This window comes from Geotrypetes seraphini, chromosome 3, assembly GCF_902459505.1.
Source record: "Geotrypetes seraphini chromosome 3, aGeoSer1.1, whole genome shotgun sequence".
Taxonomy (NCBI): domain Eukaryota; kingdom Metazoa; phylum Chordata; class Amphibia; order Gymnophiona; family Dermophiidae; genus Geotrypetes; species Geotrypetes seraphini.
The window spans coordinates 11694095-11838273 of NC_047086.1; the positions used below are offsets into that span (position 1 = coordinate 11694095).

The 144179-nt window shown below is 44.0% G+C and overlaps 1 long non-coding RNA gene and 1 other non-coding gene across 2 annotated transcripts; one reads left to right on the forward strand and one right to left on the reverse strand.

The window, feature by feature from the left end:
* Positions 1-565: 565 nt before the first annotated feature.
* On the reverse strand, positions 566-638 carry TRNAR-CCG. Its single transcript has one exon. It is a non-coding gene; the product is annotated as a tRNA-Arg (tRNA).
* Positions 639-24425: 23787 nt separating this feature from the next.
* Positions 24426-52384, forward strand: LOC117357832. The gene is made up of 2 exons (XR_004538868.1): positions 24426-24550; positions 50102-52384. It is a non-coding gene; the product is annotated as an uncharacterized LOC117357832 (long non-coding RNA).
* Positions 52385-144179: the final 91795 nt, after the last annotated feature.

Here is a 144179-nt window from a genome sequence, read left to right on the forward strand (position 1 = left end):
TAGTCTTTGTAATTTTTGACAGAGTGAAAAAATCGATCCACTACTCCACTCAGGATTTTGTAGACTTCAATCATATCTCCCCACGGCCGTCTCTTTTCCAAGCTGATGAGCCCTAACCTCTTTACTCTCTCCTCATATGAGAGGAGTTGGGGTGGGAAGGAGATAGGAATTAAGCCAGTGCCTATTAGCTGTACTTTATAATTCTAGGCTATGCACTCTAAAAGAGACTATCTATGCTAACAAAACACGATCCCTTACTAAGTGAGCAGAGTGCTTTCATTAAAATAAGGTCTTTGAGCTTACCTATTTAGCTTTAGGTTTCTCTTTTCCCAGGTTTGTAAGCAATTTCCCAGCAAGTCTTACCAGCAAAGATCTCTCTGTCTCTGGAAGTTCTCTACTATTTAGGATTCTGTCTATGGGGTCTCCTTTGTCCATCCATTTGTTAATTCCTTCGAAGAAGTGCAATAAGTTCGTTAGGCACGATCTCCCCTTGCAGAAACCATGTTGGCTGGTTATCAGAAGTTCGTTTCAGGCTGAATAGCAAAATGCCAACATGACCATACAGCACCCCAGGTGGGACTTGAACCCACAATCTCTGGCTCCGGAGGCCAGTGCCTTGTCCATTAGGCCACTGGGGCTAGCTTGTTTGCTTTTAACTCTATAGTCAATTGTCCTGGGAAGTACTAGAAGGCATTATCTCAGAAACCGAGTGCTGCCTTCTGCTTTTACTGCTACATCACTGGGCACTTTGGTCCCCCTCCCTCTAGAGAAGGGTTTAGTTGAAGGGCATCCAGATATACTATGTAATGAGTATAATGTATTATGTATTAGTTTTCCACCCAATATTATTATTTAAAGTTTGTATTGTATTGTCCCTATTTGACTATATTTTAATATGTTTATCGCTTAGAATTTGATTAAGCGATCAATCAAGAAAAATAATAAACTTGAAACTTGATATAAATAGTGAAAATTTACTTTATGAGTCCAGGACCAATATCAGAAAATGTTCCTTCACTAAGAGGGATGTGAATAGATGGATGGTCTCAGGTGGTGGTAAAGAGGAAGACTGATGATAGAATTCAAGAAACCATGGCATGATAGAGATCAGATCCCTTGAAGGACTCCTGAAGTTTTGGAAAGCAATAAAAGCATACCTCTTCACCTGCCTACAGCCGGTGGATTACAAAGAAATATATATTGGTACTAGATCCTCAGTATGTATCATGTTAGGATAAAATCTTGTATTAAAAAATCTTGCACTGTAGCTATGGCAAATTGTAACCAGTTAACTGTATCACGTATGTTAACCTGTAACACGTTCTCAGCTCATTGGGGAGAATGGGATAGAAAACGAATTAAAGAAATCAAAATCAAATGGGGTGTAAAGAAAGACGCCAGAAGTTAGCTTAGCAGGTTTTTAAAAAGTTTGGATAATTTTCTAAAAGGAAAGTCCATAAGCCATTATTAAGATGGACTTGGGAAAATCCACTGCTTATTTCTAGGATAAACAGAATAAAATCTGTTTTACTCTTTTGGGATCTGATCTTTGATTTTTTTATACCGATTCATCCCATCAGGAGGGCTTGACTCGGTTAACAAAATATGAATAAAATTAGACAAGAGATTAGAACAGAAACTATCCCCCTCTTCTACAAAACCGCACTAGAGCTTTTAGCGTGGGGAGCTGCGCTGAACGGCCCGTGCTGCTCCCGATGCTCATAGAGTTCTTATGTCTATTAATAAATGCCGGCTCATTGGACTTCAGAGATTTGAAAGTAAGTGTAGGAATGCCCCACAATAAACACACACACAATTTTAGAGTCAGGAGGAGGCGCTCCAAATGAATGGTCTCTCCCTCTTTTTATTGAGAATCATATCTCCATTAATTACTTAGTTAATGCTCTACAAGGTTATAATTTCATAATGCATTTACAGTGAGGATTAAACTAAGGCAATATATTGTTTATCTATATCATGTCTGTCTCAAGGCTACTATCTCACATGACATATGAATACATAATAACAGTTATAATAAAGTGATTCCCAATGTGTACCTTTCTGATATGTCTCAAATCTTACTATGGCTTCTTAAGCTCTCTTGATTAGCCTTGCTCAGGCAAAGTCTGATTGTTGCCCATATAAGGGATGCTTAAACAAGATAAGAGAAAAAGGGTAAATGTATGGTCAGGTTAATATGTAGCAAGAGTCAGGGAGGGGGGGAATGCCTCAACCTTCTGCTCAAGGTGCAACCCTTGTCCTTGCTAGAATGTATACGTGGCAGGAGGGAGAGGGAGAGAGGGAGGAAATGAGAAACAGGGCCTCAGAACCAAACCCAGGCCTAGATCCACACACAGGCCTCGATCCGCACACAGGGCCTAGGTCGGTGTGCTGACTTGGCCTGCGTTCAGAACCACCTGCATGTTAACCTTGCCTGTGTTCTGATACCCTGGATCAGAACTTATCAGATCTCCATCCCTACAAGTAAGAGCAATTTTGTACGTAATTCGATGAGCGACAGGAAGCCAATGCACCTTCTTGAGCAAGGGAGAGACGTGATTGTTTTTCTTGAATTCGTGATAATTTTAACAGCTGTATTCTGGATCAATTGGAGACGTCTAATATCCTTTTGACTTAACCCTTTATATAGCGAATTACAATAATCAATTTTAGAAATAAGAAAGTGGATCAGAATGTTGAGACTAGGATTATCTTGGAGAGGGACTAAAGATCTTATCATTTTCAGTTTATAAAAGCAGTTTTTAACGAGAGCACTAATTTGGGGTTGATAGGTTAGTTTGTTGTTGATGATGACACCTAAAATTTTAATTGATGAAACGACTTTGATTGGGATATTTTGGATAGATATTGGAACTGAAAGTTGAGGATTATCCTTCCATGGGAAGAGGACACTGCTGGATTTTGTGATACTAAGAGATAGCATATGTGTTGGAAACCTGTTCTTAGGCAGATAAATTGCTGCCTGTTCTCTATAGCAGTGGTTCCCAACCCTGTCCTGGAGGACCACCAGCCAGTCAGGTTTTCAGGATAGCCCTAATGAATATACATGAAAGAGATTTGCATGTAATGAAGATCTGCCCCATGCATATTCATTAGGGCTATCCCGAAAACCCAACTGGCTAGTGGTACTCCAGGACAGAGTTGCGGACCGCTGCTCTGTAGTAAGCAAATGTATCTTTTGTGGTTGTTTTTTCATCCAACAGCCTGGTCTTCAGAGAAGAGGTCGTTAAGCTCTTGGAATACTGTAGTATAAGCTTGGTGCTTCAGAAAAGATATCCTTTGAAGAGATATCTACCCGAGGTGGGACTTGAACCCACAATCCCAGGTTTAGAAGGCCTATGCCTTATCTTATCCATTAGGCCACTGAGGTTACATAAAGAGCCTTCCTTGTGTCTATTAAGGATCTCAACAAAGGTGAAGCATCTCTCTCCTGGGACTATTGTATGTTCTTATTCTCTCATTCTTTCACCCACCATGGGTCTTGAAGCTCAAGAATGTTGTCTTCCTCTTTCTGAGCAATCTGTCCTAGACTGTGGATGCTGTGTAGCAGATAAGTGAAGCAGTTGATCTTCTCTCTGTATAGCTCCTGAACCATGCAGAACTTGATACAAGATATAACGTGTTTGGGTCTTCTGGAAAACAGTGATCATAATATGATCAAATTTGACTTAATAACTGGAAAAATAATTAAAAGGGTCAACTGCTAAGGTTAGAATTTCAAAACAGGCATGGACATTGTTTAAAAATACCATCTTGGAAGCCCCAATCACATATTTTCCATGTATTAATAAATGTGGAAAGAAGAGCAAACAATAGCCAGACTGCTTTGGTTTCAGCTCTCTTGAAATGGGACTGCAGGACACAGTTTATCTATTTATTAAGATTTATTAACTGCCTTTATAAAGAGATTCACTCAAGGCAGTATACAGCAGGTACAATTCAACATAAAACTTACAATTTTGTTAACAGCATAACAGTAGTAAAAAGACCAAATATAAACTTAAATACAATGAATGAAGTAAAGTAAAAATCAGTGAAATTGAAACAATATTTACTGATTCCATATTGCCATGTCCCAGATGTAAGGATATACTTATCAGAAAGCTAAACCTTTAGCATACTAACACACACGCAGGAAATCCTTATACTTTTCTGAATCATGCTTTATTGAGTAAATATAGTATATGTACTCACAATTAGCAGATTTTCTCAGCGATTGGCAGCCTCGGCACAGGCTTCTTGGTTTCAATTTGATGTAGAAATAGGTGAAGGTTTGAATAGCAGAAATGAGGAAAGGACAGAGCAATTAAGTAGATTAAGGTATTCCAAGGTAGTCCAAGTCTCAGAGGTGAGAGGCTAAATCCTTCATGTGTTTGATCAGATAGCTTCAGGTAAAAAAGACTAGTTCTGTTTGGAAGGGGTGAGAATCATGTGGGCTTCCTAGACAAGAAAAAGCACTACTGATGCGTAGGGACAAAAGGTCCAAAAGAAACACCCACAAGGCTAGGAGAGCGAGAAGAAGAGACTAATAGGAACAGAGCTTGATAACAGGTTACAGAGAGAGGTCATATTCTTGCTGATCCATCAGAAAAAAGGTTGTAGAGGTGACCAGGAAATACAGCAGGAGACAAAGGATCCATGCCCAGAGAGAGAGGTGGTCTTAGAGAATGACATGGGGACAAATTTGTCCCTGTCCCCAGAGGAACTCAATTTCCCTGTCCTGTCCCCATTAGTTTTGTCATTATCCCTTTCCCTGCCCCATTCCTATAAGCTCTGCCTTAACTGTGCAAGCCTCAGACACTTATGATTTTAAGTGTTTGAGGCTTGTTCAGATGAGGATGGAGCTTGCAGGAATGGGGCAGGGATCAGAAAAGAACTCATGGGGATGGGACGGGAAAATGAGTTCCTGTAGGGACGGGGAAAAATTTGACCCTGTGTCATTCTCTACGTGGTCTTATAGGAGAAAATAATAATAATAATAATAACTTTATTTTTGTTTACCGCATTACCATGGAAGTTCTATGCGGTTAACAGATGAAGAGACTGTATATTACAGCGAAGTTACACATTTTTTTTTTGGCATAGCTACATTTACATTTTTGGCGACGCTACATTTGCGGTGAAGTTATTTTTCAGGTCGGTTACTATTGCAGAGAAGTTACATTTGTTGTAAGTTGCATATATATAGCGGAGTTCATACAGTAGTGTTACATACAGCGGTGATATATACTGCGGCGTTCGATAAAGCCGAGCAGAGGCATTAAGTAAGGGGGGTAAAGAAGAAGGAGTGATTAGTTGGATAGGGTGATCCATTTTGTTAAGCCGTTTGTGGCAGACAGAATTGGAAGAGTCGAGAGACTGAGGTAAGTCAAGGTCCGAGGAGGAGGCAAGGAAGAGGAGGGGAGAAGTTAGAGGAATTTATCAAAAAGGTAGGTTTTGATTGTCTTTCTGAACATTTGGTAGGGGGGGAATTGGAGATGAGTGCTGTGAGGCATTTGTTCCATTTGCCCGCTTGGAATGCGAGGGATCTGTTGAGAAATTTCTTGTAGAGGCAGCCTTTCAGGGAAGGAAAGGAGAACAGGTAGGTGTTTCGTGTACGAGAGGGGCCAGCGATTTCAAGGTGCTCGGATAGGTAGATTGGGGAAGAGCCTGCTAGGGTTTTGAAGCAGAGGCAGGCAAATTTGAAGATGATCCTTGCCTCCACCGGCAGCCAGTGGAGTTTAGCGTAATAGGGGCTAACGTGGTCATATTTTTTGAGGCCGAAGATGAGGCAGACAGCAGCATTTTGAACTATTCTTAAGCGTTTGATGGTGTTTTTATAGGATCCCAGGTATATGATGTTACAATAGTCCAGTATACTTAAGATTAGTGACTGGACCAGAAGACGGAAGGAGAGGTGGTCGAAATAGCATTTAATTGTGCAAAGTTTCCAGAGGGAGTAGAAGCATTTTTTTGACCTGGGCACTGGTATGATCTTCGAAGGTCAAGCATCTGTCTAGGAGGATTCCAAGGATTTTTATGGTGGGATTGATAGGATAGTCTAGGCCGTTCAATTTCAGGGAGGTGTTTGTAAGTTTATGGTTAGGACTTGCCAGGAAAATTTTGGTTTTTTCGGTGTTCAGTTTTAATTTGAATTGTGAGGTCCATAGTTCTAGTTTGGTGAGGACGGAGGAGGTGAGTTGTTCCGTCTGTTGTGTGAATGAAGTAAGGGGAATGATAATGGTGATGTCATCTGCGTATATGAATGATTCTAGGTTTAAGTCAGCGAGTGTCCGTGCCAGGGGGGCCAAGTAAATGTTAAAAAGGGAGGGGGATAGAGGGGAGCCTTGTGGGACTCCGCAGGGGTTGCGCCAGTGATGGGAGAAGGTTCCATTGCTGTGGACCTGGTAAGTACGGTTGGTTAGGAAGCTTGAGAACCAGTTTAGTACTTGGCCGGTAATGCCGATCGAGTCAAGGCAGTTGAGAAGGATATTGTGGTCGACCAGATCGAAGGCGCTGCTTAAGTCGAATTGGAGTACTAGGGCGCTTTTGCCCAGTGAGAACAGGTGGAGGAGGTAGTTGGTCAGAGCAACTAGGACAGTTTCTGTGCTGTGGTTTGTGCGGAAGCCGGATTGGGAGTCGTGAAGTATATGGAACTTTTCTAAGTAGTTCATGAGGTTGTGGTTAATAAGGCCTTCCATGAGTTTTTGGAAAAGTGGGATGTTGGCGATGGGTCTGTAGTTGGCGGTGGAGGAGATAGGTTCCTTGTTGTTTTTGAGGAGGGGGGAGACAAGGATGTGGCCAAGTTCAGTCGGGAAGTGACCTGTTGTCAGGCATAGTGAGATCCAATTGAAGAGGTCGGTTTTGAATGAGGGGGGAGCGGATTTCATGATAGTGGGTGGGCAGTTGTCTAATAGGCAATTGGAGTTAGCGTATTTTGAGTAGAGATTGAGAAAGAGGTTCCAGTCTGGGCTTTCGAAGGAGCTCCAGGTCATGTCTGTAATTGAACCTATTGTGTCTGTTGCAGGAAGGTTGAATATTGGCTCAGGACTGGGGGCTATAAGAGACGATTTTAAGGTGTGAATTTTGTTGGCAAAATAGTCTGCTAGGGTTGTAGCAGGGGGTGGGAGGTCAGAGCAGGAGCGTTTGTGTGAATCTATGTCTAGGAGGGAGTTAACTATTCTAAAGAGCGCTTTACTATTTAGAGTAGGGGAATTAATTAGTTGGGAGTAATGTTTACTGCGTTTTTCGTTGATCAGTCTTTTGTATTCGTTGACTTTCAGTCGCCAGTTGAATCTATCGTTGTCAGTCCCTGATTTACGCCATGTTCTTTCAAGTTTCCGTACTTCACGTTTTATGGCTAAGAGATCCACGTCAAACCAGTTGTTTGAGGGCCGAGGGGTTTTCTTGCGAAGTCTCAGGGGTGCGATGGTATTTAGGACTTGGTTGCTGAAGTTTTTCCAGTCTAGGTAGAAGTTGGGGTCTGGGTCGGAGTTAGAAATGCGGGTGTAATGTGACCAGAAATCTGCTGGATTAATTTTTTCTCTTGTCCAGATTATTGTCTTTGTATGGTTAGGCTTGGGTTTCCTGTCTGGTGGTTTTTTGAGCCAGGCTAGTTCGAACTGACACAGGAGGTGGTCTGACCAAGGGGTGTTAGACCAATTTTGTTCAGTGAGGCTTATGTTAGGATTAGTGGGGGTGTTGGAAAGGAAAGTGATCAGATCTAATTGGTGACCTTTATTGTGTGTTGTGGTTTGGGGGGGCTTGGTAAAGCCAATCGATGTAAGGAAGGAGAATAAGTCCACAACATTGGGGTTCTCTTCTTGCTCGAGGTGTAGGTTGATGTCTCCTGCTAAGAGGTTGTGGGTACCAGCTGCCGAGTTCGTGAGAAGGTATTCATAGTAGTCTTCTTTTGCTAGGTTCCATTTATTGGGGGGTATGTAGAATAGTGTAATGATAAGGTTGTCAATGTAGTCAGTTTTGGAGATTTTGCAGGTGAGGATTTCCAGGTTATTAATTGATTTGGAATCTAGGATTTGGAAGTGAAAGTGGTCACGGAGAATGATGGCCAGACCACCTCCCCTTTTAGAGTTTCTTGAGAGGGGGATGATTTTGTAATGTGGTGGTAGAATATCCGCTATGATTACATCCTGGTTGGAAATGAGCCAAGTTTCGGTTAGAAGTACGATTTCTAGCTGGATTTCTTCCAGCCAATCTTTGAAGAGTTGGGCCTTATTTCTAATTGAGCGAATGTTCAGGTAGGCGCCAGGAAGTGTGGATTGTTCTGGGATGAGCGAAGGTTCCGTACGTTGTAGATTTTTGAGAAAAAGCAGTGAAGATTATATAGGTAAGGAAGAGTGGCTGTAGTATGTATGAGTCTACATTACATACAATACATTGCTTGCACATTATGGCAGTAAATGACTGCAGCTTTGGTATGTATCCATTGTAAGAGGAGAGCGCGGAATATGGTACTGGAGAATTTTAGTAGGTATGGAGGACAGTGGTTGAGGTCGCAGCTTGCGTGGCTGTATTTTTTTGTAGAGTTTGTTATGATCGGACCATTGTATATTGGGGAAGTGGGACCAAGTTCTGTCTGCCGCAGCTGATTCTTTTTCTGTGGGGGGCATTGTGATCTCTTCTAGGTGGGTTGGGGTTCCAGTGAGGGTAGTCCTGGCAGTTGTGATTTTGTTTTTAAAGTATTCAGCTAGAAGGGTGGCTGAGGGGGGAGGGGTGTCATTATTGGCCAGGTAGGGTTTGGTGTCTGTGAGTTTTTTTAGTATTTGGAATAGTTTTATTGTGTCGGGTTTCTTTGCCTATTAGGTTGGTGTAGTGTGTCTTTCTTTTTTCTTTTAGTTTTATCTTGTATTGTCGGTTTAGTTTTCTCCATGCTGTTTTTGTGGTTTCTTGTTTGTTCTTTCTCCATATTCTTTCTAGTCGTCTGCATTGTCTTTTGAGTAGGAGTAGTTCGTTATCGAACCATTTATTTGAACCTCTCCAATGTAGAGAGAACGAGAGGGCACTCTCTAAAGTTGAAAGGGGATAGATTCTGTACAAATGTAAGGAAGTTCTTCTTCACCCAGAGAGTGGTAGAAAACTGGAACGCTCTTCTGGAGTCTGTTATAGGGAAATACACCCTCCAGGAATTCAAAACAAAGTTGGACAAGTTCCTGCGAAATTGGGATGTACGCAGGTGAGGCTGGACTCATTTAGAGCACTAGTCTTTGACCTAAGGGCCGCCGTGTGAGTGGACTGCTGGGCAGAATGGACCACTGGTCTGACCCAGCAGCAGCAATTCTTATGTTCATGTTATCTGAACAATAGCAACACAAAGCTCTCCACTACCAGGCTCATTGTGAAATACAAAACCTGAAAAGGGGCTCCATATTTTGTACTGAATAAAGACATCTGCAATTAATATTTCACAAAGCTAACATATTTCAATTAATAAATTCCAAATAAAACACTTTATTCTACCCTAATATTGTGCAAAATATAAAGATAGCAGATGTAAATTTGAAATAACTGAGAAATAGCAATCATCACTTCACAATTTAACAAACAGAAATGAAACAAATAATGGAAAATAAGACAATATCATTTTATTGGACTAATCCATTGTTTCAATTAGTTTTCAGAGGCCAAATCCTTCTTCTTCAGGTCAGTACAGTATACTGCTGTTATTGTATCTTATCCTGACCTGAGGAAGAGGATTTAGTCCAAGAAAAAGATTGCTTTATAAAATTTCATGGAGAACCCATCAGATCCTGGGGCTGTACAGGATTTCAATGCCTGTATCGCTTTTGTTATTTCTTTGCCATGGAGTGACCTATTTATTAATGTACATTAGGTGTCAGTAAGTTTGGGCATACCTGTGTCTTCCAAATAATCTGTAATATCTGGCCCACTATATGGGCCCGGGCTCACATAAAAAGCCTCAAAGTAGCGGTAGAATCGATCTGAAATTTCTATTGGTTGTGTCAGAGTGTTACCCTGAGTGTTCTTTAAGTGAGATATATATCCTAACCCCTGCCAGTTCTTAGTGATGGTAGCCAGGAGCTTCCTTGTTTTATTTCCATATCTGTAATATTTATATTTGCAAAATAATAGGGACTTTTTTTTAGTGAATAAGCAATTTCAGGGCTATCTGTGCCGCCAGATGTCCCTCATGGTAACGACTTTTTAGGAGAATATAATATCTTGAGCTATCCTTTTCCTATGGGTTGATAAATACACAATAATGTCACCACGGAGGCCATTAGCGGTCTCCCAAAACAATATTGGGTCATGAAGGTGTTGGGAGTTAAATTGCAGATATTCTTCCTATTTTGTCTGTAAATAAGCTACAAAGTTGGTGTCTCCACTTAAATAAGCGGGGAATCTCCACCCAGTCCCACAAAAGAAATATCCACCCATATTAAGCTGTGATCAGATACCTCCATATGGCCAATCCTCACATCCTCAACATGAGAAAAGAGAGACTCCAAGAACAATATACGATATAGTTTATTCTGGAAAATGTACTGTGTGTTCTAGATTGGTGCGTGTAATCATGTTCCGTTGGATGGAGGAGTCTCCAAGGGCCAACCAAATTCAGGGAGCAACACAAGTATGGGATACCTCGAGTTGTTGTGCCTGTGTTTCTTCAGTTAGGTATAGACCTGTCTAGAGCTGGGTGGAGTACCTGGTTAAAGTCTCTGGCCACAATAAGGGGCAATGTTGATTCCTGAAGGCCCAAATTCACCAAATGTTGAAAAAATATGTGAGAATAAACATTAGGACCATAAATTATCCAGAACCTGAAAGTCTATCCTTGTAGGAAGAAATGGGCCAAGTGAAACCTGCCTTGTATATGCTATTGTACTATCGACACTGCACTTTGCAGACCTTTACAGATTAATAGGGTGACCCCAGCCTTTTTGTTTGGAAAAGAAGCGTATTACAAGTCCCCAACCCATCTCCGATATAATTTTTTATGCTCTTCGTCAGTCAATTTTGTTTCCTGTAAACAAGCTATGTCTACCCAGTGGTGTTTCAATTGTGTGAGAATATTTGTCCTCTTTACAGATGATATAATACCTGACATATTCCAGGAGAATAATTGTACTATTTGGTCACCCAGATTGTACTCAGGTAAATGTGTTCAGGACATATAATTCATGAAAATGGCCCTGGTTGTCCAGCCCCACCCAAGGATGCAAGAGGTGCTTTCTGAGTACACTCCTCACCCCCAATACTCAATATCATCAAATTCCCAATAGTGAAATCTATGATCAGTTTGTTGGTGTTGTTCCAAAAAACACTATCCCCTCACCCCACCCAACCCAATTTGCTACCAAGTTAAAAAAAAAAAACGGTTCCATAATTTCCTAAAAGTCCATACGCCATTATTAAGATGGACTTAGGAAAATCCACTGTTTGTTTCTAGGATAAGCAGCATAAAATCTGATTTCTCTTTTGGGATCTTTTCAGCTACTTGAAATCTGGATTGGCCTTTATTAGAAACTTTTTTAGCTCCAGCACACTAAACGGAGCAAATGTTCTTGGCAGCACGCCAAACGCAGCAAATTTTTTTGGGGCGGCACATTATAATTGAAATGATAGAACTATAAAACCAACAAAAAATTAAAAATTTGAGTTATTTATTTATTTAAAGTTCTTTAACGCTATGAACGTAGGAGCTGTTACCACTGCCGCCAGCGCTAAAAACTGTGCTACGCTTTTGTAAAAGGGGGGTAAGCTATATATGGGTTGTAATAACGGCAAAACTAAAGTAGATAGAATAGAATTGATAATGCGATGGATGTGCTTGTTTTTGAGTGCAAATTAACTCAAAACACGGCTCGATAGTTGACAAGCAAACACGCATTTCATCATTCACCATCTACAGTCATTCTCTGTTTTTCAATTTCATTTCTATTACAGCTGAAAATCCAAGTTCGCAAAGATAAGGAGATCCAAACAGTAACAAAAGCCTTGATTGCTTTGTTGCTCAAGTTAGGGTAACTACTGCATAAAAATTAAAAATAAAATTACTTGCAGTTAGTTTCAAGGACCAATCACGTCAAAGAATGATGCTTGTCTGGGCGGTCGTATCCTTACACACACAGACACTTAAAAACATTGACAGACTCTTGTGTACACGATGTACTGTACTTGTCATCTGTTCTAGTGGTGGAAACAAAGTCTGTCAAAATTCAAGAAAGTGTGGGATAGGCACGTGGGATCTCTTAGAGCAGGGGTGTCAAAGTCCCTCCTCGAGGGCCACAATCCATTTGTGTTTTCAGGATTTCCCCAATGAATGTGCATGAGATCTGTTTGCATGCACTGCTTTCATTGTATGCTAATAGAACTCATGCATATTCATTGCGGAAATCTTGAAAACCCAAATGGATTGCGGCCCTTGAGGAGGGACTTTGACACCCCTGTCTTAGAGAGAGGAAGAGATCGTGGTTACTGCGGATGGGCAAACTGGATGGGTCATTTGGCCTTTATCTGCCATCATGTCTCTATAAGCATAAAGCTCTATGACATCACAATGCAGGTGTAAAGAGCCTTAGCCAATAGGGAGAGGAGGAGATAGTGGATGCTGCGGATGGGTCATTTGGCCTTTATCTGCCATCATGTTTCTATGTTTCCATACTTATGAAGGAAATTTTTAAAAATAAAGTAAAATTCTGGAATCTCTTCAGGGCACACCATTGTGCCATGGAACACAGTTTGAGATACTGCTGTACGGTATGTTTTTATCATCACTAGGTGGCAGCATTTGACCACTCAGATGCTAAAAGTCCTCTGAATTCTCAAAGCAGGTACTAACATTACTACTGTTATTAAACAATTATATATTCAGCACTGTACATAATCCCTATTCCTTAGATCTTACTGTGTAGTTGACAAATTTTGAGGGAAGGGATCCTTGTATTCTATAAAATCTAGGGTGGGTGTGGGTCAGTAGTGAAGTAAAGGTAAGTAGCCACCCCTTGCCCTCCTCTCCACGCACCCACTCCTTCTGTGCCCCCCCCCCCCACTCCATCAAAAATGACAAAGACTAGGGGGCACTCGATGAAGTTACAGGGAAATACTTTTAAAACCAATAGGAGGAAATATTTTTTCACTCAGAGAAAAGCTCTGAAATGCATTGCCAGAGGTTATGGTAAAAGTGGATAGTGTAGCTGGTTTTAGGTTTGGACAAGTTCTTGGAGGAAAAGTCCATAGTCTGTTATTGAGAAAGATATGAGACAAGTCACTGCTTGCCCTGGATCGGTAGCATGGAATGTTGCTACTCTGGGGATTCCGCATGGAATGTTGCTACTCTTTGGGATTCTAGAATCTTGTTACTCTCTGGGATTCCGGAATCTTGCTATTCTTTGAGATTCTGTATGGAATGTTGCTACTCTTTGGGTTTTGGCCAGGTTCTAGGGACCTGGATTAGCCACTGTGAGAACGGGTTACTGGGCTTGATGGACCCAGTAAGGCTATTCTTATGTTCTTATGAATGACCTGTTCTTTGATTTCGGTGCAACACCTAGGGGTCCTTTTATCAAGCTGCGGTAGGGAGTTTAACGTGTGTTAAACCACCTGCTGCGCTAGCCGCTAACGCCTGCATTGAGCAGGCGTTAGTTTTTTAGCCGGCCGCGGGGGTTAGCGCACGATGAAATGTCCAACACACTAACCCCGCTAGCGCGGCTTGATAAAAGGACGCCCTAGTCTTGGCTTCCTGTGGCCTGGATATTTTTCATAGTTCCATTTATTTCTGGATTATTCAGGACTGACACAGACCATTTAACTTTGTTCAGGAACGCTAGCTTCATGGCTCAGTCAGCACTAAGGCTTTTCTAAATGGTTCTCTGAAGAAGTACAAACGAAACGGATCCGTCAGAGTCAGTTATGTTTAAAACAGTTTTATTAGGTTTTATATATAAACAGAAACAAGATCAGCCAGATCATCAAGCAAGTTACCTAATCATCACTACTGTACCCAATTTATCCACCCTCCAACCCCCATCCCCCCCCATCATTATGTTAGTACTTTGTCAGGCACGGCCTTGACTGGAACTATCCGGGACAGATTGTCGGAAGCCTTTTGCCTAACTGCTCAGGAACCCATACCACTACGTTTCCACCACAGATTTCTACAGGAATTGGCTGGAGAAGTGGACTATGCTTTATTGGCCTCTAAATGGACACAAGATTTGCAGATTACTATTTCGGTGGACATGCTAAAACGGAGTTTTTCAATGGGCATGAAACTACAGCTATCAGTAGCAGAAAAAGAACGATACTACAAGTTCCTAGTCCGGGCTTATTTTGCTCCTGTCCGGGCGTTTCGGGCACATGTCAGTCCTACTGATTGTTGCTTGAAGTGTGCGGCCCCGAGAGCCTCTTTGGGTCATATGTTTTGGCACTGTCCGGGCATACAGGCTTACTGGAAACGTATCTGCTTGCATGTACAATCCATCTGGAACTGCACTTGGATGCCTACTAATACATACTTATTCACGTTAAAACTTACCATGAAGCCCATCCGTCCAGGTGCTGCGGCGTTTGCTAGAAAGACCATCTTCGTAGGACTTAAAACTATACTCCAATGCTGGTTGTCTCCACACACGCCAACGGTTTCCCAGTGGCGCACGCAAATGATCCAGTTGGCAGGTTATGAACGATTATCCATTGCAGATATGAACTCTAAGGCTGGTTTATTGTACCTACGCTGCTGGGTACCATTCTGTTCCACACTAACACCGGTTGTACGCAGTAGATTGTTGAATTGACCTAACTGTAATAGAGGCTGTCAGAGTCAGTTATTGTGCCAATAAGATAAGTGGTTTCTATGAATTTTTTGATATTACAAACAGAGTCAGTTTCATCAATGACCTAGAAGAAGGAACGTCAGTGAGATCATCAAATTTGCAGATGACACAAAACTATGCCGGGCAATCAGATCGCAGAAGGATAGCGAGGAGCTCCAGAGTGACTTGTGTCAGTTAGAGAAATGGGTGAAGAAATGGCAGATGAAGTTTAATGTGGAAAAGAGCAAAGTAATGCATTTAGGCAGAAAGAACAAGGAACACGAGTATAGAATGTCAGGTGCAACTCTGGGTAAGAGCGAACAAGAAAAGGACCTGGGTGGACTGATAGATAGGACCCTGAAACCATCGGCACAATGCGTGGCAGCGGCAAAGAAAGCAAACAGAATGTTAGGCATGATAAAGAAAGGAATCACAAGTAGATCGGAGAAAGTTATAATGCCGCTTTATAGGGCAATGGTCAGACCACACTTGGAATACTTCGTCCAACATTGGTCTCCCTACCTATAGAAGGATATAAAACTGCTGGAGAGGGTGCAGAGAAGAGCAACGAAGCTAATAAAAGAGATGGAGAACTTGGAATACGAGGAAAGACTTAAGAGACTGGGATTGTTCTCCCTTGAGAAAATGAGACTGCGAGGGGATATGATTGAGAATTTCAAAATGCTGAAAGGAATCGACAAAATAGAGCAGGAAAAAAAATTTATTTACAATGTCCAACGTGACACGGACAAGAGGACATGGACTGAAGCTAAGGGGGGACAAGTCCAGGACAAATATCAGGAAGTTCTGCTTCGCGCAACGAGTGGTGGACACCTGGAATGCTCTCCAAGAGGAGGTTATTGTGGAATCCACCGTTCTAGGATTTAAAAGCAAACTAGATGCACATCTCCTTACAAGAGACATAGAGGGATATGGGTGACTAAAATTATGCCAGGTGTACACCTGGCTGGGCCACTGCATGTGTGGATCGCTGTACTTGGTGGACCGAAGGTCTAATCCAGAGATGGCGGTTCTTATGTTCTTATGAATAGCAAGATTCCGGAATCCCAGAGAGTAGCAACATTCCAGAGCTGAGATTGTGACATGGACAAGAGGACATGGACTGAAGCTAAGGGGGGACAAGTCCAGGACAAATATCAGGAAGTTCTGCTTCACGCAACGAGTGGTGGACACCTGGAATGCTCTCCCAGAGGAGGTTATTGCGGAATCCACCGTTCTAGGATTTAAAAGCAAACTAGATGCACATCTCCTTACAAGAGACATAGAGGGATATGGGTGACTAAAATTATGCCAGGTGTACACCTGGCTGGGCCACTGCATGTGTGGATCGCTGTACTTGGTGGACCGAAGGTCTAATCCAGAGATGGCGGTTCTTATGTTCTTATGAATAGCAAGATTCCGGAATCCCAGAGAGTAGCAACATTCCAGAGCTGAGATTGTGACATGGACAAGAGGACATGGACTGAAGCTAAGGGGGGACAAGTCCAGGACAAATATCAGGAAGTTCTGCTTCACGCAACGAGTGGTGGACACCTGGAATGCTCTCCCAGAGGAGGTTATTGCGGAATCCACCGTTCTAGGATTTAAAAGCAAACTAGATGCACATCTCCTTACAAGAGACATAGAGGGATATGGGTGACTAAAATTATGCCAGGTGTACACCTGGCTGGGCCACTGCATGTGTGGATCGCTGTACTTGGTGGACCGAAGGTCTAATCCAGAGATGGCGGTTCTTATGTTCTTATGAATAGCAAGATTCCGGAATCCCAGAGAGTAGCAACATTCCAGAGCTGAGATTGTGACATGGACAAGAGGACATGGACTGAAGCTAAGGGGGGACAAGTCCAGGACAAATATCAGGAAGTTCTGCTTCACGCAACGAGTGGTGGACACCTGGAATGCTCTCCCAGAGGAGGTTATTGCGGAATCCACCGTTCTAGGATTTAAAAGCAAACTAGATGCACATCTCCTTACAAGAGACATAGAGGGATATGGGTGACTAAAATTATGCCAGGTGTACACCTGGCTGGGCCACTGCATGTGTGGATCGCTGTACTTGGTGGACCGAAGGTCTAATCCAGAGATGGCGGTTCTTATGTTCTTATGAATAGCAAGATTCCGGAATCCCAGAGAGTAGCAACATTCCAGAGCTGAGATTGTGACATGGACAAGAGGACATGGACTGAAGCTAAGGGGGGACAAGTCCAGGACAAATATCAGGAAGTTCTGCTTCACGCAACGAGTGGTGGACACCTGGAATGCTCTCCCAGAGGAGGTTATTGCGGAATCCACCGTTCTAGGATTTAAAAGCAAACTAGATGCACATCTCCTTACGAGAGGCATAGAGGGATATGGGTAACTAGAATTCCGCCTCGCCGGACTTGATGGACCGAAGGTCTGATCCGGAAACGGCGCTTCTTATGTTCTTATGATAAACTGAAATCTTTATTTATGATAAAATTGCCATTTTGCACAGAACTTTTTATATGACCTCATACAACTTTATTATTAACTTTGACAATCGGAATAACTTTATTTATAGAAAATGATAAAATTTACTGAAAATTTTTTTAAAATATCAATTATAGCAGTTAATGAATTATTGCATTCACATGAAAAGGATGGAGGAGGACCAATGATTGAAAGCATAACATTGCATTTGTTGGCTGTTTTGCGACGTAGCAATACGGTCTGAGGTTTTGCCGCCTTCCATTTATGATCTATCAGTGCAATTGAATTAACAAAGTTACGTTTTCTTTCATTCCACTTTCTTTGGGTATAAGTCGAAGTCTTCTCCAGGTTCTGCACTAGGAATAACTCCTGTTTTCCTGTTGGGTGTCCCTAATATCTGAGTCCCATAGAGTAAAAATGAGAAAGAAAAGCAGAGCAAGTGCCCCCATTACTTGCAGGTAGGGCTGTTCCAACTATTAGACATGATGAGGCAGTTGCCTAGGGCAGCAAACAATAGGTCCTGATAGCCAATGAAAAAACACAAGGTTACTAGCATGGAGAATGGACAATTTCAAATAAGCCGGGAGAGGTAATTTTGGGGTTATCAAGATTTTTTGTTTGTTTGTGGGGAGGGGGGAGACAAAGAGCTTCAAAGTATATTGGAGGCAGAGGAGAACAATGTTGACAATTTGCCTAGGGATAGAGCTACCATTATGTATTTATTCAGTTTTCTCTACTGTTCTCCCAGGGAAACTCAGAACAGTTCATATGAATCTATTCAGATACTCAAGCATTTTCCCTGTCTGTCCTGGCGGACTCACAATCTATCTAAAGTACTTGGGACAATGGGGGGATTAAGTGACTCGCCCAGGGTCACAAGGAACAGCAGGGTGGGCTTGAACCCACAACCTCAGGATGCTGAGGCTGTAGCTTTAACCACTCTAGAAATCAGGCTATAGGAAAAATGAGCCAAGTAAAGGACAGTCAAGCTATTGTGACATCACTGATGAAGTTGGCTCTTAGGCATTGGTGGAATGAGGCATTATGATGTCACAATGCCAGCTCTGGTTATCACATTATTTGTTTATTCAATTTTCTTTGCTGTTCTCCCAGAGGTCACAATGGTTCACATGAATTGATGCAGGTATTCGAGCATTTTTCTCTGTCTATCCTGATGGGTTCACAATCTATGGGGGGATTAAGTGACTTGCCCAGGGTCACAAGGAGCAGTGTGGGTCTGAAATTAAAATGTAGAGAAAGTGAGCCAAGTAAAGGACAATCCAGCCATTTTGACATCACTGATGAGGTTGGCTCTTATTGGTGGAAGGAGGCATTATGACATCACAATATCAGCTTTGGTTATCAGAGACTGAAACTTTTCTATACTGTTCTCCCAGGGGGGCTCAGAATGGTTCACATGAATTTATTCAGGTATTCGAGCATTTTACCCTGTCTGTCCCGGTGGGCTCTCACTCTTTCTAATGTACCTGGGGCAATGGGGGGTTTAAGTGATTTGCTCAGGGTCACAAGGAGCAACATGGGCTTGAACCCACAACCTCAGGGTGCTGAGACTATAGCTTTTTACCACTGCGTCACATGGTCCCCACGGCCACGCCCTGTTCTGGCACAACCCTGCCCAGTCCCGTCTTGGCTCTGCCCCTCCCAATTCTGCCTCAAGCCCCATCACATTCCACCCCCTGCCCCGCCCCCACAAACCTCTTCTCTTCTTCCTCAACAATCGCTGGCCGCATCTGGAGCATGCGCAGCTGTGTGTGATATCATCTGCACATGCTCAGAGACCCTACAGATGTGTCGGGGCTTTCCAAAACCCGGACAAACTGCCAGGTTTCGTAAAGTCCTTCCGGGCACCTGGACGGTCCTCTAATAAGAGAACACGTCCGGGTTTCCCTGGACATCTGGTTCTGATTCTCTATTGCATTCAGTTGTGTGTTTGCCCTCACTGTTCCCTCTAAAACAGTGGTCTCCAACTCCAACCCTTTGCAGGGCCACATTTGGGATTTGTAGGTACTTGGAGGGCGTCAGAAAAAAGAGTGAATGTCTTATTAAAGAAATGACAAATTTGCAGGAGGTAAAACTCTTTATAGTTTATAAATCTTTCCTTTTGGCTAAGTCTTAATAATAATATTGTCATTTATAGCTAAAGAGACATATGATCAAGAAACTCTTTTATTTTACTTTTGCGATTATGATAAACATACCGAGGGCCTCAAAATAGGACCTGGCGGGCCGCGAGTTTGAGACCATTGAGTTAAGGGGAACAGTTAATCTGCTGGCTGGGTTGGAGGGCAGAGGGGAGAACAGGACAATCAAGCCATTGTGACATCACTGATGAGGCTGGCTCTTATTGGTGGAATGAGGCATTATGACATCACAATCTCAGCTCTGCTTCTCAAAGGCAAACAGGATGTCATGGTTACAGTTTAGCCAGTGGGCTCCAACTCCAACCCTTTGCAGGGCCACATTTGGGATTTGTAGGTACTTGGAGGGCCTCAGAAAATATAGTTAATATTTTATTTAAAAAAATGACAATTTTGCATGAGGTAAAACTCTTTATAGTTTATCAATCTTTCCTTTTGGCTAAGTCTTAATAATAATATTGTCATTTATAGCTAAAGAGACATATGATCCAGAAACGGTTTTATTTTACTTTTATGACTATGATAAACATACTGAGGGCCTCACGGGGGCTGATGCTTCAATATTGCATTTTCACTTGTTAGGAAGTCCTGCACTACTAAAATTGTGATAGTGTCCTAAGACCAAGATGGCGTCGAAGAGAGACAGACGCGAGTGCCTTTTTGGGATGATCTTTTGACAATCGCTGAACTTACCTCAAAAGTTCTTTTTCTTCCTTGAGGTATGGGGAGGCATAAAGGAAGTTCCCGGCCTGGTCCTCCAGTGGCCGGGAACTTGTGGTGACTAGTTCAAGTGACTATCTCCGGATCAGCCCTGCGCCAAGCGACGGGGATAACGCTGGCTTCGGCTAAAACTTAGGGGAGGAAGTTTTCATGGGGACACCAGGAAATACTTCTTCACCGAGAGGGTGATCGATAGATGGAATGGACTTCCACGTCAGGTGGTCGAGGCCAGTAGCACGCTAGACTTCAAAGGACGATGGGACAGGCAGATGGAGTCGCTACAAAGGTATAGCAGAAGATAGTTTCTCGAGGGAGGGAGGGATCCTGATTGGGCAGACTTGTTGGGCCGCTGGCCCTTTTCTGCCGTCGTGTTCTATGTTTCTATGAACGCTTGAACCAGTCTCGGATCTTAGTATGGAATAAACCCATTCCAAACTAAGGTCCGGACCTGGGGCAGGCTCCTCTCCAACCCGGAAGAACCCAGCAGGAGTAGAGGCAGCTCCCCTCCCTCCTCCCTCTGAGAGGAAGAGTTGGTGTTGAGTTCTGGAGGAGTAACGGGAGGGAAGTCAGTGGCTGAGGATTGCCACGTTGAAGCCCAGACATCGGCATCCTGCGTGGGAGCTACTGGAGTGTTGCCCTTCCAGAGAGAAGACATTCAATTTGGAGATGCGCTTTGGAAGGATATCGAGATCATAGATTCTAATTTGAGGAAAGCAGTAACTGCACTACGATATGATAATGTCTCTGTCAACTCCATGGTGAATACTCAAGGTGAACTGTTGAGAGAACATGGCGACGGTATCCAAAAGCATGAAGAACAGATTAACCAAATGAAGACTTTAGAAATGGAGATTATTAACGAGAGATCGTATATCCAGAAAAAGTTAGAATTTGTGGAAAATAGGCAAAGGAAAAATAACTTGAGGATGTTAAATTTTCCCAAAACTCCAGTCGTGTCAGTGGTTGAAAAGGGTCCCACGACAACAAGAGGGCATCCGTTGAAAATCAGGGGCGGGAAACTACGAGGTGACACCAGGAAATTCTTTTTCACTGAAAGAGTGGTTGATCGCTGGAATAGTCTTCCACTACAGGTGATTGAGGCCAGCAGCGTGCCTGATTTTAAGGCCAAATGGGATCGGCACATGGGATCTCTTCACAGGGCAAAGGTAGGGGAGGGACATTAAGGTGGGCAGACTAGATGGGCCGTGGGCCCTTATCTGCCGTCTATTTCTATGTTTCTATGTTTCTACATGAGAGAGATAGTGTAAATTTCAACTGAAAATCGACCTCCAATATTAAGAGCTCAATATCTCTCGCTGGGTAACAAATTAGGAAGTTCTACTCCCACTGACACGGCTGGAGCGGTTGGTGTAGGGATACCAAATGCATGGATTTCCCCGGACATGCACTCCTTTTGAAGACATGTCCCCGGGGTCTGGACGGCTTTTCAAAAACCCGTCTCTTTGTCCGGGATATGAAAAGAAATCACGTCGGGAGGGGGCATCCGCCTATATGCGGATGCAATGTGGTGATGTCAGGTGCACGAACGCATGCGTGTGATGTCATCACATCCGTGCATGTGTGGATGCCTTCCTGCCCGATGAGCAGGCAGCGGAGGGGCGGGGCTGGGGGGAAAAGCTGAGGGCGGAGCTGGGGCGTAATGGGATGGGAATGAGTGGAACTGGGTAGGCCGGGGGGGGGGGGCCCGAGTCTAGGGGTCAGGATTTTACTGACATAAAATGTGGCAACTCTCAAGGTTGGTGGTAAGATGAATTTAACACATTTTCTGGAAAATTCTTTGGACGTAATTACGGAGAGGGCTACTCTCATTGTGACCTTTGCTTTGGAATTGGATAGGGACTTAATTCTTTGGGCTTATTTCAGACGTACGAATGAGCAATTTCTAGGTTCAATCGTGCGTTTGTTTCCTGATTTATCTCAAGTGACACAGTACAGAAGGAAGGACTTTTTGGCATAGAGGTCTTGAGTCCTGGCTTTGGGAACATCCTTTCTATTAACATTAGGTAGTAAAAGTGTCTTATTCTTTGAACCAAAGCAATTGCTGGACTTCATTGTGGCTAAGGAAGAGTAGATTAGATAACTGCGGGGAAAATGCCCCCCGCAGGATTGTAGGATATGCGGAATAGAAATTATTTTAAAAATTTTTAAAAAGAAAGGGGAGGAGTAATGATAAGGCCGATAGTCTCTTCCATAGCTGCCAACTTGTTCTCCTGTATTGTCCTTTTTGAAATAAAGTGGTACCTCAGAATCCAAACGCCCCAGAATTCGAATGACTTGGAATCCAAACTTTTTTTTGTAGTAAATTTTGTCTTGGAATCCGAACGCCCTGCACATTGTATGTGTGTGCTTGTGCCCCAGAATCTGAATGCTGCTTTGGAATATTTGTTAATATTTTACCGTAAAATCCAGTGTATTTTCCTAGAAAAGCGGAGACTTAGAGGGGACATGAGGGAGATTTACAAGATCATGAAGGGCATAGAGAAAGTGGAGAGGGACAGATTCTTCAATCTTTCGAAAACTACAAGAACGAGGGGGCATTCGGAAAAATTGAGAGGGGACAGATTCAGAACCAATGCTAGGAAGTTTTTCTTCACCCAAAGGGTGGTGGACACCTGGAATACGCTTCCAGAGGGTGTGATAGGACAGAGTACAGTATTGGGGTTCAAGAAGGGATTAGATAATTTCTTGAAGGAAAAGGGGATAGAAGGGTCTAGATAGAGGATGACTATACAGGTCCTGGACCTGATGGGCCGCCGTGTGAGCGGACTGCACTGCTGGGCATGATGGACCTCTGGTCTGACCCAGCAGAGGCACTTCTTATGTTCTTTTGTTCAAATTTGAGCATGTGGGACCCAGGAATGGATTAATCCAGTTTCTATTCTTTTCAATGAGAAAAATTGTCTTGGAACTCGAACGGGGTTCTGGAACGGATTAAGTTTGGATTCCAAGGTATCACTGTATATGATTTTTTCCTTTCTTGGTCTCTTAATTGTGGACTAAATAATGATATATATTTTCCTATCTTGTGATTTAGTGACTTTATTATTATAGATCTGTATTCAAGTATTGTATGCTTGTCTTTAAGATTGTAAAATAGCAAAAATATTTTTTAAAAAAGAAATATTGATAGTGAAACAGCAGCTCCCTAGGGTGACAAGATTTCATCAGTAAAAAAGGAGGACCCGTGGCCCTGCCTCCGCCCACTACACCCAGCCCTGCCCCCAGTCCCACCCCCACACAAACTTTGTCTCTTTATTCTCGAATTCACATCACCTTGCATCTGCTATGCTCAGAGGCCCTCCAGACGTGGCCCTGAGCTAAGGGCCTTCCAAAATCCAGGCAAACTGGATAGCAAGATTCCGGAATCCCAGAGAGTAACAAGATTCTAGAATCCCAAAGAGTAGCAACATTCCATACAGAATCTCAAAGAATAGCAAGATTCCGGAATCCCAGAGAGTAACAAGATTCTAGAATCCCAAAGAGTAGCAACATTCCATACAGAATCTCAAAGAATAGCAAGATTCCAGAATCCCAGAGAGTAGCAATATTCCATACAGAATCTCAAAGAATAGCAAGATTCCAGAATCCCAAAGAGTTGCAACATTCCATGCTACCGATCCAGGGCAAGCAGTGGCTTCCCCCATGTCTTTCTCAATGACAGACTATGGACTTTTCCTCCAGGAATTTATCCAAACCTTTTTTAAAACCAGCTACCACAACCTCTGGCAATGTGTTCCAGAGCTTAACTGCTAGTGCCCTTCAAATGTAATAAATTGATATAAAAGAAAAGAAAAGAAAGGAAAACTCTTGGACTACCTTAATACATTTTATTGACAAAGCTGGCATAAAATAGAAATTTCTGTTTTCAAAAGCTTGTCAGAAATGTAGTTACTCCAATGAAAATGGCATTACCTGTATTTTATTTCCAGGCTGAATTCTGTAAGAATAGAGCACCGAATGCAGAGAAATAAAACCCAAAGTGGATCACCAAGTTCTGAGAAACGGACCTGAGTGTGTATGTATTATGTATATGTACGAGGGGGTACTGAAAAGTTCTCAGTCCAAACAACCGGCTTCCAAAATTCTGAGCCTTATTTTGCCCCACGTCATTTTGGTCTCTGTTGGGCTGAGAACTTTTCAGCCCCTGTGTGTGAGGTGGGAGGGCAGAGGGATTCAGCCACAAGAGGGAGGGACAGAGAGAAGAGGAGGGAGGGAGGGAGGGAGGGAGGAGTGCTCACATCATGGGCTCCCATAAAAGCCCCCAGGCAGCCTCCTGGCTTTCCATGTGAAGAGGAGGAGGGGGAAGGATCAGAAGCCACCATGAGCCACCTCACTGCAAGTCTGTGCCTGGGCTACCTGCTGATGGCTGTTCTTCTCCTGGGACAGGTGAGTGCCACATCTGGGCAGATGCAAGTCGAGGCGCCCCTCCATTCATGAAAGCTCTGGGACCAAAGATCAGACTGGCTGCTTCGGGGCATCTACCTGTCTGGCTGGGTATCCTTCTGCGCTCTCCATCAAAAGTTGAAGCTGGTTTGTATGTTTGGAGGGACCTGGGCTTCTTTCGCTGATCTCTTTGTTTTGTTCATCTGGGAAGGACCAGTTCCATTCCGTTAAGTTTTCTTTTTCACCGGCCTAAGGTTTCCAAGAGCAAAATCTTTTGATCTGTAAATGATATTTAAGGACTTGTTTCATTGAAGACTTCTGTTTGTCTCAGAGCTTTCTGTGCTCGGATGCTGGGTGGTCCCCCTCCCCCCTCCCCCGTCCCCCCCCCCCCCCCTCTCTCTCTCTCTCTGAAAAAAACATTCTCTTCCTCTCAAATGCACTCACCCTCTCTGTCTCTCACGCATTACACCTTTTCTCTCTCTTCCTCTCATAATAATAATAACAGTTTATATACCGCAGGACCATGAAGTTCTATGCGGTTTACAATGAGTAGTACTAACAGAGTTAAGATTTTAGCGGTCAGTTATTGTGCGGAAAGATACAGAGCACTCTCTCTCAGAGACACCTTTTCTCTCTCTTCTCGGTCTGTCTCTCTCACACATACATTTTTTTCTCTTCTTTTGACTCACTCTTTCTTTCTCACGCCACATACACACTTCCCTGCTCGTTTTCTCTCACACACACACACACTCTCTTCCTCTCCTATATAGTTTCAAGTTTATTAAATTTTGATTTTACGCAATATCCAATATTTCAATGCGTATTACATAATTGTAATCTACAATAAAAGCCAGGGACGACAAATACAAATGAGACCAAATTATACAGACTAATCATTATGTTCTATTAATACAAACTGGAACAAGTAGGTAAAGGGTAGAAATACATATATTTTCTTTCCGTCCTTTAAGATTCATTCTCTCAATATGCACCTTTTCTCGCTCTCTCTCTCCCTCTCACATGCACTCACACACACACATCTGCACTTTTTTTTTTCTGTCACACACCCTCTCCCTCTGTCTCTTTCTCACATACATACACACACACACAATTCAAATATTTACAGCCTGCATATTCAAGAATTCTAGGTGGATAACAGCATGACATACCCTCAGATATACAAAACAAATCAAGAAAAAATCTTCTCAAAACATACCCACCAACCCTTTTGACTAAAAGCACACAAAACAAACAGTCATAGCCCTCTTCCCCGCCCTTGCTTCTCACTTGACAAAGCAACATAGTAACATAGTAGATGACGGCAGATAAAGACCCGAATGTCCATCTAGTCTGCCCGCCCAACCTGATTCAATCTAAAAGTTTGTTGGGTATTTTTTTTTTTTCTTCTTAGCTATTTCTGGGCAAGAACAGAACTGTTCTTAGGTTCCAACTCCTGAAGTCTCCGTCAAAGCTCACTCCAGCCCATCTACACCCTCCCAGCCACTGAAGCCCTCCCCAGCCCATCCTCAACCAAACGGCCACACACAGACACAGACCGTGCAAGTCTGCCCAGTCCTGGCCTTAGTTCTTCAATATTTGCTATTATTTTCTGATTCTAGATCCTCTGTGTTTATCCCACACTTTTTTGAACTCCTTCACCGTTTTCCTCTCCACCACCACATTCTTGGCATCCACCACCCTTTCCGTAAAGAAGAATTTCCTTACATTGCTCTTGAGTCTTCCACCCCTCAACCTCAAATTTTACCATTTTCTTTTCTCAACTAAGGTCATTTTCAGACCTTTTCTAAAGTGCAGAAAGGTAGAAACCTTTTTTAATTCCAAAGGTGGGGCATTCCAACACAGGTAGCATAGTTTCACGATTCACTGAGAGCTTCACGACGCTCAACGAAGGCACTGCCAAACACATCCTATCTGAAGAGCGTAGCGCACGCGCAGGCTGATAAAACGGCAAAACAGAACGCAAAACAGACGGAGAGTTGTCCTGTAACCCTCCGAAAATTATGCACACGCCCTTCAGTTCGATCGGCGCACCAACTTGGCGACCGGTGTAAATCTCGAAGAGTTGGTGCGACACGATCGAATTTCGAGGCACGAACAATGAGACGTGCGGCAGCATCCTGCGCCAGTTGCAACGCTTGCGACTACCCACTTAGGTAACCCTAAGTAGAGTGAATTATAGCAACCGAACAACGGAGTTATCGACATCAGAATAACCATTCCAAAATTGCCGCTCAACAAGTAATCTCTCAATCTACACAACAGTCGTAATTTAAAAAAAACCCAAACAGACGAGATATGACAGCCTTGATCTGCGGTTTAAAAGATAGCGAAGAGTCTAACGGAACCCCCGGATAACTGCATTGCTGTAGGATTGGAACAGCCGCACGATCACGCACTACCTCAGGACGAGACAATAGATTCTTCCCACGTTTAATTTTAGCTGATTTTGACATGGGAACAGTAAGGGCAGCAGAAATTAAGCATGGAAAAGTGAACCCCAGCCCCCAACTGATCGATCTACAGGGGGAGAAAGAACAGCAGAGCCTCTGTGAAAAGAACCCCACGTAGGATTAAAGATGCAGGAAGGAGAGGGGAGATATAGGTTGCAAGTTTGTCTTTCTGTCTTGATTATTTTTGCCTTAACCCAGTAGTTCTTAAACCTATCGGGGGGGGGGGGAGGGAGGGGGAGGTTGTCAAGATATCCCTAATAAATAATGCAGTCACCTCTATTAGCGTGTTTCCCTGAAAATAAGACAAGTGTCATATTAATTTTGGACCTAAAAAACGCAGTAGGGCTTACTTTTGGAGATGTCTTATTTTTTTTTCATTTACAACAATCATCTTTCCCTTCATCTCCTCCCCCCCATGTGCAGCATCTTTCTATCCCTCCCATCCCCCTGTGCAGCAGAACCCCACCGACCCTCCCACCGTGAGACTGACATACCTCCGCTCCGAGGCCTCCTAAAGCAGCGGGGGTGGGGGTTGCTGAATCGACGAGTCTGATTTTTTTTCAGCAAATCAGGCAGCACTAGTGTCAGGGGTGGAGTCAGGAAGTGTCGGGGACATTTGGGGAGGGGGGCTTCGGGGGGTCGATCTTAATTAGGGCTTATTTGGGGGGTAGGGCTTATATTAGGAGCATCTTTAAAAATCATGCTAGGGCTTATTTTCGGGATAGGCCTTATTTTCAGGGAAACAGGGGCTATAGAGATCTGCCTCATGCATATTCATTAGGGATATGTTGACAACCCGACTAACTCGGACAGGTTTAAGAACCACTGCCTTAGCCTATAAGGGGTTAATATCATATGAGGATATTGGCTTCCATATCCAGTGGCATAGCGAGGGTGGGAAGTGCCCCCTCCCTGCCGTACATTCTCCCTAATGTGAGCAGCATCTCTAACTTGCTGCCCGCACCAGGGTGGGGGTCTCCCTCTGAAGTCACGTCCTAGTTGCGGGATCTGGAGGTAACGTTAGAGGGTGATGAGCACCCGGCGCAAGCAGCAGGGTGGTGGGGAATTGAAGGCGCATGCGCTGTGGGGGAGGAGTGGAAAGGAACAGGAGGAGAGGTGCCAGCTCCCCCACCATGACAGCACCCGGGGCAGTCCGCCCCCCCACCCCCTGACTAAGCCACTGCCTATATCCAGCCCCCAGTAGCACAAAAATGCCGATGCTCCCATTTTCACCCGTCTGTTTTATACAGTACGTGTTTCTATTGGCATTCTACCCAAACGGTGCCCCTGGGACTGCCAACGTAGGATGGCAGAAGAGGTGCGCTGCTTCCGTCTGTCTGCATTTTAGTCACATCTGCAATCGCGCAGTTATATAAAAGTCCTTTTCTGCCCGTACATGCGGATAACGCTTCAGAAACCCTGGTGAAGGGTAAATCTGATCACTTTTGCCTGTATATGCTAATATCCGCATGCATAACGCGACTTTTTAAAAAATTTAAAACAGATAAAAAAAGGGGGAAAAGGAGAGTGCACGCTTACCCAAAGAAAACTGCGCAAAAAACCCCGAAAGGGTGAGGTGAAACGTGGCAACCAAAATATCATCAAAATCAGAAACCAGCTCTTAAGGAAGAGAAAAATGACGTCAGAAACTGTTCAAGCAGAGCCATGTCACATCCAGACCTTCATGTGCGTTTCAAGCCCCGGTTCTTCGGAATGATCTGCCGCCTTATTTGCGGGGACAGCGTCTTTTAACTTGTTTTTAGAAATACCTTAAGGCCCATTTGTTTCATGGTTCACCCTTGGAATTGGTCCTTTAGAGTTTTAGGGGTCTTTTTATTAAGGTACGCTAAATTAAGGGAGTAAATTCAGGGGAGGGGATACTTGGAATGGGCAGACTTGGTGGGCTATAGCCCTTTTCTGCCGCTTTTTTCTATGTTTCTATGTTTCTAAAGCTTGGCGTGAGCTAAATGCTAAGACATCCTGCGGGCATCTTCGCATTTTGCGCTATATTGGTTAGCGAACCTTAATAAAAGGAACCCTTATTTATTAATTTTTAAAAAAAATGTCTATACCGCCTAAAAATCTAGGCAGTTTTGTTTTGGTCTTTAAAAAATGATACTTTGGGTTTTTGTGTACAGTCTAATCTCGTTATAACAGACTTCAAGGGACCTGGAAAAACAGTCCGTTATATCCAGAGTCCGTTATATCCAGAGTTGCATTTTTTTAAAAACTTTATTTAGGCCAACTTGAAACAACGTTCAATCAATGAACAACAGTCACTGCACAAATAATAGCAAAACATAGGTCTGGCAGAACCCTAAAAGACGTTCTAAAGCATTATGTCGTACTGTACGGGAAAGAAAAACAATCTGTCATTTTCTTCTGGCCTGCATTTTGATACTATATCACCGGCATGCCATGCGTCTTGTAGGCGGAGCCTGTAAGTCCGTTATAGCCAAACAAAACTACAGCTAAAAGCGGCTCTGTGGACCAAATTGGTTGTCCGTTATATCAGAAAGTCCGTTATATGCGAGTCCGCTATATGCAATGATTTCCTGTATGTTTATAATGCCGCACGGCCGAGACCAGTGGACCTCGTCCGCTATAGGCGAGGTTCCGTTATAAGTGAGTCCATTATAACGAGATTATACTGTATTTGGGTGGGGTCTTGGTGGGGTCTTTCCTACCTAATATATGGAGTTCTTTTCCAATCTGTAATTTTATTTACTCGTACAAATATAAACAGCTTAGCAGAGGCATAGGGGTCCTTTTCCTAAGGCGTGCTAGCCGTTTTCGCATGCGCTAAATGCTAATGCGTCCATTATATTCCATTGGTGTGTAAAAGGACCCCTTAGTGAGGGAGGTTGGCAACCAGGGCGGTGGCACCCAGCATCGCCGCACCGTGGGACCCCTCCCCCACCCCTTGAGCACCCCTCCCACTCTTCCCCTCAGCTTGAGCGCTCCCCCGCGTAACCTCTTGAGAACCCCTCACTCTTCCCCGCAGCCCGAAAGTGGCATCAGAAGGGAGCTGAGGCTGGCGCGAGCAGCAAGTGGAAGATGTCCAATTGCGCCGGCCAACATTTCAAGCAGTGCGCAGGGGGCAGAGAGGGAGAGAGGCACCGGCGTCCCGCAACTATGGCACCCGTGACGGTCCGCCCCACCCCCGCACACCACTGCCACTTAGACTGCATTGTACGCTTGCGGAATATCAAACTGAATAAATCTGTATAACCCAGCGGTCTCAAACTCAAGCCCTTTGCAGGGCCACATTTTTGGATTTGTAGGTACTTGGAAGGCCGGAGAAAAAAAATAGTTAATGTCTTTAAAAAAAAAAAAAAATCTTTATTCATTTCAAATCTTAAATCAAGTACAATATTGGCATTTATCAATTAAGCATTCAAATACACTTGAAATCCTATAATTGATCATCATAATATAAAATATTACCCCCTCCCTTATTTATTTATGACAATGATTTGTTTCAATTATAATCAAAAATACCCACCCCCTCCCCCCCTTAATGTCTTCAAATTTTTATACAGGGAAGAATATTTTTAATCTTTACAATAATCTATTAATGGCCTCCACACATCCTGAAATTTGTTATAATTTCCTTTTTGGATATCTAGTGTCCTTTCCATTTTATATATATGGCATACAGAGTTCCACCAAAAACAATAATTAAGTCTATTCCAATTCTTCCAATTGTAAGTGATCTGTTGAATGGCAACCCCAGTTACAATTAAATGAGATTTGTTTCTTAGCCCTCATTTCTATACCAAATAAAACTGTGTCATATGATAAATGCCACATGATTTTCTAATAGGGAATTAATTTGATTCCAGATTGATTTCCAAAATTCTAATAAATATGCACAATAGAATGACAAATGATCTAAAGTCCCTGCTTCAAGATGACAAAATGCCAGCATTTATTAGATTTAGAGCTATCTAATTTTTTTTAAACGAACAGGAGTCCAGAAAGCTAATGTTAATTAATGTCTTATTACAGAATGACAATTGGCATGAGGTAAGTGCCCACAAATCCAAAATGTGGATTATCTGAAATCTGAAATTATGCAGAAAGTGCAAAACTATCAAAGTATCAACTGCAAAAGACATGATTTTGGAGCAACTATTTTGAGGCCCTCGGTATTATACAGATTGATTCTTTATGGAAAACTTGTGCCTTAAGTGTCCGGTGGTCACGTCCGCAACCGCCTTCAGCTCTCACCTCCTACAGCACCGGACACACGCACAAGCTGCACGGCCTCCAATGGTTACCTTGCATTCTGGAACGTTGGCCGCCTCACCGCTGTAACCTCACGCAAGCGCTTTCCTGCGGCTGTACATGATTCTCCTCTCCATTCCACCTCACAATCACGTACAGACGCAGGAAAGCGCTTGCGTGAGGTTACAGCGACTGCCGGACACTTAAGGCACAAGTTTTCCATAAAGAATCAATCTTTATAACACTGAGGGCCTCAAAATAGTACCTGGCAGGCCGCATGCGGTCCGTGGGCTGTAATTATCAAACCACCTCCTTGCATCACAACACCTCCAAGTAAGGGCCATGACCTCAAATGCAAATTCCATTCACAATAATAGCCTATTTCATTCAAAATCCCTTCGCTTTTAAAATGATCTTGCTCACAAAAGTATGTATGTGATTGTAAGATCACATAGTTGCGTGTACCTCGGGGTAGGCATGTTGTCGGGTAAAGTTTGGGCGTAGGATAGGCAGAGTTGACATGTACGTTCACGTTTTATAAAATACTTACCAATATGCATGCATATTATATACATATAATATATATATACATAGGCACAAGCCTCAGACCCTTTAAAATCATAAGTAGCAACATTCCAAAACTGAGATTGTGATGTCATAATGCCTCATTCCACCAATGGCTAAGCTCCGTCCTCATCTGCACAAGCCTCAAACCCTTTAAAATCACAAGTAGCAACATTCTAGAGCTCAGATTATGATGTCATAATGCCCCATTCCACCAATGCCTAAGCTCCGTCCTCATCCGCACAAGCCTCAAACACTTTAAAGTCCTAAGTAGCAACATTCTAGAGCTCAGATTGTGATGTCATAATGTCTCATTCCACCAATGCCTGAGCTCCGTCCTCATCTGCACAAGCCTCAAACCCTTTAAAATCACAAGTAGCAACATTCTAGAGCTCAGATTGTGATGTCATAATGCCCCATTCCACCAATGCCTAAGCTCCGTCCTCATCCGCACAAACCTCAAACGCTTTAAAATCCTAAGTGTTCGAGGCTGGTGTGATTAAGGGAGAGTTTACAGGATTGGGGCAGGGACGGAGAGAGCGACAAAACTTATGGGGACTGGACGGGGAAATTGAGTTCCTGCAGGGAGAGGAACAAATTTGTCCCCTTGTCATTCTCTAATGTATGTCAATGTGCGCCTGAATTGTAGGTGAATGCATTCTTACTCACAATGTCTGTCTTTATAAAGTGAGCTGCAATTAGGTCATCTTTCTTCGTTTAGAGAGCTCTATACATTTACCCTTGGGGGAAGGGCAGCTTTCTAGCAGTTACCCGGTAGGAACTTATTCCATAAAGCAGTGCTCTTCAGCAAATGCCCGGTGGCCAATGATGGCCCCTGAAGACCTCTGTGGCGGCCCTTGGGTCATTTTTTTTTCTACTTTCTGTCTCTTTTCAAATGGGGTGGAGAGGGAAGAGCTGCCTACACACCCTCACTGGACACCTCACGTGGGCTCAAATTGATAGTGAGATAAAACTCATCAATCACACAAGTGCTCGAGTAAAGCAAGGAGTCCCACTCTGAGAACCCCCCTCCCCTAGCCAACTCCTAGAATTAAACTCAGACGTAGCCCTCCTCTCAGCTGGTTCGGTTCTTCAACTGTTCGCCAGATGTGGCAGCGTTTACATAAGAACATAAAAATTGCCACTGCTGGGTCAGACCGGTGGTCCATCGTGCCCAGCAGTCTGCTCACGCGGCGGCCCTTTGGTCAAAGACCAGCCCTACCTGCGTACGATCCAGTTCAGCAGGAACTTGTCTAACTTTGTCTTGAATCCCTGGAGGGTGTTTTCTCCTATAACAGACTCCGGAAGAGCGTTTCAGTTTTCTACCACTCTCTGGGTGAAGAAGAACTTCCTTACGTTTGCATGGACTCTATCCCCTGTTAACTTTAGAGAGTGTCTCGTTCTCCCTACCTTGGAGAGGGTGAACAACCTGTCTTTATCTACTAAGTCTATTCCCTTCATTATCTTGAATGTTTCGATCATGTCCCCTCTCAGTCTCCTCTTTTCAAGGGAGAAGAGGCCCAGTTTCTCTAATCTCTCACTGTACAACTCCTCCAGCCCCTTAACCATTTTAGTCGCTCTTCTCTGGAACCTCTCGAACAGTACCGTGTCCTTCTTCATGTACGGCGACCAGTACTCCCCCCTGATTGGCAACGGGCAACGAGTTCCTGATGAAGGGGCTTTGGTCTCCGAAACCGGGCTTGGTTGGTCTTGACTACAGACCAATGGACAAATCTTCAAGCTAAGTCTGAGTTTAATTCTAGGAGTTGGCTAGGGGAGGGGGGTTCTCAGAGCGGGACTCCCTGCTTTACTCGGGCACTTGTGTGATTGATGAATTTTATCTCAGTATCTAAGTTATTACACTATTAATTTGAGCACACGTGAGGTGTCCAGTGACGGTGTGTTGTGCCTTGTTGTGTAAAGCGCTGGAGAATTTTCTCCCCTCGCTGACCTCTCACACTGAGGACACCCCGCCTCACACATTTATTTAATTTAGTTAATCTCACAATGACGTGTTGTTTTCTTCAAGTGAACCCCTCTGAGTACCCATTGACTTTGACGGCTCTTTGGTGTGTCTTTTTTTTGTAAATCTTTATTAGTTTTCTAATCTAATCTAATCCTTAGGTTTGTATACCACATCTTCTCCATGTTCGTGGAGCTCGGCACGATTTACAGGAGATGTAATAGGAAGGAACTACAATAAAGGGTTAGAGGTCGAAGAATGAGGAATATTTAGAGGACTAGGGAAGCCAGATATGAAGAGATTTTGAGGACTTGGGATACCAAAGTTGGAGAGAGGCTTACATTTTTGAGAAAAGCCAGGTTTTCAGATGCTTGTGGAAAACTTGGAGAGAGCTCAAGTTCTGAAGAGGGGAGGTAAGGTTGTTCCAGAGCTCAGTGATTCTGAAAGGGAGGGAGGTCCCCTGCTTTCCTGAATGGGTAATGCCTTTTAGTGATGGGAAGGAAAGTTTTAATTTGTGGGGGGGGTCTAGTGGAGTTAGGGTTTGAAGAATTCCAAGTAAGAGGGATAAAGGGAGGGAGGATACCGTGGAGGATCTTGAAAGCTAGACAGGCACATTTAAAGTGGACCCTAGCGATTATCGGAAGCCAGTGAAACACTTTAAATATACAAATATTTCAACAACAAACATTTTCACCCCCCCCCCCTCTTTCCCTTAACTAATAAAAATAAAGCCACATGTATAATTTCAATAGAATAGATATAATGAATAATGATTATAATGTTTTCCCATCTCCCTCCCTCCCACCCTGGATGTGTACGGAGGACAGATAAAAAGAAAAGGTACATGACAGCTATTGTGACTCAATAAATGATGTCAATGGGCTCCACCCCCTTTCAAATGCACTACTATAGCCTCAAATTTCAGCGTTCATTCTCTCATACTTGTAGCTAGAACATATGTATAATTAAGTCGATCATAACACTTCCAGTTGCGTATGATCAGCTGAATGGCGATTCCCGTCATTATTAAGAAAACCCGGCTTTTATAGCGATCCAAAGAAGGTTTAATATGTAACAGAGTACCACAAATTGTGGCTTCGTAAGTCAGTGGTATCGATGGCCCAAGTACTGTGTCTTTTGAAGTATCTAGAGCAGTCATTTTTTGGAGAACTTGTATTGTGATTGTACTTAAAAGACAAGGCATTTCCCAATAGAACAAGAGAAAGCATTTGGATCCCACCCATGAAAAGTCTGAAGGTGGGCTAGAAGTGCTGGCAACCAAGGTCAGGGCCCTCGGGTTTCTGCCAGGCATTATGACATCAGGGAAAGGGACTGGGACACTCGAAGCAGTTTACATACAGGTACTTCAAACATTTTCCCTCTCTGTCCCAATGGGCTCACAATCTATCTATGTAATGTACCTGGGGCAGTGGAAGATTAAGTGACTTGCCCAGGGTCACAGGGAGCAGCATGGGCTTTGAACCCACATCCTCAGAGAGCTGAGGCTGTAGCTCTAACCACTGTGCCACGCTCTCCTCCACTACAATATCAGAAGCGAGCCAAGTCTAGAACAATGAAGCCATTGTGACATCACTGATGAGGACGGCTCTTATTGGTGGACTGAGGCATTATGACATCACAATCTCAGCTCTGGAATGTTACTTCTATTTGGGTTTCTGCCAGGCATTATGACATCGGGGACTGGGACTTGTATCCTGCCTTTATGTAGTTCCACAATCACACTCGAAGCAGTTTACATACAGGTACTTCAAACATTTTCCCTCTCTGTCCCAGGGGGCTCACAATCTATCTGGGGCAGTGGGGGATTAAGGGACTTGCCCAGGGTCACAGGGAGCAGCACAGGGTTTGAACCCGCAACCTCAGGGTGCTGAGGTACTCTAACCACTTCGTCACACACAGTTTAGTTCTCCCTAGAGCTACAAATGGAAGGGTGTTCAGTTCCAGCCTTCCCACCCTCAAGTCAGTCACAAATTTCATACATCACTGTTCATCCTTCCTCCAGACCCAAAGCCCTCACCCTCCGGAACTTATACAGGTTGTCCAAAATCTGGCACCCAGATAAGGGCACAGAGTCCAGAATGTTAGCAAGCAATTATTGGCATTAACTAGAGTTCATTTGGGTTTACCTGCACTACAGCTCTCCCTCCAAGTTCGCAGTTTCCCTACTCGCGAATTCGGTTATTTGCAATTTTTTTTTCTGTCTAATTTTTCCTCTATTTTTAGGCTGCCCAAACCTCCCCGGATCTTAGCTGGTGGTCTAGCGGTGACGTGGGGCAGGAGCGATCTTCCTATGCTCCTTCCCCGCGCAGAGCCGTCGCAAAATGGCTGCCGTGAGTTCCCGTTGTAGTCTCGAGACTCTCAGCAGCTATTTTGATGACGGCTCTGCACGGGGCAGGAGCCTAGGAAGATCGCTCCTGCCCCGCGTCACCGCTAGACCACCAGGTAAGATCTGGGGACGCAGGAGGGAGGTGGGGGTGGGTATGAGCAGGCCCAAAAAATTATTTCCGATTTTCCCTATTCGCGGTTCAGCTGTGCACCTAACCCCCGCGAATACAGAGGGAGAAGTGTATTTTTTTTTTTAAATTCCCCCTCCCCCGAATTAACCTATGCACTATTCTATTAACACTGCACGTCCAAAGTGTCTTGCATGCAACCCAAAAGGAGGTGTGGCCTGTTGCACGAGGGATCAAGGGCATTCTAAATATTTAGGTGTTGCGTGTTCAACTCGATTGCCAGGATTTACATCAGGCAGAAGTCCTTTATAGAAGAACGACTGGCATGGATTTTTCTTTTTGGAGAAACCCACCCTAATCCTAAATGCAATTTCTTCATTTATAATCAATCGTTAAATTTTTTTTACAACTGCTCACCACGTGTTTTATTGAGAGGATATTCAGCGTTGGGGGACCCATTCTTTAACCGGGTTTACCTGGTGGTACCTTATATTGGTCACCCTCTACAATGGGCTAACCATAAGTTCACAGTTGGCTAGTAGGACAAAGGAGGTATTGATGCCCCTGTGTAAGACTTTGGTGAGACCTCATTTAGAATATTGTGTACAATTCTGGAGGGCCTCACCTTAAAAAAAAAGATATAAAAAGGATGGAGTTAGTCCAGAGGAAGGCTATTAAAATGGTGTGAGGTCTTTGACATGAGGTGTGAGGACAGACGTAAAGATCTCAATCTGTACACTTTGGAGGAAAGGTTGGAGAGGGGAGATATGATAGAGATGTTTAAATACCTACGTAAAGTCGAGTCTTTCATTTGAAAGGAAACTCTGCAATGAGAGGGCATAGGATGAAGTTAAGAGGTGACAAGCTCCGGAGTAATCTACTTTTTTACAGAAAGGGTGGTAGATGCATGGAACAGTCTCCTGGAAGAGGTGGCGGAAACAGAGACTGTGTCTGAATTCAAGAGGCACGTGGGTTCTCTCGGAGAGAGAAAGAGATAATGGTTACTGCGGATGGGCAGCTCTGTGACCTCACAATGCAGGTGTAAAGAGACTTAGCCTATAGGGAGAGGAGATGCAAATGTTAAGAGCCTTAGCCAATAGGGAGATGAGGAGATAGTGGATGCTGCAGATGGACCATTTGGCCTCTATCTGCCATCATGTTTCTATAACCATAAAGCTCTATGACCTCACAATGCAGGTGTAAAGAGCCTTAGCCTATAGGAAGAGGAGATGCAAATGTTAAGAGCCTTAGCCAATAGGGAGAGGAGGAGATAGTGGATGCTGCGGGTGCGCCATTTGGCCTTTATCTGCCGTCATGTTTCTATGTTTCTGTGTACAACCTCTCAATATTCCCAAGTGGCAAGATTGATGATCTTAAGGTTAGTCCATTGTATAGGGTGACCAATATAAGATACTGCCAGGTGAACCCGGTTAAAGAACGGGTCCACCAACACTGAATACCCTCTCAATAAAATACATGGGACTCCTTCTACTAAGCTGCGATAGCGGTTTTTGCTCACGCTGAATTGCCGCGCGTGTTAGACCTTAACGCCAGCATTGAGCTGGCGTTAGTTCTAGCCACGTAGCACGGGTTTAGTGCGCTAAAATCCTGCGTGTGCTAAAAACGCTATCGCAGCTCAGTAAAAGGAGCCATTGGTGAGCAGTTGTAAACAATATTTAACAGTTGACGGTAAATGAAGATTCGGTCGCAGAAATTCAATTCAGGATTAGGGTGGGTTCTCTTTTTATTTAGTGCATTTTACCCCTCCCCATTTTTTGTGGAACCTATTATTCAATTTTCTATACTGGGAGCTCTGAACAGTTTACATGAATTTATTCAGGTCCTCAAGCATTTTTCTCTGTCTGTCCTGGTGGGCAATGGGGGGATTAAGTGACTCGCCCAGGGTCACAAGGAGCAGCGTGGGTTTGAACCCACAACCTCAGGGTGCTGAGTCTGTAGCTTTAACCACTGCGCCACTCTGGAAATCAAAATATAGTAAAAGTGAGCCACGTATAGGACAATCAAGCCATTGTGACATCACTGATGAGGTTGGCTCTTATGCATTATGACATCACAGTACCAGCTCTGCTTATCACACTATTTACTCAATTTTCTATACCTTTCTCCCAAGGAACCTCAGAGCAATTTGCATGAATTTATTCAGGCCCTCAAGCATTTTTCCCTGTCTGTCCTGGCGGGGTCACATTCTATCTAATATACGCGAGGCAACGGGAGAAATAGGAGCAGCGTGGGCCATGTATAGAATTCCCTGCTCAGAGTGCAGAGCCTTCCATTTCTTTTCTCTCCTATATTTTTGTCAGTTCTCCACTGGCCTGAAATCTTGGGAGCTTCTTCCTTTTTAACACACCCTGACCACCCTTTCCCAGCCAGCAGGTTCTCCCCTACTCCCCGGGGTCACTTGCTACCTCCCATACTGCAAATGAGCCAGTTCATGACTAGTGTAATCGCATACCGGCACAACATTCAGGTGGTGACTATGAATGCTGGTCCGTTTCCGGCTTCCGGCGTTGAATATCTCATTTATTGTTGGCTGGCCTGAATTTAACCGGCTACGTCAATATTCAGCCACGGCTGCTACATTTATAGTGGCCAAAGATCGGATTTTATTTGCGCCTCCCGATTTGGCCAGTCAGCCCTGAAAATTGCCGGTTATCGCATGATACCCCAGTTAACGTTTAGCCACTGACCAGATATATTCAGCAGAGATAACCAGTTATCATCATGCTGGATATTTGGGTTTAGTTGGTTAAGTGCTATTTAACTGGTCAGCGCCATTGCTGGCTGGTTAAATAGCACTGGATATCAGTTGGATAGTAACATACTACTACTATTTATTATTTCTAAAGCGCTGAAAGGTGTACGCAGCGCTGTACATTCTAAGATACAATAGACGGTCCCTGCTCTGAAGAGCTTACAATCTAATTTAAACATAGTAGATGACGGCAGATAAAGGCCTCTGCAGTCCATTCAGTTAAACTCATAGCATAAGGTATGATGTGCATACATGATCTTGACGTGTCCTAAATGAATCAATCCTTTTATCAAAAACGAGCCTCAGAGGCCAGAACCTCTATTCAGCTACACAGCTGAGCTGCTATAATCATCGGCTCCTCTTACAGCCAGCACTTACCCGATGGAGGAGCCGATGATTATATCACGTCAACTGTGTAGCTGAATAGAGGTTCTGGCCTCTGAGGCTCGTTTTTGATAAAAGGATTGATTCATTTAGGTATTGGTTATTCTCCCTAGTATTTAGTAACATAGTAACATAGTAGATGACGGCAGATAAAGACCCGAATGGTCCATCCAGTCTGCCCAACCTGATTCAATTTAAATTATTTTTTTTTTTCTTCTTCTTAGCTATTTCTGGGCGAGAATCCAAAGCTTTACCCGGTACTGTGCTTGGGTTCCAACTGCCGAAATCTCTGTTAAGACTTACTCCAGCCCATCTACACCCTCCCAGCCATTGAAGCCCTCCCCTGCCCATCCTTCACCAAACGGCCATATACAGACACAAACCATGAAAGTCTGCCCAGTACTGGCCTAGTTCAATATTTAATATTATTTTCTGATTCTAAATCTTCTGTGTTCATCCCAGAGTAGGTTTTTAACATTTATAGATACTCATTGTGCCGGGCTTTTGCCTCCTCACCGGATCGTTAAAACTTTTATCTATGACTTATAAATAATTTTTCCACCTTTAGTGTATAAATGGTCCATTGTATAGCTTAAAACTGTGGTCATGCTTTCAGGGATTTTTACCGCCAACATGTTTCACCCGAAGGGGTTTTTTCAAGGCTCATATCCCTAATAAAACAAAAAAAGCATTTCAACATTACTTTAACATAATTATCGTGCTATCCTAAGATTAACTCACCTTACTATCCCACAATACATGGGAAAACACGTTTTCTAAGCTGCTAGTAGACATTCTTATGAAATAGATCCCTATTCCTGGTGTTTTATCCTCCCTCCCCTTCCCTTTAATTAATTTGTTTTTAATTATGTAATTATTAACTTTCCACTCCCCCTTTACCCTCAAGCTCATGTTCGTATTTGCAATTTGTCTATTTAATGTTCACATCCCCCCCCCTACTACAAAAATTTATTTTAACCTTTTATTTGTAGCATTGTAAACCGGCCAGGTGCACGTCGATGGTCGGTATATTAAAATTAATTAAACTTGAAACTTGATTTGCTGTGAAGAGGGTTAGGAGGGACCCTTAATATTGCACACCTTCCGTTTTGGGGATTCTCTTAACCTCTTCTTACTTTCCTCCAGCCCTCTAAGAACTGGTAGGGAAGTGTTGTAAAGGGGGAAGTGTTGTAAAGAGGGAAGTGTTGTAAAGGGGGAAGTGTTGTAAAGAGGGAAGTGTTGTAAAGAGGGAAGTGTTGTAAAGGGGGAAGTGTTGTAAAGAGGGAAGTGTTGTAAAGGGGGAAGTGTTGTAAAGAGGGAAGTGTTGTAAAGGGGGAAGTGTTGTAAAGGGGGAAGTGTTGTAAAGGGGGAAGTGTTGTAAAGGGGGAAGTGTTGTAAAGGGGGAAGTGTTGTAAAGAGGGAAGTGTTGTAAAGAGGGAAGTGTTGTAAAGGGGGAAGTGTTGTAAAGGGGGAAGTGTTGTAAAGGGGGAAGTGTTGTAAAGAGGGAAGTGTTGTAAAGGGGGAAGTGTTGTAAAGGGGGAAGTGTTGTAAAGGGGGAAGTGTTGTAAAGAGGGAAGTGTTGTAAAGGGGGAAGTGTTGTAAAGAGGGAAGTGTTGTAAAGAGGGAAGTGTTGTAAAGGGGGAAGTGTTGTAAAGGGGGAAGTGTTGTAAAGAGGGAAGTGTTGTAAAGGGGGAAGTGTTGTAAAGAGGGAAGTGTTGTAAAGGGGGAAGTGTTGTAAAAGGGGAAGTGTTGTAAAGAGGGAAGTGTTGTAAAGAGGGAAGTGTTGTAAAGGGGGAAGTGTTGTAAAGGGGGAAGTGTTAAAAAGAGGGAAGTGTTGTAAAGAGGGAAGTGTTGTAAAGGGGGAAGTGTTGTAAAGAGGGAAGTGTTGTAAAGAGGGAAGTGTTGTAAAGGGGGAAGTGTTGTAAAGGGGGAAGTGTTAAAAAGAGGGAAGTGTTGTAAAGAGGGAAGTGTTGTAAAGAGGGAAGTGTTGTAAAGAGGGAAGTGTTGTAAAGAGGGAAGTGTTGTAAAGGGGGAAGTGTTAAAAAGAGGGAAGTGTTGTAAAGAGGGAAGTGTTGTAAAGAGGGAAGTGTTGTAAAGGGGGAAGTGTTGTAAAGGGGGAAGTGTTAAAAAGAGGGAAGTGTTGTAAAGAGGGAAGTGTTGTAAAGGGGGAAGTGTTGTAAAGGGGGAAGTGTTGTAAAGGGGGAAGTGTTGTAAAGGGGGAAGTGTTAAAAAGAGGGAAGTGTTGTAAAGAGGGAAGTGTTGTAAAGGGGGAAGTGTTGTAAAGAGGGAAGTGTTGTAAAGGGGGAAGTGTTAGGGAAGTGTTGTAAAGAGGGAAGTGTTGTAAAGAGGGAAGTGTTGTAAAGGGGGAAGTGTTGTAAAGGGGGAAGTGTTAAAAAGAGGGAAGTGTTGTAAAGAGGGAAGTGTTGTAAAGGGGGAAGTGTTGTAAAGGGGGAAGTGTTGTAAAGAGGGAAGTGTTGTAAAGGGGGAAGTGTTGTAAAGGGGGAAGTGTTAAAAAGAGGGAAGTGTTGTAAAGAGGGAAGTGTTGTAAAGGGGGAAGTGTTGTAAAGAGGGAAGTGTTGTAAAGGGGGAAGTGTTAAAAAGAGGGAAGTGTTGTAAAGAGGGAAGTGTTGTAAAGAGGGAAGTGTTGTAAAGGGGGAAGTGTTAAAAAGAGGGAAGTGTTGTAAAGAGGGAAGTGTTGTAAAGAGGGAAGTGTTGTAAAGGGGGAAGTGTTGTAAAGGGGGAAGTGTTGTAAAGGGGGAAGTGTTGTAAAGAGGGAAGTGTTGTAAAGGGGGAAGTGTTAAAAAGAGGGAAGTGTTGTAAAGAGGGAAGTGTTGTAAAGAGGGAAGTGTTGTAAAGGGGGAAGTGTTGTAAAGTGGGAAGTGTTAAAAAGAGGGAAGTGTTGTAAAGAGGGAAGTGTTGTAAAGGGGGAAGTGTTGTAAAGAGGGAAGTGTTGTAAAGGGGGAAGTGTTGTAAAGGGGGAAGTGTTGTAAAGGGGGAAGTGTTAAAAAGAGGGAAGTGTTGTAAAGAGGGAAGTGTTGTAAAGGGGGAAGTGTTGTAAAGAGGGAAGTGTTGTAAAGGGGGAAGTGTTAAAAAGAGGGAAGTGTTGTAAAGAGGGAAGTGTTGTAAAGGGGGAAGTGTTGTAAAGAGGGAAGTGTTGTAAAGAGGGAAGTGTTGTAAAGAGGGAAGTGTTGTAAAGGGGGAAGTGTTAAAAAGAGGGAAGTGTTGTAAAGAGGGAAGTGTTGTAAAGAGGGAAGTGTTGTAAAGGGGGAAGTGTTGTAAAGAGGGAAGTGTTGTAAAGAGGGAAGTGTTGTAAAGAGGGAAGTGTTGTAAAGAGGGAAGTGTTGTAAAGGGGGAAGTGTTAAAAAGAGGGAAGTGTTGTAAAGAGGGAAGTGTTGTAAAGAGGGAAGTGTTGTAAAGGGGGAAGTGTTGTAAAGAGGGAAGTGTTGTAAAGAGGGAAGTGTTGTAAAGAGGGAAGTGTTGTAAAGAGGGAAGTGTTGTAAAGGGGGAAGTGTTAGGGAAGTGTTGTAAAGAGGGAAGTGTTGTAAAGAGGGAAGTGTTGTAAAGAGGGAAGTGTTGTAAAGGGGGAAGTGTTGTAAAGAGGGAAGTGTTGTAAAGAGGGAAGTGTTGTAAAGAGGGAAGTGTTGTAAAGGGGGAAGTGTTGTAAAGAGGGAAGTGTTGTAAAGGGGGAAGTGTTAAAAAGAGGGAAGTGTTGTAAAGAGGGAAGTGTTGTAAAGAGGGAAGTGTTGTAAAGGGGGAAGTGTTGTAAAGAGGGAAGTGTTGTAAAGAGGGAAGTGTTGTAAAGAGGGAAGTGTTGTAAAGGGGGAAGTGTTAAAAAGAGGGAAGTGTTGTAAAGAGGGAAGTGTTGTAAAGAGGGAAGTGTTGTAAAGAGGGAAGTGTTGTAAAGGGGGAAGTGTTAAAAAGAGGGAAGTGTTGTAAAGAGGGAAGTGTTGTAAAGAGGGAAGTGTTGTAAAGGGGGAAGTGTTGTAAAGGGGGAAGTGTTGTAAAGAGGGAAGTGTTGTAAAGAGGGAAGTGTTGTAAAGGGGGAAGTGTTGTAAAGAGGGAAGTGTTGTAAAGAGGGAAGTGTTGTAAAGAGGGAAGTGTTGTAAAGGGGGAAGTGTTAAAAGAGGGAAGTGTTGTAAAGAGGGAAGTGTTGTAAAGAGGGAAGTGTTGTAAAGGGGGAAGTGTTGTAAAGGGGGAAGTGTTGTAAAGAGGGAAGTGTTGTAAAGGGGGAAGTGTTGTAAAGGGGGAAGTGTTGTAAAGAGGGAAGTGTTGTAAAGAGGGAAGTGTTGTAAAGGGGGAAGTGTTAAAAAGAGGGAAGTGTTGTAAAGAGGGAAGTGTTGTAAAGAGGGAAGTGTTGTAAAGGGGGAAGTGTTGTAAAGGGGGAAGTGTTGTAAAGAGGGAAGTGTTGTAAAGAGGGAAGTGTTGTAAAGGGGGAAGTGTTGTAAAGAGGGAAGTGTTGTAAAGAGGGAAGTGTTGTAAAGAGGGAAGTGTTGTAAAGGGGGAAGTGTTAAAAAGAGGGAAGTGTTGTAAAGAGGGAAGTGTTGTAAAGAGGGAAGTGTTGTAAAGGGGGAAGTGTTGTAAAGAGGGAAGTGTTGTAAAGAGGGAAGTGTTGTAAAGGGGGAAGTGTTGTAAAGAGGGAAGTGTTGTAAAGAGGGAAGTGTTGTAAAGGGGGAAGTGTTAAAAAGAGGGAAGTGTTGTAAAGAGGGAAGTGTTGTAAAGAGGGAAGTGTTGTAAAGGGGGAAGTGTTGTAAAGGGGGAAGTGTTGTAAAGAGGGAAGTGTTGTAAAGAGGGAAGTGTTGTAAAGGGGGAAGTGTTGTAAAGAGGGAAGTGTTGTAAAGGGGGAAGTGTTGTAAAGAGGGAAGTGTTGTAAAGAGGGAAGTGTTGTAAAGAGGGAAGTGTTGTAAAGGGGGAAGTGTTAAAAAGAGGGAAGTGTTGTAAAGAGGGAAGTGTTGTAAAGAGGGAAGTGTTGTAAAGGGGGAAGTGTTGTAAAGAGGGAAGTGTTGTAAAGAGGGAAGTGTTGTAAAGGGGGAAGTGTTGTAAAGAGGGAAGTGTTGTAAAGAGGGAAGTGTTGTAAAGAGGGAAGTGTTGTAAAGGGGGAAGTGTTAGGGAAGTGTTGTAAAGAGGGAAGTGTTGTAAAGAGGGAAGTGTTGTAAAGAGGGAAGTGTTGTAAAGGGGGAAGTGTTGTAAAGAGGGAAGTGTTGTAAAGAGGGAAGTGTTGTAAAGAGGGAAGTGTTGTAAAGGGGGAAGTGTTAGGGAAGTGTTGTAAAGAGGGAAGTGTTGTAAAGAGGGAAGTGTTGTAAAGAGGGAAGTGTTGTAAAGAGGGAAGTGTTGTAAAGGGGGAAGTGTTAAAAAGAGGGAAGTGTTGTAAAGAGGGAAGTGTTGTAAAGAGGGAAGTGTTGTAAAGGGGGAAGTGTTGTAAAGGGGGAAGTGTTGTAAAGGGGAAGTGTTGTAAAGAGGGAAGTGTTGTAAAGGGGGAAGTGTTGTAAAGAGGGAAGTGTTGTAAAGGGGGAAGTGTTGTAAAAGGGGAAGTGTTGTAAAGAGGGAAGTGTTGTAAAGGGGGAAGTGTTGTAAAGGGGGAAGTGTTAAAAAGAGGGAAGTGTTGTAAAGAGGGAAGTGTTGTAAAGGGGGAAGTGTTGTAAAGAGGGAAGTGTTGTAAAGGGGGAAGTGTTGTAAAGGGGGAAGTGTTGTAAAGGGGGAAGTGTTAAAAAGAGGGAAGTGTTGTAAAGAGGGAAGTGTTGTAAAGGGGGAAGTGTTGTAAAGAGGGAAGTGTTGTAAAGGGGGAAGTGTTGTAAAGAGGGAAGTGTTGTAAAGAGGGAAGTGTTGTAAAGAGGGAAGTGTTGTAAAGGGGGAAGTGTTAAAAAGAGGGAAGTGTTGTAAAGAGGGAAGTGTTGTAAAGAGGGAAGTGTTGTAAAGGGGGAAGTGTTGTAAAGAGGGAAGTGTTGTAAAGAGGGAAGTGTTGTAAAGGGGGAAGTGTTGTAAAGAGAGAAGTGTTGTAAAGAGGGAAGTGTTGTAAAGGGGGAAGTGTTGTAAAGAGGGAAGTGTTGTAAAGAGGGAAGTGTTGTAAAGAGGGAAGTGTTGTAAAGGGGGAAGTGTTAGGGAAGTGTTGTAAAGAGGGAAGTGTTGTAAAGAGGGAAGTGTTGTAAAGGGGGAAGTGTTGTAAAGAGGGAAGTGTTGTAAAGAGGGAAGTGTTGTAAAGAGGGAAGTGTTGTAAAGGGGGAAGTGTTGTAAAGAGGGAAGTGTTGTAAAGAGGGAAGTGTTGTAAAGAGGGAAGTGTTGTAAAGAGGGAAGTGTTGTAAAGGGGGAAGTGTTAAAAAGAGGGAAGTGTTGTAAAGAGGGAAGTGTTGTAAAGAGGGAAGTGTTGTAAAGAGGGAAGTGTTGTAAAGGGGGAAGTGTTAAAAGAGGGAAGTGTTGTAAGAGGGAAGTGTTGTAAAGAGGGAAGTGTTGTAAAGGGGGAAGTGTTGTAAAGGGGGAAGTGTTGTAAAGAGGGAAGTGTTGTAAAGGGGGAAGTGTTGTAAAGAGGGAAGTGTTGTAAAGAGGGAAGTGTTGTAAAGAGGGAAGTGTTGTAAAGGGGGAAGTGTTAAAAAGAGGGAAGTGTTGTAAAGAGGGAAGTGTTGTAAAGAGGGAAGTGTTGTAAAGGGGGAAGTGTTGTAAAGGGGGAAGTGTTGTAAAGAGGGAAGTGTTGTAAAGAGGGAAGTGTTGTAAAGGGGGAAGTGTTGTAAAGAGGGAAGTGTTGTAAAGAGGGAAGTGTTGTAAAGGGGGAAGTGTTAAAAAGAGGGAAGTGTTGTAAAGAGGGAAGTGTTGTAAAGAGGGAAGTGTTGTAAAGGGGGAAGTGTTGTAAAGGGGGAAGTGTTGTAAAGAGGGAAGTGTTGTAAAGAGGGAAGTGTTGTAAAGGGGGAAGTGTTGTAAAGAGGGAAGTGTTGTAAAGAGGGAAGTGTTGTAAAGAGGGAAGTGTTGTAAAGGGGGAAGTGTTAAAAGAGGGAAGTGTTGTAAAGAGGGAAGTGTTGTAAAGAGGGAAGTGTTGTAAAGGGGGAAGTGTTGTAAAGAGGGAAGTGTTGTAAAGAGGGAAGTGTTGTAAAGGGGGAAGTGTTGTAAAGAGGGAAGTGTTGTAAAGAGGGAAGTGTTGTAAAGGGGGAAGTGTTAAAAAGAGGGAAGTGTTGTAAAGAGGGAAGTGTTGTAAAGAGGGAAGTGTTGTAAAGGGGGAAGTGTTGTAAAGGGGGAAGTGTTGTAAAGGGGGAAGTGTTGTAAAGAGGGAAGTGTTGTAAAGAGGGAAGTGTTGTAAAGGGGGAAGTGTTGTAAAGAGGGAAGTGTTGTAAAGGGGGAAGTGTTGTAAAGAGGGAAGTGTTGTAAAGAGGGAAGTGTTGTAAAGAGGGAAGTGTTGTAAAGGGGGAAGTGTTAAAAAGAGGGAAGTGTTGTAAAGAGGGAAGTGTTGTAAAGAGGGAAGTGTTGTAAAGGGGGAAGTGTTGTAAAGAGGGAAGTGTTTGTAAAGAGGGAAGTGTTGTAAAGGGGGAAGTGTTGTAAAGAGGGAAGTGTTGTAAAGAGGGAAGTGTTGTAAAGAGGGAAGTGTTGTAAAGGGGGAAGTGTTAGGGAAGTGTTGTAAAGAGGGAAGTGTTGTAAAGAGGGAAGTGTTGTAAAGAGGGAAGTGTTGTAAAGAGGGAAGTGTTGTAAAGGGGGAAGTGTTGTAAAGAGGGAAGTGTTGTAAAGAGGGAAGTGTTGTAAAGAGGGAAGTGTTGTAAAGGGGGAAGTGTTAGGGAAGTGTTGTAAAGAGGGAAGTGTTGTAAAGAGGGAAGTGTTGTAAAGAGGGAAGTGTTGTAAAGAGGGAAGTGTTGTAAAGGGGGAAGTGTTAAAAAGAGGGAAGTGTTGTAAAGAGGGAAGTGTTGTAAAGAGGGAAGTGTTGTAAAGAGGGAAGTGTTGTAAAGGGGAAGTGTTAAAAAGAGGGAAGTGTTGTAAAGAGGGAAGTGTTGTAAAGAGGGAAGTGTTGTAAAGGGGGAAGTGTTGTAAAGGGGGAAGTGTTGTAAAGAGGGAAGTGTTGTAAAGAGGGAAGTGTTGTAAAGGGGGAAGTGTTGTAAAGAGGGAAGTGTTGTAAAGAGGGAAGTGTTGTAAAGAGGGAAGTGTTGTAAAGAGGGAAGTGTTGTAAAGGGGGAAGTGTTGTAAAGGGGGAAGTGTTGTAAAGAGGGAAGTGTTGTAAAGAGGGAAGTGTTGTAAAGGGGGAAGTGTTGTAAAGAGGGAAGTGTTGTAAAGAGGGAAGTGTTGTAAAGAGGGAAGTGTTGTAAAGAGGGAAGTGTTGTAAAGAGGGAAGTGTTGTAAAGAGGGAAGTGTTGTAAAGAGGGAAGTGTTAAAAAGAGGGAAGTGTTGTAAAGAGGGAAGTGTTGTAAAGAGGGAAGTGTTGTAAAGGGGGAAGTGTTGTAAAGGGGGAAGTGTTGTAAAGAGGGAAGTGTTGTAAAGAGGGAAGTGTTGTAAAGGGGGAAGTGTTGTAAAGAGGGAAGTGTTGTAAAGAGGGAAGTGTTGTAAAGAGGGAAGTGTTGTAAAGGGGAAGTGTTAAAAAGAGGGAAGTGTTGTAAAGAGGGAAGTGTTGTAAAGAGGGAAGTGTTGTAAAGAGGGAAGTGTTGTAAAGAGGGAAGTGTTGTAAAGGGGGAAGTGTTGTAAAGGGGGAAGTGTTGTAAAGAGGGAAGTGTTGTAAAGAGGGAAGTGTTGTAAAGGGGGAAGTGTTGTAAAGAGGGAAGTGTTGTAAAGAGGGAAGTGTTGTAAAGAGGGAAGTGTTGTAAAGGGGGAAGTGTTTAAAAAGAGGGAAGTGTTGTAAAGAGGGAAGTGTTGTAAAGAGGGAAGTGTTGTAAAGGGGGAAGTGTTGTAAAGGGGGAAGTGTTGTAAAGAGGGAAGTGTTGTAAAGAGGGAAGTGTTGTAAAGGGGGAAGTGTTGTAAAGAGGGAAGTGTTGTAAAGAGGGAAGTGTTGTAAAGAGGGAAGTGTTGTAAAGGGGGAAGTGTTAAAAAGAGGGAAGTGTTGTAAAGAGGGAAGTGTTGTAAAGAGGGAAGTGTTGTAAAGGGGGAAGTGTTGTAAAGAGGGAAGTGTTGTAAAGAGGGAAGTGTTGTAAAGGGGGAAGTGTTGTAAAGAGGGAAGTGTTGTAAAGAGGAAGTGTTGTAAAGGGGGAAGTGTTAAAAAGAGGGAAGTGTTGTAAAGAGGGAAGTGTTGTAAAGAGGGAAGTGTTGTAAAGGGGGAAGTGTTGTAAAGGGGGAAGTGTTGTAAAGAGGGAAGTGTTGTAAAGAGGGAAGTGTTGTAAAGGGGGAAGTGTTGTAAAGAGGGAAGTGTTGTAAAGAGGGAAGTGTTGTAAAGGGGGAAGTGTTGTAAAGAGGGAAGTGTTGTAAAGAGGGAAGTGTTGTAAAGGGGGAAGTGTTGTAAAGAGGGAAGTGTTGTAAAGAGGGAAGTGTTGTAAAGAGGGAAGTGTTGTAAAGGGGGAAGTGTTGTAAAGAGGGAAGTGTTGTAAAGAGGGAAGTGTTGTAAAGGGGGAAGTGTTGTAAAGGGGGAAGTGTTAAAAAGAGGGAAGTGTTGTAAAGAGGGAAGTGTTGTAAAGGGGGAAGTGTTAAAAAGAGGGAAGTGTTGTAAAGAGGGAAGTGTTGTAAAGGGGGAAGTGTTAAAAAGAGGGAAGTGTTGTAAAGAGGGAAGTGTTGTAAAGAGGGAAGTGTTGTAAAGGGGGAAGTGTTGTAAAGGGGGAAGTGTTGTAAAGAGGGAAGTGTTGTAAAGAGGGAAGTGTTGTAAAGGGGGAAGTGTTGTAAAGAGGGAAGTGTTGTAAAGAGGGAAGTGTTGTAAAGAGGGAAGTGTTGTAAAGAGGGAAGTGTTGTAAAGGGGGAAGTGTTGTAAAGGGGGAAGTGTTGTAAAGAGGGAAGTGTTGTAAAGAGGGAAGTGTTGTAAAGGGGGAAGTGTTGTAAAGAGGGAAGTGTTGTAAAGAGGGAAGTGTTGTAAAGAGGGAAGTGTTGTAAAGAGCATAGCAGTCCTGCAGAAAACTGAACTCATTGTGGGTTTCATCAACCTTTGCTGTAGCCACATGATAATACAAAGACACGTTGGCACCCCAGCTACTGTAGACGTAATTTCTTGGCGTTTGATCGACTTTTCTGTCGCCCAGCAGGGCTTAAGGCCCAAGGCCCTGATTCTATAAAATCTTCCTATGGTTGGGCATCGATACCAGCACTGATTCTATAAAACGTAGGCGCCCTTTACAGAAAAACGCTCAACATCACCTAAGCGTGCTTAGGCAGCGCTCAGCATCCTAACATTTAGGCGTCCCCAATATATGTCAGCGTTTTCTACGCCTAAAGTTCGGCACCGATATCAGAGCCTAACGGCACCCGATTCACAAAGAGGCGCCTAATTGAAACACCCCCCCTCGATCCGCCCCCTAACCACACCCATTTTTAAAGTAGGTGCTTTGGTCCAGACGCCTACGTTATATAGAATCGCATTTTTTGAATTAGGCGCCTATCAATTAAGTCCCAATTACTGACGATTGGGAGGTGCTGAGTATCAGCCCTGATTAAGCCTATTGCTCAATTAACCTAGGCCTACTTAGGCGGCCTTTATAGAATCAGGGCCCGAGTGGTTACGTGACTCGCCAACAGTGAGTCATGGGAGAAGGGGCACATTCTCTTTTCTCACCACTAACCCATCCTCTAAATCCTAATTCCTATTTCTTTTGTGTATTTTAGACCTACTGCCAGACTTCAGCGACATCAAACCTAACTAGCACGGCGTCCTGGAACACTACTACTGGATCAGCTACAACACCTACAAAAGTTGTGACAGTGGCAACAAATATGACCACCCCGAGCCATGGCAACTCCTTGTACTCTTCTGCAAGCCCATTCCTCCTTATTGCCTCCATCTCCTTCCTACACTTCTGCTATTAAAGGACTCAGGACCAGCTGTACAACTATTACACCCTTCCTTCAGCTCCTTGCCTTGATCTGTAGATAATATGCAGCTCATCAGTCTCAACACAGAAGGTTAACACAAATCTCTGCACCCAAAACTAATTGTGATTTCAATCAGAGCATGGAGTAAATCTCAGGGCCGACTAAGAGGACAACTTGGAGCATCTGGTGGCGTGATCAGGAATTAATTTGTACTCAGGCAAGAGCAATGCTCATCAGTAGCTCTCCCACTGATCTTAAGCGTCTAGGCTTCATTACAGTTATTGTACCGAGTTGATCTGTCTAGGCATGTTGGCAACTATACCCAAGCTGGGAGGCTTCCGTATCGAGTCATCTTGGAATGGTCAAGCCAAGGTGACGAAACCTTGTCACTATGGAGAAGGTGAAGACAAAATGGAACACAGCGCTCATCAGGGAAATATGGAGATATGAGCAACAGTCCCCAAGACATTAACCAGAAGAGATTGAGCTAAGCCTGCCAAGGAAGCCACAAGAGACTTGGAAGGCGATCTTTCATTTAAGTTAATGCAGTAGCAATGGAAAAGCATTAGAAAAAAAAGCCAACAGTTTTCTAGTTTTGTTTATGTCAACAGGTGTCCAGTCCCAAGCAACTGTAATATCCAAGAATCCTGTTCCTTCGAAGAGTGGCCTTCTAGGGAGTTTTCCAGAGAAATAGGGTGTAATAACGATTATGAAAGAAAATCATCAATCAAATGTGAACAGTACAGACTCGTGTTTTCAATGTACCTTCATGGAAAAAGATTTGTGTACTGTAGCGTTTGGGGTCTTGAACTGGTATCGCAAAACTATGGGTATGAAATGCGTCCATGCTAGGGTGTTTTGGAGGCCTACAATAGGAATACAGAAACCTTTTCTTCCTTCAGTAAATATGATTACACGTTTTTGGTCTTTAATATCTTTGGATCCATCTCTCCTCTTGGTCCCTCGGTGCTCACATAGTCTCTTGAGCAGTAGCTGAAGTTGTCAACATGGAAGGACCTTAGACCCATTCACTCCGTCCTACCTACTAGGCCACTGTAGACTTCATTGAACCCCAATCCTCTTCTCTCCCTCTGCTATCTGTCTTAAACAGGCTTGAACTCTGCTGTTAAAAAGCAATGTTGGTTTTTAAGCTCAGCAGGAATGTATCTCCAGACCGAGACCATCTTTTCCTGTTTCCTCACAGCTTCTATTCTAGAATATGTGCCTAGCAGCCATTTTATTTTCTGGTACGCTACCCAAAACGCAAGTTGCTGTCTGGCTTTCTCTTCCCTTCTTCATAGTTAAGGATTTTCGGTGACCCATCAATTGAGTGTAGGACAAAGGCTCTGAGAAAGATGCACCGACAATTGCTCGCAGGATATATGAGCGCTGCCGCTTTAAACCCGTAACGTTAGCACTGTGATGGGGGGAACCCCCCACTACATGTACGAGTTCTCACGCTCCCGTTGCGGAGGGGTGTGGTGGGGGAGAATCCCCCCCCCCCACTACACTGAAAAACTCCCAAACTCCAAAAACTGAACAGAAAATGGATGTTTTAAGTGTACTTGGGGAGTTCACCCCTCCAAACCCCTCCCAACAGGAGCATGAGGACTTCTACATGTACTGGGGGCCTTTCCCCCCCCCCATACCCATCCTCACAGTGGTAATGTTACCAGTTTAAAGTAGCGGGTCCAGTGGCGTGCATATGTCCTGCGCGCAATTGTCGGCATGCCAATGTCCAGTGTGCTTTAGTTAGGAACCAGATTTTCTGTGTCTCTCACGCATCCTTGAATCCTGATAGCGCTTTCGTCTCCACTGCTTTCCCCGAGAGGCTGTTCTATGCACCTGTCACCCTTTCTGTGAAGAAAAAAGTTTCTGATGAGGCTTCTGAAACGTAACCCTCTAAGGCCTCAGGTACAAAATTTAGACTACAAGCCCTATTGGCGGGGAAATACCTACTGTACCTATGTGTAATTTATTGGCAAGTAATCACAGCCAAAATCCCAAAGTATGCATGTCAAATGTATGCAAAAGCAGCTCATTAGTAGGAAAATAAAAAAATCCCCTTCCAGCCCACCCTGTCAGAGTTTCAAACTACGATGATTTGTTCTAGAGGATTCTTTCCTCTGAAAGTTGCCTGAATTTTACCTTTGAGGAACTGGATTGTTTTTCCTGTCAGGTATGCATACTTAGGTGCTTAAGTCTCGTCTCGTGGCTTTTGGCGTAGACGTGCCGCCATATTTGTAGCTTTTCTCATGTAATTGGATTGCTGATGGGTTTATTTTTTTTTGGGGGGGGAAGGGCTATTTTTTGGGACCTCCAGTTCAATCGGAACCGGCCTCTATTGGACAACGATAAAATAAGCCTTCATTCATCACTACGCCAATTCTACCACTCTTTTCCTTCCAGTCGTTGCATACCGGGGCTTCTGCTTCTAGGACGCTGCAGCTGGGGGCTTTTAAGTTCTGTTATTAGGTACTGAGTGACGATTGGGTCTCCCTCTGCCCTCCCCCTACCCCCCCAGCTGTAAAGGCTGTCTCCTCAGCCTCCATTTCTCCACACACAGACCCTTCATATGGCGTCATACAGTAGCCCCTCTGACTTTAATGTATGCTATTTTGGGGTTTATAGTAAAGTAAAAGGTATCTGGTGAACTTTGGGAGATAAGAGAATACATTGTTGGTTTTAAAAGTCTACTGTTGTCTAGACAAAATGATATCTTACCAAACGTTAACCAGTTGAGAAGAGGATCGGATCAGAGGAATGGCGTGGACCCGTGGTCTAGTTGAAGATACCAGTTAAATCAGACTGCCCAAATATGAGGTGTAACTTATATGGACAGCTTAACTGGGTACAAAATGGGGTTCACTTAACTGACAGACTTAGGGGTCCTTTTGCTAGGCTGCACTGAAAAGACCCCAGTGCGAGTCTTTCCCACACACTGAGGCCGCTCGTAGCTTGGCAGTAAAATGGCCGATTTTCCATTCTTTCCATGAATGGCCACGTGCCAATTTTTCCCGTTCGCGCGCCAGCACTTACGGCACCCATCAACCAGGCAGTAAGGGCATACGTGCTAACCACACGTGTTCTCTGATACAGCTGCGCTAACCTATAAGCGCAGTGCATGCCTACTCCCCGCCCCCAGGGCTAAAAAATAAAATCTGTTTTTTAGCACATGCCAATCCCGAAACTACCATGAGACGCCTGAGCGCGCCCTGCGGGAGTAGTTTTTTTAAAATCTGTCTTAATTACGCATTAGTGCGTGCCGCAGCTTGGTACGAAAGCCCCTAAACTAGGGTTTCCATATGGCTCCAGAAAAAAAAAGAGGACGGATTGAGACATCCATGTTTTACTTACATTACTCTCAATGGAAGTAAAACCCGGATGTCTCAATCTGTCCTCCTTTTTTCCCGGACCAAATCAACCAAAAGTAGGGGGTCAGACAGATAGCTTTTCCAACCTGCAAACTTTTATTCAAAGGGAATAAAATGCTCTTTGCCTTCACACGGAGCCGTGCTTTGGCAGTACCCCGCCTGGATAATCTTCTACACAGATAACCAAATTATAAGAACATAAGAGCTGCCGAACTGGGACAGACTGAAGGTCCATCAAGCCCAGTATCCTGTTTTCAACAGTGGCCAACCCAGGTCCTAAGTCCCTGGCTAGATCCCAAGGAGGAAAACAGATTCTATGCTGCTTATCCTGGAAATAAGCAGTGGATCTCCCCAAGCCATCTCAATAATGGCCTATGGAATTCTTTTTTAGGAAATTATCCAAACCTTTTTTAAACCCCGCTAAGCTAACTGATTTCACCACATTCTCTGGCAACAAATTCCAGAGTTTAATTACACATTGTGTGAAGAAATATTTTCTCCTGGTTGTTTTAATTCTACTACTTAGTAGCCTCATCGCATGCCCTCTAGTCCTAGTATTATTGGAAAGAGTGAAAAAGCGACTCACATCTCCCCTTTCCACTCCACTCCGTATTTTATAGACCTCTATCATATCACCCCTGAGCTGTCTCTTCTCCAAACTGATGAGCCCTAGCCGCTTTAGCCTCTCCTCATAGGGAAGTCGTCCCATCCCTTTTATCATTTTTGTCACCCTTCTCTGTACCTTTTCTAATTCCGCTATATCTTTTTTGAGATACGGCGACCAGAACTGCACACAGTATTTTGAGGTGCGGCCGTACCATAGCGCGATACAAGGGCATTACAAACATTTCCTGATCATTCCTAACATCCTATTTGCTTTCTTAGCAGCCGCCACACATTGAGCTGAGGGTTTCAACGTATCCTCAACAATGACTTCCAGATCCTTTTCCCGGGCAGTGACTCCTAACACAGAACCCAGCATCACGTAGCTATAGTTCGGGTTCCTCTTTCCCACATGCGCCAAAGTAACAACAGACCTCCACGTTGTCACTTTGAGAAGCTGATGATTTGGTTCTCTGTGTAGAAGATTATTCAGAACTTCTATTTAAATAGAATTGGATTACTACATATATTTTGACTCCTGAGACAGGCGGGGTACTGCCGAAACACGGCTCCATGTCACGTCAGAGTATTGTATTCCCTTTGAATAAAAGGTTACTGGTTGGAAAATCTATCTGTCTGACCCCTACTTTTGTTTGATTTGGTCCAATCCTTGCATAGGGGTGTTCCCTTTGCTTTTTTGGCTTTCTGTACCCTCCTTTTTCTGAAGCCCTATGCTAACCCTACTTAACCCATTATTTCTCTGTATATTTGGTTAAAGGTACTGTAAGTGCATATTGGCACCCCTGAATTCTAACCTCTTTATGCTGTAAAGATGAATAAGAACATAAGAATAGCCTTACTGGGTCAGACCAAGTCTAGTAGCCCATTCTCACGGTGGCCAATCCAGGTCCCTAGTACCTGGCCAAAACCCAAAGAGTAGCAACATTCATACAGAATCCCAAGGAATAGCAAGATTCCGGAATCCCAGAGAGTAACAAGATTCTAGAACCCCAAAGAGTAGCAACATTCCATACAGAATGTCAAAGAATAGCAAGATTCCGGAATCCCAGAGAGTAACAAGATTCTAGAACCCCAAAGAGTAGCAACATTTCATACAGAATCTCAAAGAATAGCAAGATTCTGGAATCCCAGAGAGTAACAAGATTCTAGAACCCCAAAGAGTAGCAACATTCCATACAGAATGTCAAAGAATAGCAAGATTCCGGAATCCCAGAGAGTAACAAGATTCTAGAACCACAAAGAGTAGCAACATTCCATACAGAATCTCAAAGAATAGCAAGATTCTGGAATCCCAGAGAGTAACAAGATTCTAGAACCCCAAAGAGTAGCAACATTCCATGCGGAATCTCCAGAGTAGCAACATTCCATGCTACCGATCCAGGGCAAGCAGTGGCTTCCCCCATGCTCCTTAGGAAAGCCATTTGAAATTGGAATAACTTCCCAAATGTCCAAATAGCTGTTTTGTACTATTTCCATAATTAACGCTTTTACCGCCCCCTTTTACAAAACCGTAGCGTGATTTTTAACTTTAGCCGCAGCAGTAACAGCTCCGATACTCATAGGAATTCTAGTTTTGGAAAGGGGGGGAGGGGTTAATCTTTGAGCCTCACTAATATAAATAGTTTCTGGACTACCAAATTTATTTGAACCTGTTTTCATTTTATTTTTCTGTGGCTGATGAATAACTGATGCAAAGCCCAAAGAAATCCCGCCCGGGGAAGCCGAAGAGTTTTCCAAACAAAACATGTCAGGCTAATTGAAGCTATGTTGGTTCGCCATTAGCCAGCGCATGGCGACAGATCTAAACATCTGTAAAATTAGGCTGGTGAAAAATTATTTAGTAATCCTTGATGTCTGGCTGACCCTTAGCTTACGTTCTGGGTGCGATCAGGCCCAAATTCCCACTAGGATGTTTTAATTTTGGTGTGCTTGGTGTAATTATATTTCGCTACCTGTTAATGGGAGATTTCTCATGCAAATTGATTGGATTTTTTTTTCTTTAAGGGTTGGATGGAAGTGTGGAGGGGTGAAGGGATTGACATGTAAGTTTTAGGAAGGCCATGATGCAGATTGCAGGGCAGGGTGTGGTCCAGTGAGATACCCTGCCCGTCTCTCTGAGGACGCCTGTTGAACTCTGCTATGATCTACCAATAAACAACCTAATTCAGACTTTGACACTGGCTCTGTTGTGATGTGTGTCTGCAGGACATTGCCTTATTTAGGAATTCAACTGATTTCATCCAGAAATTTGTTTCCGTTATGGATCTCCAGGCATTAACCTTGCTGTTTAATATTCGGTGTGCTTCCCTTCGAGCAATCAGTAGGGAACAGGGAGGAAGGGCAGACCAGTCATAGTGGCCCTGTTTAAGAGGCTTGGGAAGGCTAAGCCCAATCCCCCCAGGTTAAAAACTGACGGCACACAAGCCAGTCTCTGGCATATCTTCCTCTCTCCTTCATTCCCCAGCCCTGTGCGGTCCATTCTTTTAACAGGTTTCCATCGCTGCCAGTAGCAATTCCACAGTGAATAAAACAGGCTGCTTCCGGGCTTTTAGGCCTTCCTTGTGATGCACCCTCCCTCCTCTGATGTTACTTCCTGTTTCCATGCAGGGAAGGCCTCAATGCCCGGAAGTAACCTGTTTTGATTGCTGTGATATTGCTATCGGGTGCGATGGAGACCTGAACTGTGCAGGGCTGGGGAATGGCAATAACTGGATCTGGCAGTGGGGGACGCAAGATGTGCTTTTTGACATGGGGAGAAAGGAAGGGACACAGTGGGGAGATGCTACTGGGCCCGAGGAGGGGGAAGGAGATGGAAGGAACAAACAAGGAGAGGTACTGCTGGACTGAGGATAAAAGGGGGAGGAAGAAGGGATTCACAGGAGGAGGTGCTGCTGGATCCAATGGGAGGGGAAGGAGGAGGATGGGACAAACAAGGAGAGGTGCTTCTGGACTCAGTGAAAGGAGGAGGAAGAAGGCATAGTCAGGGAGAGGTGCTGGATCCAGGGTGAGGGAGATGGAGGGAAACTGGACCAGAAAGAGACTGGACTAGGGGAGGGAAAGAGAAAAAGAGAGAATGGATGAGGGAAGAGGGGGTGGATGCTGGGCTATGAAGAGGCTGCAGGAAGAGATATTGGTCCCAGGGTGGTGGGGAGAGTGAGAGGAGGGGAGGAGGGGAGTGATAAGGTGAGATAAAGAAGCTTGGCATGAAAGGAGCAAAGGTACAAAGAAAGGTGTTGCTGGAGAAGAGGAGACAGTAACACAGGGACAATGCTGGACCTTGGGGGAAAGATAGGAACAGAGAGGCAGATGTTGAATAGGGTAAGACAGGGATGCAGATGGAAGATGCTGAAGACACTACAGGGATTCAAAGAAGGTTTGGATAAATTCCTGAAGGAAAAGGGGATTGAGGGATACGGATAGAAGTAAGGATAGGTTTTTTAGGGCAGGGAACACTTGATAGGTCATGGACCTGATGGGCCGCCGCAGGTGCGGACCGCTGGGCGCGATGGACCTCTGGTCTGATCCCGGTGGAGGCAACTTCTTATGTTCTTATGTTCTTATAGGGGGATGATCAGGGACAGGGACACAGAAGATTGATGCTAGACAGGGGGGTGGAAGATAAGGGCAGGGAGGAGAGGCTGAGCAGAATATACAGGGAAGCAGAAGGAAGATGGATGGTAGAGAAAAGAGAAAAGAAACACTAAATGGACAGGAGACCCTGGAAAGAGTGAAAAAAACCCAAACAAACCTGGAAAGCTGAAAAGAGACACTGAGCTTAAAGTGAATGATAAAATGCTCAGACCACAAAGGTGGAAAAGTATTTTATTCAGAATTTGTTAATTTGGAATATGTCATCTATAGGAGGTATGCTTCTCTGATATCTTGTATTTCAGTTTCTATTTTTGCCTTCATATCTCTATTAGAGATCCCTGACCACTTGCCTGTATTTTTGTGCATATGACCAAGGTGTGATATTTTGCTACCATGTACACTTCTCCCTCTGTATTCGCTGTGATAGGGGATTAACAGACCCGCGAATACAGAAAAATATGTTATTTGCTGTTTTCTATTAAAAAGCATCGTGAATATGGTGAAACAGTGAATAACATGGCAGGAGACCTGGCCTGTTCCTGAAAGAGAGGCAAAACACAGGTGATCAAAGTGCTGGGAATCGGCGATTTTCTCTGTAAACGCTTGCAATCAGCGATTTCTCTATGCAAGCTGATGTAATGGGGGAGGAGCCAGCAAGCTAAAAACTGTGAATAATCAAAACCGCGACTGCTGAAACCGCAAATACGGAGGGAGAAGTGTATGCTAGTTTCAGGATAGAAATCTTGATTCAGATCCATTTGTACTTTTTCTAAGTCTCCACTAGAGAGTTGCGCGGGGACAGAAATCCCAGCCATCCCCGCCAGGATCCAATCCATCCCCACCCATCCCCGCCTGGATCCTCTCCGTCCCCACAAGGAATTACCTCCATCCCCGCCCGTCCCCATAAAAAGCAGCAATTACTTCTGACAGGATCATCAATTCCACAGTTTCTTTTGCTGTTTTCCTTGTGGAATCTCTTTGCTGGAACCCTTTTTTGTTTTCTGTGCAGGTAATTAACTTATAAACCCCCTTTTTTTTTACTAAGGCTGACGTGTCCATTATATTAAATGGACGAACCCTGCTTCCAAAGCCTTCCATCCCCGTGGGAGTCCCGTGGGCCAGAGGGGGGTCCCCGTGGGAGTCCGTGGGTTAGGGGGGATTCCCACGGGAATCGCGGGATTCCTGCGATCCCCGTTCCCGTGCAGACCTCTAGTCTCCACTGTGTTCAAAAGAACCTCCACTGTCCCTTCATTGAGGACATAAAAATCAAGTTTATGCTTTTCCTTTATTTACTATACCACCCTTCCTTAAGCAATATCAGGGCAGTTCACAAAACAATCAAAACTTCAAATTTGGGAAGGAATTACAATTTAGACGAAAAAAAGGATAACACAGGAAGAAAGAGGGAGAGGAAAGAAAAAAAAAAGATTGCAGTTATGTCCCAACTCCTCACCTCTTTCACATGTCTGTGATTCATCTCCAGCTAAGAGTGGTACTACAAATGGTCTCTTCCAACTCTTACCCAAGCCTCTTGTCCCTGGGGTCTGCCTCTCTCTTGGATGAGTCAACCAGAAATTTGAACCACATGGACAAGTGGGAGATGAGAGGGAGAAAGAAGTAGATTGGCGCAGGTTTCTATGGAGACAGTTGCCTAAGAGACCTATATATATGAGGGGGAATGAAAAATTAAAGGCAATCGTTAAATTATGCAATAACCAGAACAGAGCTAGCGAAATGCGACGTATGCACTCATACATTGACTATTGGATTAGTTCGTCTACGCACAGTGCAGCGCTTGGCCTTTCGAGGTTAGAAACACGGACGCTCCATTGCAAGACTGCACCATCGAAGTACAACGTGCACTAGTGCGCTTTCTTTGGGCAGAGGGAGTGAAACCTGTGGAAATTCGCCATCGGATATTGACTCAGTATGGACATGGCACCATGAATCAACGAGTGGTTTAAAAATGAGTGGTTAAAAAGGTTGTAAGCAGGAAGAACAGGTGGAGCTGACGAAGGTCGTTCTGCTTGCACATCAACATCACACAGACAAGAGCGCATTGACAGGGCAGATGTCTTGATCAGAGAAGACCGATAGATAAGAGTCTCAACTGGCTGCAAATTTGGATATCAGCTACGGATCTTGGGATACAGGAAAGTCTGTGCACGGTGGGTTCCTGTACAGCTTACTGATCTGCACAAGCAACAGCGTGTCGAGGTTGTGACCAAGTTCCTGAGTTGATATGAGGACAATCTGAGTATTCTGGAGAGAATTGTCATCAGCGACGAGACATGGCTGCATCACTGCGACCCGGAGAGAGCAAAAGACGAAGCATGATGAAGTAAAGGAATCGGTGCTCACCTGGCCTTCGGGAGCAGCCGGAAAAAACGTCTTCTCTGCAGGAATGCAGAGCTAGTTGAACGATACGTCATCTTGCATGGAGACTGTGTGGAAAAGTGATATGTTTAACTGCTCACAGTTATTTCTATTAAAGCTGCTAAATGTATTTTTCTGATTTACCCTCGTATATCTACTGAAGTTTGCACTGTTTAATTTTCTTGCCACATATTTGGTAACTTATATTAAATTTAGATATTAAATATATATTACCTGATACTAATTTGATGACCTTTCTAACTGAGTCAGACAATTATAGACTCAGGTCCTGCTGGGCAGACTGGATAGGACCATTCGGGTCTTTATCTGCCGTCCATCTACCATGTTACTATGGAAGAACCATCCAGCCATCTCACACAGTGGTTAATCCAGGGCACTAGGAAGCACCTGACAAAACCAAAGAATAGATCCGCTCCTTGTTGCTCACTTCCAGGGACGAGGAGTAGTTTCCCCCAAGGCTTAATGGCTCAAAATTGTTTACAGACTTCTTCTGTTGGAATTTATTCAACCTCCCTGCCCCTTTCAACACAACTGTGTCTGATGGCTTCGCAGGATTCCCTGGCAACAAATTCAACAGCTTGTGCGAGTGAAAAAAAAAAAAGTTTTCTTAATAAGGGATACCTGTTGAAAACCCATTGGGGAGTTATAAATGTGGGCTACGGTTAAGCCAGGCCATTTTGCTATTAATCGAGTTATTAGTAACCAGATCTCATGGCCTGAAATGGGAGATGTCACTCACCAGCAGTGGACTCCATCTCCAAGATCCACATTAGATTCAAAGACGAGTGGAGGAAAAAGCCTCATTACTACATTACTTTTGGGTGTGAGGGTTTTTTTTTTGCCAGTGATAAGAGCATATGCTAGCTTAAAATCATCAATGATTGCTTGACGCTTTTTTCTCCACCCGTTTTTGAATCTAATGTGGGATCTTGGAGACAGAGTCCGCTGCTGAGTGAGTGGACATTTTTGGATGTTTTGTCACTACTAATTTGACTTGTGAGACATGAGTTGTGGAATGAATAACATATCATAACCGTAGCCCTACGTTGAGAACTCCCCCCTTAATTTCGGATGGCTTTTCTGCTGATCTACATTAAACTATAAGGGGAAATGATATAACCTTGTGCCCATATTGTGTAAAGGAATCTAGGCGGCTGCTTTCCTTCATACAATACTGTCGTAAGCGGCTATATACGCAGAGACACCAGAGGCATAGTACCGGCGGGCGCAGACTGCCCCAGGTGCCATCTTGGTGTGGGCAATGGCACCTCTCTGCCCCCACTTCACGCTCACGCCCTCCAAGTTTTATTTAAAATTTGAAAAAATGCTTATTAAAAAAAAAGGTATTGCAAAGACACATAATCAGACTGATACAAAACGATCACTTACTGGAGGTTAAGGAAGGAGAGTAGAATTACAACTATGATCGAGAAAAGTACCATAAATGGATAAAACATTAGGGAAGGCTTAGTAGCTGCCTAGGGAAGGCCGGTTTATAACTGTGATTGTGCTAAACAGGGGGTCTGTAGTTTATCTCTGAATTTAAGTCTCAAAGGCGTCATTATAAAGAAAGCTTTTAAGGGAGCTTTTGAATCTGAGTAATCACGTTTCTTCTCTGATGTAGGGTGGAAGGTAGTTCCATATTTGCGGTGCAGATACCGAAAAAATATCGGCTCTTCTCGTACAAATAACTTTTAAGGATGGAGTAGGCAGTAGATTATGAACTGTTGATCTTAGCGTCCTAGAGGGGGCATAAGGGGTAAATAGCTTGTCCAGGAAAACAGGTTGTTTTGACTGGCGCATTTTAAAGGTTAGAAGTGCTAATTTGAAGGCTATTCTGTGGGATCCTCGCCTCTCTCAGACCTCTTTAAATCTTAGCCATCAGGAGCAACTGCTCTGGCCTGCTCCCTCTGAAATCACTTCCAGGTTGCGGGGCCAGGAAGTGGCATCAGAACGAAAGCCAAAGCTGGCACGAGCTGCAGGCCGGAGAAGCTGCTCGCGCGGGAGAAGATTTAAAGAGGTACAGGGGTGGGAAGGGAGGAAGTGAGTGTGGCATGTAGTGCGCAGAAGGAGCGAGGGGGTTGGAGAAGAGGGCACGGGGACGCCGCCACCACATGTGCCTCCTACCCTCACGATGCCACTGACAGACACGTTTAAGCGTTTAAACAACTACAGACCGTCCAGAACACAGCCATCAGACTCATCTACTCCCTTAGCAAATTTGACCACATCACCCCCGCCTATGTAAACTCTCACTGGCTGTTGATAAAAGCAAGAACTCAATTCAAACTCTACTGCCTACTATTCAAAATAACCCATGGAACTGCCCCATTTACCTAAACAACCGCCTTTACCGCTACCGATCACCCAGATCAAGGAGAACTCAGAACCTATTCACCTTCCCCCCTTATAACGGTACCCGACGTAAGAAACTTTACGACAGCCTTCTATCGACACAGGCAGCGAAAATTGACCCCACCATCACCAATCTGTGATCAAAACAACAGACATCAAAGTGTTTCGAAAAGAAATCAAAAACATTCCTATTCAAAAAACACGTCCTTACTTACTAATCTCCCCCCAATCACACATGATCTCCCCCCCCATGAATAACACTTTAATCAACTCCTCGAACCACACCTACCAAAATGATTCAGATCCCTACATAAGCATCTACCACCTGTACCCAATACCTCTACTCCTTCAATGTTAGATAACTTTCCTCTTTTACCCGAATATACTGTTATTCCCCTCTGTATCCTGTAATTACCTTCAATGTTAGGTAACTCTCTTCGGTTACCCGAATATATTGTTATTCCCCACTGTATCCTGTAATTACCTGAATCTTGCTATGTAACTCTCTCGGATAAATTCCTGATATCTTTAAATTTGTAATATTCTAACATAACATGTAACTTACTTGAATCATTGTTTATGTAATTCTCTCGGTAATGTCCAGATCTCTTCTAATTGTAATCCGCTTAGAACCGCAAGGCACAAGCGTAATAGAAATCACTAATCTAATGTAAGTAGTTATGACGGCCACAGAGCTGGAGTATGCAACCTGTAACATCTACAAATTATTCATGTAACATTGCGCCCTGTGTGCGCTGTGCCCAGACTCCACCCAGATGCACGTCTACCTGCAAACGATGCCCTATTGATACAAATCAGCATGTATGTACATATGTTCACACATAAGAACATAAGAGTTGCCTTACTGGGATATCTACTGAAGTCCATCAGGCCCGGGTATTTTGTTTCCAACCCAGATCACTAGTACCTGGTAAGATCCCAAGGCGTAAACAAATTGTAGACAGTGGATTTCCCCAAGGCTTATGGACTTTTCTTTTAGGAAATGTGGTGCTGGAGAAGACTTCTATGATTCCCATGGACAGTTAGGGTCACCAGCAAAGATGTTCTTGATCATATAATCCAGAGTTATCCCGGGAAGGCGAGATTACCAGGCAGAAACTGGCCTGTTTTGGACTTGTGATGAGGGCAAATTCACTAGAAAAGGAGGTGCTACTCAGAATGGTCAGGGGGGGGGGGATTCCATCAAGAATGACACAGGAATGAACATCAACAGAGAAGCATGGCGAGGACTGGCTTACAGAGTATCCAAGGGTCAGACACGACTGAATGGATAGTACTAGTAGTGGTCATTAACAGGTGTAACTAGCTAGGGATAACTTCACAGAATTATCCTCTAGTGCTATGCCACTTAGATTTTCAGCAGCATTATCTGCATAGTGCTACTTAAAATTCATAGATAGGGGACTTCACTTTTAGGGGGAAGTTATCAACGTTGGCCACCATTAAGACGCGTCATTCTACTATTAATCTGGGTGATTAGTAACTGGATCTCACTGCATAACATGGGACCTGGGCTACGATAGCATGAGTTAGTGGTAGCCCACGTTGATAAACTCCCCCCTCAGGATGAACAGTTTCAGTCTGTGGTAACTAGAGCTGAGATTGTGATGTCATAATGCCTCATTCCACCAGTAAGAGCCAACCTCATCAGTGATGTCACAATGGCTTCATTGTCCTTTACTTGCCTTACGTTTATTACATGTAGCAGTGATTTTGATTTTTAGAGACTTTTCTTTTTTTCTCTCTAATTAAGGACAGAAGTTATTGAGATAGGCTACTGTTAAGATGGGCTACGAACAAATCATACTTAGCAAAGGTCCCATTTTATGCAATGAGACCCTGAGCTAAAATAGTACAACTTGTGGTAAAATAATCCATCTTAATGGTAGCCCACATTAATGCCTCTTAGTTTCATGGATGGTCCCCTAAGAACATAACAATAGCTTTACTGGGTCAGACTGATGGTCCATTCAGCCCAATATCCCATCTTCATGGAGGTACCTGGCAAAAAACCAACTCGTAGCAGCATTCCATGCCACAGATCCAGGGGCAAGAAGTGACTTCCCCCATGTCTGTCTCAACAGCAGGCTATAGACTTTTCCTCCAGGAACTTGTCCAAACCTTCCTTAAAACCAGCTACGCTATCCGCTCTTACCACATCCTCTGGCAACATGTTCCACAGCTTAACTATTCTCTGAGTGAAAAATATCTCCTCCTATTGGTTTTAAAAGTATTTCCCTGTAACTTCAAGTGTCCCCTAGGCCTTGTAATTTTTAACGGAGTGAAAAATCGGTCCACTTGTACCCGTTCTACTCCACTCAGGATTTTGAACACTTCAATCATATCTCCCCTCAGCCACCTCTTTTCCAAGCTGAAGAGCCCTAACCGTTTTAGTCTTTCCTCATACGAGAGGAGTTCCATCCTCTTTACCATCTTGGTCGCTCTTCTTTGAACCTTTTCTAATGCCACTATATCTTTCTTGAGATAAGGAGACCAGAATTGAACACAATACTCCAAAAGAGGTCGCACCATGGAGTGATACAAGGGCATTATAACATTCTTAGTCTTGTTAACCACCCTTGTAATGCCACTGATTCTAGCCATAAGCTAGTTTCACATCTAGATCTAGTTTTACATATACTGTAATTGGATCGATTTGAGGTATGCTCTGAGAGAGTCTAGTTCAACAGAAGTGAGGAGTACATTAGTTTGAGAGTTACAGACTGTATGGCTGGAGGAAGAAGATGCTCTGGTTGATGGTTGAACAATAGGTGAAGAGGTAGGTTTTTATTGCTTTCCTGAAGCTCAAGAGGCCATCGAGGGCTCTGATGTGTGGAGGCAGTTGGTTCCAGTACTGTGGTACTATGGAAGGCTTGTTCAAAAGCCAGGTCTTTAATAATGATTTAAACGTTTTTCAGTGATTCTTCAGAGTGCAATACTCAAGGCAATGAGTTCATAGGGCACGGGCTGCAAAGAAAAAAGGCACAAGACCGGGCACTCTCCAGCTTTGCAAAATGGAGTCCCAGCAGGACCAAGCGATGGTCATCCAAAGATCATAAGACATGTGCTGAAGAGTATGGAATGGTCACATAGGGTGGGGGCCTTGACAAGCACTTCGAAAGCACTGGTCGCCATACATGAAGAAGGACATCGGGCCCCCTCCCAGCCACCAACAGGAGTCGATGCGACCCAGACCCCGTTTCCCGAGGAGAGGTTAGTGTGGGAGACCCTGCTCCGCCCCTCTCCCTGACCAGCGGGGGACCCAATTCAAATTCAGAAGCGCCAACGGCGCACAGCCATTGCCGGGCCCCCTCCCAGCCACCAGCAGGAGTCGACGCGACCCGGACCCGTTCCCGAGGAGAGTTTAGCGTGGGAGCCCTGCTCCGCCCCTCTCCCTGACCAGCGGGGGACCCAATTCAAATTCAGAAGCGCCAACGGCGCGCCGTACAAAGGCGCATGCGCCTATAGTTGCGCGCCTTCGTGAAGCGCCTGCAGGGAAGCCCGCAGGGCAACCAGTAGCTCACAATGTCCTGACACCAGAGACCCTTGCCGAATTACAGCGGCCACACATGCAACAAAGTGGTGAGTGAGGAAATCCTGATCCCCCCCCCCACCAAGATCAGGAATCACCTAAGAACACTAAGTTCCAGTCCAAACATCCACTCACTCATTCGGCTCAAACAGCTTGCTCTAACTCTGATTATACGCAAAGGCCCTCCAAAGAGACAGAAAACACTGTCAGAGGAAGGAATTTCTAGAACCAGCACCTTCTTCTTCTCACAAAAAATGGCAACTCGCACACCTAAACTCATCCTTGCCCTCCTACTGCTCTCCATATTCATAGCTAAATGGAAAACTGCAGGTTACCATACACACTCTATCCCTATCCTAAGAACAACGCACAGACCTGCTCAACCTACTAGGAAACTCCATACCCCTAGAACCCTGACTCCTTGTCCATCGTCCAGCCAAGATAGCATTCCCACTATCTGGGGAAAAAGACCGCCAACAAAGCCTAACACAAGCACACAACAACACCAGACATCACCAAGAACCCTCATCAACACAACCATTACTTCCTAGTCCCACACAAAATTCACCTCAATAGCTTACGCATATATGAACATAAGATCTATCAGCCCAAAGTCCGAATTAATCAAGGACTGGCTTATCAAAGACAATCTAGGTTGCCTCTTCCTAGCCGAAACTTGGCTCACCTCTGATTCAGATCCAAGCATTACTGAATTCTGCCCTAACGGATACAAACTAGAGCTAGTATGTCGAGAAAACAGAAGAGGAGGAGGTCTAGCAATCACAGTAAAAAAACAACCTCAACATTAAAGTCCTAGCCAAGCACTCCACCCCTCACCTAGACCTACTAGCTTGCCAACTTTCTGACAACACACTCACAGGAAATCTGAACTGCCTTCTCTGCTACATCACACCAGGAAAATGGAATACCTCAAAACAAGAACTCGAAGAATTCATCTTCCAGAACTCTCTCTCCTCCACACATAACTTGATCCTTGGAGACATAAATCTCCACCTAGAAGACCACTCCTCCAAACAAGTAGCGGATATACTCTCATACCTCAATTCCCTATCCTACCAGATCCTCAACCCAGAACCCACACACGAAAAGGGACATCAACTTGATATAGCAGCATACATGTCTCCAAACCACAACACACAAAATATCCACATCTCAAACGGTTCCTGGCATCCTACCCTCTGGTTAGACCACTACAAATATACATTCACTATCAACTGGGCTCAAAACAACAACAAACCCACCCCACATAAAACACACATCAAGACCAGACAGAAAATCGAACCTACCACATTCTGGGACACAGTTGACCCCGAAATAGACTCCAACAACCCTAAAGACTTCATAAACAGCTGGCGTACCCTCAGTGAATCTACACTGAACGAACTAGCTCCAATAAAAAATAAAAATAAAATATGTAGATCATCTGACAAATGGTTTGACGACTAACTCTTACACCTAAAAAGGCAATGCAGACAATTAGAAAGGATATGGAAAAAAACAGAAACAAGACCACACCAAAACAGAATGGAAAATCCAAATCAAACAATACAAAACCAAACTGAAGGAAAAACGAAAAGACTACTACACCAAACTCATCGGCACCGAAAAACCAGACACAAAAAGACTTTTTAACCTCCTAAGAAATCTCACTGATACCAAACCATTCCTTGCCACCCAAGGAAACCAGACTCCAACAGCTACCCAATTAGCGGACTACTTCAAACACAAAATCATCACAATCAGAACCACATTCAACAACTCACGAATCAATATAGAAGAGATACTAATTAAACCCACAATAGATGAAGCCATCTCAGCAGATAAGATCTGGACCAACTTCCCAACGATACAATGGTCAGACCTGGACCGGCTTTAAAAAAAATACAGCAAATCTTCATGTGACTTGAACAACTGTCCTCCATACCTACTAGCTACAGCATCCACTAAATTTAAAGCTAGTCTCACGCTATGGCTGCAAACTACACTCAGGGAAAGTCACTTCCCACTGGAACTATGCGAAATTATAATTACTCCTATACTGAAAGATCTCAAAGGTCCAATAGACAACCCAACAAACTATAGACCAATCGCTTCTATCCCACTATACATCAAACTAATAGAAGGCCTTGTAGCACATTATCTCTCCAACTACCTAGAAGACCACCACATTCTGCATCCATCGCAATCTGGATTCAGAACTAACCACAGCACAGAAACTCTACTGGTATCGCTATTAGACATAGCCCGACAGCACCTCAGCAAAGGAAACAAACTGCTTCTTATCCAACTCGATTTTTCAGCAGCATTCGACCTAGTAGACCATCCCACACTACTCCAGATACTAGACGCCATAGGAATCTCAGATAGAGTTCACAACTGGTTCCAAGGTTTTCTTAAAACACGATCATACAGAGTTAAGTCAAAAGATCTTATATCCGACTCATGGTCAAACCCATGCGGAGTACCACAAGGATCACCACTATCGCCCATACTATTCAACCTCTTCATAGCTTCCCTAGGCACAACTCTAGATGCCCTAAACATAGTATCATTCAGCTACGCGGACGACATAACCATCCTCCTCCCCTTCGACATCCAAGACCCCATATCCACAGAACGCCTGAAAATAACAATGGAAACCGTAGAAAAATGGATGTCCAATCATAAGTTGAAGCTGAACTCGGATAAAACTAAATTCCTACTACTAGAGAAGGACAAAAAAACCATCCTTAACAGAACTGGAATTAAACACAATCAAGTACCCTTTTCAAGAAATTCCTGAAACAGCCCTAACCTCACGTACTCTCAACAACACTAAAATAGACAAAGGATCTACCCTTTAATATCATAGCAAGGACAATTGTAGTTTATAAATCTTCTGTTAAGCCTCCCTGTTCTTAACTACCAAAGAAATATCAAAAGATCTACTCTCTACCACTCTAGCAAATCTATTGTTCTCCCATTGTAACCCTGTTTATAAATCTTTTGTAAGCCGCCTTGAACCGCAAGGTAATGGCGGAATAGAAATCCCTAATGTAATGTAATGTAATGTACTCAATACAGAGCACACTCAAAATTCTGGGAATACAACTAGACAGAAACTGCACAATGCAGACACAAATCCACAAAATCATCCATAAAGCATTCTTCACCATGCGAAACTTAAGAAAAATAAGAAAATTCTTTAACAAAGATCAATACATGATCATAGTACAATCCCTTGTACTAAGTATTGTAGACTACTGCAACAGCCTCTACCTACCATGCCCAAACTACATGATAAAACAACTACAGACCGTTCAGAACACAGCCCTCAGACTCATCTACTCCCTTAGCAAAATATGACCACATCACTAATGTCTACCTAGACTCTCACTGGCTACCGATAAAAGCAAGAACCAAATTCAAATTCTACTGTCTACTATTTAAAGTAACCCATGGTACTGCACCCAGTTACCTATACAACCACCTATACCGTAACCTCTCACCCAGAATAAGGAGAACTCAGAGCCTATTCGCCTACCCTCCTCTCAATGGTACCCGACGCAAGAAACTATATGACAACCTTCTAGCGAAACAGGCAGCGAAAATTGACCCTACCATCTCCAAGCTGCTGATCAAAACACCAGACATTAAAGTATTCTGAAAAGAAATCAAAACACATCTATTCAAGAAACACCTCCCATCATTCTAACCTCACTCTTATTCGCACTAGCATATTCTCTCGTGAATACCACCACCACAGTAACACCTAGTCAATTCTTCAAACCATTTCCCCAATACATAGTCAGAAACCTAAACAAGAAATCACCATCTGTAACCAGAAAACTGCTTCCTTCAACGTTATGTAACTCTACAGTATCCTGAATGTATTGATATTCATCATTGTAACCTGTTATATACTTGCTTCTTTGTTTTGTAATTCTCCTGGAAATGTCCAGACTACTAATTTGTAATCTGCTTAGAACCGCAAGGCACAGGCGGAATAGAAATCACTAATGTAATGTAATGTAATGTGATGTACTACTCGAAAGGGTCCAGAGAAGAGCGACTAAAATGGTTAAGGAGCTGGAGGAGTTGCCGTACAGTGAGAGATTAGAGAAACTGGGCCTCTTCTCCCTTGAAAAGAGGAAACTGAGAGGGGACATGATCGAAACATTCAAGATACTGAAGGGAATAGACTTAGTAGATAAAGACAGGTTGTTCACCCTCTCCAAGGTAGGGAGAACGAGAGGACACTTTCTAAAGTTAAAAGGGGATAGATTCCGTACAAACGTAAGGAAGTTCTTCACCCAGAGAGTGGTGGAAAACTGGAACGCTCTTCCGGAGACTGTTATAGGAGAAAACACCCTCCAGGGATTCAAGACAAAGTTAGACAAGTTCCTGCTGAACCAGAACGTATGCAGGTAAGGCTAGACTCAGTTAGGGCACTGGTCTTTGACCTAAGGGCCGCCGCAGGAGCGGACTGCTGGGCACGATAGACCACGTTTGACCCAGCAGCGGCAATTCTTATGTTCTTATGCAGGAGGGTTTGAAACAGCCCACATTAGCTCACAGGAAGGCAGTGATATTTTTTTGAGCAATGGAGTGATAGGATCTGCTTTCCACCAGTAGGAGAGAAGCCGAACTGCCATATTTTGTAGAGTTTGGAGTTCTCTTCTATATAGCTTGTGTCAGTGGCGTACTAAGGGGGGGGAGTGGGGGCGGGGGGACGATCCCCCCCGGGTGCAGCCTTAGGGGGGGTGCACATCCGGCCAGGTCCGGAAAATTCTACCCGGCCGATCAGCCTGCCTCTCCCCGACGTCAATTCTGCCATCGGAGAGGAAGTTCAGGCCAGCCAATTGCTGCCTAGCTGGGCAGAACTTCCTCTCCGATGGCAGAATTGACGTCGGGGAGAGGAATGCTGGTCGGCCCGATGCAGGGAAGACGCAGGGAAGGAGAGCTTGGGGCAGCAGTGGCTTTGGGGCATGTTACCCGATGGCGGTGACTTGGGGGGCTGTTCCCCGAAGGCGGCGGCAATGGCTTGGGGGAGGGCAGGGAGAAAGAAAGAAAGGGGTCAGGCAGGGAGACAGAAGGAAAGAAGGGAAACAGAGAAAAAGAAAGGGGGCATGAAGAGAAAAAAAAGAAAGGGAGGCAAGGAGAAAGAAAGGGCAGGGAGAGAGGAAGAAAAAGTTGGGGTAGGGAATGAGGTCTGGAGGAGAAGAAGCATACAGGCTGAAAGAAGGGTAGAAAGATTGAATGCACAGTCAGAGGAAGAAAATGCAACCAGAGACTCATGAAATCACCAGACAACAAGGTAGAAAAAATGATTTTATTTTAAATTTAGTGATCAAAATGTGTCTGAATTTATATCTGCTCTCTATATTTTGCACTATGGCCCCCCCCCCCTTTTACTAAACCACAATAGCGGTTTTTAGATCAGGGAGCCTCTGAGCGTCGAGAGCAGCCCTGGGCATTCAGCGTTGCTCCCTGCGCTAAAAACTGCTATTGTGGTTTAGTAAAAAGGGAGGGGGATATTTGTCTATTTTTGTATGGTTGTTACTGAGGTGACAGTGCACAGAGTCATCTGCTTTGACCTCTTTTTAAAAAACCCAGAATAGGAATGATAATTAACATTTTCTCAGTGTACAGTGTGCTTTGTGTTTTTTGTTAAATTTTATTGTTGATAGATCATTTTGACTTGGTCATTTTAAAAGTAGCTCGCAAGCCCAAAAAGTGTGGGCACCCCTGAGCTAGAGCATTGAAGCTGCGTGTTTCTGCTATAAAGGTCATCTCTGACGCAACCGGAAGTTGCATCAGAGACGACCTTTACGGCAGCCATATGCAACTACAATGCTCTGGCTGCTGTAAGAAGGCAGTTTAGACATCGCCGGCCACAGGGCAGGGAGGTTTGTCGGACCGGGCCTGTTGTCCGGGGGGGGGGGGGGGGGGGGGGAAGAAAGTGCCACGAAGGTAAGGGGCAGGGAGGGAGAAAGGGTGGAAAGGAAAGCAGGGTAAAACAGAGGGGGGAGAAGGACTCTGAAAGCACATGGGGAAGACAGAGTGTGAAGAAGATGCTGAATGGAAATGGAGAACAGAGAGTGGGGAGAAGATGCTGAAAGGAAATGAGGAACAGAGAGTGGGGAGAAGACGCTGAAGGGAAATGGGGAAGAGAGAGTTGGGAGAAGATGCTGGCAGAGAAGAAGACAGAGATGCCAGTCTATGGGAGGAGCGGAGGGAAGAAGATGGGTGCCAGACCAATTTGGAAGGAGGGAGAAAGGGAGAGGCACAGAAACAGAGCAAATGGAAGATGCAGAGAGAAGAGAGAGTGGAAGGAAGGAAGAGAGTAACAAGAAGATGAGGAAAGCAGAAACCAGAGAAGATAAAGGTAGAACAAAAATTTTCTATTTATTTATTGCTTTAGGAGGCATGTGTCACTGTTTCTGTGGTGTTGCATTGTATGCAGAGTCCAGCTTCTTGCTGGTTTAATTTAACCTTTGTCTATGTATTTCTATTTTATCCCCCCTTTTACAAAACTGTTGAACGTTTTTTAATGCCAGCCATGGTGGTAGCAGCTCTGATGCTCAGAATTCTATGAGCGTCAGAGCTGTTACCACCGTGGCTAAAATCCACACTAGTTTTGTAAAAGGGGGAGGGGTTAGTTTGTGATTACATATTCCATACTAGGCGAAGGTGTTTTCTATGTTCTGTGTGTTCGACATGGTTTTCTGTTAGGATTGACGGTGTAGGATTGATTTGTACTAGTCTGGCTTGTTTAGTTTTACAATGGGTGTATTGATGTACTGCTCACTGCAGTACGTAAGATGCTGCCTTTTCCTAGGTACTCATGTGTGACGTGTGGTTTGTTACTAAAAATCATGTTTTTTGTACAGATGGAGGGGTGTCAAAAAATGATGGGCCCCGAATGCTACATACGCTAGGTACGCCACTGGCTTGCGTCACCTACAAACAAATGATGTCAACCTAACTCAAAAGAAACCCATCCCCTCTTTTACAACGCTGCCACATGGCAAAAGCTCTGAAGCCCTTTAAATCCCTATGGGCTTCGGGTTAGTTACCAAAGCCGCTAGCAATGCTAATTACTAAAAGACCAAAACCAAGTCAGGAGTTCTCAACGTGGGCCACTGTTTAGCTGGAATATTTGACTCTTGAGTTCACTGCAAAAGTTGATGGTACAAAAACGTCATAACAGTAGCCCCTCAGTGACTTATGCAACCTGGAAGGTGATTTTTGATTCCTTTATTTCTTTAAATGACGCCAGTAAGCAACCAACCAGTACCTAAGTTAACTCCAAAAATGCCGCTTAAAAGCGGACTTAAAAGAAAATTGGGAGCAGTCTGGAACATTTAGCACACTGGACCCTTGTAGACACCTCTACTGAAGCTTAGTAAAGGGGAGGGGTGTATGGTTGCCAGACGTCAAGATTTACCCGGATATGTCCTCTTTTTAGAGGACATGTCCGGGCGTCCGGATGGCTTTTCAAAACCCAGCACTTAGTCTGGGTTTTGCAAAGCTTTCAGCTGAGAGCGGCGTCGGGAGGACATCTGAGTATGTGCGGATTCAGCACGGTGACATCACAAGCCATGCGCGCGAGGTCGTGGCTTCACACCCGTGCATGTGCAGATGCCCTCCTGACGCCACTCCGAACAAGTGGACAGGTGGAGGGGGGCAGGGCTGGGGGTGAGGCTGGGGCATAGCAGAGTGTAACTCGGGTGGAATGGGCAGGCCTGGGGGCGTGGCCTGGGTCCATAAAATCGGGAAACCCTAGGGGAAATGGCAAACTGGAATCTTTTAATAGAACTAAACTAAAACAGAGACATGTAACAGCCCTGGGTGTCACTCCAAATACATAAGAGCATAAGAATAGCCTATAATAATTGGAAAAATTGGAGTAGATTAAATTATAATTTCTGGTGGAATTCCTTATATCATGTTTATAAAATGGAAAGATTTATTGCAATACAGCGCAGTTTTTTCAGGAAATTTCAGGATGTATGGGAGCCATTTACAAAGTATTGTACCGATTAGATGACATTTTATTTTATTATTTTTTTCCCCTTAAATTTACAAGTTTGATTGTGAGGGGGAGGGGAGGGTAAATTTATTGTTACATATTGTATAAGGTATTGATTATATGATAAGAAAGGGTGGGAAGGGTGGGAGATAAGAGTATATTATTTGTACCATTGATGATTATTAAGTGTTATATTTATTGTTAATTTATTTGGATGTATTGTTACACTTATTGTAAATTTGAAAATGAATAAAGAATTAAAAAAAAAAAAAAAAAAAAGAATTGCGTTTCTGGGTCAGACCAATGGTCCATCAAGCCCAGTAGCTCGTTCTCACGGTGGCCAACCCAGGACCCTAGTACCTGGCCAAAACCCAAGGGGCAGCAACATTCCATACAGAATTCCACAGAATAGCAAGATTCCAGAATCGCAGAGAGTAACAAGATTCTAGAATCCCAAAGAGTAGCAACGTTCCATACAGAATCCCAAGGAATATCAAGATTCCGGAATCCCAGAGAGTAACAAGATTCTAGAATCTCAAAGAGTAGCAACATTCCATTTTACCGATTCAGGACAAGCAGTGGCTTTCCCCATACATTCTCTGTTTGATGGCCTGGGTACGCACATATTACCCCCTTTCTAAAACAGATTGCAGTACCTACCAGGATGTCATATCTGTCGGACAACACTTTGGAAAAACTGACCACTGCACCAATGATTTTATGATGAGAATACTAAAAGGGAGCTTTATGACAATCCAAGAACATAAAACCTTTGAAATTAAAATAATAAGGCATTTTGACACCTACCAGACAGGACTTAACCAAGATCTGGGCTTTCTTTCCCACTATAAAGACATTTAAAACTGCTCTGCCACCTTTCTGTCTCCTCCCACCCACCCACCCACCCCTCTTCCAATCTCCGAAATGCTTTCACGTTTTCCTCATAGTCTTATATTTGTCAACATTTGCTTATTTCTGATCTGAAGAAGTATTACCTTCGAAAGCTCATCATAAAATGCACCGAGTTAGGCCAATAAAAAAGGTATTTCCTTTGATTTTTTTTTTCTTTATACTACCTTAAAACAGTCCTGAATTCACAATCCTCAATATAAGTGTGTCTGCGTTTTTTTGCAGTAATGGCTCCCCATCCAAACATATGCCCTGATAACTATTTAAAATTTGTTCTGCCCTCACAAGTTTCTTTGATTTTTTTTTTTTTTTTCATGCCAGAGCCATATTCATTTGGTGATTCCCAGTGGACGACTTGCTGAAAGGTAATTGCCGCATCTTTCTACAGCAAGCAGAGTCCTGAAAGGCAGCTTCTCCCCAAACTCGTAGGCTCTCTCACTTCCCACCATTGTGCTCCGGTCTTCCATAAGTAACCTGATCTCAGCTGTTCTTATCGGTTTCTGGCTTTCCAAGCCTGTCACTTAATATCCCTTTGATGAATGGCTGCCTTTCTCTGTATCCCATGAGACTTTGCTGAGCCCTGGAAAATTCTGTTCAATTTCAAACAGGCTTTGGATCCATCTCTCTAATAAATGTGGGTCAAACCAGAGAGATTTAATTCCTTTTCAGTCTGATTATTTCCTCAATAACCTAAGGCAGGGGTAGGCCAGGTTTTCAGGATAGCCACAATGAATATGTACAAGATGGATTTGCATGCTCTGCCTCCTTAAGATGCAAATCTATCTCATGCATATTTATTGTGGATATCCTGAAAACCTGACCTGGCTCCGGCTCTCGAGGACCGGAATTGCCTACCCCTGACCTAGGAGAAAAAAAGGCCAGTGGTCAAGTTTGCAGGCTGAATGTTCAGGTAACAGCCTCCCTGGTAGCTATTTGGATTTTGATGGACTTTGTGATTAGATGAGGGAGGTGGGACCAGATTGTCTCAGACATAGGAGAAGCCACTGCTTGCCCTGGCTTGGTTGCATGAAATGTGAAGACAGGATACTGGGCTGGGTCAGTGTTTCTGAAGTACCCCCCTTGGCCAGTCAGGTTTTCAGGATATCCACAATGATTATGCATGAAAGAAATTTGCATATAATGGAGGCAGTGCATGTAAATCACAGGTGTCAAAGTCCCTCCTCGAGGGCCGTAATCCAGTCGGGTTTTCAGGATTTCCCCAATGAATATGCATGAGATCTATTTGCATGCACTGCTTTCATTGTATCCACAAATAGCAATAGCCTTTTTAAATTAGTCAACGATCTTTATGATATTCAGACATTTACGAATTCCATAGAAGAATCCACTGTGACTGCAGATAATTTGGCAGACTTTTTAAACTCAAAACGATAAAAATTAAGGTATTCTTTAGCGGGCCCTTATTGTCACTGGGGTTTTACTATTTTCCATGACCCGGAAGTCCCTAAAGTAGATTTGAGCTGGACTAATTTTTCTAAGGTAGATTGGCAAACATTCAACGAGTTGTACAATAAGTATTTTAAATCATGCTGCAGATTGGATAGTTCTCCTCCAAACATTATGAAGTTGGCCCTGTTTAATTTCAAAGCCAATCTACTAGTTTGGGTCAATTTCCAACTATCCATAGGGAATTTCTCAGAGCAACAGGGTCAAATTGTGATAACACCTATCAAAAAGAATATTAAGGAATCATCAAATAATATATCTAATTTTATACCCATTGCGAGTATTCCGCTGGTCACTAAGTTAATGGAGGGGATGGCAAATGCAGAACCGACTACTTTGCTAGACAAGTTCAATATCCCGTACGAGGAGCGGCTAAAGAAGTTACAGCTCTACTCACTCGAGGATCGCAGAGAGAGGGGAGACATGATCGAGACGTTCAAGTATCTCACGGGCCGTATCGAGGTGGAAGAAGATATCTTCTTTTTCAAGGATCCCACGGCAACAAGGGGGCATCCGTGGAAACTCAACAGGTATAAGAAGATGCAAGTGAGGGAAATCAAATCTTGACAAATCCAAAACTACACCTCACTTCCTTAGAGAAGGAGATATATGGCTGAATCTCACAATTAGGATCAGCCACCTCCAATATATCAAATAAACAGTCCTCTTCCAGTGTTTTAAGAAGTAAGACAAACCAGATATACAGGATAATTCCTTCATTTATTTTTCTTCCAAACAGCAGAGATACTAGCATGCCACCGACAGGACCCGTTTCACCCAAACAGGGCTTTTTCAAGGCAGATCTAGTACATGAGAAGTGATGACACTGAAGAAAGAGCGCCCACTATGAACCCTTGAAAAAGCCCTGTTTGGGCGAAACGGGTCCTGTCGGTGGCATGCTAGTATCTCTGCTGTTTGGAAGAAAAATAAATGAAGGAATTATCCTGTATATCTGGTTTGTCTTACTTCTTAAAACACTGGAAGAGGACTGTTTATTTGATATATTGGAGGTGGCTGTTCCTAACTGTGGCATCCATGGAAACTCAGGGGCGGGGTGACACCAGGAAATTCTTTTTCACTGAAAGGGTGGTTGATCGCTGGAATAGTCTTCCACTTCAGGTCATTGAGGCCAGCAGCGTGCCTGATTTTAAAGGCCAAATGGGATAGACACGTGGGATCTATTCAAAGAGATAGGTAGGGAGGGTCATTGGGGTGGGCAGACTAGATGGGCCGTGGCCCTTATCTGCCGTCTGTTTCTATGTTCTGTGTTCTATGTTCTAATAACCAATCAGGTTTTAGGTCTGGCTTCAGCACAGAAACAGTTATGGCCTCGCTATTAAGTTATTTACATTCCCTTTTTAGTCAAGGCACAAGGGCTATGATTTTGCAATTGGACCTAAGCTGTGCCTTTGACCTGGTGGATCATACCATCTTACTGGATTGTCTGGAATCCATCGGTTTTGCAGGAAATGTTTTACACTGGTTCCAAGGTTTCCTGGGCAAAAGATCCTACCAGGTGTTTAAGGACGATAGCTTATCTTATAGCTGGGACAACACTTGCGGGGTACCACAGGGCTCCCCTTTATCTCCGACTTTGTTTAATATCTACCTTATTTCGTTGGGTAATTTGCTGCAAAGTTTTATATTTACGCAGGATGACATCACTGTGGTTATACCATTAACCTAATTTGTCACCTGATTTTATTAATTTTTTTAGCAAGCATTTTAAATCAGATCGAGCTTTGGATGACCGCTTTTAAATTAAAATGAAATACTGAAAAAAACCAAATTTTTTTTTAGCTACACCTAACGAAAAGATAAAAGAAAATACGATTCATGTGAGCGGGAGGGAATATAATATTGATCAAACAATAAAAATACTGTAACTCATGATAAACATCTGACTCTGGAAAAACATGTAAATCTACTGTTTAAGAAATGTATCTTGGTCTTATGGAAGCTCCGCACCATCAAAAATTTTTTTGATGAACCTTCTTTCCGTCTGCTGGTGCAGCCATCCATCTTGAGTATTTTGGATTACTGTAATATTATCTATTTGAGGGCTTACAAAAAAATACTCAAAAAACTGAGACTGATTCAGAAGATTGCGGTTTGCCTCATCTTCGGATTAAAAAAATGGGAGCACATCACCCCTTTTTATCAAAAACTTCATTGGTTGCCAGTAGAGTCCAGAGTTTTGTTCAAGTTTTCTTGTATTTGTTACAAAGCAATTTTTGGGAAGCTACCAGATTATCTTGCTTCTCAGCTTTCTTTGAACTACTCCAATAAGAGTACACGTAGAATAAATTTATTTAATTATCCTGCTTTAAAATCATGTTAAGAAGTTTTTCGATAGAATTCTATCATTCCAGGCCGCTAAACTGAATACATGGTTTGGAAAAACCTATATTAGAGGCTACTTCTTACTTTGATTTTAGAAAATCACTAAAAAACACATCTGTTCGACATGCTTACATCTTAATTGTGGTCACTGTTTAACTTTTCCATGCTTTTACCTGATGTATTCTTTTATTGATTGTTTTATTCTGTATTTTATATTTACCGACTGTATGTATTTTTCCTTTGTTGTGAACCGCTTTGAACATTTGGTATAGCAGTATACAAAAAATAAATTATTATTATTTCCATTTTGTATTAATAAACGATTATCAACACAGCTGCAATAATACTTTATCCTAAAGCAAAAATAAATACATAAAACAAATAGAAATTTTTTTTTCTACCTTTATTGTCTGGTTTCTATTTTCCCTCATCTTCTCATCATTCTCTTCCTTCCATCCACAGTCTGCCCTCTCTTTGCCTCTTCCATATGGCATCTGCTCTCTTTCTATGCCTCTTCCAGAAACTGTCTGCCTCTCCCTACCCCTCATTGGTGTGGCATCCATCCACTTTGCTCCCCCCCGTGGCATCTGTCTTCTTCCCTTTCATCTCTCCCTTTCTCTCAGCAGATTTTAGCATCTCTCTCTCCTCCTTTCCTCCCTTCAGATCTGGTATCTGTCTCCTTCCTCCTTTCCTCCTCCCAGGTCTGGTATCTGTCTCCTCCCCTTCCCTCCTGCTCTGGTATCTCTCTCTCTCTGCTCCCTTCCTCCTATTCTTCCCTGGTCTTCCTTCTAATTTATATTCTGCCTCTGACTAAATTCTTTCTTACTATTCAGTCCTCAATTTCCCTCTTTCATTGTGTCTACCTATAGCTTGCCACCTCTTTCCCTCACTCCTTCCAATATCTAACTCTATCCTCTTCTCTCAATCCAGCATGTGCCCTTTTTTCTTTCTCCTCCTCACTTCCTTCCAGTGTCTGCTCCCCTCTCTCATCCCCCTTCCATTCAATATCTGTCCCTCCCTTTCTCACACTTCCATTCAGCATCTGTTCCCCCCTCTCTCTACCCCTTCCATCTACTGTTCACCCTCTCTCGCCCCTTCCATCCATTTCCCCTCTCTGCCCTTTCCATCCAGTATCCGCTCTCTCTCTCTCTCTTCCATATGGCATCTTCCCTCTTTCTATGTTTCTTCAATAAACTATCTGTCCTGTGCTCTTTCTCTCCTTTGTACATGATTCATTTCTGTCTCCACCCCTTCCCCTATACTCTGGCATCTCTCTCTTCTCCTTTCCTTCTGTCCTTCCTTCTCACTCAACCCCATGGCCTGGAATCTCTCTCCTTTCCTTCTCATCTATCTCTCCCTTCCCATCCATGCTCTGGCATCTCTTCTCCTTCCATTCCCTCTGGTCTGACATTTTTCTCCTTAGTTTCCCTTCTCTCTCCCCATGACCTGGCATCTTTCTGCTCTCCTTCTCTTCTATCTCTCCCTCCCCCTCCATTATCTGGCATTTTCTCTCCCTCCCTCATTCCTTGCCCTTGGTCTGGCATCTGTCTCCTTCCCTTCCCTCCCCTCCATGGTCTGGTATCTCCTTTCCTTCCCCTCCCCCCCCCTGGTCTTGGCATCTCTCTTTCTTCTCCTCTCCCTTCCCTGGTCTTCCTTCTCCCTCCTTCCTTCTCTCTCCCCAATTGGGTGAAGCAGCATTTCCTCCCCCCCTCCGACTGCCTGGTGAGGTAAGATAAGGTCAGCTTCCCACCCTTCCATTCCTTCACTGCCCTCTTGCCCACTGTCCGTAAGTGAACTGAATCCAGGCAAAGGGCCCCAACATTGTGTGTGCTGGCTTCCCTTTTCCTCCAAAACAGGGAGTTACGTCATTCCTGTTTCGGAGGATAAGGGAAACCAGCGCGGGCAGTGTTAGAGCCACACACCCCCCTGTTTGGGTTCAGTTCGCCCTAACACTGCGTGCGCTGGCTTCCCTTCTCCTCCAAAACAGGAAGTTACATCATGAGGGGGAAGGAGGAGAAGGGAAGCTGGCGCGCACAGTGTTAGAGTCCTGTGGCCTGGGTTCAGTTCGCTTTTGGATGAGAGGGCAGCGAAGGAGTGGAAGGGAGGGAAGCTGATCTCACCAGATAGTCGGGGGCCCCCTGCCCTGTTTGCTTCCCCCCCCCACTACTACTACTATTATTTCTATAGTGCTACTAGATGTTCGCAGCGCTGTACAGAGTCACAAAGAAGACAGTCTCTGCTGGAAAGAGCTTACAATTTAAACAGACAAGACAGACCGACAGTCCGGATGCCGTGGATACAGTTAAGGGGAACGGTTAATCTGCTGGCTAGGTTGTACAGAATGTGCACATAATCTTTAAAAACAAGGAACTGAACAACTGATAAAGGACCTCCTTACACCCACATACACAAGGTTAAAACACTTGTTCGCTTGCAACCAGCCAAATCTGACCAGCTTTCTACAAAAACATTCATGAAGGCAACAGGGAACAGTAAAAGAGAACCATTAGTGAGGCCCAGAAATTGAAAACATTTTAACTCAGCTTTAGACAATAGCACTTTTGTTCCTCAGTTACCAAACTTAATCATTAACCTTAAGAACAACCGTCCAAGTCATTTGAAGTGGAAGGGGGATCGAGATGTCAGAGCAATAGATTCTTTGGGGAAAAAGAACTCAAGACCTCTTTTTCACCAACTCTGTGACACTAGTAAATCAGGCTACCTTGCGTCTCTAGGATCCTGATGAAAACAAACTTGATATTGTAATCTGGCTTTCTTGCGTCGCAAACACATATATTTTTAGTTCTCTCAATAAATGGGAGCCCAGACGTCCCCCTTCTGCTAACTCCAGCGCCGCCTAGGAACCGCATCTCCAACACTTCCTGGGGCTGGCAAGAGAGAGAGAACGAGTCCACCCCTGTCACCCCCCAAACACCTCAATATTTCCCTAGTGGAGCCTCTTTTCACCCCCTCCATGCCTACACATGCTAAGTGTCAACTCTGCACCGGAGTCCCATCCCCCCCAAATGCCTCCGGACCGACTCAACACTGTCTAACCGCATGACTTGGGGCAGTTGGTAGCTGCTGACAAGCACATCCGGGGGAAGGAGGCAGCGCCCCAAAGCACCTTTCTCAGCGCCACCAGCAGCGGCTCCATACTCAGGCCAGAAGACCAGAACTCCTCAGCTGCCCTGGGATGTGTCGCCACTGAGCAGGGGGAGAGGAGGCAAAGGGGACACGACCAGCACACCGCTGCGTTCCTCCACTTTCTTCTCTCCCTCGGGGCGTCTGCCACCTGCTCCTGCCGCTTCTGCCGTCCCCGAGCGACCGTCACCCAGCCCGCTGCGGCTCACGCTGCTGTACTGCGGTGGACAGAAAATACCTAATACCAATCTTGGGGGCCCCCTGTTATTTTCGGGCCTGAGGCACGTGCCTACTGGGCCTACCCTTTAATCCGGCCCTGCCCACGGACTCTGTCTGATCCCATCCACACAAGTCTTGAATAGCTATTTTATCTTGAAATCATTTTATTAAAGTATAAAAAGGGACAAAATGCTGTACAACTGTCAAGTTTCAAGTTTATTAGATTTTAATATACCGACCATCAAGCAAATATCTGGACGGTTTACATTGGATTTAAAAAATTTACAGATAAGAGTAGAAACAATTGAAAAAAAAAAAAAAAAAAAGTATTAAATAAATTAAATAATGTATAGTGAACATTAAAAACAATAACAAGACAGACTTGACAGTGAGGAGAGAGGGAATGGATGGGTAAAGTTACATTGTAAGTAAGAAAAGGAGAAAGAGGGGTTAGGAAAAAACATGTTGGATGGGGATAAGATATATTGAATGTTTAAAAGAGCAAAATTAGATAGAAAAGAATTTAAGAGGATAGAAATTAAGTGGAAGAGAATGCATCTCGAAATAAAAAAGTTTTTAAGTTTTACTTAAATTTGTCAAGGTTTTGTTCGTCACGAAGTGGTTGTGGAAGGGAGTTCCACAATGTCGGGGCAGTTACTGCAAAGTTTATTTTGCGTGTGTAATAAAATTCTTTTATAGACGGAATCAATAAGAGATTTTGATTTGAAGATCTCAAAGTTTGAGTAGAGCACTGAGGGATAAGAAGTTTGTGAAGATATGACGGCAGGTGAGAAGATTTTATTTTGAATGACAAAAGGATGATTTTATAGGTGATTCGGTGCGTCACGGATAACCAGTGAGCATCTTTCAAAGCTGGCGTAACATGATCATATTTACCTAGGTTATAGATGAGTTTTATTGCTGTGTTTTGTATAAGTTGAAGGCGGCGAATTTCTTTTTGTGGAAGGCCGTTGAGTAGGGAATTACAGTAATCTAGGTGAGAGATTATTAGAGAGTGAACAAGAATTTTGATGGATTCGGTTTCTAGAATTGAGGTCAATGAACGAATTATGCGTAGTTTATAGAATCACAAATACAGAAAAAGGATCAATAAAACCTATCTCCCCTCACAGCCTCCCCTCCACTGTCACAAAAACTGAATGCTACATAGAAAATTCATCCCAACAGAATGCCTCGGTCACACACAGAACACAAATGCCAAATAGATAATAACTGACCAAAAATGATAAATATAAATTAAACCCAAATCCCAAGAAGCCACACCTTCCACATAGTACAACACCAAAGAAATAAAAAAGATTCATTTTCTCCTGTACTGTGCAACATCTAAAGACCACACATGCCAGAGATGGCGTTAGGCCAAGGAGTGCAATTAGGGCAAAATCATACTCTTTGTAGAAGTGTATCAATAAAGCTGAAACGTTGAATGCTGGTTTTAAGATGAATTGTACTGTAAAGATTTATTTAAAATGCGATTATTCACCTGTAACCTGTAACATGTTTGTACAAGTCCTGTTGGTCATATTTTGTGCATGTTATTCCTGTAATGCCACCTAGATAGAGGCGGTTGATATGTTTTTTAAAATAAACAAACTGCCCCCTGGCTAGAGAAAACTCTAAGCCTGCTGGAAGCTGAAGATGGCATGGGCTGGTAGAGGGCTTTGGGGGTCCCCTCCCATTTCTGCCCTGGGCTCTACCCATGCCAGCAGGATAAACATTTCAGTTCTTATATATTTTAATCACAAAATAGAAAATAAAATTATTTTTCTACCTTTTGTTGTCCGGTCATTTTATTACTCAAATCATGTTGGTCCCAGGCTCTGGTTTCTGTTTGTTTTCTATTGTCTCCCACCCATTTTCTTCTTTCTCCGTGCTCACCATCCATCTTCCATCTCTGTCCTCCTCTTCCCTTTCCCTTCCCTCCCCCAGAGGTCTGGCATCCTTTCATTTTCTTCATCTCCATCCCCGCAGTCTAGCATTTCTCTAATGACCACTCCCCTCCCACCCCCTACCCCCCATGATCCTCCAGTGGCCCCCTGTGTTCCTCTCCTCCATGGTATCCGATAAGGCAGTACTCTTGCACTCTTTGGGCCACCAGCACCGTGAGTGAAGCTTTCCCTCTACTTCTGCTTCACGCTTAAGCGGGGCCTTGAAGTAATAGCAGACGGAAAGCTTTCCGCCACAGAAGGCTGCATGCTTTCTTCACTCACACTGCCGGCGGCCCGAAGAATGAAAGAACGGCTGCAGCGATGGACCCCACCATCCCCAGATCCACCATCTCTCCTTTTCTCAACTACCCTTTCATCCAGCATCTCTCCCTCCTTCCCCACCACCCCAGGGTCTATCATCTTTCCCTTTCTCTTCCCAACTGCCTTCCTATCCAGTATCTCTATCCCCCTCTCCCTGCACACCACCCCTTTGGTCCAACTTCTCACCTTTTCTTTTCCCTCCATCCTAATGTCCACCATCTTTCTCCTCTGTTTTCAGACCCATTATTTTTTCCTCTCCACCTCCCCCCTCAGTCCGGCATATGCCCCTCTCTTTGGACCCCTCCCTCCCTCCATGTACTTCTAATAGCTACATCAGGGGGTCCCCCAAAGACTGGTATGCTTTCCCCTTCTCTCCACCATCATCCGGCATCTCTTGGTCTCACTTTAAAAACTAATTATGGCCTTCAGAGGATCACCAGTGCACTTTCCCTCTGTCGCGGTCCGCCCCAGACCAAAACAGGACATTAGGTTAGAGGAGGGGCAGAGCTGCAGCAGAGGGAAGGTGCACAAGCAATCCTCTACAGGCCGTAATTAGTTTTTAAAGTAAGACTGAGAGGTGAATCAGGCAGCACTAGCTTGTGAGTCCGGTGGGTCCAGATGGCTTCCCTTTCTCCCTGTTGCTGGCACAAACCTTGCAGAGCGAGCCATCGAACACAGGCTTGCTCGACGATACTCATGGCCTTCCCGCTGCCGGGCTCCTCCGTATGATGCAACTTCCTTTCTTTGTGAAAAAAGGAAGTTGTGTCATAAGGAGGAACCTGGCAGAGCGAAGGCTGCGAGCACCGTCCAGCAGCCTTGTGGAGAGATTGGCTCGCTCTGCAAGGTGTGTGCCAGTGGCAGGGAGGGAGGGAAGAAAGCTGGAGCTGCTGGACCCATGAGCGATGTGGGTGGGTTGGAGCCGCCGGACCCACAAGTGGGGGATGGATGGGCTGGAGCTGCCGGACCTACGAGGGGAGAGCTTGGAGCCGCCAAACACGCAATGTTGGGATATCAGGGAACTGAGGTGGGTGGGGTTTCCCGTGAGAACAAAGCTCTTTACTACTCCACGGAACAGTGAAAAGGTTTGTCCCCATGCCAGCAGTGGACAGATATACATTTTACCCATTCCTGCGGTTTTACTGCGGTCACTCGCAGTTAGCCATGAGAAAGGGTCACCATCTCATTCTTTAAGTAAAGCTGTTCTTAAGTTCTTACGCCTCATTGGGGAACTGGACATTCCCTGATAAGCTGCTAGGGTACAGTGCTGGCAACCACACCCTGTCCTATCCAAAGCCACCCTCTTAAAGGTACAGGAGCTCACAGGCTGGAGGAATTGCTCCTGGTCCAGGAACCTCTGTACCTTTAAGGGGGTGGAGTCAGGCACAACACACCTTTGTCACTTGTTGAAATTAGCAGTATCAGGTATGGTAGCAATAATAAGGTGAGAAGGAGAAAAGAAGGGGATGCTGAAAGAATAGGGAGGAAAGGGAGAAAGAAGGACAGGACAGAAGTAAGGCGTGAGACTGTGGATAGAGCGAAAAACCCTTCCCTGATCTCCCAGGCTGATATTATATCACTATCCAACCATGATTGGTGGGAAGAGGAGTTTGGGTGTCAACGTAAAAGAGGATATTGCATAGTTATCTACCCAGAATCATGATGGAGGGAGAATGAGATTGATTTGATGAGGTTTTCTATAATTGATGTTGCTCTTTGATCACCACGTGGTGTGGCTTGTCAGGATACACAGGTTAGAATCTTACTTAAATTATGCAGGTCAACACAATGCATCTTCTGTTTAGTGACAGGAGGGGAATTTGGGGGTCTTTGCTCCACAGCAGTGCCAATCTAAAGAAGGGGTGGTTTATTCTAGGACCAAAGCCCAATATCAGCAGTACCATGAGAAATGGAGGGAAGTCTTGGGTGTAGGCTGCTGCCCAAAATGTAGGGGGTAGGCTTGCCATCCTGGAGCCCATCAGGACTTGGTACTCTACCCAAGAGGCTAAAGAAAAGGCCAGGAATGAGACCAGTTCCCATAAGGAGAATGCCGAAGGGTTGAAGTCTGAAAACCACTGAAGCCAAGGGCACAAGATGCCTTAAAGAGGAGAAGGATGGTTTTGGAGGAAGATCCTCAGAGGTTACTTGACAAAAAGCAGCTGAATATCTGATTTTCTAAATGTTATACAAAGGGAATATTTGGCTGCTTTATCCCTTAGTGGAAAATGATAAAACTGGTCCATTGTCTTTGCATGAAGAATGGAAATGTGTCATGGAGCTGGCCTGTTCTTTCATAGAAACCTAAATGATCACAGGGCGGACGGCAGAGATTTTGCTAACAAGGACATTGTGTCACCTGTTTTTTTGTTAACCTGCACTTTCGTGCAACTAATTAAATGTGACTTTTCTCCTCTGTTGGCAAGGATAAAGCTTTTCTGTTCTTTTTATTCTGTTTGTTTACCTCCTGGCTTTCGCCCAGTTCCTGATTTCTGTGACCTTTTCTGTTCTTTTCACAGGAGCCGCAAATCCTGAAGAATGTAACTTGAGCTAACGGGGGGGGGGGGGGGGGGGCTGAGATTACCTAGATGCAAGTAGAAATCTTAAAAAAAAAAAAAAATAATAATAATCTGAAGAGACATTTTCAGATGAGTGTTGTGTTAACATGAGAGGGAATCAGGTGATCTAGCCAAGAAACCACCGACATGTGAAAGGCAATTGATAGCATAGTCAGGTGTTTCTGCAGGGGGGGCTGATACGCCTTTCATATTTAAATGAAGGCATAAGTGGGGGGCAAGGGAGTTAATATCTATGTGGCGGCAGGGCAGGATTAATTCTTCGAGGGCCCCTAGGCACACAAGGACACTGGGCCCCCTAGCCATGCCCAACCCATGCCGCCCCATTTATTTACCTGTTTTCTTATGTACTTCTTTATTCCCACTTGTATTTCTTTTTTAAATTCAAATCAAACAACAAAGATTACCATACCATTGCCAGTTGTGACCAGTCAGACTCCGTGCCTGATGTGTTCCCAGCTAGAAACCCCAGGAGAGGCAGAGACAGGGCTAGGAAAGCTGTTCCCAAGCCCCGCAGAGCCCAGCTCTGCTAGGTTTGCTCCTAAGCCTGTGAACTTTAGGTTTAGACAGGATACTCCTGTAAGAAAGCCCTGCAGTTAACCATCATCTATATAATAAAACCGTAGGCGGCGCATGCGCATTCTTATCGGCGTGCTTCCATGATCCGTAGGTCCGTGGCCGCCAAGAGTGCAGCATGCCCCGCGCTTACTACGGCCCCACGCGCAGCTGAGTTCGGCACGGCGGTTTCCCCAGATAGGGGAAGCCGAACAGCTCACTCCCGCCTCATGGTCCTGCCGCCGCTCCTGTTCACAGCGGCCTGCACGTCGACGACTCCCCCCCCATCCTCCGCTCATGTTCAAAGTGGCCTGCTGAGGTTTGCGGCCGGCTGTAGCGAACCTCTCAGGCCGCTCTCCACATGGTAGCACGTTCCCTCTGACGCGACATGCTACTGAGGTGGACAGTAGCCTGCGAGGTTCGCTACAGCCGGCCGCGAACCTCAGCAGGCCGCTTTAAATAGGAGTGGCAGCGGTGGCAGAAACCATGGATGCAGGGAGGGGAAGAGGAAAAAGAAGGGCATGGAGCAGACAGGAAAGGGGGCTGTTTTGGTGGGAGGGTTGTGATGAGTGCAGACAGCAATCATGAGGGGGGGGGGGAAACAGAAAGAGACCATGGAGCAGGTAAGCATTGCAGAATAGGGGGAGAGGGAAAGGGGCTGCTTTGGGGGGAAGGGTGTGCTGGGGGCAGACAGCAATCAGGTGGGAGAGGAAAAGAAGGGGGCCACGGAGCAGGTAGGCATTGCAGAACAGGGGGAGAGGGAAAGGGGGCTGTTTTGACAAGCAGGGGGGCCAGGGAGACAGACAGAAAGAAAGACGGACAGACAGAGGACCAGGGAGACACACAGACACAAAGAATGACAGACAGACAGCGTCCAAGGAGAGAGAGACAAATTTAAAAAAACCAAAATAACATACAGACATCTACTCTGGGCGGCGGGAGAAAGGCAGTACAGAGTGCTGCTGGAAGTGACTGCTGGGAGGAGGGCTTCGAGCCGCAGAAGACTGTCCACAAAGCCCCTGAGTTGGGCCAACCTCTCCTTCCTCACCGACGCTGAAGAAGTTGCAGGCCCCGCTCCCTCTCGCGCTCTGAGCACTCACGATTGGCTGAAGGGTGTCGTGCCGATGCTGCAGGTACAGGGGGATGCTTTTGTTGGAGAGGTTTGCTGGGGGCCAGACAGCTTTGCTCAGAGGGGGGGGGGGGAAGGGGAAGACAGAAGGGGGCCATGGAGAGACAGTCAGGGAGAGGGGAAGGGGTATGCTGGGGGCAGACAACTTTGCTCTGGGGGGGTGGGGCAATGATACAAGGACACAGACACAAAGAATGACACACAGGGGCCAGTGAGACAGACAGAAAGGAAGACATTCAGGCAGCGTCCAAGGAGAGACAGCCAGTGTCCAAGGAGAGAAAAACAAATAAACATAGACAGACAGACAGCGGTCAAGGGGAGAGAGAGAAAGAAAGAAAAACAGACACACACATCTATTCTAGCACCCGTTAATCTAACGGGCTTAAACACTAGTCAATTAATATTTTAATTCATTCACTAATCATTTTGAAAATAGATTATTGTAACTCCATATATCAGGGAATCTGTCAGAAAGATATCAGGCCCTTACAATGAGTACAAAACATAGCCATCAAAGTGATTACAAACTCTGGAAAATTTGAACACGTTACCCCTCTTTTAAAAAAAAAGCCCATTGGCTCCCAGTCCAATCCAGGATAACTTACAAGATTTCCCTTTTAAGATTCAAAACCAAAGAACCAGCATTCCTCAATAAAAATCTTATACCTTATGAATCTAATAGAGCTTTCTGATCCTCCGGACAGCATCTACTTTGGGTTCTATGTTTCTACAACCATAAAGCTCTGTGACCTCACAATGCAGGTGTAAAGAGCCTTAGCCAATAGGGAGAGGAGATGCAAATGTTAAGAGCCTTAGCCAATAGGGAGATGAGGAGATAGTGGATGCTGCAGATGGGCCATTTGGCCTTTATCTGCCATCATGTTTCTATGTTTCTACAACCATAAAGCTCTGTGACCTCACAATGCAGGTGTAAAGAGCCTTAGCCAATAGGGAGAGGAGATGCAAATGTTAAGAGCCTTAGCCAATAGGGAGATGAGGAGATAGTGGATGCTGCAGATGGGCCATTTGGCCTTTATCTGCCATCATGTTTCTATGTTTCTACAACCATAAAGCTCTGTGACCTCACAATGCAGGTGTAAAGAGCCTTAGCCAATAGGGAGAGGAGATGCAAATGTTAAGAGCCTTAGCCAATAGGGAGAGGAGGAGATAGTGGATGCTGCAGATGGGCCATTTGGCCTTTATCTGCCATCATGTTTCTATGTTTCTACAACCATAAAGCTCTGTGACCTCACAATGCAGGTGTAAAGAGCCTTAGCCAATAGGGAGAGGAGATGCAAATGTTAAGAGCCTTAGCCAATAGGGAGATGAGGAGATAGTGGATGCTGCAGATGGGCCATTTGGCCTTTATCTGCCATCATGTTTCTATATTTCTACAACCATAAAGCTCTGTGACCTCACAATGCAGGTGTAAAGAGCCTTAGCCAATAGGGAGAGGAGATGCAAATGTTAAGAGCCTTAGCCAATAGGGAGAGGAAGAGATAGTGGATGCTCTGGATGAGCCATTTGGCCTTTATCTGCCATCATGTTTCTATATTTCTACAACCATAAAGCTCTGTGACCTCACAATGCAGGTGTAAAGAGCCTTAGCCAATAGGGAGAGGAGATGCAAATGTTAAGAGCCTTAGCCAATAGGGAGAGGAAGAGATAGTGGATGCTCTGGATGAGCCATTTGGCCTTTATCTGCCGTCATGTTTCTATTTATTTAAAAAATTTCTCACCATTTACACCTTAGCGGCTTACAAGATACAGTCATAATATTAGGACATGCATACAATAGCATACAAAAAAGTTTATCTCCATAAAATGAATATTCATTCATTTAAACGCCTCCACAAACAAAGTAGTTTCCAGTACTTTCTTAAACTTTTGTACATCCAGAAGTGCTCTCAATGGTCCTGTCAATTTGTTCCATAATGACACCCCTGCTGTCGAGATTGCAAATGCCTTGTGTTTTCATCATGTACTTCTGAGAACTCATTTAATGACAATCGTATCACCCCTTCCGATCTTAAAGATCTGGAAGGCAGATAGAGTGTCATTACTTGTGTTAGATACCAAAGAATGTTATAATGAATAACCTTAAATACCAGCACAATAATTTTGAAGAGAATTTGAAATTTGACAGGCAACCAATGAAGTTTTTTCCACCACATTTTTAAACGCATCGCAGCATTTTGAATCATCTGCAAGGCCATACGTTGTGAAGATGCAATCCCTAGGTAAAGTGCATTAGAATAATCCACTTTTGCAATGATTATGGTCTGCACCACCATCCGAAAGTCATTCCCTCGTAACATTGATTTGAGTCTACTCAGTAAACGCATATGGAAAAATGTTGATTTAACCACTTGATCTTTCATGCTTAATGTTGAATCTAACCAGACCCCTAAAATTTTCAGTTTCTTATGTATCATTCACAACAATGTTCTTGGGCCATTGCGGATCTTCACTCCTCCCTATCAACATCACTTCAGTCAAATAAAGAACTAGGGTTGCCAGATGTACGGGAAAACCTCTTAAGAGGACTGACTGGGTGCCCAGAGAGATTTGCAAAACCAAGCAGTTTGTCTGGATTGTGGAAGGCCCTCAGCTTGGAGCTGCATCTGGATGACCTCCGAGCATGCACAGATGTAACGCGATGACATCATCGTGCCACATCCGTGCATGCTCAGAGGCCCTTCAGATGCAGCCCCAAGCTCTCGGGGAAGACGAGATGAGGGGGTTGGGGGTTGGGTGTGTAACAGGGTGGAGCTGGAGTGGAGCATGGTGGGACTGGGGGTGGAACTAGGTGGGGCCACATGTCCTCTTTTATTTTTTTTTTCATTAAGAAATCTGGTAGTTGATGCCTGAAATGCCTGAGATAGGCACATGGGATCTCTTATAGAGAGGAAAAGATAATGGTTATTGCAGTTGGGAAGACTGGATGTCATGTTTCTATAACCTTAAAGCTCTATGACTTCACAATGCAAGTGTTAGGAGCCTCAGCCAATAACCATAAAGCTCTATGACTTCACAATGCAGGTGTAAGAATCCTTAGCCTATAGTAAGAGGAGGAGATAGTGGATGCTGCAGATGGGCAGACTGAGTCATGGATTGCTCCTCACTAACCCTGTGCTGCTCCTTCCGCAGAGGCCCAGCCCGGTGCTGACTCATCACAATTTCATAGAGTTCTCTCCTATTGGGCAACTTTGTGTCTCCCTCTTTGCATAGGGTTTCCAGATTTCACAAAGTAAAAACCCGGACATATGGCTCCGCCCCCAGCCCTGCCCACACACAAACCTCTTAAGCCCACAGCTGTGTCTGGGAGGGGCCTCCGAGCGTGCGCAATCGTGTCACATCCATGCACGTTCGGAGGCCCTTCCAGACACAGCCCCGAATCGAAAACTTGGACAAACTTCTTGCAGGTTAGAAAAACGTCCAGACATCCAGACAGTCCTCTAAAAACAGGACATGTCCAGGTAATAATAGAAGTCTGGTAACCTTATCGTTGCAGTGCTAGAGTTTCAACACTGCCAGCATAGAAGCCAGCTCTGTGGGTGCTTGAGCACCCCCAATATTGAATAGATTCTTTGACTGTGTCTAGGGTGAGGTAATTGCCGTTGGGTTTATAAGAACATAAGAATAGCCTTCCTGGGTCCATCAAACCCAGTAGCCCATTCTCACAGTGGCCAATCCAGTCACTAGTACCTGGCCAAAATCCAAAGAGTAGCAACATTCCAGCATCTCAAAGAATAGCAAGATTCCGGAACCCCAATGAGAGCAACATTCCAGAGCTGAGATTGTGATGTCATAAAGCCTCGGAGCCAACCTCATCAGTGATGTTACAATGGCTTGATTGTCCTCACTTGGCACACGTAAGAGGATAAGAACAGCCATACAGGGTCAGACCAATGGTCCATCAAGCCCAGTAGCCCGTTCTCAGAATGGCCAATCCAGGTCACTAGTACCTGGCCAAAACCCAAGGAGTAGCAACATTCCATGGTAATTTTAAAAAGTTGGTTCCTAAGACTACCAGAATTGTATTTCTTAAAACGAACCTCCATCCCAGTTTGAAGCAGTGGTTACGTGGCCTTCTGCCTTGCTGTCAAGGCCTCTTCTGATTTCCTTAGAGTGCCTGCTTTTACTTGGTCTCTTGATTCCTCTCTGTCATATTCACAGGTTTGTTTTGTTTCCATATTGATTCTTCTACTAATCAGATGTGGTGTTAGTTCTTTCCATCATGACGCCTTGAGGTAGTCTGTTTAATTTTCCACTGATAAGCAGCATTGATAAGGCACCCATGTGAGTGACGTCATCTGACAGTGCCAGGATGGAACTTCCATTTCAGAGCTGAGAACTGAGTGTAAACTTCCGAGCAAGCTAAACTGAGGTCAGACCAAGGGTGAGTTGCCACTGGTTCTTGTAGTGGCATTGAGAATCAGAAAAAGGATTGCTGACTAACAGATTAGCAGCCATCGGTGACATATTCCGTCAGAGCCGCTATTCTCACATTACCCTTCTCCTCAAGTCGCTTCATTGGCTCTCGGTCCGTTTCCAAATACAGTTTAAACTCCTTTTGCTGACCTAAAAGTGCATTTGCTCTGAAGCCCCCTCCTGCTATCTCTCCTCGCTCATCTCCCCCTTTGTTCCCCCCCCATGATCTCCGCTCATCGGGCAAACCCCTCTTATCTGTACCCTTCTCTTCCACTGCCAACTCCAGACTCCGTCCCTTCTTTCTTGCGATGCAGTATACCTGGAACAGGCTGCCTGAATCAATTAGTCGTGCTCCGTCCCTAGCAGTGTTCAAATCCAAGCTAAAGGCCCACTTTTTTGAAACAGCTTTCAACTCTTAACTCCCCCTCACTGCTGTCAGATACCTAGACCCACTATAACCTCCCCAACCCTGAAATGTCCTGTCTAAATTAGATTGTAAGCTCTTCTGAGCAGGGACTGTCTATTGTAAAGGCTCCTTTGCATTACACTCTATAGAAATTCAACTCTTAACTCCCCCTCACCACTGTCAGATACCTAGACCCACTATAACCTCCCCAACCCTGAAATGTCCTGTCTAAATTAGATTGTAAGCTCTTCTGAACAGGGACTCTCTATTGTATGCTAAAATGTACAGCCTGCATATGCCTTTCAGTGCTATAGATATAATAAATAGTAGTAGTAGTAGCAGATAGGGCAGAGGGGGCGGCCCACCCTCCTCCTCTCTGCCCCGCCTCTTCCGCGCCCCCCTGCCCTTCCCCGTACCCCTAGCTGTTCACTGCCACAAGCAACAACTTCAACGTGCTCCTCGCGACCGCGTCGTCTCTCCCGCTGACGTCACTTCCGGCTGCCGCGCACAGGAGGTGACGTCAGCGGGAAGGACGACGGGGTCGCGAGGAGCACATTAAAATTGTTGCTTGCGGCGGTGAACAACTAGAAATATGGGGCAGGGGGCACACGTGTGGCAGGAGGGATTGGGGAAGGAGCGTGGGAGGGCTGGAGGATGTGGGGGGGGGCGCGGAGACAAGAGTGGGAGAGGTACGCCACTGCCCCGGGGGCCTCTCACCCTCGCTACGCTGCACGAGGAAATACTTTATAGAAAGAGTGGTGGAAGCCTGGAGTGGCCTCCCGATGGTGGAATCCTCGAGCGTATCTGAACGCAAGAAAGAGGAAGAGAGCGCGCACAGTCTAGAACAGGGGTCTCAAAGTCCCTCCTTGAGGGCCGCAATCCAGTCAGGTTTTCAGGATTTCCCCAATGAATATGCATGAGATCTATGTGCATGCACTGCTTTCAATGCATGTTCATTGGGGAAATCCTGAAAACCCGACTGGATTGCGGCCCTCAAGGAGGGACTTTGAGATCCCTGGTCTAGAACAATGTATCGCAAACTGTGTGCCGCCGGGGAGGAGGAGAGGCGCCAGCTGACTGCCTACAGGACCTGCTTCTCGTGGTGAGAGGCACATCCTGTAGGCCGTCAGCCAGCGCCATGGCCTCTCCTCTCTGCGGCCTCTTCCCTTCCCGAACTCCCCACTGGAGGGCCTTTACAAATGCGCGGATGTAGACGTGATAAAGTCACACGCGCACGAGATGCCTTCGCATCGACATCTGCGCACTTCCAGATGCCCTCAAGCCACGGCCTCATAGAAACATAGAAACATAGAAAGGTGACGGCAGAAAAGGGCTACAGCCCATCAAGTCTGCCCACTCTACTGACCCACCCCATTAAGTCTGAGTGCTGCTCGACCCACGTAGGGATCCCACGTGGATGTCCCATTTATTCTTAAAGTCGAGCACGCTTGTGGCCTTGATTACCTGCGTCGGAAGTTTGTTCCAGTGATCCACCACTCTTTCTGTGAAGAAATACTTCCTGATGTCACCTCTAAATTTCCCTCCCCTGAGTTTGAGCGGGTGCCCCCTTATGACCGAGGGTCCCTTGGGAAAGAATATATCGTTTTCTACCTCGACACGACCTGTGACGTACTTAAAAGTCTCAATCATGTCACCCCTTTCCCTGCGCTCCTCTAGAGAGTACAGCTGCAATTTGCCCAGTCTTTCCTCGTATGAGAGACCCTTGAGCCCCGCGACCATCCTAGTGGCCATCCGCTGGACCGACTCAGCTCGAAGCACATCTTTACGGTAATGTGGCCTCCAGAATTGCACACAGTACTCTAGATGAGGTCTCACCATGGTTCTATACAGTGGCATTATGACTTCAGGTTTGCGGCTGACGAAGCTTCTATTGATACATCCCATCATTTGCCTCGCCTTGGATGAGGCCTTCTCCACGTTTAGTGTCCCGTGGCTTTTCAAGTTTCAAGTTTATTAAAAAAAATTTTAGACCGCTTATTCAGATTTCTAGGCGGTGTTCAGCATAATAAAAGAGATATCTGTAAAAGAGACAAAACAAATGAAAATTAAAATATTATACAGGTCAATGTTAGGTTAATCGATATTAACAGAAGACACATATACAGACGACAAACCATTGGGAAAGAAGGGCTGAACAACAATTTTAAAATAAAGCACACTTAGGGATAGAACAATAGGTAGGGGAGGGACTTTCGTTGATTTAGTCCTAAAAAGGACAGTTTTATCCCAAAGCATCCTCAAATAAAAATGTTTTGAGTTTTGTTTTAAATTGCTTTGTCGAAGATTCTGCTCGCAAGTGATTAGGCAAAGAATTCCATGATCTCAATGGATTAATTCATTTTAAAGATGGTACAACTAGGAGGTTTTGTGACATAGAGCGAAGAGATTTAGCGGGATAATAAGGAGTAAGGAGTCTGTCAATAAACTCTGGTTGACTATATGAACGAGTAGTAAAGGTTAATAGTAAAATTTTATAACTTATTCTATGTTCGATAGGCAGCCAACGAGCATCGATTAAAAATGGAGAGACACGATCGTATTTCTTTGCACCGTAAATGATCTTAATAGCAGTATTATGTACTATCTGGAGACGTCTTATTTCGTTTTTAGTAATGCCCTTATAAAGGGCATTACAATAATCTATACAAGAAAATACCAAAGAATGGATTAAGGTACTCAAGGATGATTGATCTAATAGTTTGGATAGAGAGCGTATCATTCTGAGACGGTGGAAACATTTCTCAACCACCGTACTTATGTGATTGTGATAGGAGAATTTGCAGTCAAAAGTAACTCCCAAAAGCTTTAGATTGGGTACAACTTTAATTGGGAGAGATTCAAATTTCAAAGGGGCCTGAAGAGTTATTCTCTCTTTAAAGGGAAAAATCGTTAATTTAGATTTCTTGATGTTGAGCGATAACCTATTTGAATCTAACCATAGTTTAATTTTTTCAAGTTTTTGATTAATGGAAGCATCATCCCCGAAGTCATTCAGGTCGATAGGGTGAATTAGTTGCACATCATCGGCGTATGCAAAGGTGGTGAAGCCAATAGATTGGCCCACAGTCAGAAGAGGGGACAAAAAAGCTATTGAAAAGCAGCGGTGACAAGATAGAACCTTGTGGGATTCCGTGTTTAGTGGAAGTAGGTTCAGAAGATGAATTATTAAAAATGACCTTGGATGATCTGTCGGAAAAGTAAGAGGTGAACCAGTTCATGACTTGACCTATTACACGAGATAGCAATAAACTATGGTCGATGGTATCGAAAGCAGAAGAAAGATCTAGGGAAATGAGAAGAACTGATTGGCGATGGTCAAGGTGGTAAAGTATTTTTGTAAAACCTAGCAGGGAAAGTTCAGTGGAGTGGTGGTGCCGAAAGCCCGTTTGGCACTCAAACAAAAGTTAAGCACCAAAAAGGGAGGCTGGAGCTACAGTTAGGTGCCCAAGTGCACTTAGACGCTCTTCTGAAACTGCAAAGGGCCGTTCGCACGGAGGGGCGTCTAACCACTGCATTTAGATATGGCCTTTTACACATGCCAAGCTACTCAGCTTTCTTATTAATGTATTTCCTGTCTTGACTCTGTGTTTGAGTCAATATGTGGATTCTTAAGTGCCTTTGTTATTAATTGTCTGGGCATTGCTTATTTGTTGGGTGCAAATGGTTTTTTTTTTTTGGGGGGGGGTGAGATTTTAAAGCAAGGTGCTGCAAAGCTAAAAAAATCGTATTAGTACTCTACAAACTAAAAATCTAAATAACAACTGATTTTATACCTAACCCTCCTGGATAACTTGAGCACTGCCTCTTATATTAAATACAGGCTTGGAAATCCCAAATATTTATTTCATAGATGTTATTCTGCTGTCTCAAACATATCGCTGTGATTCTGCATAATCATGGCTCCCCGAAGAAAGGGCTGAAACGGATCCTCCGTCGGCAGGGCCGGATTTTCCTATAGGCTAACTAGGCTTCAGCCTAGGGCCTCTACATTCAAATTGTTAGCAAAATTAAAATTACACTATTCTAAAAACAGTGAACACTAAAACACTGAACTATATATGGTGCTGAGAATAAATGTCCAAATAAATGTTCTCGACTTTTTTTATTTATACATCACAGTAATGATGTATTTTATTATCTCTCATGTAATTTACAAACTTAAAAATGGGAGGTGAAAGGGCCTCATAAGTGGAATAGCCTAGGGCCTCTTTTCATCTCAATCCGGCCCTGTCCGTCAGAGAGGTGTTGCGGCTAAACAAGCTAAGTACACATGATTAAATCAAATGGATATTATTAATGAGAATTAGAAGATACATGAAATATAGAAGAAAAGACCAAAAAACCAACGGGACTAATGAAGAGACCAGCTGGCTTGGGTCTGGTGACTCAGCCGGCACGCTGAAGACCCCGAGGTTATAGAATAAATAACTCTATATTCAATCTCTGGCAGAATAAAGTTGCACTTTGGTATATTTATATAATATAATAATAATAATGACTTTATTCTTCTATACCGCCATAGTTGATTGACTTCTAGGCGGTTCACATCAAAGAAGGCTGGACAATCGGCGAATTACATTCCAAGGAATAAAGTTGGACACTCTACGAAATATAAAATAAAGCTGGACAATAAGGTGAATTACAGAATAAAGCGAATTGCTGAAAAAGCCAAATACTGGACAAAGTGAATTACAGAATGAAGTTGGAGAGTCGGTGAATTACAGAATGCAAGTAGTGAGGGTATAACTTATTAACAGGAAAGGTATGTAATATAGGTCTCGTGTATGCAACCCAAGGAATAATGCCAGAACAATCAGCGAATTTCAGAATGCAGATAGAGATTTGGGCATATGAACTTTTTAAACATTTTTGATTAGCCTTTATTTATACCTTCTCCAATATGGCACAAGGTAAAGAGGGCATGCTGGCAGCTGTGAGACATCAGGTGATCACATATCTTTTGAAGAAGCCTTGCCGCCCCTCCCTTTAATGCAGCACAAAAGGAAGGAGGGAGGGAGTGAAAGGAAAAAGGCTTATATGGATGCAGCGGGGACGGTGACGGGGCGGTGAATGGGATGGCAGTGGCGGTGACGGGGCGGTGAAAGGGATGACGGTGACTGGGCGGTGAAGGGATCGGCGGTGACGGGGCGGTGCAGAGGATGGTGGGCCGGTGACGGGGACAGATTTTTTCCCCGTGTCATTCTCTAATTCAGTGTTGGAAGCCATCAGAAAGAAAGGACCAGTGATGAGATGCACCAATACATTGGCCTGTGAAGATGATGCTCAGATTGGCAATAGAGTAACATATGTAACATGGCTGCATTGACAATACGTGGTCCATGGTGAATCCCAGGCGAACTAGAAAGAGTTTGTGCGTCAGTGGTCGAAAGTCCATGACTGGCCTTGATGAGCAGCACCTATGCGGGAGAAGTTACTTCTACCCGGTAATGTATCTCTAGAGTACAGTACTAACCCCATACGCACCTATGTATCTGTACAATACTAGGGGCAGACCCAAAGAAGTCGCAGCTTGGGAACTGGTGTAAATGTATTCAGGTATAGTCTACGTAACCGCTGATTTGAATACAGACCTCATGCATTCTCCCCCTAATTTTTTATAGCGCGTCAATCAGGAACCTGGCTTTTGGCGTTCAAACAAACGTTACCAGAAGTTAAGTACTAAAATGGCGGCAAAGCAGCAGGACTACGCATCTAAGTACACCTTAGACCAGGGGTCCCCAAAGTCCCTCCTTGAGGGCCGAATCCAGTCAGCTTTTGAGGATTTCCCCACTGAATATGCATTGAAAGCAGCGCATGCACATAGATCTCATGCAGATTCAGAGGGGAAATCCTGAAAACCCGACTGGATTCGGCCCTGAAAGAGGGACTTTGGGGACCCCTGCCTTAGACACTATTCTGTAACAGCAAAGGGGGTGTTCCCGTGGGAGGGGCATCAGCATTCCAATTAATTAAGCATCTAACTGCTGCATTTAGGCATTCACATTTAGACCTGCCATGGAGCAGGCATAAGTGGTGGCAGCTAAATTTAGGTCCCTAACTGCTGACATGGTCGTATTCTAGAACAGATTAGATGCACAGATTTACTCTTATAGAATATTAACTTAGCACCTAATTTTTTGCACATTTTACAGAACATCCTCCTTTGTGACTCAACCCATGCACCATCCAAACTCGGTCCCAGAACACGCATGTTGCATAACAGTCAGCGCCAAGGACCCTGCGTAACCCCTGGGATAACTTTTTATAAAAGCCATTTCATGCATGGGAGAAAGGGTTTAAATTTACCCTTCAGTTCATACATCATGTCTCACTTGAGACCTGGGCTGCCTGTTCATTTCTGTGGTTTGACACCTACTTCCTCTAAATTAACTGCCAGCTCATCCTGTTTGAGACTTGGTGGCTGGCAACACCCAAGGCGGAGGATCATAAGGTAACATTAATGAGAAATACCGGCAGGAGAAGAGGAAGTGGTACAAGCAGAGAACTGTAACAAAATAAGACCCCGATCTCAATTTATCACAGAAAAAGCAAACAATGCCAGTACTTTCAGTCCTGTTGTGGGGTTGTATTATTTACTGATTTAATACCTTAAATAGTCTTTAAGAGGTGGGGGGGGGGGGGTTAGATGTTATTTTATTGTGTGTTGATAAAACACCTTTCAGGGGCCTGATATTGAACTGTGGGAGGTCCATCTCCTGCTGAATATCGAGAATAGGAGGAGGAACAGGGCCTCAAGAAATAGGTCAGATTGGGCTACCCTTGGAAGTGGAGTACCCCAAGGGTCAGCTTTATCGGCTGTCCTATTTAATATCTATTTACTACCGCTATGTCAAATAATGAAATTCCTGGGCGTAACCTTCCATCTCTTTGCCGATGATATTCAGTTTATAATACCAGTGAGAGACTCAATATCCAACTGCAGATTGAAAATTGATTTTGTGCGATCAAAGATTGGTTGACAGAGAGTAAGTTGAAATTGAACATTGGAAAGAGCAAAATTTTGTATATTGGTCGTGAAAGGTATCTGCATTTATTTCCATCAGAGATTGTACTGGATAATACAGTGATTCCAGTGTCAAGTCAGTGTAAATATCTTGGAGTTATACTGGATTCGGTGCTATCTTTTAAGCTGCAAGTCAAGATGGTAATTTCCAAGGTCTTTTTTGGACTTTGCTAAGAAGGTTAAGAGATTATTTATCAGTGGAGAATTTTCGAATGGTTATTGGGGCAATGTTGACATCTACAGTATGTTTGATTACTGTAATCCTCTGTATTTGGGCCTGCCAAGTACATGATCCAAGCATTAAAATTGGCTCAAAATGCGGCAGCTCACGTGATTGTGGGAGCATCCAAGTTTGACCACATTACTCCTGTCTTGCGTGATCTTCATTGGCTGCCTATTGCTTATCGCATAGAGTTTTAAACGGTTTGTATAATCTTTAAGCTGTTGAAGGACAAATGTCCAACTGTACTTAGCTCTCTTCTGCAGATTTATTATCCTCGTCGCACTTTACAATCTGAAGATAAGATCAGTCTTGAGGCTCCATCTATTAAACAGATAAAGATGGCTGGCATTCGGCATGCAGGGTGTAACGTTGTGGAATGCATTATCATTGGAGATAAAGAATGCTACCAGTTGACTTCAGTTCAGGAAGTTGGTTAAAACATTGCTTTTCCAGAAATGTTATGGTAAATGACTGAGTTAAGCTTGTTATAGTTTATGAAATGATTTGTTTTTAGGTCTTTTCGTAGTTTGTGACATTGTTTTAATTATGGATGTTGGATTATAACTCGCTCAGAATTGTTGGATGATTGTGAGTAATAAATTAAATAAATAAATAAATAAAAAGATGAACCTTAAGCATCTTCTGACCAATCATACTATAGAATCATAGAAAAATAAAGGCAGATAAAGACCATATGGCCTATTTCCCATAATCTGCTCCACCGTGTCATCTACTTACTATTCCTTTCTCCTAGGGTTACCAGATATGGTAAGTCATAAAAAGAGCATAAAAATCAAATGGTAATCTATTAGCAAAATAAACAAATATTAAAGACCATTTGCAAAAAAAATCAAAAATGAACACTGATTAAATATTAACTTTTAAACAAATTAATTTATTGATTTTGAATTCTACGGGGACAAGCCTCAGACTTAGGAGTACATCTTTCCCATACTGGGACTTCTTTAGGAGAAGAATGAATTATTCTCTTGCCTCCTTTAACATCCCCACCTCCCTACCAACTTATTAATTTATTCATTAATTAACTTTTTTAAATAATTTGTTTAACCTACATTAATTTTCTCATATAAATACTTGCAAATTTTATTCCCACTAATTAAATAGTTTAATCCTTAAAAACTTGTAAAATTTTTAAAAACTTCATTAATTATTTTGGTATGGGATAGAAATATAGAAACATAGAAGATGACGGCAGAAAAGGGCTCCAGCCCATCAAGTCTGCCCACTCTGCTTACCCACCCCCTGTCTATGCCCTAATGACCCAATTTCCTGATCTTGACCCTCGTAGGGATCCCACATGAGTATCCCATTTATTCTTCAAGTCTGGCACGCTGTCTGCCTCGATACCTATACTCTAATGAATCAGTGTGCCATCTTTGAAACTCAAGACCAACCCGTACTTGATCTTCTCAATTCATCTAATGATTCTCCTTCAGGATTATCTCATCCAAAATCCTTCTTCCATTTCATTTCATTTATATATTTTTGGCCTATCATTTCCTTTCTTAATTCATATATCCTACACCTCCTACAATCTCATCAACAGTTGAAAGTGCTTAAAATGCTTAAAGTGCGTAATGAAAAGGGCTCAAATACTCATATGCTGAGAATGCTAAAAATGCTGTAGATATTTCAGCAATTCATTTCTTCAATTCATACTAAATTCATTTTAAAACATTCGATTCATTTCAACTTGTAACGTTCAGTTTAGTTCAGTAAATGTTTCATCTGCTTTTTCAGGTACTTAGCTCAATGCATCAGCCAGCGTTGTTGCTTGTAATCATTATCCGACAAGGCCTTTGTTTCGCGGGACAGACTTCTATCACCCGCTGCATCAGGGAAGTAGCCCGAGCAACCCATGTTCTAATCTTTATAGCCGCGTTGGCCCCCAGATTCGTAATGTGACGATTCATTGCAGCCAGTTCATCGTGCTGAAACAGCCTCGATGACGTGTCCTACACCAGGGGTAGGGAACTCCGGTCCTCGAGAGCCGCATTCCAGTCGGGTTTTCAGGATTTCCCCAATGAATATGCATGAGACCTATTTGCATGCACTGCTTTCAATGCATATTCATTGGGGAAATCCTGAAAACCCGACTGGAATACGGCTCTCGAGGACCGGAGTTCCTTCAGGGCAATCCACTAATTCAGTGGAATTTAGGGGGACTTTACTAAACTTCAGTAAGCAATAACGCGTGCTTAACCTGAGCTAGAAATGCTAAGGCATCCTAAAGTCCTTTTTTTCCACTTTATTTCTTAATAATTCAAAGTACAAACTCTGAAAAGAAATTACAAAGTTTTTTGAAGCCAATTTCATCATTAGCAAGCAATAACAAAAAAGAAAAAAAACTCTATTACAGTCCACTGCTTTAGGGGGGACAAGAAAGAAAAAATCTATGGGAATTGGATGTAAAAATCCATGGAAATTAGATGCAACAATCCATAGGAATTGGATGTAAAAATCTATGGGAATTGGATGTAAAAATCCATGGAAATTAGATGCAACAATCCATAGGAATTGGATGTAAAAATCTATGGGAATTGGATGTAAAAATCCATGGAAATTAGATGCAACAATCCATAGGAATTGGATGTAAAAATCTATGGGAATTGGATGTAAAAATCCATGGAAATTAGATGCAACAATCCATAGGAATTGGATGTAAAAATCTATGGGAATTAGATGTAAAAATCCATGGAAATTAGATGCAACAATCCATAGGAATTGGATGTAAAAATCTATGGGAATTGGATGTAAAAATCCATTGAGATTAGATGCAACAATCCATAGGAATTGGATGTAAAAATCTATGGGAATTGGATGTAAAAATCCATGGAAATTAGATGCAACAATCCATAGGAATTGGATGTAAAAATCTATGGGAATTGGATGTAAAAATCCATGGAAATTAGATGCAACAATCCATAGGAATTGGATGTAAAAATCTATGGGAATTGGATGTAAAAATCCATGGAGATTAGATGCAACAATCCATAGGAATTGGATGTAAAAATTCATGGAAATTAGATGCAACAATCCATAGGAATTGGATGTAAAAATCCATGGAAATTAGATGTAACAATCCATAGGAATTGGATGTAAAAATCCATGGAAATTAGATGCAACAATCTATAGGAATTGGATGTAAAACTCCATGGAAATTAGATGCAACAATCCATAGGAATTGGATGTAAAAATCCATGGAAATTAGATGCAACAATCCATAGGAATTGGATGTAAAAATCCATGGAAATTAGATGCAACAATCCATAGGAATTGGATGTAAAAATCCATGGAAATTAGATGCAACAATCCATAGGAATTGGATGTAAACATCCATGGAAATTAGATGCAACAATCCATAAGAATTGGATGTAAAAATCCATGGAAATTAGATGCAACAATCCATAGGAATTGGATGTAAAAATCCATGGAAATTAGATGCAACAATCCATAGGAATTGGATGTAAAAATCCATGGAAATTAGATGCAACAATCCATAGGAATTGGATGTAAAAATCCATGGAAATTAGATGCAACAATCCATAGGAATTGGATGTAAAAATCCATGGAAATTAGATGCAACAATCCATAGGAATTGGATGTAAAAATCCATGGGAATTGGATGTAAAAATCCATGGAAATTAGATGCAACAATCCATAGGAATTGGATATAAAAATCCATGGAAATTAGATGCAACAATCCATAGGAATTGGATGTAAAAATCTATGGGAATTGGATGTAAAAATCCATGGAAATTAGATGCAACAATCCATAGGAATTGGATGTAAAAATCTATGGGAATTGGATGTAAAAATCCATGGAAATTAGATGCAACAATCCATAGGAATTGGATGTAAAAATCTATGGGAATTGGATGTAAAAATCCATGGAAATTAGATGCAACAATCCATAGGAATTGGATGTAAAAATCTATGGGAATTGGATGTAAAAATCCATGGAAATTAGATGCAACAATCCATAGGAATTGGATGTAAAAATCTATGGGAATTGGATGTAAAAATCCATGGAGATTAGATGCAACAATCCATAGGAATTGGATGTAAAAATCTATGGAAATTGGATATAAAAATCCATGGAAATTAGATGCAACAATCCATAGGAATTGGATGTAAAAATCTATGGGAATTGGATGTAAAAATCCATGGAAATTAGATGCAACAATCCATAGGAATTGGATGTAAAAATCTATGGGAATTGGATGTAAAAATCCATGGAGATTAGATGCAACAATCCATAGGAATTGGATGTAAAAATCTATGGGAATTGGATGTAAAAATCCATGGAAATTAGGTGCAACAATCCATAGGAATTGGATGTAAAAATCCATGGAAATTAGATGCAACAATCCATAGGAATTGGATGTAAAAATCCATGGAAATTAGATGTAACAATCCATAGGAATTGGATGTAAAAATCCATGGCAATTAGATGCAACAATCTATAGGAATTGGATGTAAAACTCCATGGAAATTAGATGCAACAATCCATAGGAATTGGATGTAAAAATCCATGGCAATTAGATGCAACAATCTATAGGAATTGGATGTAAAAATCCATGGAAATTAGATGCAACAATCCATAGGAATTGGATGTAAAAATCCATGGAAATTAGATGCAACAATCCATAGGAATTGGATGTAAAAATCCATGGAAATTAGATGCAACAATCCATAGGAATTGGATGTAAAAATCCATGGAAATTAGATGCAACAATCCATAGGAATTGGATGTAAAAATCTATGGGAATTGGATGTAAAAATCCATGGAGATTAGATGCAACAATCCATAGGAATTGGATGTAAAAATCTATGGGAATTGGATGTAAAAATCCATGGGAATTGGATGTAAAAATCCATGGAAATTAGATGCAACAATCCATAGGAATTGGATGTAAAAATCCATGGAAATTAGATGCAACAATCCATAGGAATTGGATGTAAAAATCCATGGAAATTAGATGCAACAATCCATAGGAATTGGATGTAAAAATCCATGGAAATTAGATGCAACAATCCATAGGAATTGGATGTAAAAATCTATGGGAATTGGATGTAAAAATCCATGGAGATTAGATGCAACAATCCATAGGAATTGGATGTAAAAATCTATGGGAATTGGATGTAAAAATCCATGGAAATTAGGTGCAACAATCCATAGGAATTGGATGTAAAAATCCATGGAAATTAGATGCAACAATCCATAGGAATTGGATGTAAAAATCCATGGAAATTAGATGTAACAATCCATAGGAATTGGATGTAAAAATCCATGGCAATTAGATGCAACAATCTATAGGAATTGGATGTAAAACTCCATGGAAATTAGATGCAACAATCCATAGGAATTGGATGTAAAAATCCATGGCAATTAGATGCAACAATCTATAGGAATTGGATGTAAAAATTCATGGAAATTAGATGCAACAATCCATAGGAATTGGATGTAAAAATCCATGGAAATTAGATGCAACAATCCATAGGAATTGGATGTAAAAATCCATGGAAATTAGATGCAACAATCCATAGGAATTGGATGTAAAAATCTATGGGAATTGGATGTAAAAATCCATGGAGATTAGATGCAACAATCCATAGGAATTGGATGTAAAAATCTATGGGAATTGGATGTAAAAATCCATGGGAATTGGATGTAAAAATCCATGGAAATTAGATGCAACAATCCATAGGAATTGGATGTAAAAATCCATGGAAATTAGATGCAACAATCCATAGGAATTGGATGTAAAAATCCATGGAAATTAGATGCAACAATCCATAGGAATTGGATGTAAAAATCCATGGGAATTGGAAGTGGCAAGCTCCTAGGAGGGGGTGCTGAAAGGTTCTCAGCCCAGCCAACCACCTTCTTAAATTCTGAGCGTTATTTTTTGCCACTGTAGCTGAAAAGAATTATTTTGTTGTGCCAATTTGCAGAAACAAAATTCTTTGCTTTGACATTGTTTCAGATCATCAATTGAACCAATATCCAAGTCATTCTGTTCTTGGTTGGGTTGAGAACTTTTCATCACCCCCTGGTAGTGTGAAGAGTTTCAGTGTCTGTGATGTCAGAATGCCTCATTCCACCAATAAGAGCCAACCGCATCAGTGATGTCACAATGGCTTCATTGTCCTGTACTTGGCTCATTTTTATTACATACAAGAGGGTGCTGAAATGTTCTCAGCCCAACTAACCAACTTCCTAAATTCTGAGCATTATTTTGCCATTATAGCTGAAAAGAGTGTTATTTTATTTTGTTAAGTGCCAATTTGCAGAAACGAAATTCTCTGTTTTTTGCATTGTTTCAGATCATTGATTGAACCATATCCACGTCATTCTCTTCTTGGCTGGGCTATGGGAACTTTTCAGCACCCCCTCATAGCAACATTCCAGAACTGAGATTGTGATGTCATAATGCCTCATTCCACCAATAAGAGCCAACCTCAACAGTGATGTCACAATGGCTTCATTGTCCTATACTTGGCTCACTTTTAATACATACAAGGGGATGCTGAAAAATTCTCAGCCCAACCAGCCAACTTCTTAAATTCTGAGTGTTATTTTGCCACTGGAGCTGAAAAGAGTGTGATCTTATTTTGTTAAGTGCCAATTTGCAGAAACGAAATTCTCTGTTTTGACATTGTTTCAGATCATTATTGAACCATATCCACGTCATTCTCTTCTTGGTTGGGCTGGGAATTTTTCAGCACCCCCTAAAGACAGATATCCAGGAATAATGTTGGCGGCATTCAGCAAATGCTGCCCACTGCCAGCTGAATATTGACGCCATTTTGCTTTGTCACCCTCTGATCACCCATCCATCTCTCCCTATTTATCACCCCTCCCCCTCCCCCTACCTTCCCCTGTGAAACTGTCACTGCAATACTTTAATGTTTCACTTTTAAGCAATTATTAAAAACCCATTTATTTGCTGAAGCCTTTCTGTAACTTACGGCAGGCAAATAATTAAATGCTGGTTTGGAGGTTTTCTGAACTGCCATTCATGTAACATCTAGGCCAGTGTACCGCAAACCGTGTGCCTCCCGAGATTTCAGGCGGCGCCGCTACCCACTGGCGAGGAGGAGAGTCAGCCAGCGTCTCTCCTCCTCTTCCCGCACCTCCCGGATCCCTCTAACGAAGCGGGTCGCGGCCAGAATGATCTCCACACATGCACGGATGTCGACATGACGATGTCAATGTCATCACGTCGATGTCCACGCACTTCCGGGTGCCTTCTGGCCGGGGCACTGGATTTAGTGTGCCTCTGGCCGGAAAGTTTGCAAGACCCTGATCTAGGCAAATCATGCGCTGTGACTATATAGCGTTGCCGAGGAGGCCTAGAAGAACACGTCTACGTGTTTTATGTTGGTTCGTGTTATATTATGTAGGTTGCTCTGTGATTTAAATAAATGAATGAAATAAATATTGTCTTCATTTGTTCATTTCTGATCTGAAGATGAAGGTATCGCCTTCGGAAGCTAATCCGAAAATGTATTGCGTTTTAGTCTAATCAAACAGCTTCATCTTTTGTTTTATGACCTTTTCAAGTGTACTAATGGCTGTCACCTCACTTTATTCATATGTCAAAAGAAATGGAAATCACTGAGCAAAAAGAAAGAGCTCCTAGCTCATTACTATATCAGGCTGAAACCACAGCAGGATATTAGAGCCTTTCATTGTCCCTTGAAATATGCTTCAAACAATGTGTCTGAATTCAAGAAAATGTGGGATCTCGTAGAGAGACGGAGATAGTGGATGCTGCAGATGGGCAAACTGGATGGGCCATTTAACTTTTATTTGCCATCATGTTTCTATAGACATAAAGCTCTATGACCTCACAATGCAGGTGTTAAGAGCCTCAGCCAATAACCATAAGGCTCTATGACCTCACAATTCAAGTGTTAAGAGCCTCAGCCAATAACTGTAATGCTCTATGACCTCACAATGTAAGTGTTAAGAGACTCAGCCAATAACCATAATGTTCTATAACCTCACAATGCAAGTGTTAAGAGCCTCAGCCAATAACCGTAATGCTCTATGACTTCACAATGCAAGTGTTAAGAGACTCAGCCAATAACCATAATGCTCTATGACCTCACAATGTAAGTGTTAAGAGACTCAGCCAATAACCGTAATGCTCTATGACCTCACAATGCAAGTGTTAAGAGCCTCAGCCAATAACCGTAAGGCTCTATGACCTCACAATGCAAGTGTTAAGAGCCTCAGCCAATAACCGTAATGCTCTATGACCTCACAATGCAAGTGTTAAGAGCCTCAGCCAATAACTGTAATGCTCTATGACTTCACAATGACCTTAGCCTATAGGAAGATGAGGAGATAGTAGATGCTACAGATGGGCAGACTGGATGGGCCATTTGATCTATCTCTGCTGTCATGTTTCTATGTTTTGAGGAGAAATTCTTCAGTTGAGCTCCTACCCTTTGGAGACGGCCCTTAACACCCTTTTAATATGTCAGTACTTTAGGGCAGGTTCACTCAGTATGGAACATGTGGTTGTTCCCTCACGTCCACGTTGTCACCAGCAGCCACCTGCACTAGTTAGATCTTTTTCAATCAGTAGCGTTCTATAGATATTTTCATTTAGAGCATCTGAAATTGAGGTTCCACTGATTTATCTACAATCTCTTGCCATGCCCCTCCTAGGGTATCATTTCTCAATTTTACGCCCTTTACTAAGTATTGCAAATTCAGTATGATTTAGAACTAAGGCCTTTAGTTGTCTTACCAGTTACTGCATGGTATAATACAGTTATTGATTCAATACAGGAAAATCACAATATACTGTATTTCTAAAATTCTAACTCTTTTGGTTCAGAATCCCAGTTCTGGCCTGGACTGAATTATTCTGTGCCAGTGGAGACTGAAAGACTATTGATTATTTTTGCCAATGGCCTCCCAATGATTACTGATCCCGATCTGGCCCTACCAACGTAGAAACATATAAACATGATGGTAGATAAAGGGCAAATGGCCCATCCGGTCTGCCCATCTGCAGCATCCACTATCTCCTCCTCTCTCTATTGGCTAAGTCTCTATATATCTGCATTGTGAGGTCATAGAGTTTTATGGCTATAGAAGCATGATGGCAGATAAAGGCCAAATGGCCCATCCGCAGCATTCACTACCTCCTGTCCCTATTGGCTAAGGCTCTTTACACCTGCATTGTGAGGTCATAGAGCATTATTGATATAAGCTAAGGCTCTTTACACCTGCATTATGATGTCATAGAGCTTTATGGTTATAGAAACATGATGGCAGATAAAGGCCAAATGGCCCATCCACAGCATTCACTGTCTCTTCCACTCCCTATTGGCTAAGGCTCTTAACATTTGCATGTCCTCTCCCTATAGGCTAAGGCTCTGTATACCTGCATTGTGAGGTCATAGAGCTTTATGGTTATAGAAACATAGAAACATAGAAATAGACGGCAGATAAGGACCACGGCCCATCAAGTCTGCCCACTCTAATGATCCACCCTATTTATCTTTGCGGATAGATCCCACATGTCTATCCCATCTGGCCTTAAAATCTGGCACGCTGCTAGCCTCAATAACCTGGAGTGGAAGACTATTCCAGCGATCAACCACCCTTTCAGTGAAGAAGAACTTTCTAGTGTCACCGTGCAGTTTCCCTCCCCTGATTTTCCACGGATGCCCCCTTGTTGCCGCGGGACCCTTGAAAAAGAAGATATCTTCCTCCACCTCGATGCGGCCCGTGAGATACTTGAATGTCTCGATCATATCTCCCCTCTCTCTACGTTCCTCAAGTGAGTAGAGCTGCAACTTTCCTAACCGCTCCTCGTATGGGAGCTCCTTGAGTCCCGAGACCATCCTGGTAGCCATTCTCTGGACCGATTCCAGTCTCAGCACATCCTTGCGGTAATGCGGCCTCCAGAATTGCACACAGTACTCCAGGTGCGGTCTCACCATGGATCTATACAGTGGCATAATGACTTCCGGTTTACGGCTGACGAAACTCCTGCGTATGATTTGCCTTGCTTTGGATGAAGCTTGCTCCACTTGGTTTGCAGATTTCATGTCTTCCCTGACAATCACCCCTAAGTCTCTTTCCGCTTCAGTTCTTGTCAGGATCTCGCCATTTAGGGTGTAAACCTTGCATGGATTTCGGCTCCCCAGGTGCATGACTTTGCATTTTTTGGCATTGAAACTGAGTTGCCAGGACCTAGACCAGCGCTCCAGTAGAAGTAGGTCATGCATCATATCGTCTGCCATTGAATTTTTGTCTGTTGTGCTTTTGCTCACTACATTGCTTAGTTTGGCATCATCGGTGAATAATGTTATTTCACCTCGGAGCCCTTCTGTCAAGTCTCTTATATAGATGTTGAACAAGATCGGGCCCAGGACGGAGCCCTGTGGCACTCCACTTATCACCTCTGACATTTCGGAGGGGGTGTCATTCACCACTACCCTCTGAAGCCTACCTCCAAGCCAGTTCCCAACCCATTTGGTTAATGTGTCGCCCAATCCTAAAGAACTCATCTTGCTCAGCAACCTACGGTGTGGTACGCTGTCAAATGCTTTGCTGAAATCCAGGTAGACGATGTCCAGGGACTCGCCAGCATCCAGCTTCCTCGTCACCCAGTCAAAGAAGCTGATCAGGTTGGATTGGCAGGATCTCCCTTTAGTAAATCCATGTTGGCGGGGATCCTGTAGATTCTCCTCATCCATGATCCTATCCAATTGGCGTTTGATTAGGGTTTCCATTAGTTTGCTCACTATTGATGTGAGGCTCACTGGTCTGTAATTTGCCATCTGCATCTTGAAGCCTTTCTTGTGGAGTGGAATGACGTTAGCCGTCTTCCAGTCCATCGGGACGTTACCTGTACTAAGGGAGAGATTGAAGAGCGCGGATAGCGGTTCCGCCAAGACATCACCCAACTCCCTGAGCACCCTAGGGTGTAGGTTGTCAGGCCCTATTGCCTTGTTGACCTTGATTTTTGACAGCTCGCAGTAGACACTGCTGGGTGTAAACTTGAAATTACTAAACGGGTCAACTGGTTTAACCCTTGTTTGTGGCTGAGGGCCGATTCCCGGCGCCTCGCGGGTGAAGACTGAGCAGAAGTATTTATTTAGCAGTTGGGCTATAGAAACATGATGGCAGATAAAGACCAAATGGCCCATCCAGTCTGCCCATCCGGAGCATCCACTTTCTCCTCTTCCTAAGACTGACCCGGGCAGAAGGGGCTGCAAAGATCTAAGGTGCAAAGTTGACCGCAAATAGGCTCACCCACTCAGTTATTACATTCACCCCTATTTCCAAGCTCCAGCGTGGAATTTAAAGGCAGCTCCTTCCTTAGGTTTCCCATTTCACTCAGAACTTTTGTCATCAACGTCCAGCAGCCCAGCAGAAAGACTGAGCCTAACTCAGGAACGAGATCTGTGCTGGATCAATGCTTTGGTTCCTGTTGGCTCCAGTAATTACGGGCTTCTCAATGCCAAGATATTTATAAGGAACCGATGCCAAACCGTTTTCTTTAATTTTCCCTGCGGTGGGGTTTACATGACCCTGTTGGTTAGACAAAGACATTCATCTTGAATGGCAAAGCATGCCATTGTCTGCTTTTGGAAGCCACAAAAGAATCCATTTTGCCTAGGCTCTGGCATGGCTGTCCCATTGTCCTCCTTAGGTAACTTGTTTACTGCCTGTACTCATGAGCAGCATGGCTAATGATCCATAGAGGAGTGTGTTCTGGGAAACTGATTATACTTACAGGAAGAAAATGGATTCTAAAACACTGAAGTGCAATTCTGTAGGGAAATTACAGTTATAAACGCTTTCAAATTCAACTGTAGCGCCTGCACGGCAAAACCCAGGGCTTCATAATGTGTAAGAGTCTTAGCCCCCCCCTCCCCCTTTATGAAGCTGCGTTAGGCTTTTTTATCGCTGGCCACGGCTAAAAAGCTTATGGAATCCTTTATGTGATGGGAAACTCCTTTATGTGCATTCAGAGACGCCCGGGAGGGGAGCTGAACCAGCAGGACAAACTCCAGCAACTTGACTTACTGCTAATCTGGGCCTGACCGGTGACCTTCCTAAGATCTGGTTTTGTTCTCAGCAGGCAGACTGTGATTAAGATCTTTTCCATACTGAGGAACTGAGAGTAGGAGCATCCTTTTAATTGGAAATCCTTAACTCTGCTTGGATTTGGGGTTGCCCAAGTAATTCAGACCAAATAGGTCAGCTCAGGGAGGCAGGGTCTCAACCAGTGCTATAGGGACCCTCAGAAATTATTTTTTTTTAAAAAGGTACCAGGCAAGGGTCAGTGGTAGCTTCCACCTTCCACATCAGAGGCAATAGGGGAAGGGACTTACCACACCATACCATACCATACATTTTCTTCTATACCGCAAGTTTCAACAAGCATTCAATGCAGTTTACAACAAGATTTCTAATCGGTGGTCATGAACAATGAATTACAGGTTTGAAGATGTCTTTGCATTTTGAATTAAAGGCGTGAGGACAAGAGGTAAGTCTTTAGCATTCTCCTAAAATTGTAATATGTGTCCGATTAATACAGGTGTTGTGGAAGGTCATTCCAAATTTTGGGGCCTTGGAATGCGAAAGTTAAAAATGGCAGGTTGGTGAGAAAAGACTCCAGGTTGGTGACCTGACATAACATGGCAGACACTCGCCCCTGGGTATCCTTTCACCCAGGACAAAAAAAACCAGGAGAACCCTAAATGAATCAAAGGCAGCAAAGATGGTCCAAGGAAGGAGGAACGACCAATGGTATATACAGTATGCAATATTAAGGACCTGACTTGGCCAAGGTTTGACAGTAGCCTTTATCAGGGGTCTTCGGATGCTTACAAAACATAAAACGATCACATACTTGGACAAAATCTTCTGCCAATGAACTGAGGGATCTGAATAACGTCTTTATATATTTGTCTCAAATCAAGATTGACAAATGCGTTGAACTTGTACATATAGGGGGCAATTCTAGAAATGGGGCTACAGGTTAGGTCCGAAAAACTGGGCACATAGCTAGTATCCTGTGATGGCAGAATTGTGCGCCAAATCTTTGATAAAAGAAACTCGTGTAGCTACTCCCTCATCACCTCTCGCCTAGACTATTGCAACCTGCTTCTTATTGGCCTCCAGCGTAACCATCTCTCACCCCTTCAGTCTGTTCAGAATGCTGCTCCACGACTTATATTCCACCAGTCACTATGCTCACATCACCCTTCTCCTCAAGTCACTTCCACAGCTCCCCATCTACTTCCACATATAGTTCAAACTCCTCTTATTGACTTACAAGTGGATTCACTCTTTAGCTCCTCAATCTCTCTCCTCTGTTGTCTCTTCTCTACACTCATCCCTGGAAAAATCAAGGAAAAATAACATAAGGCAATACATTGACAGCAAAAAGAAAAAGGAGAAATGGAGAGGAGTAAACTTCCGAGAATAAAGGAAAAGAAGAATGCCTGGAAAATGGGTATGTCACCCACATGCTAATCATGGTTCATAGACAAGTTGGCGAAAGACAAAGGCGCGCGCTGACAACTGAGCGCAATATGGAGGCGCGCGCCAAAGAAAATTACAGTTTTTAGGGGCTCCGACAGGGGGTTTTGTTGGGGAGCCCCCCCAGTTTACTTAATAGAGATCGCGCCGGCGTTGTGAGGGGTTTGGGGGGTTGTAACCCTCCACACCCCCCACAATGCCCCCACAACGCGGCGCGATCTCTATTAAGTAAAGTGGGGGGGTTCCCCCCACACACCCCCGTCGGAGCTGTAAAAACAGTAATTTTGTGCGGTGCACGCCTCCGCGCTGCGTTCAATTGTCTACGTGCGCCTTTGTCCTGGCGCGCTTTTGACCTGACACCGCTAATAATGAGACAATTGCTGGGCGCCAGCCCTGTAGGCAGTACTGGAGAAAATAGAGCTCCAGGTCTAAGAGGAGCCCTAGAATCCAAAGCATCCTTTAAATGACCTTTCTCAAGGAATACATGTGTCTTTGCCTCAAATTCAAGAAGATATATGGAAATTGAAGGAGAAAAGTTCCAGTTGGAGCCATCTTGGTTTACGAGCCCAAAAAACTCTAGATAAGTCAAGAAATACCAAAACATTCTGACCCAAGAAGATTCCGGTTAATATTTAGTTGACGATGGTCAGGCAGCAACATTGAATATTCAGGTCTCATTGGACTTCTGGTCTCAGAACTTACGTAAGTCCTGGACGATATTTTTTTAAATTCAGTTTTCTATACTCTTCTCCCAGGAGAGCTCAGAACGGTTTACATGGGTTTATTAAGGTACTCAAGCATTTTTCCCTGTCTGACCCAGTGGGCTCAGAATCTATCTAATGTACCTGGGGCAATGGGGGGATTAAGTGACTTACCCAGGGTCACAAGGAGCAGTGTGGGTTTGAACCCACAACCCCAGAGTGCTGAGGCTGTAGCTTTAACCACTGCGCTGTGCACACTCTCCCTTCTGCCTTGGGGGGGGGGGGGGGTTCTTGGGCCAGGGCCAGGGTGGAGTAATTTCAGGCCTCAAACCAAGAGTTATGCAAGTGGTGATATTCGCAGCTTAAAAGGGCAAACTGTGGTATGTGCTCATCCCATGGTACCACACTTTTCATATGTATCAGTGCTACCCGTACACTTAAAAATAGCATTAATTTTTTTCACCAAGGGGGCATGTCTGGGGGCAGACAGTGGGCCTGTATTTGCTAATCAATGAAGTTACATTACTTATAGGAAATTATCCAAACCTTTTTTAAACCCTGCTATGCTAACTGACCTCTGTGAAGAGAAAAATTAATGGAAATGCTTCTAAAACAGAGGACAGTGCAATTTCTGGAATCCAGTGGTTTGCAAGACCTGAGGCGGTTTCTTTGACTGGGTGACCAGACAGTTGGATTGAGCAGCTAGATGTGGCCTAGAGCTGGTACAGACAAAAATGGTATCTGAATTCAAGAAATCTTGGAACACGCCCACAAGATCGCTAACAGAGTGAAAGAGGCGGAGACTGGCTAGGCTATATGGTCTTAATCTGCCTTCATTAGTCTCGGTTTCCTACATGTCAGCGAAACCTTTGACACGATTCCGCATAGGCGAATTATGAATCAACTGAGTCCCCCTCAGAATGGACCCTGAACTGGGTCAGAAACCGATTGAGATGATGGCAAAGGATCGTGGTAAACAGAGCTCACGATGAGGAAAGGGGCATTACCAGCAGTGGCATAGTAAGGAGAGGGGCAGTCTGCGCCGGAAGCTTCTCCTCTGACGCAACTAGACGTTGCGTCAGAGGAGAAGCTTCTGCCCACACACGCACGCGACTGCACATACGCTCCGGCGGCTTTTAACAAGTCTGAATTGAAACCTTAAAACATGCTGCGAAGGTAAGGCGGAGGGAGGGAGATGCATGGATGTGCGAGGGCCGAAGGGGTGCCGAAGGGCAGGGAGGTGGCGAGAGGGAAGGGTGGATAGATAGATTCGGGTGGGTAGGTAGGAAGGAGGGAGGTGACCGCGTGCGTTCCTTCCCTTAACTGCGGGGACAAGGCCATTCACTGCTCCAGGGGCGGTGGATGGCCTTGTCCCCGTACCTGCGGTGAGCACCTATCCCCCCTCCACCGTTTTGATGGGTTGCCCGTGGCTACTCGCGGCTAGCCGCGGGTAACATCCACCATGTCATTCTCTACTATGTATCTCAAACTCCTCACCTCCAATGTCTAATCCCCAGCTCCTCAGAAGTACCACCAGGGCTCAAAAGCTTTCACAGCCCTGGGCTTTGTGTACTACTTCCTCACTGGAGCCGCTATCAATTTTTACTAACAAACTTTACTTTTAGATTTTAACAACCCTTCTAGCATATTTCAAGGCTACTTAGCTTTTAATTGTGGTCTTCTTTTTAAGGAAATAGGAGCCATGTTTCACCTCCAGAAGATTTTTCAAGGCTTATCATCCCTTAGCAAGCTTTACACCGACATATCAGACCACTGAAAAGAAGACCACAATTAAAAGCTAAGTAGCCTTGAAATATGCTAGAAGGGTTGTTAGTAAAAATTGATAGTGGCTCCAGTGAGGAGGTAGTACACAAAGCTTTTGAGCCCTGGTCGTACTTCTGAGGAGCTTTGGATTAGACATTGGAGGTGAGGAGTTTGAGATGTATACTGCGCTTGGCATATATTTTGGGGAGAGTGGGCCTGAGTTCAAGGGAGGCAGGAGAACCAAAACGGAGTCAGCCAAAGCATAACACAGCATTACAACACTACCCAAAGGCAAGCAAGGTATGAAAACACCTTAAATAGCTAAAGAGATCCTGGCAGAAGACCACAGCACACTAAGGGAGCAGCACAGGGTTTGAACTCACAACTCCAGGGTCCTGAGGCTGTACCACCCTCTCCTCCAATACAATATCAGAAGTGAGCCAAGTATAGAACAGTGACGTCATTGTGACATCACTGCTGAGGTTGGCTCTTAGGCATTGGTGGAATGAGGCATTATGACATCACAAATGGGCTCAGGAAAGTTGCTACTATTTGGGTTTCTGCCAGGCATTATGACATCAGGGAAAGGGGCAGAGGGACTTGTATACCGCCTTTTTGAAGTTATACAACCACACTCAAAGGAGTTTACATACAGGTACTTCAAGCATTTTCCCCATCTGCCCCAGTGGGCTAACAATCTATCTAATGTACCTGGGGCAGTAGAGGATTAAGTGACCTGCCCAGGGTCACAAGGAGCAGTGTGGGGTTTGAACTCACAACTTCAGGGTGCTGAGGCTGTAGCTCTAACCACTACATCACACTCTTCTCCAGACACCCAAACTGTGAATGCAGAATAAACTCATGAAAAGAGACCTTTGGAGAGGAGACCGCACCCCTCATGAGACACTCAACATATGCATTCAGGATAAACATGTGCAGCATGATGACACAAAAATGTATGAAGACGCCTGTCTAGACCTCCTGCTCCGTCTCATATAGCCGGCTGTTTACAATTTTGGGCCTCTTCCAAGCCTTTTGAAAGGAGTTAGCGCCACGGTTTTCATCCCTGGAGATTTCTTCACTCACACACTGGCTGCTCTGATTGAGCTGTTTTCACATCGGATTCTGCTCGTCACTGGTTTTATGGCTCCACTATTGCTTTCCGCATTGTTTAGACTTTATACAATATCTGGAAACTCTGAGCCGCTAATTTATTTTACAATAAACACAGGTGTTGTTACTATTAATATTGGGTCTACTGAAAGGCAGGTGATCTAAGTGTTTTGAACATAAATGGAGTCAGATTTTCTTATTGAGTTAAAAGTGCCTGGAATAGGCTGAAGGTCCATCAAGCCCAGTATCCAGTTTCCAAGAGTGGGCAATCCAGGTCACAAGTATCTGGCAAGATTGCAAAAGAGTAGAACAGATTTTATGTTGCTTATCCTAGAAATAAGCACTGGATTTTCCCTTGTGCATCTTAATAATGGCCTATGTACTTCTCTTTTAGGAAATTATCCAAACCTTTTTTAAACCCTGCTGAGCTAACTGATTTCACCACATTCTCCGGCAACGAATGCCAGAGTTTAATTACATGTTGTGTGAAGAAATATTTTCTCCGGTTTCTCTGGAGGCCGCACCTTCAAAAAGATATAAAAAGGATGGAGTTGGTTCCAGAGGAAGGCTACTAAAATGGTGTGTGGTCTTCGTGATAAGGCGTATGGGGACAGACTTAAAGGTCTCAATCTGTAGACTTTGGAGGAAAGGTTGGAGAGGGGAGATATGATAGAGTCATTTAAATACCTACATAATATAAATGCACATGAGTCGAATCTCTTTCATTTGAAAGGAAACTCTGCAATGAGAGGGCATAGGATGAAGTTAAGAGGTGATAGGCTCAGGAGCAATCTAAGGAAATACTTTTTTACAGAAAGGGTGGTAGATGTATGGAACAGTTTCCCAGAATAGGTAGTGGAGACAGAGACTGTGTCTGATTTCAAGAAAGCCTGAGATAGTCATGTGGGATCTGTTAGAGAGAGAAAGAGATAATGGTTACTGCGGATGGGCCGACTGGCTGGGCCATTTGGCCTTTATCTGCCATCATGTTTCTATGTTTCTACAACCATAAAGCTCTATGACCTCACAATGCAGGTGTAAAGAGCCTTAGCCAATAGGGAGAGGAGATGCAAATGTTAAGAGCCTTAGCCAATAGGAAGAGGAGGAGATAGTGGATGCTGCAGATGGGCCATTTGGCCTTTATCTGCCATCATGTTTCTATGTTTCTACAACCATAAAGCTCTGTGACCTCACAATGCAGGTGTAAAGAGCCTTAGCCAATAGGGAGAGGAGATGCAAATGTTAAGAGCCTTAGCCAATAGGGAGAGGAGGAGATAGTGGATGCTGCGAATGGGCCATTTGGCCTTTATCTGCCATCATGTTTCTACAACCATAAAGCTCTGTGACCTCACAATGCAGGTGTAAAGAGCCTTAGCCAATAGGGAGAGGAGATGCAAATGTTAAGAGCCTTAGCCAATAGGGAGATGAGGAGATAGTGGATGCTGCGAATGGGCAGACTGGATGGGTCTTCGCCCCTTGAAGCTCCATGATTAAAAGAATGTGAAATTTGTTTCTCCACTGCCAATGAAAGAGTCCAATATTGAAGACTATATTTCTGGCCTCCTTTACTAGCCTTATTGAACACAAGTTGAGCTCCTTAACCCTGAAAATTATAAGCATCAAAACTCCAAGAGGGTTAAGAGCCACTGGTTGTCCTAGCAATTGGCCAAGATAATGACGAATCCTAGTCCAGTATTGTTTAATTTTATCACAGTCTTAAAAAGGAGTTGTCGATACTACATTCAAACTTAGGGGAGATTCAACCTGGCCTGATTTTTATTCCATCTTTACCTTGCGGTTCAAGGGTCTGAGTTTGAGAAAATATGCTATGTGGAGAGTCCTAAAGTGGACTCTTGATGTTCTGCAGGGCTTCAACTTCAGTGTCTAGTGGGTTAGGGGGGGATTCCCACGGGACTCCTGCGATCCCCGTTCCCGTGCAGACCTCTATTCCAGACTTGGTGGTTTCTTATCCAAGTTCAGATGAACAACACAATAGTATGACCAGGTGTGAGCTACCCAAAGAAAAATCAGCAGTTTAATATCCAGCTACAAGCAAAGCGTGGTATCGCTATCCAAACAGTTTGAGGAGGAAAAATCTTACATAAAGCAGTAGATAGAACTGAGATATATAGGGGGCAATAGTCAGCCTTGCAAGCCACTTCCAGGCGCAGGCTGACTTAACCCTAGATAGTCAATGCTGGGCATGACTTCTGTGCTGATGAAAACAAGAGAATTGACCCAATGATTTCCACAGACAAATCCAAGAAGAAACAAAAACCAATGTGGAGAAATGATGTTCCTGAGGTGGACTTTATTAATATTACAACTTGGCAAACCACATAAAAACCTCTAGGACGCAGTCCGCTGAAAAGCTTTGGACCCTGGACCTAACACTGTCCATGTTTCGACAGAATGTCTTCTTCAGGGGTCCCTATGAAGTCCTATGGTAAAGATATGTGGATAAAAATGCCAGTCGGAAATAACTGTTCCGTAGAAGCTGTGTGCAGGACATGGGCTCAAAAAGTTGACCCAGAAGTTAACCTAGCTGGCTATGTGCTATTTGTCATTCCAGGCTGGTTAAATAGCACTGAATATCGGGCCAGTGAGCTGATTTTCAGAGGAGTCCCTTTGTCCCGCAGTGAGGTGGGAGATTTTCAGCAGTCGTTTACATGCGTACATGGGAGGGATAATTATCCCGTACTCATGATGATACTGCAAATATAGCATCTTGATCTGAGCCCTTGGAAGCTTGTCAAGTCTAATAAAAAAGGTATCACCTTGTTTTTCTTACTTTTCTTTCTCTTTATCACTGCAAATAAAGAAAGACAAAGGGGTGACACTGCACGCCTCACAGTCAACAGGCCGGAAACAGCAAGCTACAGGTCCTCAGAAGCCAGTCGGATCCATCCTGGCAGGTTGGCGATGGTCTGGTATTGGTAACTGCTTCGATTATGACAGTCTTGGTGGTATCTCTCTATCTCTGTCCCTTCCCGGCAAACTCTGTCTCTACCTCATTCCTGCAAGCTCTGCCCTCAACTGCACTAGCCTCAAACTTTAAAATCATAAATGTCTGAGGCTTGTGTAGTTAAGGCCGAACTTGAGGAATGGAACAAGGTCAGGGACAGAACTTGCGGAGATATTGAGATCCCGTGGGGATGGGGACAAATTTGTCCCCGTGTCATACTCTAAGAGGGGGAGCTGGGAGTTGGATCAAGCAGGAGATCTTAAGTTCATCTAACTTGAACCGATGAAAAATCGCAACAGATTAGGGAGCGATATTCAGACTGGTGCCTGGTTAACTCGCTGAATAAAGTTAGAACAGATGTTACTTTGCCAGCTGGTGGACTGAATATCACCGCTAACTGGCTTAGTTGCCTTAACTTCACCCCCAGCCCTCTTCAAATTAGTCAGTTAGGGCAGTGTTTCTCAACTCGGTCCTTGCCAGTCAGGTTTTCAGATGTCCACAATGAATCTGCATGAAAGAAATTTGCATGTAATGGAGGCAGTGGATGCAAATCGAGTTGATGATGCATATTCATTGTGGATATCCTGAAAACCTGACTGGCAAGGGGGTACTCCAGCACCGAAACACTGAGTTAGGGGACAGCCAGTTTGTGGAGACATTCGCAAGCAGTATATCAAGAGCCTGCTCATTTGGTCCCTCCTGCCCACTTAAATACAGTACTTTTGAACATCGACCCCATAGATTAATTACTCCACTGCACCGGCTGACTTGTGGTATACTGTACAACAGTGGTCTCAAACTCGCGGCCCACCAGGTACTATTTTGAGGCCCTCGGTCTGTTTATCATAATCACAAAAGTAAAATGAAACAGTTTCTTGATCATATGTCTCTTTAGCTATAAATTACAATATTATTATTAAGATTTAGCCAAAAGGAAAGATTTATAAACTATAAAGAGTTTTACCTCATGCAAAATTGTCATTTCTTTAATAAGACATTAACTCTTTTTTTCTGAGGCCCTCCAAGTACCTACAAATCCCAAATGTGGCCCTGCAAAGGGTTGGAGTTGGAGACCACTGCTATACAATGACTAGAAAAAGCAGTCAATGCCGAATTTCATTAGCGTAATATAAACATTGGCTTTGTTGAAGACAACTTGTAAATTGTTTGGGAGATGCTTGACAATGGTAGATAGCTCTGTCAGGCTGCTCCATAAAACAGCCCAGCACATAACAGGGCCTGGAAATTGTTCCCAGTTCGCTTTACTATTTCAATGTCGGTGTAATAAAATCCCACATACTGCATAATTAATCTCCTTTTTTGTTGTTGTTGATGTGGCTCCATGAAGTGAAGCCATCGGCCTGACTGATTATGGTCGTTAAGGAATACGCCTGCAGAAAAATGCTCTGGCCCTATTTGGATCCAGGCTAAAAGATCACCTTTCTGAGGCTGTTTTTAACTCATAACCCCTTATTCACCTGTTCAATACTCATGTTGTTTTAATAATTTCCATAATAAATAGAACTCTTTAATCTCTTATTTGTCCTGTTGTCTGTCCTGAATGGATTGTAAGCTCTATCGAGAAGGGACTGTCTCTTATGTGTTTGTGCAAAGTGCAGTACCACTAAGCAGTGGCGTAGCAAGGAGGGGAAGGGGGCGGTCCACCACGGGTGCAGGACCAGCAGAGAGGAAGGCCCAGTGCTGGCAGAGCAGTGAGTTAAGTAAGGCTGCTGAGAAAGAGAGAACTCACATACCTCCGGGGAACCTTCTAAAGCAGCAGAACTCTGTATAGGCTTCTTGTGGCCTGGCACTAGGGCCTTCTCTCTGCCGTGTCACTGATGACATCACTAATGATGCGGCAGAGAGAAGCCCTAGCGGAGCAGGCTGCAAACAGCCCATTGAGTGCTGCTTCTAATGGTTGGCCACCACTGCTGCTGCCTGAAGGAATGTCAAATCTCACGGGGTAGGGGAAGGGTTTGGCCATGTCCGGAGGTGCTGCACAGGGGGATTGGAGGGATGGAAAACTGCTGCTTAGGGAGATTTGAGGGAGGGATGGAAAGTTGCTACAAATTGGGGGGGGGGGAGAGATGAAGAATTGTTGGACATGGGCTGGAAAAGGAAAAGAGGAAGGGAGAGGCAACAAAGAAATAGAAAGGGGTGAGAGGGAGAAATCCTGCATATGGTGGAGGGGAGGGAGACATGCATGGAAAGAGATAAGGAGAAATGATGGACATAGGGTAGAGGGCAGGGAGAGATGGTGCATGAGGATAGAGAGAGAAATATTGTACATGATAATGGAGGGGAAGAAGGGAGAGATGCTGCAAGGAGAGGATTAGAGAGGTTTTACCCCGGGCACAAGGCAGGAAAAGAGAGAGAGAGATGGTAGACAGTACATTACATTACATTACATTACTGGCTTATATTCCGCCTGTACCTTTCAGTTCTAAGCGGATTACATCAGAACGATAACTGGACATTTCCAGGAAGAGAAATACAAATTACAATTAAGGCGTAAGGTCTAAAGCAATTTTGATGAGTAGATTCTAAGAGGGGGAGAGAGGGGAAAAGGAAGGGATTAGGACGTTTGGGTGAATTTCTTGAATAGTAGGGTCTTGATTTCTTTGTGGAAAACCTTGAGGTCAGTTGATGTTGTCAGTAGGTTGGTGATGGAGGGGTCCAATTTAGCTGCATGTGTTGCAAGTAAGTTGTCATACATCTTTTTGCGTTTAGTTCCTTTAAAAGGGGGGAAGGAGAAAGGGGATTGGGTTCTCCTCTGTCTGGTTGAGAGGTTCCTGTTTAGACGGTTGTTTAGGTGGGTGGGTGCCGTTCCGTTTAAGGTTTTGAATAACATACAGTATAGTTTGAATTGGATGCGGGCTTGTATTGGAAGCCAGTGTGAGTCTAGGAAGGCGTTGGTGATGTGGTCAAATTTTCCAAGGGAATAGATCATTCTGAGGGCAGTGTTCTGCACGGTCTGTAGTTGTTTTATTAGGTAGGTAGGACAAGAAAGGTAGAGGATATTGCAGTAATCCAATAGACTTAGGACTAGGTATTGAACTATGAGTCTGAATTGTTCTTTTTCAAAGAATTTTCTGATTTTGCGAAGTAGGAAAGAAACAGTAGGAAAGAAACAGAAATGTTGGATATGGCAGTGGAAGGGAAGGTACAGAGATGGAAGATGGATGGTGAGCATGGAGAAAGAAGAAAGTGTCAAATGGGCAGGAGAACCTGGAGAGCGTTAACAGAAGACAAAGATAAACCAGAGCCTGGGACCATGATGATTTGAATAATAAGCAGAGAACAAAAGGTAGAAAAAATAATTGTATTTTCAATTTTGTGATTACAATATGTCAGATTTGAAATGTGTATCCTGCCAGAGATGGTGTTAGACCACGAGTGTGAGCCAGGACCTAACAGAGAGAGGAAAATGTTTTTTGTTTATTTAGTGGACACCACATCACCCGCATGGGGTTGGAGAGGTTATGACCCTATGCAATGTTATATTGTAACACTGTGAATGCTAAAATGTAACCCGTTCTAAGCTTTCTGGGATGGAAGTGGACAGAGAGAGGAGAAGGTACTGGATGGAAGGGGTAGGGAAAGATGGCACATGATGGAAGGAGGGGATAAATAAAAGGAGGGCACATGATGGGGGGAAGAGGATTGAGTCAGTGAAATACTGGAGGGGGTGAGGGAAAGAGGTGGCAAGCTGTAGGTAGATAGTAAAAAAGGAAATTGATGACAGGGTAGTAAGTATGTAATCTAGACATGCAGAAAATAAATTGAAAAGGGAAAGGGATTGCAGAGGAGAGGTGTGGGAGAGGGAAGGAGAGGAGAAAGATGCCATACCAATGGGGGTGAAAGGAGAGATGGAAGGGGGTGGCATACAGTTTCTGGAAGGGGCACAGAAGGTGAGAAGATGCCATATAGGGGCAGAGAGACGGCAGACAGTGGATGGAAGGAAGAGAGTAACAAGAAGATGAGGAAAGCAGAAACCAGAGAAGACAAAGGTAGAACAAAAATTTTCTATTTATTTATTTATTGCTTTAGGAGACGTGTCACTGTTTCTGTGGTATTGCATTGTATGCAGAGTCCAGCTTCTTGGTGGTTCAATTTAACCTTTGTCTACGTATTTCTATTTTATCCCCCCTTTTACAAAACTGTGGAGAATTTTTTAGCACCAGCCGTGGTGGTAACAGCTCTGATGCTCAGGATTCTATGAGCATCAGAGCTGTTACCACCATGGCTAAAAGCCACACTACAGTTTTGTAAAAGGGGAAGGAGTTAGTTTTTTATTGCATATTCCATACTAGACAAAGGTGTTTTTTGTGTTCTGTGTGTTCGAAAGACACGGTTTTCTGTTAGGATTGATTGTACAGGATTGATCTGTACTAGTCTGGCTTGTTTAGTTTTATAATGGATGTATTGATGTTGTACTGCTCACTGCATGATGCTGCCTTTTCCTAGGTACACTTTTGTGTGACGTGTGGATTGCCCTGGGTGTCACATTTGTGTGAAGAAGTCATTTAAAATTGTTTTATACATATATGGTAGTAATGGTGGGTATGGAAATTGGGAGAGGGGGGTCCCCTCCTTAATTTCTGCCCTGAGCCCCAGCATGTCTAAAACCGGCCATGCCAATAGGAGGAAATGTTTTTTCAGTCAGAGAATAGTTAAGCCCTGGAATGTATTGTCAGAAGTTGTGGTAAGAGCGGATAGCATAGCTGGTTTTAAGAAAGGTTTGGACAAGTTCCTGGAGGAAATGTCCATAGCCTGTTATTGTGAAAGACATGGGGGAAGCCACTGCTTGACTTGGATCGATAGCATGGAATGTTACTACTCTTTGGGATTCTAGAATCTTGTTAATGTCTGGGATTCCGGAATGTTGCTACTCTTTGAGATTCTGTATGGAATGTTGCTACTCTTTGGGATTCTAGAATCTTGTTACTCTCTGGGATTCCGGAATCTTGCTACTCTTTGAGATTCTGTATGGAATGTTGCTACTCTTTGGGATTCTAGAATCTTGTTACTCTCTGGGATTCCGGAATCTTGCTATTCCTTGGGATTCTGGATGGAATGTTGCTACTCTTTGGGATTCTAGAATCTTGTTACTCTCTGGGATTCCGGAATCTTGCTACTCTTTGAGATTCTGTATGGAATGTTGCTACTCCTTGGGTTTTGGCCAGGTACTAGGGACCTGGATTGGCCACCGTGAGAACGGGCTACTGGTCTTGATGGACCATTAGTCTGACCCAGTAAGGCTATTCTTATGTTCTTATGACTTTTAGGATATTGTTTCTTACCAAATCGATCCTTCCCTACCTCCTTAGTTGTTATCACCAAACTTTATAGAACCTATCAAAATTAATAAAATCATTGCCCCATTCTCCGTTCCCCTAATTCCCCATAGCCTTGCTGTATAGTACTTGGCAAGCATCAACCCTCTGGCAACCAACCTAGTTGTATTCTGGTTAGCGGCCCAGATCTCCCATGGACTGCGGTGTTGCTAGGCTGAGCTTCCTTTGGCGTTTTAGCTTTTCTTTTGTAAGAAATTGCTGTATCAACTGTTCGATGGTTAAGGCCTTACCTATAATCATTTTAGCAATTTGCCTTTCTTCTGATTCACACTGGCTGCAATCCACTGCATTGCTGAATGGCCGCAAAGCCCAGCCACTGCAAGATGAATGTAGAATCAGGTTACACCTGGAATGTACTTACACTGGGACTGAATAATTGGCCTGACAAAGCCTCCTTGTGAGGAAACACAGCTGTTCCCTGTAGACTTAGGCTGTTAGTTGACAATGGACAAAGTGCCGGGTTTCGAAAAGACGTTTGGACGCTCGCTTTTTTGGACTTTACGTGGGGTTTCTGTTCCCTTTTCTTTGTTCTACATGTGGTTTGATATTAAGACAGATAGAAAGAGGGCTCATTCGAAAGTGAAACTTCTAAAACCTAACTTTGTTCAAATGGGGGATTATGTCAAGGAATTGTCTACACGGGAACATCTGGAAGAAGTAGGAAAGCAGTGGGCAAAACTGAAAGGAGCTATTGAAAGGGCAACAAACCATTTTGTAAGAAAAGTAAGCAAAAGCAAGAGGAAAAGAAGGCCGATTTTGTTCTCAAAAGCAGTAGCTGAGAAGTTAAAGAATAAACGATTGCAGGAAGAAGAAGAAGACAGTCAAAAATATCTGGAAACGTTAAGAGAGGCTGCACTATTCACTGACCTCTCCCGCGATCCGCTTCCAATCCGTGCATGCAAATGAGGGAAAACGCAGGCAAAGTAGGCAGGGACACGATTCACCAAACAAATTTGGGACACCGATTGGGCTGGCCGATCAGGAAGAGAAGTGACCGCTGGGGACCAGTCGCACACGTCTCTGCCGACTCTCCTGCTCCATTGCCTGTGTAGGAAGAAAAGTTTGCTGCACCGGAGGGAATAAACACATTCATAGAAACATAGAAGCATAGAACATGACGGCAGAAAAGGGCCTACGGCCCAACAAGTCTGCCCACTCAAAGAACCCTCCCCTTTAAGTACCTCTTTGAAGTGAGCCCACGTGTTGATCCCATTTGATCTTAAAGTCAGTCACGTTACTGGCCTCAACTACCTGAAGTGGAAGATCATTCCAACGGTTGACCACTCTTTCGGTGAAGAAGTACTTCCTAGTGTCACCATGGCATCTCCCGCCCCTGATTTTCAGTGGATGCCCCCTTGTCGCCGTAGGGCCTGTAAGGAAGAAGATATCTTCTTCCGCCTCAATGCGGCCAGTAACGTATTTGAACGTCTCTATCATGTCACTCCTCTCTCTGCGTTCTTCGAGAGAGTAAAGGTGCAACTTACTTAGTCGTTCCATCGTGAGGCTCCTGTCCCAATTCTGCTCTCTGCCCTGAGCTTTGCCCCGATCTTCCAGCCCTGCTTTCTGTCCCATGCTCCTACTGTCTGCCGCCTTCCTTGCAGTGCAAGCCCGCAGGTTTAAAGTGGGGTTGCACGCCGCAGTGCAGCCCCACTTTAAACCCGCGGGCTCACACTGCAGGGAAGGCGGCAGAGAGCAGGAGAGTCTGGGCGGCAAGATCAGGGCTTGGCTGGAAGGGGAGAACAGGAGAGTAGGCACGCATAAAACCCCCCAAAAAACCCAGCAATTAAAAAAAAACCCGGACACAAAACGCATGCGCAGACCATCTGCAGGGAAAGCAGATGGACTGTGCATGCGCTGGGATTGCTGTAGAGCGATCCAGGCAGGCAGATGGGGATGTTCCTCCGATCGCCCCCCCCATCTGCATATTTTAGTTTGGAGAATTCATCAGACCTGCCCGGATCGGTCCCGATCGGGTAGGTTCGTGAATCTAGCCCTAAGAGAAGACAAAATACTAGATCATTTCAAAGGGAAACTTAAACGCCATCTCTTCAAAGATGCCTTTTCGATGTAACTTTGGGCTAGATTCACTAAGGCCACGGATCCGATCCGATCCGTGGCCGGGGGGCTGATTCATGAAGCGTCCTCATGCAAATGAGGGCGATCGGAATCACGCCCCCAACCGACCACACAGATCATTCTCCAGCGATCCCAACACATGCGCAGACCATTTTTAAAAAAAAACTTTTTAATACTTCGCGAGCCCATGGTTTTAACTCGCTTTAAACCCGCGGGTTAAAAAACCACTGCGGGGAAGGGCAGGAGATTCGGGGCGGCAAGAGGAGAGTTGGGGCGAGAGCAGGGTGGCAAGAGGAGGAGATTCGAGGTAAGAGCAGGGTGGTGAGTCGGGACGGCAAGAGGAGGAGATTTGAGGCAAGAGCAGGGCGGCAAGAGGAGGAGCGTCAGGGCGAGAGCAGGGTGGCAAGAGGAGGAGAGTTGGGGTGAGAGCAGGTGGCAAGAGGAGGAGAGTCGGGGTGAGAGCAGGGTGGCAAGAGGAGGAGAGTCGGGGTGAGAGCAGGGTGGCAAGAGGAGGAGAGTTGGGGCGAGAGCAGGTGGCAAGAGGAGGAGAGTCGGGGTGAGAGCAGGGTGGCAAGAGGAGGAGAGTTGGGGCGAGAGCAGGTGGCAAGAGGAGGAGAGTCGGGGTGAGAGCAGGGTGGCAAGAGGAGGAAAGTCGGGGCGAGAGCAGGGTGGTGAGTCGGAGTGGCAAGAGGAGGAGAGTCGGGGCGAGAGCAGGGTGGCAAGAGGAGGAGATTCAGGGCGAGAGCAGGGCGGTGAGTCGGAGTGGCAAGAGGAGAAGAGTCGGGGCGAGAGCAGGGTGGCAAGAGGAGGAGATTCGGGGCGAGAGCAGGGCGGTGAGTCGGGGTGGCAAGAGGAGGAGATTCGGGGCGAGAGCAGGGCGGTGAGTCGGGGTGGCAAGAGGAGGAGATTTGGGGCGAGAGGAGGGCGGTGAGTCGGGGTGGCAAGAGGAGGAGAGTCGGGGCGAGAGCAGGGCGGTGAGTTGGAACGGCAAGAGGAGGAGATTCGGGGCGAGAGCAGGGCGGTGAGTCGGGACGGCAAGAGGAGGAGATTCGGGGCGAGAGCAGGGCGGTGAGTCGGGGTGGCAAGAGGAGGAGATTCGAGGCGAGAGCAGGGCGACGAGAGGAGAGTCAGGTCAGGAAAGCAGGAGAATCCAGGCCGAGAGCAGGAGATGCAGTCAGAGAGCACGTGAGCGACTGGTCCCCAGCAGTCACTTCTGTTGTTGATTGTCCAGCCCAGTCAGGGTTCCAGATTTATTAAGTGACTTGCTGCCTGCTTACATTTGCATGCCGTTCCCCCCTCATTTACATGCGCGGATCGGATCAGAGGTTGCTCAGCGCCAAGGTTAGTGAATCGGGTCGCAAAGTGGTCGGGACACGATCGGTGTCCTTAGTGAATCTAGCCCATTAATTAATCTGCAGGAGAGTCAAAAAGTCATTCTCAGTTCTTCTTAAACCAACCCACCCTTTTGTTGTTTATATCGAATGTTTTCTTGTCTTTTAGCATTTTTACTTCCTCCCCGCCTACCCCCAGTATCCCAGTATGTCAAATAATCCCCCCCAATATGTTTATCTATTTTAACACTGTATCATTTTTTTACTTTTGAATAGGCGACTATATCAAATTTTATAAGTTTATGATTTCAGAATCGCTGTCCAGAGTTTAGGGTTGACGAAGATAAAGATGGCTGTAATGCATCACATTTGAGTATTTCAGCTTCACTGCGCTGCGTTCACAACTCAGCAGCGAGGATGGCTGCAGGTGCTTCGAAGTCTGTTCACGCAACAGGGATTTTGAAGCAGCTGCGTCGGTGGCCGATAGACGGTAGAATCCGGTCTAAACCTCTGCACCAGTTACGTGAGCCGGTGAACTCCTTCAGACTAGAAAATACAGAGCAGATGGCAGATGCTAAGGACGGAAGGGCAGGTGCCTTCTCGGTGGCTGGTGCAGTGAGGCGGAATCAGTTCAAGACGTTCTTGAAAACACCGGCCTTTCCTCCTATTAATGATTAAAGAGGTCATGCTGTATACTTTTGTTAATGGGTAGGTGTTTGTCTCGGGGGCAGTTTCCGCATACCTCGACAGGAATGAACCTCACTCCTAAATCAGAGATGATCTTTTGTCGTCTGCTCTGCTAAATGATGTTTTTATAGAATGCACTGCAAAGCAATCTTATATTCCGCATATGGATTACAAGGAGATCACCGGAACATTCAAAGGAGAACATGCAACCCAGATTATAAAAAGTAGCTAATAAAGAAGACAAAATCAACCAAGATGTTGTTCGGGAAGAGGATGCGGCACAGTGGTTAAAGCTACAGCCTCAGCACCCTGAGGTTGTGGGTTCAAACCCCACCGTGCTCCTTGTGACCTTGGGCAAGTCACTTAATCCCCCCATTGCCCCAGGTACATTAGATAGACCGTGAGCCCACCGGGACAGACAGGGAAAATTCTTGAAGCAGTGGCGTACCTAGCATATGTGACACCCGGGGCCCATCATTTTTTGACCCCCCCCCCTCATCTATATGAAAAATATGATTTTTAGTAACAATCTACAAATCGCACAACAAGAGTGTACCTAGGAAAAGGCAGCATCTTAAACACTGCAGTGAGCACTAGAATACCGACACATACATTGTAAAACTAAACAAACCAGATCCTGCACAGTCAATTGATCCTGTACAGTCGATGCTATCAGAAAGCCATGTCCCTTTCATACACACAGACAGATACACCCTTGCCCAATATGGAATAATCACAAACTAAAAATAGAAATATGTAGACAAAAGTTAAACTGAACCGCCAAGAAACCAGACTCTGCATACAATGCAACACCACAACACCACAAAAACAGTGACACATGGTCTCTAATACAGTAGATGTAAATTTGAAAAAACCTGATACATAACAATCACCACTTTACAAATTAACAAATAAAAATAAAACAAATAATGAGAAATAAGAAAATACCATTTTATTGGACTAATCCATTTTTCAATTAGCTTTCAGAGGCCAAATCTTTCTTCAGAACAGTACAGTATACTGCTGTTATGCAATTCTGTCCTGAGGAAAGGGGTGTAGTCCAATAAACTGCCTTATTTCCATTTCCTATTTATAAACTTTTATCAATACAGTTACAATACTACATGATTCTAAGTAAAGCAACAAAAAATCTTTCTACCTTTTGTCGTTTCTGCTTTAATCATCTTCTCTTCGCTCTCTTCTTTCTATACAGCGTTTGTCTTCTTTCCCTTCCATTCAACATCTGCCCTCCCTTTTCCCCTTCCATCCAGCTTGTGCCCTCTCTCGCTCTCTACCCCTTTTGTAGGTTATGCGATGTGTGGCTCCCAGTCACACATCGCATAACCTACAAAATCTTACTGCTTACCTTCAAAATCAAACAATCTCACTTACCTTTATTCCTCGATAAATTATTAATTCCCCAAAGCTCTCCCCGATCCTTACGATCCACCGATCAAAAACTTCTTTTTATTCCATCTCTAAAAGAGTCCTACTATACTAGGAAAACTAACTTTGCTATTACTGCTCCAACCTTATGGAATTCTCTCCCTCAATTTCTTCGTGACGAAAATCATCTACAAAAATTCAAAACCAATCTTAAAACTTTTCTATTCCAAGATGCCTTTACCAAATCCTAATTTTTACTTCATCTATTAAATTTTCAACACTCTCACAATTCTCATCTTCTTCATTAGGGCATCTCATAACATCACGCACAATTACCCTCCATGTTCTTTCCCTTCCCACTATATCATTTCTTCTAATATTATGTAACTTTTCCCCTCCTCCCCATTCATCCTCACGGTCGTGTTTGTCTGTATATGTTTAATATGTTTTACACTATTAACTAGTTCTTATTCTTCTATTTTAAATTTTTATTGTTAACCGGTCAGATATTTGCTTTATGATCGGGATATGAAAAACTAATAAACTTGAAACTTGAAACATCTATTGTCCATCCTCTCTCTGCCCCTTGCATCCACTGTTCACCCTCTCTCTGTTCCATATGGCATCTTCCCTCTTTCTATGTCCCTTCAATAAACTGTATATCCTGTGTCCCTTCTGCCCTTTGCATATGATTCATTTTAGCTTCACCCCCTGTCCATTTTTCTGTCTCCACCCCCTCCCCTATGCTTTGGCATCTCTCTTTCTCTTCTCCTTTCCTTCCTTCCTTCCCACTCCACACCATGGTCTGGTATTTCTATCTCCTTCCCTTCCCTCCTCCCATGCCATCTCTTCCTCTCCCTCCATGGTCTCCTTTCCTTTTTTCCTTTCCCTCCTTCCCATGGACTTGGCATCTCTAATTCCTCTCCCTTGTCTTCCTTCTCCCTCCTTCCCTTTCTCTCCCCAATTGGGTGCTGCAGTAGCAGCATTTCTCTCCCCCCTTGTCTGTGTAGCAGCAGCATTTCTCCCCCCCCCCTCCCTTGCCTGTGTAGCATTTCTACCCCACCTTGCCTGTGCAGCATTTCTCCCCCCTTGCCTGTGCAGCATTTCTACCCTCCTTGCCTGTGCAGCATTTCTCCCCCCTCTTGCCTGTGCAGTATTTCTACCCTCCCCCCTTGCCTGTGCAGCATTTCTACGCCCCCCCCCCCCCTTCCCTGTGCAGCAGCAACATTTCTCTTCCCTGCCCAGCATGTCTGGCCTATTCCCCTGCTCAAAGCCGCGGGCATCTACACCTCACACGATCCACAGCTGAGTCGGAAGCCTTCTCTCTGACGTCGTGACATCAGAGGGAACGCTTACAATGCAGCTGTGGATCGCACAAGGAGCTGACGCCCACGGCTTTGAGCAGGGGAGCCGGCCAGAAGCTGAACAATCGCCGGACACCCCTGTTTACAGGTTTACTGTCGCTGCTGCTGGTTAAGGAAAGCAGCAGCGGCAGAATAGGGAGGGTGGCCAACTTGGGGCATGCACCCGGGGTGGACCGCCCCCCCCCCCTTTGTACACCACTGGCTTGAAGTACCTGTATGTCAACCGCTTTGAGTGTGGTTGCAAAACTCCAAAAAGGCAGGAAACAATTATAATTTTTCAAAACAAGAGATAAGATTTATTTATTTATAAATTTATGTACCGCATACAACTAAGCGGTTTACATATTACATACATAATATCTTGTGCTCCCTACGATCTCCATGCATGTAACACAGACATAACTGGATGACTATTTTAACATCCCCCCACAATAGATATCAATACACCACATCAGCATTTCAAATCACATTTCAACAGTTAAAGAAGCAGAAAGGCATGAGATCAAATGATCCATTCCATGATAGATGACTAAGTACCAAATCATCATTTACAGGCAAAATCAGCTCAAAGATAATAATAATAACTTTATTTTTATATACCGCAAAACCACAAGCAGTTCAGAGCAGTTTACAGAGGAAGAGACAGTATACAGACAGCGATGTTACAGAAAAAGACTTTCAAATTACATTAGCATGCCAAGAGTAGTCAAGATTTATCCGGAAGCATTTCAAAGATACAGCAAGGCAGGAAAGGAGTCAGAGAAATTTATCAGAGATAAGTTAAGACTGCAAAGAGGCAAGAGACAAGTGAATGCAAAGAGACAAGTGAATGCAAAGAGACAAGGGAATGCGAGAGATAACATAAGAACATAAAAACATAAGCAATGCCTCCACTGGGTCAGAACCAAGGTCCATCACGCCCAGCAGTCCGCTCACGCAGCGGCCCAAACAGGTCCAGGACCTGTGCAGTAATCCTCTATCCCCTTTTCCAGCAGGAAATTGTCCAATCCTTTCTTAAACCCCAGTACTGTGCTCTGCCCTATTACGTCCTCTGGAAGCGCATTCCAGGTGTCCACCACACGTTGGGTAAAGAAGAACTTCCTAGCATTCGTTTTGAATCTGTCCCCTTTCAACTTTTCCGAATGCCCTCTTGTTCTTTTATTATTCAAAAGTTTGAAGAATCTGTCCCTCTCTACTCTCTCTATGCCCTTCATGATCTTGTAAGTCTCTATCATATCCCCTCTAAGTCTCCTCTTCTCCAGGGAAAAGAGACCCAGTTTCTCCAATCTTTCTCTATCTCTCTCTCTCTCCCTTTCTCTCTCTATTTCTGTCACTCTCCCTTTCTCTCTCTCTCTATTTCTCTCTCTCTCCCTTTCTCTCTCTCTCTCTCTATTTCTCTCTGTCTCCCTTTCTCTCTCTCTTTCTGTCCCTCTCTACTTTCTCTATGCCCTTCATGATCTTATAAGTCTTTATCGTATCCCCTCTAAGTCTCCTCTTCTCCAGGGAAAAGAGACCCAGTTTCTCCAATCTCTCAGCGTATGGAAGGTTTTCCATCCCTTTAATCAGATGTGTCGCTCTCCTCTGAACTCTCTCGAGTAACGCCATATCCTTCTTAAGGTATGGCGACCAATATTGGACGCAGTACTCCAAATGCGGACGCACCATCGCCCGATACAATGGCAGGATAACTTCTTTCGTTCTGGTTGGAATTCTTTCTTCTTGATTATATCTAGCATTCTATTCGCTCTCTTAGCAGCCGCTGCACACTGTCATGACACTTCATTGTCATGTCCACCATTACCCCCAAGTCCCTTTCTTGGATACTCTCATTTAATAACATCCCTCCCATCGTATAGTTGTACCTCATGTTTCTGTTTCCAACATGTAATACTTTACATTTCTCAACGTTGAACTTCATCTACCATCTCGTCGCCCGTTCCCCTAGTTTGTTTGAGTCTCTTTGCAATTTTTCGCAGTTCTCTTTAGTCCGAGCTCCACTAAATAGTTTGGTGTCATCTGCAAATTTTATTATCTCACACTTCATCCCTGTTTCTAGATCATTTATGAATATATTAAATAGCAGCGGCCCGAGCACTGAGCCCTGCGGTACACCACTCGTGACCCTCTTCCAGTCCGAGTAGTAGCCCTTCACTCCTACCCTCTGTTTCCTACCCTCCAACCAGTTTCTGATCCATCTGTGTACGTTTCCTTCAACCCCATGGTTCTTCAGTTTCCGCAGTAGACGTTCATGGGGCACCTTGTCAAAGGCTTTTTGGAAATCTAGATATATGATGTCTATGGGGTCTCCTCTGTCCATCTGTTTGTTAATTCCTTCGAAGAAGTGCAATAAGAGAATGCAAGAGACAAGAGAATGCAAAGAGACAAGAGAATGCAAGAGGCAAAAGAATGCAAAGAGGCATTAAATCATACATTCAGATAATGATATTTTCAAATGGAATAAGCATTAACAAAGGAAAGCATCTAATCTAATATAATAAAACGGTAAGCCGCGCATGCGCACTTCCTAAGCGTGCGTCCGTTTTCCGTGAGCTGTAGCACACATAGGAAGTGCGCATGCGCGGCTTACGGTCTGGCCTCACAAGGCAAGACAAGTTGATGTCGGCCACGACGGCGGCTGCTGGCCGCCCCAAGCTCGCTCTCTCTCTGGCGGCCCGAGGCGGATGTCGGCCGCGGCGGCTGCTGGCCGCCTAAAACTCGCTCTCTATCTTCCTCCCTCCCTCCCCCCCAGGCGGATGTCGACCGCGGCAGCCCGAGGCAGATGTCGGCCGCGGCGTCTGCTGGCCGCCCGAAGCTCGCTCTATCTCTTCCTCCCCCCCCAGGCGGATGTTGGCCGCGGCGGCTGCTGTCGGCGGCTGCAGGCCGTTAACATAAGTAGGCCATGGAGTTCAGCAGGAAGGTATGGGGGAGGAAAATACTGCACAGGGAAGTGGGGTGGGAGGGAAATGCTGCAACACACCAAAATGGAGGGGCAGAAAAGGGGTTGATGGACAGGGGAACAGGTGCTGAGGAACAGGGAGGGGGGCAGAAAAATGAAGACAGGGGGAACAGGAAGGAGGTGATGATGGACAGGGGGAGGTAAAACAAAGGGAGAAGGGCTTCTGCTGGATAAGGTGCAGTGATGGGGTGGTGGAGAACACAGGGGAGGTAAAAGGAAGGGAGAATGGACAGGGGGAGCAGGCAAGGGGTGGTAGTGGACAGCCAAGGAAAAAAAAACAAAAAACAGACAGAAATACAGAAAGCGGCTAAGGAGAGAGAGAAAAAAATAAAGACAGACACACACACACATATTCTAGCACCCGTTAATGTAACGGGCTATAAGACTAGTTAACAAATAATTGCGTTTTCAACATTTTCTTAAAGTTACTCTTCCCAGTACAGAATTGTAAGATACCAGGCAGGGCATCATTGATGCTCCAATCCTGACCTGCGTAATAAACATCCTACCCTCCAAACTTAATTGAATCTCATTTTCAGATCTAAGATATTGTCTCGGTTTATACATTTGAAAGAACTCCTGTAGTATCTTTGGAGAAATGTGGTACAATGTCTGATGGGTAATCGCAAGAATCTTTTTTTTTTTTTTTTTCAAATTTTACAGAAAGTGTACAACATGTTAAATACAATTGATGAATATACAATAACACTTTTATATCTAATACATTATGTTCTAAATATATTTTTTTATCCCCTCTCCCTCCCCCCACCCTTCTATTACTTTTCATTCATACATTACATATTGTATAATATATTATAACATATTATGTAAAAATTATTTTCATTACCCCCCCTCTATGTGTGTCATAATAAAGATATTTAAAATAAGAAAAGAAGAAGAAAAATCCTACTATTTATTCATTACAATATTTTGTCAAAGGCCCCCATATTTTTATAAATTTAGTATATGTCCCTCTTTGTATTGCTATTGCTCTTTCCATTTTGAATATATGACATAATGTGTTCCACCAAAATGTATAATTTAGGTTATTATAATTCTTCCAATTGTTGGTTATATGCTGAATGGCAACCCCTGTCATGATTAATAAAAGCTTGTTATTTTCTGGTGAAATTTGAATCTTAAACTGCAATTAACTGTCATATCCCTAAAGGAACTGAATTCCAGATATGCATAGCTCGATAAGAGGAATAAAATACCCTTTGTGACTTTACCCCTGTGCGCCTTCTCTCCATTTTTCCTGGGGGAACGGATCGCTGCTAACGCAATTGCGGGGGGCCGGGGTGACTTTCTTCCTATTTGGTGGTTCTGTCCAGCAGTACGCTTATATTGGCAGCAGTTGGGTTGTTCCTTGGTCCAGATTTTTCATAAATCTTGTTGTGTTCTGATGGAATGTTGCTTACTTGATGTGGGAGTTCCTGGGTTTTACCCCCCCTGAACAGATATTGGCGGCATGTATGTTTACTGCGGCTCGCCTTGCTTTGGCGCAATGTTGGCGTACTCCTGTGATGCCGAATCTATTCTCGTTTGGACTATTTACAACTGATGTCTAATTTGACTGCATTATGGCATAACACCTTGGTAAACTATTCTAAGAAGTAGGAACTGTAGGAAGCTATCTACTTCTGTGTTATCTTTTTTGTTGGCTTAGGTGGGGAGGATTGGGGGGTATAGGAGTTATGTTTTTGGGAATTCTATACTTGCTTTTCATATTTGTTAAGGGTTCTTTTTCCCTTTGTATTACTTTGTATTGTGTTTTTATTTTGGAAACTTTAATAAAGAGATTAAAAAAAAAAAAAATTAAATACCCTTTGTGATAAAAACATTCTTGGATGGGGGGGGGCAGTGCGAGCGAACAGACCTATGAAAGACATCACTACAGAATATAATAGAGGGAGTAGCGAGGTGCAAATCCATACGTTTTCTTGTTTATATTATAGTACCTGCTACTCCAATAATTCGGAGGTTTTTAAAAAATATTTGACTTTAAGAAGGCGATACTCGAGAGGGTTCAGAGGAGAGCGATGCGACTGATAAAAAGTATGGAAACCCTTTCATATGCTGAAAGATTAGAGAAACTGGGGCTCTTTTCCCTGGAGAAACGGAGGGTTAGAGGGGACATGATAGAGACGTACAAGATCATGAAGGGCATAGAGAAGTGGAAAGGGACAGGTTCTTCAAACTCTCGAAAACTACAAGAACGAGAGGGCATTCGGAAAAATTGAGAGGGACAGATTCAGAACCAATGCTAGGAAGTTCTTCTTCACCCAAAGAGTGGTGGACACCTGGAACGCGCTTCCAGAGGGCGTGATAGGGCAGAGTACGGTATTGGGGTTCAAGAAGGGATTAGATGATTTCCTGAAGGAAAAGGGGATTGAAGGGTATAGATAAAGGATCACTATACAGGTCCTGGACCTGATGGGCTGCCGCGTGAGCGGACTGCTGGGCGCGATGGACCTCTGGTCTGACCCAGCAGAGGCACTGCTTATGTTCTTATGATTTTCTTGTCTTCTCTACACTCTATGTGGGGGTTTGTTGGTGGTAGGGGGTGGGTGGGAGGTTTGGGGAATGTGCTATATAGCAGTGGTTCCCAACCCACCAGCCAGTCAGGTTTTCAAGATAGCACTAATGAATATGCATGGAGTAGATTTGCATGCCTTTCACCTCCATTGTATGCAAATCTCTCTCATGCATATTCATTAGGGCTGTCCCAAAAACCCAACTGGCTGGACAGGGTTGGGAACCACTGCTATATAGTATATACCAGGGGTGCCCACACTTTTTGGGCTTGCGAGCTACTTTTAAAATGACCAAGTCAAAATGATCTACCAACAATAAAATTTAAAAAAAACACAACGCACACTGTACGCATAGAAAATGTTAATTATCATTCCTATTCCAGGGTTTTTCAAAGAGGTCAAAGCAGATGACTCTATGCACTATCACCTCAGTAACAACCATACAAAAATAGACAAATATACCCCCCTCCCTTTTTACTAAACCACGATAGCAGTTTTTAGAGCGCAGGGAGCTGCGCTGAATGCCCAGCGCTGCTCTCGACACTCATAGGCTCCCTGCGCTAAAAAACTCTATTGCGGTTTAGTAAAAGGGGACCTTAGTGTAAAATATAGACAGCAGATATAAATTCAGACACATTTTGATCACTAAATTTAAAATAAAATCATTTTTCCTACCTTGTCTGGTGATTTCATGAGTCTCTGGTTGCACTTTCTTCTTCTGACTGTGCATCCAATCTTTCTTCCCTTCTTTTAGCCTGTATGCTTCCTCTCCTCCAGACCTCGTTCCCTCCCCCAACTTTTCCTTCCTCTCTCCCTGCCCTTTCTTTCTCTCTGCCTCCCTTTCCTTTTTTTCTGTTTCTCTTCTTTCCTTCTGTCTCCCTGCCTGCCCTTTTTCTTTCTTTCTCCCTGCCCTCCCCCAAGACACTGCCACTGCCATCGGGGACCCAAACTGCCATCGGGGACCAGGACCCAAACCGCCACCAATAACAGGCCCGAAAGCCGATGCCAATAACACGCCCAAAAGCCGCCGCCGCCCCAACCTCTCCCTGCTTCGGCCGACCAGCATCGCGAGGAACTGTTGGGGGAAATGCTGCAGGGTCCTGCCTTCGCGGAAACAGAAAGTAGGCAGGACCCGGCAGCAAGAAGAGGAAATGCTTCACTAACATGTCTCCCGCCTTAGCCCGTAGCGAACGCTTGCTTCAGGGCTCTCAACATGTGCGTGCAGGCTTCCCTTCTCCCCCCCCCGGGCATAACTTCCGGTTTCGGAGGGAAGAGAAGAGAAGCCTGCACGCACACGTTAGAGCCCGGAGCATAAGTTCGCTAGGGGCTGAAATCTCCAAGCCGGTTTTTTTGGGTTTTTTTTAAATGTTCAGCAGCGGCAGATGACAGCTGGGCGGACCGCCCAGCTAAAAGGCCCTAGGGAGAACACTGGAGAGGAAGGCTGATCGGCCCGTAGATCAGGACGGCAACACGAGTGCGATCGACTCGAGTTGCCTTCCTGAGCTGCTGGTCGATCGCGATCGAAGCGTTGGGCACCCCTGGTATATACCATAACTGTCACTTGTACTGTTGTGCAGATTTTGCTAATAAGAATGATTTCTACATATCATACGTACTATGTACAGCACTACATATGACTAGTAGTGTTTTAGAAATTATAACTAATAGTAGTAATAGTTTTATTATGATCTGCCTCTAGATCAGGGGTGTCCAATGTCGGTCCTCGAGGGCCGCAGTCCAGTCGGATTTTCAGGATTTCCCCAATGAATATACATGAGGTCTATTTGCATGCACTGCTTTCATTGAATGCTAATAGATCTCATGCATATTCATTGGGGAAATCCTGAAAACCTGACTGGATTGCGGCCCTCGAGGACCGACATTGGACACCCCTGCTCTAGATCAAGGCAGAATATAAATATGAAAAATCACTCAATCACTGCAATATCGCAGTCCATGGGAGGGGTCTCGTCTTTGGTTTTCTACTCCTTTGGCCACTGCACCGCTGAATGTGAAGGGGAAGGAAGGAAATGGGGAATCAGTGGCAGAACCTGTAAAGTGCTTGAATTAACTTCAAGGCAATGGTGTAGCCACAGGCCGGTCCAGGACAACCCACTTGGAATTCAGGCCTAGCAACAGCGGCACAGCTGCGATGTGCCTGGCAAGGATCTTCAAGTCTCACCAGCTGAAGACTCCCGGCATCTCTCCCCTCACCCAGGTGATTGGGGGGGGGGGGGGTCTCTTAACTCCACTCGTCAAACCCCCTGGTACCTTTTTAAATCCTTCAGTTCTTCACTGGCAGGAAGCAGTGACTCGTACCTGCTGCTCACACTGGCTCCAAGCCTCCCCTCGGACCCAACTTCCTGTTTACAGGACTAAGAAATTGGATCAGAGCGAAGGCTTGGGATCAGTGAGGGGTATAGATAGGAGTAGAGGTAGGTTATAGAAATAGTCAGGGACCACTGCTCAGGCAATGGCCCTGATGGGCTGCCGCAGGAGCGGACCGCTGGGTGAGATGGACCTCTGGTCTGCCTCAGTGGAGGCAACTTCTTATGTTCTTATGAGACCTCCATGTGGTGGGAGGGGAGAGAGAGATGCCAGATGGAGGCAGGGTAGGATTGCCTGATTTTCCAATCAGAAAATCCAGACCCCCTAGACCTGCCCCCAGGCCTGCCCATGTGACGCCCCAACCCCGTTCCCCGCGGCCTGCTCTTGTCGGGCACGAATGCCCTCCTGCCCGACACTGATTTCTTCAAAGCTTTTCAAAACCCAGACAAAGTGTCAGGTTTCGAAAAGCAGTCCGGACTCCCGGACATGTCTGGGGAAATCCAGAAGTCTGGTAACCCTAAGGCAGGGTTCTCATACCCACCCACTTTAGGCTCAGGCCTGCCCAAAATTAGGCTGCATTCCTGCTTCAAGGAGAGTTTCCACACTACCTTCATAGGAGAAATTAAGGAGATGAGAAATGGGAGAGCCATCTGTACGCGAGAAGCAGCAAGGCAGAGACCCTTGTGGTGAGCTCCGAGCGGAGAAGGGAGCCTCTGCCAGGGCTGCGTGCCTCCTGAAAGCAAATATCCATCTGAGGGCATCTCTTTTTGGAACCTGATCCAAAAATGAGAGAGAGAATTTCTAGAGCAAACTTCTAATACATCTGAAGGTCTGCAAACATCTGTTAAATGTAACTGCATGTGTTAAATACTGTTTTGACACCATTGTTGGAAAGAAGCTTTCATAGCTCTTAAAAGAAGTGGTTTGTTGATATTTCACACCATCCCAGGTGAGTAAATCTGTGGCTGGTGTGTACAAACACTGACCTGGACTACATTAACGGTTGAGAGAACAGAAGAACTGCCATACTAGGACAGACCATCAATCCCAGTATCCTGTCTCCAACAGTGGCCAACCCAGATCTCAAGTTCCTGGCAAGATCCCAAAAAGTAGCAACATTCCAGAGCTGAGATTGTGATGTCATAATTCCTCATTCCACCAATGCCTAAGAGCCAGCCTCATCAGTGATGTCACAATGGTTTATTTGTCCTATACTTGGCTCACATAAGAACATAAGAGCTGCCATACTGGGACAGATCGAAGGTCCATCAAGCCCAGTATCCTGTTTCCAACAGTGGCCAATCCAGGTCCCAAGTACCTGGCAAGATCCCAAGAAGTAAAACAGATTTTATGCTGCTTATCTTAGGAATAAGCAGTGCATTTTCCCCAAGCCATCTCAATAATGGCCTATGGACTTCTCTTTTAGGAAATTATCCAAACCTTTTTTAAACTCCGCTAAGCTAACTGTATGGAATATGTTCCTGGCCCTCCTAGCAAGTTACACAAGTTCTAATATCGAGGCACTATAACTTCACACATCAGATACACAAGAAGTCTGTTCCTTTTTTCTGAAATTTACTTTATTAAATAAATCTAGTTAATTTACTCACAGTTTGTAGTAAAAAGTTCAGAGGGCTGACTCCGTAAGGCAAAAGATCTCATGGTTCTGAGTGCTGTAGCTATAGATAGAGGCGGAGCTCAGAGAGAAAGGCTTTATGGCAGAGATGGAAGAATTGGCAGGTAGATGGCAGTTGTTTCAGAGACAAGATGTTGAGTTGTGCAGTAGTAGACAAAAAGGCGAGTTAACTTCAGGGGAGCAGAAGAGCACATGATCCTAAGGCAAGAAGGTCAGAAGAGAGTGAGAACACCACAAGGTCATAGGGCAAGACGAAGGAACCAATAGGAACAGAGCCTGAGGCCAAGACACAAAGGAGGTCATTCAGGGTCATGCTTGATTTGCAGAAAGAGGTCATACTCTGGCTGACCCATCAGAGTAAAGATAATTAGGGAACAATAGCAGGCAGGCAAAGGACTTAAGCTCAGCTGAGAGAAAGAGGTCCAAGTAGGTCAGCTCAATAACTGGCTGGCCCACATCATCTCATGCGCCTCATCCTACCTAAACTTCAGGAAACTACTAAAAACTAATCTATTTACCAGATTTACAACCTAATACCTCTATGCCCTACCCATGGCCCCTTTTATCTCACCATGTCCTGCACCCCATTAAACTGCATCTACATCTGCTGATTGTACCCTCTCTGTTTTTACCTAAATGCCCATATCCACTGTCTGTATCCCTTTGTTATACCTACATTCTTAGATTTAACCTTATGCAGATTGTCTTGACCTTCTTTACTGTACTTTTTTACTCTGATTGTACCTTTCTCTGATTGCTCCATCTTTCGCCGATTGTACCATTTTCGCTGATTGTACCATTTTCCTTGATTGCTCCATCTTTCGCCGATTTTACCATTTTCGCTGATTGTACCATTTTCCTTGATTGCTCCATCTTTCACCGATTGTACCATTTTCGCTGATTGTACCATTTTCCTTGATTGCTCCATCTTTCGCCGATTGTACCATTTTCGCTGATTGTACCATTTTTCTTGATTGCTCCATCTTTCGCCGATTGTACCATTTTCGCTGATTGTACCATTTTCCTTGATTGCTCCATCTTTCGCCGATTGTACCATTTTCGCTGATTGTACCATTTTCCTTGATTGCTCCATCTTTCGCCGATTGTACCATTTTCGCTGATTGTACCATTTTCCTTGATTGCTCCATCTTTTGCCGATTGTACCATTTTCGCTGATTGTACCATTTTCCTTGATTGCTCCATCTTTCGCCAATTTTACCATTTTCGCTGATTGTACCATTTTCCTTGATTGCTCCATCTTTCGCCGATTGTACCATTTTCTCTGATTGTACCATTTTCTCTGGCACCTAGTTTCTTTGATTGTACCAATGTAACATTTTGCTGATTGTCCAGTCCTTCGTTGTAAACCGCCTCGAACTACTATGGCTTTGGCGGTATATAAGAAATAAATGATTATTATTATCTATGTAGAAGAAAAGACTATTAGACGTAAAGCATATAAAAGCAGGGGTGGCTGC